General features: G+C 39.8%; 1 protein-coding gene across 1 annotated transcript; it reads right to left on the bottom strand.

Moving 5' to 3' along the window:
• Positions 1 to 50,775: 50,775 nt before the first annotated feature.
• LOC150079079 (ileal sodium/bile acid cotransporter-like) lies at positions 50,776 to 125,483 on the bottom strand. Its single transcript, XM_090382623.1, has 3 exons — positions 124,367 to 125,483; positions 57,337 to 57,508; positions 50,776 to 52,158 (listed from the first exon to the last, which is right to left on the bottom strand). The coding sequence occupies exons 1-3, from the start codon at positions 125,084 to 125,086 to the stop codon at positions 51,533 to 51,535; spliced, it is 1,518 nt and encodes a 505-aa protein (XP_090238749.1). The 5' UTR covers positions 125,087 to 125,483; the 3' UTR covers positions 50,776 to 51,532.
• Positions 125,484 to 144,179: the final 18,696 nt, after the last annotated feature.

Genomic DNA, 144,179 nt, shown 5'->3' with positions numbered 1-144,179 from the left:
TCCTCCCATCATCGACGGGTTTCGAATTCAGGCCTTTTCGACGCAGTGTGGGGAGAACGGCGATCCTACCAAATGTGCTACCATGAGGGCATCGATTTTCTTTTTGCTGGACGATAAACCCAAGTTTCCGGAGGGAGGGGGACCATGGTACCTCGCCTGAGTCGGCGCGAATAGCACAGTAGTATCGTCACCGTCCTCCCCACACCAGGTGGAAAAGGCCCTGGTTCGAATCCCGACGATGACGCGAGGAACTTTAATGGGCCTTTTTCATTAGTCAGTCTTAGGCGTAGATAGCAAGGTTTCCCCCCCAAGAAAGCGGGGTTTTTCGTCCAGCAAAACAGACAAATCGGCCATAGCACACACGCATGTTAACACGCAGCACAGCAGATGAATTTAATTATTCGGGTGGCCTAAAAATAGTTTGTTTGATACCCTCGCCTAAGACCGACTAACTCAGCCACGAAAAAGGCCCATAAAAATCCTTTGCAGCATCGGCGGGACTCGAACTCATGTCTTTTCCAACGGGTGTCGGGAGGAAGGTAATTCTACCAATTGTGCTACCCACGAAGGCCGGCTGATGGGACTAGGAACCTAGACCTTTTATACACAGTTTCAATAACAGGATCGTAACCACCGTCTCCAAGTCTGTGCGGGTACACAGTGGTATCGTCACCGTCCTCCCCACACTGGGTGGAAAAGCCCGGGTTCGAATCCAGTCGATGATGCGAGGAACGTTTTGGGTTTTTTTTTTACTCCGTGGCTGAGTTAGTCGGTCTCAGGCGTAGATAGCAAGGTCACGCTCCCCGGAAACTGGGGTTTTTCATCCAGCTAAGCAGGCAAATCGACCAGAGAACACACGCAGTTTACAGGCACAATACATATGGGTAGCTGGATTAACATTCTGGGTGACCGTAATAAATAGTTTTTAACCACTGTCTTCCCAGCGAGGACTTGGTAGGGTGATGATACCACAAGCAAGCATGTAATTCTCCGTATAGTGCAAGCAGGCGGTCAGAAAGGCATGCGGATCTTATCAGTGAGTTGATAATACGTATGCAAGGAGGTTATAGTTCAGTTATGTAAGTCAGTTGTGGAATCACACCTACAATATTCTCTTCAGTTCTTGAAGCCGCATCTGAAAAAAAAAAAAAAAAAATGATCTTTTCATATACTTCCAGATCTGTAAGTACACTGGTAATCAATTCAAAAGGAAATAGCCAGGGAAAAACCGAATGCAAAAGCAAAACATCCACTCATTGGATGTTTTGGATTGATTGCCAAAACATGGCAATCAATCCAAAGGTAACTGAGATATATGCCATTTGCTAGGGGGGGCAAAAAGCAGAGAGTATACGGCGTATACCACCCTATACCCTCCACTACAGATATAAAGTTTATATTTTTTACTAGGTTATATTTATGCTCTTAATAGTTGCATTTTGACCAGTATAGCTGTCTAATGTTAAATTTTATAATTGTACTCAGTATTCTTGTTTCTGAAATGACGCCGAATAGAATATTCTCGTTATGTTTTATTTATTTAAAAAATGATCTTCCGAATACCAATCGTCATCCCATCACAGTTATTCTTCATTTGGAACTGTGAACACTGGGGCCAGCCTTCATTATTATATGCACAATCCTGGTTTAAATACTGTTACAAAGTTTGAGCAATGAAAAACTTGATTAAAATTAACACATAGTTGCAGTATTTGATACGTTTTTTGTGATGTATAACAAAATAGATTACGTTTTGCTCCTTGTACAGGTTAGTTAACTAGAAGTGCGATGACACATAAAATCGAGTAATTTCTCGAAACAGGAACATCTCCATCTGACACTTCAAAATTGCTTCAGTCATTATGAATTAATAGGCAATTTGTCTACCTTGCAAAATAATGAGTTCTCTATCTGGTTGTCGACACAACCAGAACTTCAAAGATGATCAAGGAACTCTTTCTTTGCAAAGAAAGAGTTCCTTTCGAAGAAATCCTCTCTCTGAAAAGTGTATATAGTGTAAAGTGTAAAGTGCATTGATGTCTAGCGGCACCAGGGGTTTCTCCCATCTCCGCCTTGCTTTCATTGTAGGTGGACCAGTTAACTGGGAAGGCCAGGGATTTAAAAGTGTGTGGGTTTTGTATATGTGTAGTGTTGTGTATCGTTGTTCATCTGGCCGTTTAACAGCTGGACCCCTACTGAGGCCCAACGTTGCCCACACTTGGCCTCGTGGAGGCAGACCAGGTACACAGTATTTTGAAATTTTACTCTGGCAGGTCTTGCCACCTAGTTTCCTGAGATTTAAGTTACTAGGGTCTAAAAAAAAAAAAAACTCGGTAAGGGTGGGCGCTGGAATTAGAAAAACCAATTGAGGTTTATGCGGTTTAATTGAGACAAAATTAAGTTTTTGCAGTTTGTGTGGGGTTATACGCTGGCGTATTAGGCAGAATAGGGGGGGAGACTGAAGGCTGGAGAAAAAGACAGAAGTATGGGGACGATAGAGAAGGCGACTCCAGGATGTTCAGTGAGGCAGGCCCGTGCCCCACCAGGAGAAGAATAAGGGATGGCAGGGGAGGAGAGGAGACAAGACTGTCTCCTCCTCCCCGCCAGGGGAAAGAGAGTAAAGGTACCAGGCAAGGGAGCCCGGTACAGATCGCCATCAGGCATTGGCAGTAGAGGGCACGTGAAGAGTCCAAGCGATCTGAACTGGATCTTCGTTGGTGATCATGTTCAATGTAGGAGTCAAATCCAGTCGTAAGGTCAAGTCTCGTCCTATGGTTGGTCATGTAACCTGTTTAGGTCGCCCAGTGTGCATGTTATGATGATGCTGCCTTGGGTCCTGGTGATATCATTTTCTTAGTTCTTGCGTTGGCCATTTGGTTTAGCCATCCAGATAGTGTTCCAGTGCGAATAATTTGTATCCAGTTCATATCAAGTCCTGTGTCAGTTTGTCTGGTTCAGACGTAGGTCTTGCTGGTTGTCGGTTCCCTCGTGAACAAGGCTAGATGATGGTCACGTTCGTGGTTGTAGGTCACAGGCAGTTCTCGCTTTACGAGTTCCCGGGTTTAGGAGTTTTTTAACTCAAGTATCAACAAAATCGAAAATATGAAGAGTAATTGCAAAAATTGAATGTTAAACATTCATAAATACTGCATTCCAAACCACGTGCGTAGCTACACAATACAGTGTACTCCGCTTTATGATATTAATCAGTTCCAGAGACACCATCGTATTGTGAAAATATCGTAATGTGAACCCAATAGCACATTGTTTTTTGGTAGTCCGTTTCAAGATCTCAGGAAGTTGAAATTTTCGCTGTATAACTAGCTATTTATCTATAACTTGTCATTTTTAAGGTCACGAGCGTGACCTTATTGGCCTTATAAAAGGTCGTGAGCATGGTTTGTAAATTGTATTAGTTACCAATGAAATCATTAAACGCACTACACTTTCATCGTTATCACATGTTCCGTTATAAGAATCAATTTTAAACGCCTTTGTGATATTTTGTGATATAAGTTTTGTGGTCGTGACCTGCAGAAATGGAGGTCACGACCATAAAACAATAGAAACAATTTGCACTTCCCGGTTTATTGGGCTTTTCTGTTACTCACTGCAAGCAATTATAAACGGCTAGTAAATTCGATCTTCTTGCATTTGCGAAAATACCAATAGCTGGAATTGTGTGGATTTTTTACTTTATTATGGTGAAATGTGTTTCCCCTTTACTGAAATCTTCAATCGTATAAAAAACATAAATATATTTTCAGAATCTTCTCTTCATTCCTTTTATTTTTTAAGCTTCGTAAACTTGTTACTCCACGGGAATCGTGTTAGTTTCAATTTGTGTGTGCCGTTAAAAAATGCTTATGCATGCAATCGTGAAATTTATAATTAAAAGAGAAGATTATCTTGGAAATAAACGCCTCTTGAAGCATTTCTGAAGAAGACGACTCCTTGCAACAAACCAACGAGTGCCGAGCCAATAATGAGTGATCAACGAGTGTGCATTTAGTCGATGATGATGATGACGAAGAATAAACATTCTTTAACATTTGTAAGTCGTAAATAATTTCTCTATTATTATAATTTGCTTGATATTACAGGCTACGTTTTAATTTCTTTCGATAAATCAATCATTGTTTGAACATAAACTAATTAGCTAACTAATTTCATTGTTGAGAACGTAACCTTATGTCTATGGGAAATAAATTCCCGCTTTACGAGATTTTGCTTTACGAGCGCGCGCTAGGAACGAATTAACTCGTAAAGTCGAGAGCTAACTGTATTTTGGTACAGTTTTCTTGTGTATTCCAGTTTTCTCCAGTCCTAGTTTCGTCAGCTTCCGGGTGCTGTGCATAGTGGTTTGCTATAAGTGCTCTCCTTCTAGCGAAGAGTTTCTGTGCAAAGATAGTAAGGGTTTTGTATTCATGTTCCGAGTCGAGAAGATGCTGTTCCATGTTCTGCAGGAAGTAGGTGATAGCAGTAGTGAGTAGTGGCGGACTGGTCAGGGTGTCAGCTTGCCCGATGGCAAGTGCCCCCCCCCCCCCTTGAAATAACATTAGACAATATATTAAAAATGTTAATGACCTTTTAGTAGCTTGAAAATATAATAGTTGTGGGTGGGCCCCCTTTGTCTCCTGGAAATCAATATTTTTTTAGACTCAGTCCGCCACTGGTGGTGAGCATACATCGCAGATCTTCATTAGTGGTCGCAGTCATACATAGATGTTGCCATGTCTCCTCATGGCCGTAGAGGCAACGGTGATCCTTAGTGATTTGGAAGCTAGACAGTTTTGCATTAAATGACTCGTGACCGGTGAGCAGAAAGGTGACGTGGAGTCCTGGTTGGAACCAACTCGAGGGTTTTGGAAAGACTCTGTTTACGCTCGGGAGGAACGTCTTGGTGATTTCCCATTTAGTGGACTCTGTCCACCGATCCTGCCGTTCCTGTCGGAGGTGGTCAAGCAGTCTGGTTTTTTCAAGCTTCCTGTTGTTGACGAGGTCCAACGTATAGTTCAGGACAGTACACGGTATTTCTTTTGCCATATTGTATGTCAGAGCGCATCTAATGATTTCCAAGTCCAGCGGGAGGACTCCCGCCAGAACCTGGAGTGCGTGCGTGCTGACCGTCGAGACAGCTCGTGTGATTGTCAGAATTATTGACCGCTGGATACTGTCCAAGGTTCTATTTACGACCGTGTTTACCTTTAAACAGGATATACTAAAAACTATTATATTTAGGCCACCCGAATAATTAAATTCATCTGCCGTGCGTGTGTGTCTTATGTCTGTTAATTGCGTGTGTTCTAATGTCGATTTGTCTGTTTTGCTTGACAAAAAACCCCAGATTCTGTGGGAAAAACCTTGCTATCGACGCCTGAGACCGACTAACTCAGCCACGGAGTGAAAAAAGTCCATTAAAGTTCCTCGCGTCATCGACGGGATTCGAACCCAGAAATTTTTCACCCAGTGTGGGGAGGACAGTGATGATACCACTGTGTTACCCACGGAGACCTTTAAACAGGGTATAGTGTGTTTAGGGTCTAACGGCACCAGGGGTTTCCCTCATCTCCGCGTAGTATACATTGTGGTGTGATACAGAACACTGTGGAGGCCAGAGGTTTAAAAGTGTATGGATATTGTGGTGTGTAATGTTTTGTACCGTTGTTCATCTAGTCTTTAGCCGTTGGGTCTCAAATGAGACCCACCGTTGCCCACACTATACCGTACACCAGTATTTTAGAAATTTACTATTTACTCTGGCAGGTCCTGCCACCTAATTTCCTGAGATTTCAGTGGCTAGGACCTAAAAAAAAAAAAAAAAAAAAGTGGAAGGGGGGGGGGGAAGCAACGCTAGAAATTGGGCCAGGCCGAGTTATACGGGTTAGAGTTCATTTCTGTTTTTTTTTTTTTTTTAAATTTTAGTGTGGGGCTTGTGTAGTTTTGGCAAGGGTCAAACGCTAGTTGCAAGATAGCTAGAGAGGGAAGGGAGACTGAAGACTGGGGGGTGAAAGACAGAAATATGGAGTCAATAGTGAAGGTAACCCCAAAAGTCTGCGGGGCAGGCCCATGCCTCACCAGGTGAAGATAGGGGATGGCAGGGGGAGGGTACAGAGTAACCATCCCCTGCCAAGGGAAGGGAAAGAAAGTGAACCGAGTGAGGGTACCCGGTTCAGATCGCCTAATGATGTTTCGGCAGCAAACTGCATAATGTCTTTGTCAGGTCTTCGTATGCCATTCCTGGGACATGTTGTACAGGATATACGTTAACTCCAAAGATAATCATCAAGGTGCTATAAAAACTGTTATTGGCCTTTGGGCATTTTAACGTCTTATTCTGTTCTCGTCGCCGGTCGATGTCAAGAAATAATTGTTATTGGGAAAAGAAGGCACTTTTAGGGACTGTTTTCATTGGTTAACTGCAGACATAGCCGAGCTAGTCATTCTCTCGCAATGAATATATGGTTTCTCCTTCCAGAAACTTGGGCTTTTCATAACGTAGAATACTTAAACCGACCACAAAATACGTCCCATAATCTTTGTTGTTTCGTGCAAATTCTAAACAAACAACCAGCATTTTACATTTTATATTTGAGGAGTCAGCTCCAGTTTATAAGCATCACAAGTATGGCTTTCAAGTCATGTTTTAGATTTCATTAATTTTTAGAGCCGATTTTAGTAGCTGCGACTTGAATTTGCTGGACTTAGAGGTAGACCTATGGACTTATATACTTATGGATTTGTCTTAGAGTTGGAGCTTTGGGCTATGGCATGCTGGAAAAGCCTTCTTAAAGTTGATTGTTGGAAGCGATCACTGATAAGAACTGCAGCTAATGTCTCATTGACTTGTAAAGATCAGGGATGGATGTTTATAATAATTGCTGAATTTTGTTTACTGCTATAAAATAATTAAATTCTATGAACACGATTGGATAGATTTTATAAAAAAGAAAAGAAACCAGAGAGAGGGGAGGAAGGAAGAAAGAAGAAACTATATTACTATTTATTGCAGTGCCTTGCATGCCTGACTTCAATAATATTTATTTTCAGGCACGTTCTTTTCAGATATCACACTCTTGTGTCAGAAAGAATATTATTGTCTGAAAAACATCAATTTTCAGTTTTTTTTTTCAGTAATTTTGAAAACTTAAAAAACTTTCAAAACTTTTTTTAGGATATTACGAGACAAAATTCAATTTTTCAGGTCTATATTTAAAGTATTTTTACTGTAATAATACAGTGAATCTGTTCTGCGATATATTCGTAAAATACTCTTAACATATTTTTTGTTACCAATTATTCATAGTGAGCTGTGTTTTTCCAGGATTCCAGTAATGTAATAAAAATATGGAAACTGCAATAATTTTCACTTAAGATCGCCAATTTTAGAGCTGCAATTTTTATTTACAGATTATTCTGATGCGTAACCTGTTTGTTGCGCCACCAATAACTAAACTAGTAAACTAATGCTCTTTTGCAAACGAATTCAGTTTATGCGCTGTATGTAAGTGAGTTCGTGGTGGTAGTTAAAAGAAAAAGTTATTTTTATGTGAACTTTCTAATGACAACCTTCAGTGCTGGGACTTTTGATTGAGACTATATGCAATTTTAGTGCAGTTACTATAACGTAAGTGTTTTTTATTATAATTATTAAAGTACATGTGTTAATATGAAATTGTTGTTAAGCCTAATTAGTCGTCCTGTTAATTGTATTGCAGTCGTCACTTTGTCTTTCTCACAGAAATATAGTCAGATTTTCTTGTAATCATAAATAAATGATTACATACGCTTAAGTTAATTCATTATTGGAATTACGGAGTGAAATTTCGTTTAAAATGTTTCTATTTTCGTTCAGTGAAACATAAACATAAATACTGCTAAAAACAGATAACGTTCCAATCATAGGGCTTATTAATTAAACAAACGCTACTTGAATATGTGCTAGGACATGCTGGCACGTATTCAAGTAACGTTTGAATACGTGCTTTGAATAGGACATGCTGACTGAAACAAAGACTGCGAGCCGAAACTTTATGCAACATTGTTAGGAAAGGGGGAGAAGAAGAAATTTTTAGAATGCAAAAGCTGTGTTCTTTGTATTAAAATAAATATTTCATAACTGCACGTTTATTATTTCACTTTTCATGTACGGCTTTAGAAATACAGAATATAGAGTTGTGATGAAAGAGATGCACATACTATTTAACGTAAATATATATTCTAAATTAATATAGAAAGAATTTTTCATGAAATTAAAATATTACAGCAAGTGATTGAGTTTTATCGTAATTATCCGAGCTTTGCATCAAATTTAAAAATAAGAAAATAAATACCTGCAAATATGTATTCATTTTTGAATACGCAATATCCGACCCTGTTGAGATTAATGAGCAATACAAGCAAATTAAATTTTAAAGATTTTACACCAAGGAAATGGAAAATTTTTACTTATTTATTTTATTTTATTATTATTATTTATTATTTTTTTTTTCACACCGTGGTCGAGTTAGCTAATTGGTCTTGAGCGAGAGTTGCAAGTTTCGTTCTCCCGAAAACCGGACTTTTCATTCGCCAAACTGGCCATGGCAATGTACAGTTTGGAGACAGTTCGCAAACGTTTCATGCTACAAAGTATTTTTAAAATCGCCGAACCCATTCGGTATCATATCCTGTTATACTTGTGGAATAATATATAATTTGATTAACGTGCAGATATCAAGCTTAACGACAAATGGCATCAAGGGCTCTCGTGGATAATATAGTGGATATAATTGCGTGGATAATATAGTGGATATAATTGGGTTTGAAATCGGTCAGTGACGCTAGGAATTTTTTCATGTGGTTGAGTTAGTCAGTTTCAGACGAGGGTTGCATGGTTTCCCTCCCTGCCGGAAATTCGCGATTTTCTTCCAGCAAACAGCCAGATAGACTACAGAATACATGCAATATATTGATGTTTCATAGCTTTGGTTGCTTTGCTTTACACACACACACACTGTTCTCACCCCACATGGCGCTGCTGCGAATTCACTCGCGCAATAACGCCATTCACTTTCTGAGTTAGCCAAGGTGTTAATTTTACCATTATCGCGTTGCCGGGTGATCTGTTTTTTTTTTTTCTTTACAGAAATAGTTGACACCCAGCGATTTTTGGAAATGTTCGATAAGTTTGGCTCCAACTGAACGATGTGGCATGTCAGGAATGGTATTTCAAAAAAACGACTGCGCATCTGACGATAGTGAAATCTGTCTGAATCTGTAAATTTAGCCTTCTTGACTAAATTGTACAATTAAGTAACGTTTAGGGAACCTTGCTGGAACCCATCATCAGAATAATGCTTGGCTGTACTAAAGGACATCACGGTTCCGGCAAGGTTCCTGAAACTTTACCTAATTGTATGATACATTTAATCAATAAGGCTAAATAAACTATAACTTTTTCAAAAAACCCAAGAGGGCTGGAGTGGTTATTTATAGAGAAAAATTACATGGAAAACCACCACTAACGTCATTTCTTAATTATATCGGATTTCTTTTTTTTTTTTTTTTTTTTAATGAACATCTTGAGCATCATTTCTGAACAATCTGCACACAGCTGCACACAGCTGCACTAAAGAACATCATCACCGAGGTAATTGCCGCCATTCTCCAGGACACGCTTTGCTAACGTGTTTGCTACTGAAACATGCTCGCTATGCTGTGTTTAGCACAGAATAACACTTGAAACATTTTTTATAACGCGTTGCAACAATATACGATAGATCTAAACTAGACCAATTATATGTTATTTGCACAAGTGTAACCGGAAATTGTATGGGTTGGGACTTTAAAAATACCTTATATGAGAATATCATCACTATTTTATTTGCAGCAATGTAATCAAAATATGGTTTCTTTTACACAAGAGCTGTCTTTTTGCGGGGGTTACACGGCAAGTGCAGGTTAACTCCCAATGGTAGAGGATTTTGGAATTAGATATTATCTCTGAGCCATAAAGTACAACGGTCCATATTAATGTTTTCACTATTTGCTTTCTTAATTCCTTCTTGAAACTTCTCAATAGTTCTTTTCTATTACTAAATGCCTCTTTGCCATCGCAATTCTTGTTTTTATTTTCTCCAGGCTATTCCCTCCCATTTTCTGTTATTATGCTTTCCAAGTATCTATATTTGCTGACTTGTTCCATCTAATGTTACATTGATTCTTCTTCCTGGCCATTTTGAAATTAACATTATCTTGGTTTTCTTGCTATTAATCTATATATTGTACTCCTTTACTTTGCTGTTCAAGATATCCAAGGAACTTAATTCCTCCTCATTATTAGCAATGAAAACCTGGTCGTCTGCAAATCGTATTGTCTTTATCTTTTCCTCCTACTTTTACATTTCCTTTCTGCTCTTCTTTGTACTATTTCATGAATGCTTCTGCATATATATTAAATAGTAAGGGGGACATGGAAAATCCTTGCCTTACACCCCTACCAATGCCTACTTCTTCTGAATCCTCCCATCAGTCTGAACCACAGCTGTTTGTTCCATGTAAAGTTCCCAAATTAGTTTTATATCTCTTTTATCTAGGCCAACTTTTTCTAGTACTTCCATCAGCTTAACTCAATTCACTCTGTCAAAAGCCTTTTCGAGATCAACAAAACAGATTGTCAGATCTTTTCATATTTCCATGCTTCTTTCTGCTAGTGTTCTGAATATTCCTATTGCCTCTCTGGTCCCATATCCTTCTCTGAACCCGAACTGATCTTTGAATTCGCACTCCTTCGTTTTTGCTTTAATGCGTTCTGAGATAATTTTTAGTAATTTGAGGAATGAGAAATTAAACTGATTGTGCTATAGTCTGTATATTTGCATATATGTTCAGAAAAATGTTAGCTAAAGTTTAATGCTTCTAAATGTAAGGTTATGCATTTGGAGAACAGAAATCCTGGAGTCACGCATAATCTAGGGGAAGATCTAAAAGTTGTTGAAGACGATAAACACTTAAGTGTTACTAGCTGTACCCATTGCGAAAATTACCTTATTGGTAGAAGAGTTTTTCTCTAGCTGCCCTAAAGAAATGTAGTCCGTGTTTGACCGTGAGCAGGTAAGCCAGTACGCATCGAATATTTTCTTATTTGTAAAATAAGATACGCAGCGTTTTTAAGATAGGCAACGCTAGTAGAGAAAATTGGCCCATTCTATATAATAAAACTATTCGCATTTTTCACTATTCAGAATTTTTATATTTTCCCATGTTTCTGCACACCTAGGAAGAAATATCTTGAATTTGAGACCAAATCAGTTAGGCCTATCGTACGCAATTGCTACAGCTAGTTATTAGTATTATTAGCCATACGATGCAAGGAAGCCTAAGGCTGGTTGCACCAGCAAAAAAAAAAAAGATTCCCACATTACCCTGAGAGAGAGAGAGAGAGAGAGAGAGAGAGAGAGAGAGAGAGAGAGAGAGTCAAAAGTAGAAAGGAATCACCAAGAAAGAGAAGAATTATGATATCCAGCTCAGGACCCTGGGTGTGCCAAGCCCATACTCACCAGATGTGAGCCCGAGTTGCGAAATTTTCGCAGTTGGTAGCTTTTTCTCTAGCTGTCCTAAAGAAATGTAGTACCCATGCAGTATCAATATACGTGTAAATTTATTCAGGCTCAATCTTTCAGAACGATTCTGAATACATTTGCAGAAACACGAAAAGGTGTGTTTCTTCTTTGCCACAAGGTACGTTCAACTTGACCAGTCAGAGTAGCATGGCGGAAGACACATCTGCATTCTGACTGTGACATACTTCTAAATCATTAAGTTGCTTTCCTTAAATAACTTCAAAACAAAAAAACTCGAAGTTGATAACGATAAAATGAGTTCTGAACATATTAAAAGTAATGAATGGCAGTGAGTGTATAGTGCAGTGGAATTCTAATGATTAGTTATTTCTTTTAAGGTAGGCAATTTAGCAATTGGTAGCAGAATTTTATTATTATTATTATTATTATTATTTTTTTTTTGGAACAAAGGACACGGTTGCAAATTGTTAATCAGAAAAAAATGCCTTATCAACTTAGATAACTGTTTAACAGTTAACATCTTCATGTGGCTCCATCTATGAAGTGAATGTTGAACTATTCTCGTTTGTACTACAAAATTGGCCGTTCCATAAAATAAAACTATTCGGAATTCTTAAATTTTAACAACTTTCTGCACATCTTCAATTTGAGACCACTTCCAGCCCTATCTGTTACGTCTGTCGTTCACATGGACTGTCGAAAGAAAACGGCTTCCATGTTAAATATATAGGTGATTTAATCTGACATGAAATTTCCCTGCTGTGTAACAGGCAGCTGGTAAGGCATACGGTATCCTATGATCCTTGTATAATTTATACTACCTTTGCTAATAGATAAAAGGACGTCATTATCCCTCAGTGCAAAGCGATAGAGACCACACCTGAAGAAAGACAGCTTCTGGAGATAGTTAAAAAAAAAAAAAAAAAAAAAGGCGATCAGATAAGTTTAGTTCGATGAATATATGAAGGATGGCTTAGAAGATGTGGGGTGCAAAGTTTGACAACAGTCTTCACTATTACCAAACTTTGGCGCTGAAGGGAGTGTAGTAATATGAATGAGGAAGGTCTGTTTTCCCTCGTAGGTGAGACACGAACCACGGAACCCAAATACAAAATTTGAGAAGATTGGATTTGATGAAGGTTGTTAAACACTGGAATAAGTTCCTCCCTAAACATGACAGAGGCAGAAAGTCCGCAAAGAGAATTGGATGCCACAGCATCCAATTCTGCTTTGCGGTTAACAACTGACTGTGCACTTCTCGTATGGGCTCGATTCCGAAATGTGCGTAGGTACGTCCGTGCACAGGACCACAGACAGCCATAATTTTTTTTTTATTCTGATACAGCTCGGAGATGGCTAGAGGAGTTTACTCCTTCCTTGTAACATTTTTAAAGCTCGATCTCGCAATACACGTACTGGTGGCCACTTAGGTTTTTCCCAAGCCCCTAGATGTTCATATTGTTGTGGAGGTTTTAGGCGTATGAACTCAGCGGCTTATCGCGCCATTGTGTACGTATTATGTCTGTACAAGTGTGTGTGTTTACGGACTAACTTGCATGTTGTGCGGTCAGAAAAACCAATAACTCATAGAGAAGGCGCTGTTCCCTCCACCTGCTCTCGGCTAACTACAGCCTCAGTTAAAGAGGCCTTTAGAAGATCCTTCAATCTGTGACTGTGTTCAAACCTAGATCTCTTCAAACGAGCGATAAGTGGCGAAACCGCTATATTGTCACGGAGAACGGTGAACGGTGTAGGTATGCTCACTTATACGTAAGTACATGTGTATAATGAATATGTTGGTATAAATGCGTGTGGAATAAACTGGTATGATTATTGCGAACTCTCATTTTATCCGTCCTATTTTAATTAAATTAATGTTTTAGGTTCTTTATTATATTTTTCATTCTAATTAATTACATTAAAATTTTCATTATATAATTATATATTCATTGTGCTCCGTATTTTCTTGTAGCTCATGGGTACTGAAAAGTTCACACACTTGTGAGTTAGTTAATATAATTACTCTACAAGTATCATGCATTTGGACATTAATAATGCTGACATGCCAAAACTGAATGCGTTGTGGAATATTCCCGGGTCGTGGGTAGCCTCTAGGGGAGGCTATCAAATGTGCTATAGAGTATGCGTCTATCTAGTGTTTTGTAATTAAAATTTAATTTGTTTGTTAACATCAACTCTGAAGTTAATATTTTGGTTGAAAAATTCAAATTAATTTTAAACTGTTTATTTTAACGGCGCCAGAGCTTTTATCTCATATCCATATGCTATCCTGAATCGACACCATATTGTGTCCGAAGTAGTGTGTTTATGGGCCGATTGCCTGTTGTGCGGGCTAACTTTTCTCTGCTCCCCGCCTAAGATCGACTACGGCCCCGATTGTAAAGGTCTTTCGAAATTCGTTCATTCTTCGAACGGAAATAGAACCTAGATAAGTTCTCTCCAACTGGTGGATCGATCACACCAATATTTGGCGTTATATTGATTTGATGCTTTATACTGTATACAGTACAGGCAACCCTCGCATAACTTGGTAGTTAGGTTTCTATAAAATGTCGTGTTGTGCGAAACCGTGGTATACGGGACTTAGAAAAGTACAAAAGGGGGGGGGGTTTCGTTCCAAAAGCTAACAAAAATACAGTATTTCTTTAACAAGATGTTAACAAAACGAACAAAAATACGCCAGTGTAGATTTTGTGTATACAGTATTCTGTCCCCTTTAAAAAATCGGTAATCTGGATTTGTTTGCTTTTGCTTGATAAATCTTTGAATTTCATCGCATGAACTAAGCATTTTTGAAGCTCCCTTTTGAACTTTTGGCTCCTTTCATTCAAGAATCAGCATTCAAAAAATAAGATTCTAATTGCTCAGCTAACTTTAAGCCTTCCGGTATGCTATTTGGTGTAAAATTTGGAAGTTTAGAATTTTCATCTGCGCTATCAATCTTCTCTTCTGAATTGATTTGGTTTTACCTCCGATGCCATTTCCACAAAATCCGCTTCGCCGGCCTCTTTTTCTACCACTAGTTCTTGAACATCTTCAGTAATCATATCTTTTTTTAAATTTTTTTTAGGAGCATTGGTGCTAAGGACATGTTACTCTGTGTATATTGTCTATAAATTGCGTGTATTCTGAGGTCGATTTTCCGTTTTGATGCACGAAAAATCAGAATTTCCGGGAGGAAAAACCATGCTACTCTTGCCTGAGCCCGACTAACTCAGCCATGTTGTGAAAAGACCCATAAAATTATTCCCTTCATCGACAGGATTCGAACTCTGGTATTTTCCACCCGGTGTGGGAGGAGGGCGATTCTGTCAACTGCACGAGGGCTTCAGTAGTCATATCATCAAACCCTTCTCCTCCTACGGACGTGGCAAGTTCTACTATCGCACCGATTCCGTTTTCTGCCGGTTCGACCATATTTTTTTGAATGAGCTTGAGCTGACTCTGGCCATACATTTTTCCAAAACGCACCTGTTGACACTTTTACTTCTTTCAGCGATAAAGCTATGATTCTGATACTGTCCACAATTGAGAAATGTTTCCATGCTTCCATTACTTCAATAGATTCGGAATCAATTTTTTCCAAAATCCATCGTAAGGATTTTCTGATGTAATGAGTTTTAAAGGTGGATATAATGCCTTGATCTAATGGCTGAATGAAAGAAGTTGTATTAACCTAGTACAACTGTGGTGGTAGTAGACAAATAACTTCAACGTGTGGATGACTTAAATCTTTTAGATGGCCTGGTGTGCTATCCAGTAGTAATAAAACTTTGAAATCTGGATTTTTCCACAAGTTCAGGGATTTCAGTAATTTTTTTTTTTTTTTTTTGATTAGCGAGTCAACAGCGGGGATTTAAAAAGAGTGGAAATGTTGAAAAATTGCATCCAACATAATAGCAGGGTTTGCCCCGCACAAAAGCTCAAAAATACCTTGTTATGCGAGGTTTACCAAAATTCTCTAACATTGTTATACCAAACGAAAACCTGTCGTAGACAGGTTTTCGTTTGGTATTTTCCGCAAAATGTTTTGGCATCTCTGTGGTAGTGAGTGCTAATTAATGTTTTATTATTATTATCATTAGCCATATGGTGCAAAGAAGCCTGAGGCTTTTGTTGCACCAGCCAAAAAAAAAAAAAATTCTGAGTTACATTGAGAGAGAGAGAGAGAGAGAGAGAGAGAGAGAGAGAGAGAGAGAGAGAATGAGAGAATGAGAATGAGTGTCAGAAGTAGAAGGGAATCGCCAAGGCAGAGAAGAATGATGATATCCAGCTCGGGACCCTGGGTGTGCCAAGCTCATACTCACCAGATGTGAGCCTCATCCTAGATATTCGTATTTTATTAATGTACGAGAAACAAATCCTGAATTAGTAATAAAAATGTGTGCTTCACCGACTTACGATCCAGTTTTCATGTGCCTTTCGATGTATCACAAATATATGAAGTGTTTTAAAAACATTCCTATGCCTTTATTAAAACAATGTTTTATTACCAATGTAGTTATTCTAAATTTCCCGTCAAATTAAAACTTCCTTTAGAACGGGCCTAAATGAAGCTGTTATTGAATTTGTGACTTTTAGTTACTACACTATTTTTCATAGAATTTACAGCATTTTTGTCTTTGGATTCTTCGGAGCTTTTCTTGACATTGAAATCGCCGCTGGTATAGCAACATTTATATATCTTTTGTAGAACAAAAACTGTTAAGAAAGGTATCGGCGTCACTATACCTCCAGCTGCGGGCACTATGGAAGCAAGATCAGAATCAGGACGAGGAAAGGAGAAATTCAACACGAGTATAGCAAGCCCAGTGTTTTGAAACGCTGTCGTAATTCCTATGCTGATGATGTCTTCTTTAGGTCTGCAGAGCAGTTTGGTTAACGCTGTACTGCACATAAATCCAAACAAAATATTCGTGAGCGATGCCAACACAATTTGCCAGGTGAACAACTCGAAGATGTAATATGAGGAATAAATTAAGAAGATCAAAAGAATGATTAGTACGATCACAATAACTGGCATAATGAAGCGTTTAAAGAATGCAGTAATTTTGGGAAAGTAAATTTGAAGGCCGACTCCCAATGCGACAGGCAGTATTATGGTGATCAGACTGACGATGATTTCCGTGTAAGGAATTATGATATTCGTGTTTTTGAGAATCACTTTTCCGAGGGTGAAGAGCCAAAGTGGCATTAATCCTGAAAGAAATTCAAAGATAGGTCAGTTTTAAAGGCTGCATTTTTACTTTAATTTATATTGCTAAGTATGCACTGTATTTAAAAAAAAAAATTTAACTCCCGGTTTATTTTTTTAAAAAGGACTTGAAAAAAATAGGTTGCCATCATTTTTGAATGCTTCTTGGAAAGTAATAACCAAATATGTAATAGAAAATAAAATATTGTTTTCTATTTTTACGAAGCTGCCGCTAAAGGAGCCCAGAACATTGGCGAACTAGGCTATCGGGAAATTTCTCTGTAGGCCGCTATCCAAATCTCATAATGAGGTTGATATTATATTACTTACAAGTCCGATAGCGGCCCATAAGTCTTGCACAAATCTGGTAAACCCAGACATGATCCTAGGGCATATAGGCCGATTTCTGTATTGGCAAACATAGGAAAACTATATGAGAAACTATTTGCTCTGAGAATCCAAAATCTACTGCAAAAAATCATTTATTCTCTGATGACCAGTTTGGATTTAAAAAGGGTTGTTACAAAGAGGATGCTATTACCACCTTTACCAATTTTATTGGTAGTTCCCTCAGCGAAATATGTGCTTGTAATTTTCATTGATTTTGAGGGTGCTTCTGATTGTGTGGTGGGAGAGCGTCCTAAGGCACTTCGTCTTGCCAGTTGTGATCGATACATTTTTAATGGGATGAGGTCATATTTTAAAGGCAGAACTATCAAGGTACATGCTAGACATTTGAAATGTTCTGCCAAGGTTTTCAGAGGATGCCCCCAGGGATCTGTGTTGGAGCCTCTCTGGAATGCTGTTTTGGATCAGTGGCTGGTGGGAGGTCAAGAGTATGGTATTAAGATAGCGTATGCTGATGACCTGGTTATTGCAATGGAGGGGAGGCCTTGTAAAATCTTGGAGGAAAAAAATTCAACCCTTACTTGATCTTTCCACTTGGAAAGATCATCAAGGCCAACAAACTTAAAATCTCTGCTAGTAAAACAAATTTTGTGATATTTAAAGGGCATCTTGAGTATCTTCCAGAATTTTAATCGATGGAGGACAAATTCCATATGTTTCGGAAAATAAATATCTGAGTAATGGCTGAGCTTTTTACTACATGTAAGAAATCTAACTGACAGGATTAAAAGTTTTACTGCTTCTGTAGTAAGAATTTCTAGGAAGGAATGGGGGTCTTAACAAAAGAACTTTGTCATTGTACTATAAAACTATGTTCTTGCAGATCGTATCGTATGCAGCTGGGGATTTAATTCAGGTCCTTGGGAGCATGATTGCTCTCGATATTTTCATAATATTTAGAGGTATATTATATAGATTAAAAAAAAAAAAGGTTTGTTTACAGAAATATTAGGCATTATAACTGACCCTACCAATGATACAAAGCCTGTGATGGCAATGATTTGGGGATGTCTCATGGAAATTTGGCAGAATCTTTGGGACGAGAGTGAGTCAGGCCTAGTAACTAAATATTTATTTCAAAGGGAAAAAAAAATAGTTACTATTTTGGATTTTGTCGATATCAACAAGGTTAGCACTTGATTGACACCATCTATGATAACTTCATATCTTCTTATGGGGCATGGTTCGCTTATGGCTAATTCATTTGAGCGAGACTTGAACTGGACCCGAACTATAACTGCTGTGGTCTGGAGACATGGATATACTGTTACTGTACTGCTCTCAATATGATGAAGCTCGCGCGGAGTTGTTGGACGTGGTGGAGGGTGAACTAGGATAATATGAATATTCTAGTTGAAAATGCCAGAAATTTTCATGTATTACAGACCTCAGCAATAGTGTTTGCGAAAAGATTGGAATTGAGGTCTCTTCGGTGAATATTATGTTAGGACAAGCGTTTCTTTTAATTCTGCTATGTGAGTGCTATGAACGTCTATGCTTCTAAGTGATTCTTCATAACTGTTACCTGTGATTTTGTGGGACATAGTATCTCTGAAGTTTTTCTTGGAGGTAGAACAGTAACTGCAGCTTCAATGTGAACTTTATACATGAGGGGACAGAAATAATGGGATACATACCTAGTAACAGGTAAACCCAACTTTCGCCTGAATAAGGGCAGTCACACGGAGAAGCATTGAGTCCACAAATCACGAAAGTGCTCCACAGGTATTTCCATCCATGCGTGCTCCGCCGCTGTCCGTAATTTCGTCGCATTCCTGGGTGGAGGATCCAAAGCTCGAACGTACCTTTCCACAGCATCCCTAAGATGCTCCACAGGGTTCATATCTGGTGAACGGGTAGGCCATTCCATGGTGGTAAAATCTGCAGAATGCTCTTCGAACCATGTTCTAGTCACCACGGATCTGTGGGGAGGCGCATTGTTCTGCTGGAAGAGTCCATTGCCCTGTGGGTACATGATGACCATGAAGGGATGCAGATGGTCTGCAAGGATTCGACATGTAACCTGGACCGTTCAGAGATGTTTCTAGACGTACCAGAGGTCCCAACGTGTGCCGGTTGAACACGCCCCAGACCATTACCGCCCTTCCACCTGCCTGAACAGTTTCTTTCGCCCAGTTAAGGTGTAGAGTTCTCTGTCTTAGTGTTAGCAATGGGACGCTGGTGGGTCGGCGGCTCCCATAACCTATTGCGGTTAATGATCGCCTGATGGTCTTGGTGGAGACGTTTCTGGCATCTCCTTCGTTGAAATCGGCGGTGATTTGTGCCTCTGTCCCTCTCTGGTTTGCTGAAATGGGAGAAAGACGGCGATGGCTACGTTCATCCACCACCTTTCTCCGCCTGCTGCGCAGTCCACGATGAGATGTTATTCCTGAAATGGCGTATTCCCGATACACTGTTGATACTGTCGAACGGTGATAGTGCAATTTCTGTACACTGCACAGACATGACCCGCACACTTTCAAGTCTCTGGCTTGACAGTGTACTGTCCTCGATACAGCGAACATACGCGGAGATGGGAGAAATCCCAGGCGCCGTCTGACACGAACATACCTTATACCAACCCCTCTATAGAGTGACACATGCGTCGGGCACCCGCTGCCATTCCCCTTTCAAATTCGGTTAACTCACGACGTTTATCCATACTGACATCAAATTACCGTGTACGTGAATGCAGTGTACACTGTAATTATATACCTGCCAAGCGGTGGGTTCGTACACTAGCGAGACGGGTGGCAGCATCGCGTTGTCCAAGAACAAAGTATTCCATGAACTCTCTCCTTTCAGTGTATATATGCACATATGTTCTTCTCAGATTAGCTGAGATTTTGTTACTGTTTTTTTTTTTGCTGGTACCCAGGACTGGCATCCTATGTACGGGATTGTTTTATGCCAGAATCCGTCGGTATTGCACCACCTCCGACTGATGCGGGATTTTAGTGCCAATATGCGCTGCAATAAAGATAGTAGCCCTGGTCCGGTTCCACGTGCCAGGGATGGGCACCAGGCAGCAGTTGCCCAGGTGTTGGCTGCTCCCTGGTGGCATGACACAAATAACACAACAGAACATACATTACTATTACAGACATACACTTTTACAGGCCCGCTTTACATAATTTCTCTGCCATCACAGGATTCAAGGTGGAGATGTGCATATACCTAGGAGCCACTACACTTGCTGATAAGTTTATTTTTTGTGGTACCGTAATTTAGGCTATAAATGGACTGTATCGTGCCTATAAATTGCGTGGAATCTAAGGCAGGATGGTCTTGTGTATTAAATTCTGGGGAAAACTTGCATCTCTGCCGGAGATTCACTGTCAGCTACACTTGAATGGCCCTAAAAATTCTTCCAAGATTCGAAACGAAGTCCCTAAACTCTGAATGTTAGTAGTTATTATTACATTACATGATATTGGCCATCGGTGTTGACTGTCTTTCACTGATCTCAGTGATAGGCTTTGCCTTAAAGCTATGTTACTGAAAGCTTGAGGTGAGTAATGGCTACTGAAAGATCCCTTGGTGAGGGTACAGAAAACAAAGCAGAAAATTGATATTGTTTATAAACATTCTTTGTTTCATCAGAAGCCCTTTTTTTATAACATTTCTCAGAATAAATAATAAACACTCTTTATATTGTACAAAAAGTGGAGACTCGTACACAATTGCAATGACGGCCGTAAAACCAGGGATTGATAGCGACATTAGCAATAAGTACAGCAGTGGTCTCAAACTGGCGGGCCGCATCCGGCCCCCGAAGCAATTTTACACGGCCAGCGAATACATTTCAATTATGTATTTGTTGTAAATACGGTGCTTATATTCACTTTCATTTTGTTAAAAAAAAAATTCCGGCCCGTCAGCTGCTTTCAGATCGTGCATTCGGCCCGCATGCAACATGAGTTTGAGACCACTGAAGTATAATGAAATAAGAATTAGGTACATAATTGAATATCATTTTAAGGCGTTTTTTTTATGGAAATCTTAAACAGAAAGATATTGGAACATATAAATCTTTAGTACCTTGCATAGGTTGAACGCTGAGAAGAAAGACAGAAGGTACTTGTACATTTATGTACAGTGAAAGAAGAAATTGGTCCAGAAAGCAGAAGCAGAAGGAATAAGTCAGGAAGAGGCAAAATTGGTTGTGTGACTTTAGACTTGGACAGTGAATGGATGGTGACTGGAAGAGAGTGGAGGAATTACAGATGCTAATTCAGAAGCAATGTCTGTAATATTTCTTCTGAAGAAATATTAACATATCTCTCATGGAAATATCTGTAGAAAAGGCATGCAACAGAAACAATGTCTGCGAGACAGAGTGGAGACTTTGTAAGAGATGGGTCATTAATTAATCTGATTCTAGAAGCTTCAGAGAGGTTTTGGAGGGCACCACTCAAGATGTGGAAACAATATTTCGTGGTAGGGCGGATTTGAGATTAAAATAGTGAGTAGTTATTTAGAAAAAAAAGTAACGCAGAGAGTGAAAAAGAAAACAGTTTTTTATGCAGAGGAAGCAGTAATTGCGATGTGCTTGTGCGAAGAGAGATTAGAAGTCAGGGTAATCCGTAATAGAGATATGCGATCTTATCTAGAAAGCTGAGTGTTGTCGAACATGAACATATGAGAAGTAGACGTTTTTTTTTTTTTTGCGAGAGATAAGACAGAACTGAATTTTAGAAGGATTAAAATTAACTAAGTTTTTTTCGCCTTATTGGAATATAACTTGGAGATCAGCATTTAAGGAATCGGTGGTGGCTATTCGAGAAATTCAGACTGTTTTTGCAGGGCACGGTTGGAAGCATAGTTTTGCTGATGATAACACTGCATTCTTGGAAGCAGGAATGTAGTGTGCTATTATCAACAAAACTACTGATAGGATTTCCGGTCAGGGGAAGAAGGTCATTAATATACAAACGGTCATTAGTTTCCAATAAATGTGCTAAGGTTGTTGAAGAGAAGAAAGTTGCATATCGTAATTGGCTTGTTTCCAAATCTTTAGTTTCATTTTCTGCCTACACCAAAGTTCGCAACAATTGTAAAGCAGTTATTAATCAGTCCAAACTAGAGTTTGAACAGGATAAGAGTCGAAAACTTGCTTCTTGCCCTAATGGTAGCCGAGCATTCTGGTCTCTTGCCAAAGCTATTGGCCACAACTTTTGCCCATCTCTGCTCCAACCTCTGTCCAAACCAGATGATTCTATTGTCACTTCAGCTAAGGATAAAGCTGACCTACAAGCATCCCATTTTTCTTCCAGCTCATGTATTGATCTTGGTAAAACACCTCCCATCATTTCCAACACGCTCCATTCAATGCCTCCTGTGGTCTTGCGTCAAAAGGATGTCAGAAGGATTTTGACGACTCTTGATGCTAATAAGGCTCCAGGTCCTGATGGTATTTCTCCGCTTGTTCTCAAAACCTCTGCTCCTGCACTTACTCCTGTTCTTTGCCGCATTTTTTCACTTTCTTATTCCAAAGGTGTTTTTCCTTCTGCTTGGAAATTTGCTCATATCCAGCCAGTTCCTAAAAAGGGTGACAACTCCCTCCCATCCAATTATCGTCCCATTGCAATTACTTCTACTCTTTCTAAAGTAATGGAGAAATCAATTAACCGCCAATTCTTAAACTACCTAGAAACCCTCCGTCTGATCAACGATCGCCAGTATGGGTTCCGTCAGTGTCGATCCACTGGTGATATTCTGGCTTGTGTTACACATTTATGGACAAATTCAATGGAAAAGTTTGGGGCAACACAAGCAGTTGCTCTTGACATCTCAAAGGCTTTCGATCGTGTTTGGCACAAAGCTCTCCCAAACAAGTTTACATCTATATTTGCCAACTGTTTTTTGTAATTGGTTATCCAGTTTTCTCTCTGATCACTCACTGAGGGTGATGGTAGATGGCTCTGTCTTCTAACTTCTCACTAATGCTGGTGTCCCCCAAGGTTCAGTTCTTTGCCTTACTCTTTTCCTCTTGTATATTAATGACCTTCTTCCATTGACTGGAAATCCTATCCATAGTTTTGCCGATGATAGCACATTGCATCCACTTTCCATTTTGAGAAACCTTGCCCTGCTCAATCAGCTTAAACTTCTCGAATATCCGCTACCAATTCCTTAAATGCCGATATCTAGTTAATTCTGCAGTGTGGCAAAGACAACTCAGTTGATTTAAATTCTTCTAGAACTCAGTCTTGTCTTATCTCGCAAAAGGGATTCTTCTGCTCCTATGCTTATCTTTGGTGACACTCCAATTTCTAGACAAAACGATATATCTGTTTTGGGGATTACTCAGACTTCTAATCTCTCTTGGCACAATCACATTACAAATATTGCTTCCTCTGCATCTAAAAAACTCAGTTTTCTCTTTCGCTCTTGGAAGAAAAGTAAGAGAAAACTCAGTTTTCTCTTACTTTTCTTCCAAACAGCTGTTCATTCACTCTGTACAAATCACAAATCCGCCCTACCATGAAATATTGTTCCCACAACTGGAGTGGTGCCCCCAAAACCTCTCTCAGGCTTCTTGATTCCATTCAGAAGAGGGCAGTTAGGTTAATTAATAACTCCTCTCTAACAGAGTTTCTCCACTCGCTGTCTCATAGACGTACTGTTTCTGCTGCACACCTTTTCTCCATATACTTCCATAGGCACTGTTCTTCTGAATTGGCTCCTATAATTCCCGCTCTCTCTCTCAAAACACGTGCCGCCACCAGCCAACATCCATTCATTGTCCAACTTCAAACTCACAGAACCAACTTTTCATCTTCCTCGTTTATTCATTCAACTGCTGTTTTCGGAACACCCTTCCTTCATACGTATTTCCTGAAAATTACAGTCTACAGAAGTTGAAGTCTAATGTCAACAAAAATCTTCTTTCGTCTTCTCAACCTCCAACCCAAGCACAGTACTATAGGTTCTAATACCTCTCGTGTTTGGGTTTTCATTAAAAAAAAAAAAGCGGAAAACAGTGGGAGAGAGAACTGAACCTTGGAGAACACTAACATTAGTGGAGAAGTCAGAAGACAACTATCTGGAGAGTATAATGCATCGTGGTAAAATGAGCGTGTTAATATCAGCTTCGGTTGCTTATTTTAGCAAAACAACGAAGCTCTGTGTGTTCTCTATATTCTTAAACTCTTCCAATGCTTGAAACATCTTCAAACTTAACTTATGTTATCAATAAATATAATCTTAAAAACGTGTTAAAAGAAAACTTAGGCATCTGTAGTCTACTTACCCAGAGCTGTTATAGTGGTAATAAAATTCATGGTCACGCTGAGATTAATGTTTCCATTGAAAAGAATTGTCCATATATTGCTATCTGCAGCTCCAGGACTGCATCCAAATACTAAAAGAGCAAATCGGTATATTGGCTCCTTAAAGATGAAACATCCCATTGTAAACGATCCCTAGTAGGGAAAAAAAAAGAAGTTTTTTAAATGTTCTTACATAACATTTCTGTATCGGTAGCATAATTAAGCATAATCTGACGGGAATGCAAAATGAGAGTGTATAGAAAGTTAAACAGGGATGATAATTATTTAAGTTTATATTTTATTGTCAAATGAAACTCTGAGTTTCTAACAAAACTGAATTACAGCAGGCCTATAAATTTAGGATTGGTAACCGATCTCAGATTGATCAGGTTGGCACTGCAAGAAGTCTCGACACATCAGTAAACGTGTGGTCACCATAAGTTTTCTAAAGATCAAAAGGTATTCATAACTTCTAAAACAACAGCTGGAAGCCTGTTCCAACAATCAACCACCCCTGGATGAAGGCAAACTTCCGCACAACCATCCTTCCTTAACTTGAATTTATGCCCACTCGTGTGTATTCTCAGCAAGTGAAAGAATGCCTTTAACATTCGGCTTACTCAATCCATTCAAGGATTTAATCATCTCAGTCAGATCTCCCCGCAAGTGCCTGGTCTCGAGACACCGCGGTTTGCAGAATGGAAGCTGGTAAGATTATCTTTTTGTTCGCTTCACCAATCTGGTTGCCTTTCTCTGCACCGTTTCAACGTCTGCTTGTGTAGCACTGGATGGAAAAGGCCTGGGTTCGAATCCCGTCGATGACGCGAGGAACTTTAATGGGCTTTTTTCACTCCGTGGTTGAGTTAGTCGATCTCAGGCATAGGTAGCAAGGTCCTCCCCCACCCCAAGAAACTTGGTTTTTTCCGTCCAGCAATAAACAGGCAAATCGACCAGAGAACACACGCAATCAGACCTGTATACAGTACTCAAGATGCGGTCTAGCTATGGCCTTATACAAAGAGATAATTACTTCCTTATCCTTACTAACAAAGTTTCTGTATATCATTGACAAAACCCAATAAGCTGTCCTGGCAGCATGTCTACACTGCTCAGAGAATTTCATGTCTAACTGCACAATTATCCCCAGGTCTCTTTCATTCTCTACTGCCCTGAGTGTAGTACCACGCAATTAAATTATTCTGGGGTTACTGCTATCCATGTGCGGTACCTTGCATTTCTCAATGTTAAACTTCAACTGCCATTTCTAAGCCCATCGACCCAATTTTCCTAGATCTTTTTTGCATACAAAATGCAAATATATATGCCCAACAAGTGATTGAACCTTCGAGCTACTTATTTATCACAATTAAAACCCTACTATTCCTCTTCACTACTCGTTACGTGCTACGATATTCGCCTCAAAACACCGCTACAATAGCAGTGAGAATAGTAAGTCGTAACTTACAAAATCACTAACTAAATTTAAAAATAAGCTAACGAACGTGACTAAAGACTGTTTAAACTATTTGTAACAATTAAATATGTTAATTAATCAAAAAGACGGTAAAAGTTTCCAAAATACTTATCCGTTTCAAAAAGCGCATAATTCCAGTTTTTCTTTTTTTTTTGGTAATTGTTGGCGCATAGGCTTCTGTGGCCATAATGCACCTCCCAAGGTTTTTGCAGTACTTTGATCCAAGCCCGAGGCGGGAATCGAACCCGCGACCGTTGGGTTGCCAGGCAGGCACTTTACCCACCCGGCTAGCTCGGTCGGCTCATAATTCCAGAGAAGAACGATGAGATTGGTGAGGGGAACAAAGGATTCTGCTTACCAAAAAAAAAGCTTAAGTTCTGCAAATTGCAGTGTTTGGAATTAGGCACCTCCGAAGTGATCTGATGGAGGTGTATAAGGCCCTGCTTGATTTGAGCAAGCCCAGTGCTGATGGGATTCTTCCTGTTGCTCAGGTTATGCATCTGAAGGGGCATAAATTCAAATTGAGGAAAGACAGGTGTCGAATAGATGTGCAGTAAGTTGCCAGCGGGTAGTTGATTGCTGGAACAAACTTCCATCTGTCGTTGTGGAAGTTGATAGCTTAAATAAATTCAAGGAAGAACTGAACAAACTTTTTGAGCGAATGAATGGGTGAAGTGAGAAGCATTTTTTATTTATTTTTTATTATTTTGGTGGCTGATGCTGTTTAAGCATGCTTTCTTGCATCATGGACCTTTGCTAATGCTAATTCTGTGTTCTTCTTGGTTTGTCTTGCTGCAAATAATACTACTTAAATTTCAAGGCAGTGAGAGCGACATCTTTTTTTTTTTTTATTTTAATGAGTTTGCAATTTATTAGAAATTGCTGCATGTAGTCGAGTAAACGCTCATTAAAGTTTAAAGTTACTTCAACACATTTTCATTAGTGTTACCATATTTTTCCCTTCAAATAAGGGGACAAAATTACCCCATTGGTATACCTTGAAGAATATGAAAAATATATACAATTTTATGTTTCCGGAGATGGAATGAAATAATCAAATTATTATTAAATAAACGAAATTACGGCAGTGTTATAATTTTAATTATTAAGTTTAATATTTGTTAATTTATAAAAATAACTAAGTATGAAAGAGTTGGTTTATGCATGGTTACTGCATATACATCATTTCTACTACCAAGGTATTGAATGCATTGTTAATTTTATTTCGTATTGTGAATACCTTCACAGCGAGTTGCCGAATAAGTAACGCTTCACCAGTGGAGAAGACCTTGGTTACTGCCTTGGTAGTAGAAATGATATATGTGCAGTAACCATGCATAAACCAACTATTTTATACTCTTGGGCATTTAGCCAAGAATAAATAAGTAGATTTTAAAAATGAAATAATTATTCAGTTATATGGAGTTAGGAGGACCGTCTTCTTTTAAATCTCTTCATCACCTGAACGTATTGCTGAGACTACAGCAAGCAGCATATTTTCCAGCAACTTTAATTCTCTGTATGCAAATAAATAATAAAATAACATTCTAAATTAATTAACAACCGAAAATAAGGGAAGAATAAAAATTAGAAAGTGCCTATGGTAGTGTTAAGGGCGATATGTTATCGCTGACCATTTCACATCAGCGATTAACATGCAGCAGGCAGAAAGCAAAGTTTGGGAGGAGATTTCTGAGAAATTCAAAGTCTTGTCTGAAGGAATATTACAAATTGTAAGCAAACAACGCCTCTAACAGATTTTACTTTTTTGTTGTTGTTATGAAATGTGACTTGGACTTCCGCGAGCCGTAGAAACATCAATTAATCCGCAACCTGATTAATTCTCCCTTGAATAATTGAGAATTTACTGTATATGTAATTATGTAATTCTTGACATAAGAATAAGCTGTGTTGGGGAGAAAAAATGTTATTGGGTTTTAGTTATATGGAGTAAATCAGCGATTTAGGCCACATTGCACCGTTGTGTGATCGCGAGCCGATTTGGATGTTGTGCGATTTGGAAATCCTGGAATAACCCACAGAAAAAATCCCTATTTAATTTTTCTTTAGATCAGCTAACAACAGTCTCGATTAAAGAGTGCTTAGAAATTCTTCGAGCCATACGGGAATCGAACCCAGACCTCTTCAAACGAGGAATTATAATGATTTGAATGCGAAGTGTTTTCACATTTACGAAATTTCTGATAATATTGCTCACAGCACGGTTCTTTTCTGTATATATTTCAAAGGCCACAGCTCTCTTATCTGATCATTTAATCATAAAACAAAATATTTAAACAAAACAAAACTAATTTTAGAACTTACCACAGGCATGATTAGATACTGGCAAACAAATCCTACTGCGAGACCGACTGGTTTCCTCAGGGATGATTTCACTGTCTCGAGGTTCAACTCGCACCCGATATGCACATTAACGACTAAAAATACGAACAGAAGACAGATGTTCAGTATATCATTAATCGCAGATTGCTGTTTAATCACACTCACTGGAAGTAGGGGAGATGTTTCGGATTTATTTCCCGCATTTATTTCCACATAAATAAAACTTTTGCCAAGGAAGCGACCTTCTGCCGTAAAATTAACGGAGTACATGGGCCCCATCGTGCTGCATTCAATATTGCACAATGAATAATTAACGCTAACGATCTTGGGATTCTCTGATAGAATGGTGCAAGATGAGCACTCTTCATCAGATAGGTGGTCGGAAAACAGCAGAAAATTAATGTTACACCGCTCTCCTTCTTTTAGTTCTATTTTTTTCTTGTCAAAGGTCACATTCAAAATGGAAGAAACACATGAAATAAACAAAGCAAATAAAATTTGGGCCAACATTTTTGACAGCAGAGTTTTTGAGCTAAATATGTTTCCTAACAAATACTGTAACTATAGGAGCTGTTATATGTGAAGCTGTTCACCCACCGGAACGGACAACAGCGAATCATCCTTGCAACATACACAACACACCTACCAAACACGACAATTTCATGGTTAAAGAATTGTCCCCTTCCCTAAAAAAGCAGTATTATTTGCAGACTCACGGTAAGCAAAGATTATCCAGTTTGTACTAGAGTTAATACAAAATGCCTTTAACGAACTCTTGAAGGTTGGGAGGGGGGGGACCTTACTTTTATACTTTTTTTTTTAATAGTATAACAAGTGAACGATTGAAGAAAGTCAGAATGCATTAACACAGTTCAAACACGATTATAATAAATAATAAAAACATATATATTATTTTTATTATTTATAATAATCGTGTTTGAATATCCATCATTTACTTTAATTGGTCATTAATTACTTCTGACAGAGTCCCAATTGTTGGTTGATTCAACCACTGCTCCTCTCAGTTCTAATTTTTCCTGTATGATTCCTTTCGCTTCAAAGGTGATATTTGAAAATTGCCCACTCTGATGTTCCCTGTCAGACTTAGAAATTGGAAATCTCATTTTGATTGCTCTGGCTTAAAAATCTTCCGTTCTGTCAGATTCATTTGTTGCCTTGTCCTATATCAAAATCTTGATTTTGCAATAAATGCACTAAAGCTATTCAAAATAAGGTTGCATATAGCAATTGGCTTTCATCCAAATCTCCAGTTTCATTTTCTGCCTACACCAAATCTCGCAACAACAGTAATTATTAATCAGTCCAAACTAGATTTTGAATAGGCTAAGAGTAGAAAACGTGCTTCTTGTCCAAGCGATAGTCGACCAGTTTGGTCTCTTAAAGTTATTGGCTATAACTTTTTCCCATCTGTAGAACCAATAGAACCACCTCTGTTAAAACCAGGTGGTTCTATTGCCACCTTAGCTAAAGATAAGTCGACTTACTAGCACCCTACTTTTCTTCTAACAATTGTATTGACAATCTTGGTAAACTGCCTACTACCATTCCCAATAGATTCCACTCATTGCCTCTTTCAGTCTTGCGTGAAAAGGATCCCAGAAGAATTTTGAACAGTCTTGATGCCTAGAAAGTAACATGCCCTTTAGTATTTTTCCACTTGTTCTCGAAACCTGTGCTCCTGAGCTTACTCCTCATCTGTGTCGCCCTTTTAAATTTTTTTATTTCATTTGTGTTTTTCCTGCAGCTTGAAAATTTGTTCGTGTCGATCTAGTTACTAAAAAGGGTTACAAATCTCTCCCCCTCCATTTATCTTCCGATTGCACGCACCTTTACTCTTTCTAAAGTAATTCACAGTGAGATAATGTTGCGCTCTGCTTTTATTTCCATTCTGCTTTGATCTTGCTTTTCATCATGCTTTTATCTTGATCTTGCTTTTCATCATGCTTTTATCTTGATCTTGCTTTTCATCATGCTTTTATCTTGATCTTGCTTTTCATCATGCTTTTATCTTGATCTTGCTTTTCATCATGCTTTGATCTTGATCTTGCTTTTCATCATGCTTTGATCTTGATCTTGCTTTTCATCATGCTTTGATCTTGATCTTGCTTTTCATCATGCTTTGATCTTGATCTTGCTTTTCATCATGCTTTGATCTTGATCTTGCTTTTCATCATGCTTGCTTTGATCTTGCTTTTCATCATGCTTGCTTTGATCTTGCTTTTCATCATGCTTGCTTTGATCTTGCTTTTCATCATGCTTGCTTTGATCTTGAAACCTTCCATCTGATCAATGATCGCCAATATAGAGAGTCAGTGTCGATCCATTGGCGATATACTAACTTACGTTACTCTTCTATAATTCAATGGAAAAGTCTGGAGAAACTGAAGCAGTTGTTCTTAACAATTCAAAGGCTTTTGTTCGTGTTTGGCTTGAGGGTCTTTTTAAATAAGCTTCCATCTTATGGATTGTCGCCTGTTTTTTGTAATTGAGTATTGTATTCTGTTTATCTCTAAACGTTCTCTGCGGGTAATGGTAGATGGCTGTCTGTCTGCTGACTTCTCTACTAATGCTGGTGTTCCCCAAGGTTCAGTTCGTTTTTCCACTCTCTTCCTCTGTATAATAATGAACTTCTTCTATTGACCGGAAATACTATCTATATTTTTGCTGATGATAGTTCGTTGCATTCCTCATTCCAGTTTGAATTCTGTGCCCTGCACAAACAGCTTCAACTTCTCGAATACCGACTACTAATTTCCTAATTGCTGATCTCCAGGTAATTCTCCAGTGGGGCAAAGATAACTTAAATAATTTCAATCCTTCTAAAACTCAGTCCTGCCTGATGACCCTCAAAAAAATTCTGCTTCTCCTGTGCTTATCTTCGACGACACTCAGATTTCAAGCCAAGTTCACATACCTTCATTAGGGATTACCCTGATTTCTAATCTCTCTTCACATAAGCACATCACAAATATTTCTTCCTCTGCATCTAAAAAAAAAAACGATTTGCTCTTTCCCTCTCGGCTTTACTTATATTCTAAACAGCTATTTTCTCTGTACAAATCACAAATCCACTTTATCATGGATATTGTTCCTACATCTGGGGTGGTTCCCCTATAACCTCTCTCAGGCTTCTAGAATCCAGTCAAAAGAGGGTAGTGAGATTAATTAATAACCAATCTCTTACAAAGTATCTAAACGCTTTTTCTCATAGACATTCTGTTTCTGCTACGTGCGTTTTCTCGAGACCAAATGGGTACTGTTCTTCTGAATTGGCTTCTATAATCCTCCTCCCCTCTTTCATACCAGTCCGAACACTTGCTGCAACCAGTTAGCATCCTTTTGCTGTCCAACTTCAAACTCACAGAACGAACTGTTCTTCCTCATTTATTTCTTCAACTTCCGTTTTCTGGATTGACCTCCCTTCACACGTATGTTCTGAAAATTACAATCTACAGAAATTCAAATCTAATATCAACAAGTAAACAAGTATTTTCTTTTATCTTCTCAGTCTTCAACCTACGAATGATACTAAGTACTGTAAATTCTAATACCTTTCGTGTTGTTTTCATAAAAAAAAAATTGAATTTTTATCATTTGAATATTTCGTGCTATGATGATGATGTAATCTCACTACAAAGTTTTTTATATTTATATTAGAAGTATAAAATAGACCCACTTGACGCTAAATGAAAATGGTTTTCATATAACGAAGTATTTTACGGATAGATTGTCTGTCTGTTATCGCACTTTTCTTTTTGTCCAAATTCAAGTATTTCACTTTTCATATTTGCTATACAGTACTTTTGAAACACTATAACATATGTGCCTAATCTTGAGACCCATATAGAAGTTTGAGCCTCTCTGTATGAGCTGGCATGTGTATGCTGCAAGTTTTGATCTGGACACTAAGATTTTGCGGACACTAAGATCAATAGTCGGACTTTGAAACTTTGACGAGCTGAATGTTGGACATAGAGATTACTTCTGCATGATGTCTTCTATTCTTTTATAATGAATTTTTATGGCTATGAAATGTTTTCAGTGCTAGAAACCTTGTTGGGCTAGAGTCAGCCCCTAGGAAGAGGAAATTTGAACCAGGACCTTCGCAGAGTTTGCCCTGCGCCCGTAATGAAAGCATTTTGATTTAATTTGAACACTTTTGGCCAGAACAAAAAAAGCAAACAACAGCTTTGATGTGTTTTTACAAAGTTACTGTACTTATTACAAGAACAGCACAACAGTAGAAAAACCCTAATGTTTTTTAATATTTATATAAACGCTTTTATTTATTTTTCTAATTTTTATTTATTTTGGTCCTAGCCACTGAAATCCCAGGAAAGTAGGTTGCAGGACCTGCCAGAGTACTGATTCAATCACTGGTAACACCCGGCCAGCCTCCCAATGGTATTGGTAACGTCGGGCCCCACTAGGGGCCCGGCGGCTAACAGGCCGGATGAACAATGGGCACAACATAGTACATATCCCAAACCTTCTTACCGGATTCGACAAGACATGGACCTGACAAACATCACCGACAAAGACATACTGCAGCCTTGCTGCCAACACGCCATTTGGCGATCTGAACTGGGTACTCTAACCCGGTTCCCTTTAAAACCCAATCCGCAGGCAGGGGAGGGAGGAGACGAGTCTGTCTCCCCGCCTCCCTCATACTTCGCCTGGTGGGGTTCGTCCCCACTGACATCTTTGGGGATGCCTACTCTATCGTCCCTGTCCTTTTACCTGTTTCTTCCCAGTTTCTAGTCTTCCTCACTCTATATAAAGGACCGATTACACCCCTAACAATGCCGCCAATTTCTAATCGGTATAAAAATTCAACCGCTTTCTCGTAAACCTCTTTCGGCCTTTCCAAATTCTAGTGTCCCCCCATTTTTTTTTTTTTATATAAGTTTTGCCACTGAAATCCTCGGAAAATAGGGGCAGGGCCTGCCAGAATACTTAAAGAATCTAATGGCTGCTTCACCTGCCTCCTCGTGGCAACGGTGGGTCCCCATAGGGCTAAACGCTAAATGGTCAGAGAAACAACAGAACATAACACTACACAACAAACCACTCCCCACACACTTTTTAAAATCTCTGGGCTCCACAGAGTTCTGTGTCACTTACAAAGAATACAACGCAGAGATGGGGGAAACCCCCGGTGCCGTCAGACAACTAACACTTTACATTTGTACTCAGAACTCGGATGAAATTGATTGAAAAAAGTTTAGATCGAATGTTAAATGAAACAGGATCATATCGACCTATCGCTCTGCTGTCAGCGATAGGAAAAGTATATGAACGGCTGTGTGCTACTCGCCTGATGATTAATACGAGACCAAGCAGATGTCCTTAGTGAAACCAGTATGGGTTTAGGAAAGATTTTTCAGCTGAGGATGCGATTTATAAGCTGGTTCAGACTGTAGAGTTGAGTAGTTCTAGATATGTTCTTGGGATATTCGTTGATTTTAAAGGAGCATTTGATCGATTATGGTGGGAGGGCATCCTGGCCAGAATTAGAAGAACTGGATGTTCAAATGAGTTGTATAGCTTATACAATAATTATATTTCTGAAAGAGAGGTTGTTGTAAAAACCAACTCCTACTGTGAATCTTCAGAGTGATGTTATTCGATATGTGAGGGTTACAAAATATTTGTGTGTGCTTCTTGAAGAATGCCTTTTCTTTACAGAACACAAAGTATCTGAAGAATAACATAAGAACCTTGTATCCTATCGCTCTGCTGTCAGCGATAGGAAAAGTATATGAACGGCTGTGTGCTACTCGCCTGATGATTAATACGAGACCAAGCAGATGTCCTTAGTGAAACCAGTATGGGTTTAGGAAAGATTTTTCAGCTGAGGATGCGATTTATAAGCTGGTTCAGACTGTAGAGTTGAGTAGTTCTAGATATGTTCTTGGGATATTCGTTGATTTTAAAGGAGCATTTGATCGATTATGGTGGGAGGGCATCCTGGCCAGAATTAGAAGAACTGGATGTTCAAATGAGTTGTATAGCTTATACAATAATTATATTTCTGAAAGAGAGGTTGTTGTAAAAACCAACTCCTACTGTGAATCTTCAGAGTGATGTTATTCGATATGTGAGGGTTACAAAATATTTGTGTGTGCTTCTTGAAGAATGCCTTTTCTTTACAGAACACAAAGTATCTGAAGAATAACATAAGAACCTTGTATGCCAAGCTCGGGAGGATAGTTGGGATATCAAAGGTAAATCAATTAATCTATTATATGAATGTCTTTTTGTCCCCATAGTCCCCTTCGCTTCTGGAGCTCGGGTACATAGAGTAGAAAACGTTTTGATATAAAAATATTTTGTTGCAGGCTCAAAGATTCGCCTTGCTAGGAATAACGAGAGCATGTCGGACTGTCTCCTCTGAGGTCTTACATATTTTATCAAGAAGTATTCCTGTCCGGTTCATGGCCCAGGGGCTAATCTTGGGGACTTGACTAGGTGATTATCAAAAGCGTAATAGTGAAGTTTGATTAAATTTCTTTTTATCTTGATTGTTACCTGTTTGAGTTTTCCGTTGCACGAAGTGCTTGATTAGCTGCCCTACGTTCTTGTCGTCTGGGGTGGGCGGTTAGGGGTTCATCCCCCTGACTGGCTAAACGGGTACCAAGTGGTGGGGCAGAGTGAATTTGTTAAATTGCATTTTGTGCCCTCAAGTTGAGCTTTTGGGACCCCCGCTCGTTAAACTTGAGCGGGGGGTGTTTTTAAATAAGTCTCCGGATAGATTTTCGGACTCTTGTGTTTTTTGAGTTAAAGTTGTTTGGGTCTTATAGACTCAAGTGTTTAAAGTTCCAAGACTTGTGTTTAAAGTTAAAAGTTGTAAATAGTTGATAATTTTAAAAATGTCCGGTAAGAAGTCGAGCGCTGGCTCTCTTTCCAAGAAGAAAGCAAACACTGAGATTGATACAAGTAGTGATTCGGATGAATCAGAGAGTAGAAACTCCGAAGTTTTGGAAGAAGATATGACTTTGGATGCAGGGAAAGGTTCAGATGAATTTAAGCAAAGGAAAATAAAGGATTCGGCTCTTAAAAGGAAAATGCAGAAAGATACCACGGGTGGAGCCAAAAGTAAGAAGGCTGGGAGTAGTCAACCAGTCGGACAATCTAAGAGAAAGGCAGTGTGGACACCAGAAAAGAAATTGGAAACGATGAATGCTATGAAGACATTGTTGAATGGTATGGCAAAAAGTCCTGAATCAGGGATTGTTGCTGTAAATGGACTAGAGAAGGTAGTGGAGGCACGAAAGAGACTAAGGGATCTCCTGTTCCAAAGAGAAAATCGTGTTACTAGCAATGTCGCAAACAAGATACTAGACATATGGGATGATTTAGAAATGGTTGTAATGGAGCTGGAAATAGATCTGAATGTTAGTAAAGCAGAAAAGAAGGATATACAAGAAGTGTGTAGAAAGGACTATGCTGCCGTGGTGAAAGGGACGGGTGTTGTAAAACCCAAAGTGTTGATTATCACTACTAAGAATAATAAACATAAAAGTAGTGAGGACATTAGACAAGACTTAATTGGAAAAGTAAGACCTGAATTGCAAGACGTTAAAGTAAGAAACCTTAGAGCAGTACAGGATAAGAAGATCATCCTAGAAGTCGAATCTGAAAAGGACATCGACATGATTACGGAGTGTCCGAAGTTTAAAGAACTAAAACTCTGTGCGGATAAGATCAAGAAGCGACATCCAAAAGTCTTAATTTATGACGTGGAACAAGATGTAAATAAAAATGAGTTGAAAGAACAGTTGTGGGTAAAAAACTTAAAAGACTATGGAATTAGCCAAGAAGAATTCCAGGAAAATTTTGATGTGATCTCAGTGAATAAAGCAAAGAATAAGAACTTGAACAACTGGATAGTGCAGGTAGCTGGTCCGGTGCACAAGCAGTTAACTAGAACAGGAAGAGTGTTTGTGCATTGGTCTGCCTGTCGGGTTCGTGACATTGTCACGGTGACCCAGTGTTATAGATGTATGGCCTTTGGCCATATTGCAAAATTTTGTAAAGGAAAGATATTTTGTGGACACTGCTCAACTGAAGGACACTCTTATAAAGAGTGTATAGACAAAAGAAATGTACCTTGTTGCATAAATTGCAAACGTCAAAAAGTAATAGGTGAGCATAGTGCTGTAGATCACAGCTGTCCAGAATATAATAGAGCAATGGCCTTAAATCAAAAAAGAACTGATTACGATTGAATTGATGTAGTATGGTCAATGGTTGTGATCTGTTTTGGGTTGCTGTGGCTTTGTCATGGGCCTGGCGGGTATGGCTTAATGTAAGTATGTCAAGCTTGGAAAGAGACTCAGCGTGAGACTAGTTTTTAAACTAAAATATAAAGTTTAAAATTTTTAACTTCTATTGCGAGTAGAGGTCTTCCTCCCCGAGGAAGGGGCGGTAACTGTTGTCACACGGGATATTCGTTTATCTCTGTGTGACAACAGGCTAAAGACCGATATAACGAACATTAATCAACAGAAATGTCTAGAAATAATTTGGTCTAATAACTATCATAGTGATGATAAATCACCAAAATATAATTGTAATATCAAAAGTTTAAAGACTTTTGCGCAGATAGGCTATTGCCTGGGTGGCGCACTGAAGGTTCTGTTGCTTAATGGAAATAATGTCCGGTTCATGGTAGCGCTACTGGCTGCTGTCTATGCTAAACGCAGTTATTATGTACTCCTGAATTTTATGTTGTAAATGTGGTATTAAGAGGAGCTATTTAATTTTCTTGATGATCATCTTGTTAACGAAGTTAGATTATAGTAGGGTTGAGTGTATTTTTAACGCATCAGGTAGTATTTAACTACTTATAGACATTAGTTTATTTTGACAGTTGGAATGTTATTCGTTCTAACGGTCAGTTGATTGTTCGCTTATGCTACAGCAGAGCTTAATTACAGTACTTGGAAAATTTTATCTGGCTATAATTTAAAATCCTGATGTTTAGAGATTGGGAACCTTAATTAATGAGAACGACCTTAATGTTCTGCATGTCAGGGTTTAAATCTGAGGAAATACACCAATGAGCCAAAACATTGACTTGTTGGCTCATTTCCTGAAATCCATCATATACTTGGATTTCAAGGAAAGCTTTTGACACTGTTGCGCATGGAAGACTACTGTACAAATTGGAGCAGAGTGGTATTAAGGGTAAGTTGCTACAATGGATAAAAAGATGGTTCAGTGGGAGAAGACAGAGGGTGGTAATCAATGGGTGCTGTTCTTCGTGGACTAATGTTATTAGTGGAGTCCCACAGGGTTCGGCGTTGGATCACTGTTGTTTTGTATATTTATCAATGTTATCGATGAAGGAATAGCAGGCTTAATGTCGAAGTTTGCAGATGATACAAAGGTTGGCAGGGTTGTTAATGACGGTGATGGCAGTGATCTACTGCAAGAGGACCTAGACAATTTAGGCAGATGGACTGAGAAGTGGCAACTGAAGTTTCACGTTGACAAATGCAAAGTACTGCATATGGGTAGAAGTAACCCCAGAGAAACGTACCAGTTGTGTGGTACTACACTTAAGGTGGTAGAAAATGAAAAAGACCTGGGAGTAATTGTGCAGTCAGATATGAAGTTTTCTGAGCAATGCCGACAGGCTGCCAGGGCAGTTCATGGGACTTTGTCAATGGTATATGGGAATTTTGCTATCAGGGAAAAGGAAGTGATTGTTCCTCTGTATAAGGCAATGGCCAGGCCACGCCTTGACTACTGCGTACAGGTCTGGAGGCCTCATTTTAGGAAGGATGTAGATTTACTTGAGCGTGTACAGAGAAGGGCAACAAGATTGGTGAGGGCAATGAAGGGATCCTCTTACCAAGAGAGGCTTAAGTTCTGCAAATTGCAATGGCTGGAGACTAGATACCTGCGCGGTGATCTGATCGAGGTGTATAAGGCCTTAAATGGGTTGAGTACGCTGAATTCTGAAGGGATTCTTTAACTTGTTCAGATTACGAACATAAAGGGGCATAAATTCAAATTAAGAAAAGACAGATGTAGAATAGATGATCAGAAATTTGCCTTTGACCAACGGGTGTTTAATTGCTGGAACAAACTTCCACCTGTCATTGTGGAAGTTGATAGGTTAAATAAATTTAAGGAGGAACTGGACAAACATTTAGAGGGAATGGTTGTGTGAAATTTTTTTTTTTTTTTTTGGCTGATGCTGCATAAGCTCATACACTTGCTTTCCTGCATCACATGCCACTACTACTGCATTATGACCACCTACCTAATATGATGTTGGTCCTCCACGTGCAGCCAAAACAGCTCGTACCCAGCGAGGCATGGACGCTACAAGATTTCTAAATGTCCTGTGGTATCTGCTACCAACATGTAACCAACAGTTTCTTAAACTCCTGTAAGGTCAGTGGCTGAGATGCCGCAGATCGGAGTTGCTGTTCCAACACAAACCACATATGCTCGATGGGATTGATGTCTGGGGAATTTGAAGGCCAGGTCAATACCTGGAAGTGTTCCTCATGTTCTGCGAACCAGTCTCCAACAATCTGGGCGGTGTGGCAACGCATTATCCTGCTGAAAAATGGCACCTACAGAGGGGAAGACCGTTGCCATGAAAGGGTGTACGTCGTTAGCAGCAATGATGTTTCAGTAAGGTGTAAGGTACATTGTTTTCATGCGGCATCAGGGGTTTCCACCTCTTCGTGTTGCTTTCTTTGTGGGTGTACCAGTTTGCTGGGAATGCCAGAGGTTTAAAAGTGTGTGGGTATTGTTCTTGTGTAATGCCGTGTACCGTTCTTCATCTGGTCATTTAGCCGCTGGAGCCCAGCGTGCCCCACCTTCGCCCCGTGAGGCAGACCAGGAACCCAGTAGCCTTAAGTTACTCTGGCAGGTCCTGCCGCGTAATTTCCTGATATTTCGGCGATGATGGATTTTCGTGATGAGGGTGCATCTGAGATCTTCGTATTGTGGGCAGTCGTAAAGCAGGTGGTCCCAGCTTTCGACCTTCCCGCACTTGCAATTTGGGTCATCGGCGAGGCCGAAGCCGAACAGTTTCTGATTGAAGGGTCCGTGTCCTGTGAGTAACGAGGGTCAGGTGCAAGCCCGGGAAGAACCAGTCTGGTTGCCTTGGGTATAATTTGTTCAGTTCTGGAAAGAATTTACGAGTCATCTCACCCTTTGTCGTCTCTGCCCATCTTTGCTGCCACTCCTGAAGGAGGTAGGTCTGTAGTCGTGGTTTTTCCGTTTTTTACTGCTTGTTGGGTTGATTGTGAAGTCCTCATGATTTGTGGCCACTCCTTTTGAGTGCTAGAGCAGTCCTGCTTTCACAGCTTCTAAATGCAATGGGAGCGCTCCAGCAAGCACTTGCAGTGCAGGTTTACTTACTCTGCGGCAAGCTTGTGTGGTTGTCAGTAGGATGGTCCTATGTGTCATGTTCAGGATTTTGTTGTTGGTTACCAGCGGTGTTTTGGTGTATCATACTGCAGCTGCGTAGGTTATTGCTGGGATGGAGGTTGACTTATAATATAGCGTTAGGGTTCTTTTTTCCAGGCCTCGGTCCTTTCTCGTAATCCTAGCCACTAGGCCTGAGTATCTTCTTATTTTCATTCTTATGTTTTAGGTGGGATATGAAGGATAGGTTATTATCTAAGATAACTCCTAAGTACTTCATTTGCTTGGTGAGTATGATGGTCAAGCCATTTATTTTTATTTGGGGCGGACGCTGTACCTGAAGAGTTCCTTTCAGCAAGATGGATATGGTTTTCGTCGGTGCAATTTTTTAGCTGTTTTTTGTGGCCCAGTATTGTAATTTCTGCATTGCTTGATTACCCATCTTTTCCAGTTTGACTCTGGAATCTGCCTCAATAGTAACAATGAGATCGTCCGCAAAGGCCTGGGCCTCAGCCAGCCTCAAGTCCTGGCACAGGAAATCGTCCAAGACCATGTTCCAAAGGAGAGGACCCAAGACAGACTCCTGTGAACAGCCCTATGTACGTTTCTTGTGATTTTTTGATAATTTGTATTTATTTCCACTGTTCTGCCTGAAAGGTATTCTTCCATTGCTTTGTATAAGATGATGGGTACTGCAGCTTCTCTCAGTCTGCTCAGGACACTCGGTCACCAAAGTGGGTCGAAGGCCCCGGCGAAATCGACTGAAATGACTAATAGATATTTTTTCCTGCACTCTTGTGCTTTCCTAAGCAGATCTCCAAGAGCAGCCACTATAGAGGATCCTGGCTTAAAGCCAAACTGATTTAGCTGCCAGGTCTGCCCTTTCGTAGTGGTTCTGTATCCGCATGTGGAGCAGCCTGTCGTATAATTTACTGACCACGGAGCAGCGCGATGATGGACATTCTGGATTCTTAGTAGGGTTTTTCAGATTTAGCTTGGTGTTTTCAGTTTTCCATGCCGCAGGGAATTTCCCGGTTTGCAAACATCTGTTGTAGAGGGTGATTAGGATTTGTGGGGCAATTTATACTATTTTTTTCAGCATCTCCGGTTCGATCATATCAAGCCCCGGGCATTTGCGGTTTCTGATCGTGGTAGCAGCAGCGCCAGTTCCTCCTGGGTGATGGGGGGCTCGAGGGCAGGGTTGATATATTTTTAATTTTCTTCGCAGATTTTATGTTGTTCTTGTAGGGTCGCGGGTCCCTTGAAAATTGTGTCGAGTATATTACCCATCGATTGCTCCCAAGTGGTTGTATAATCTCCTTTCGAGGTCCTGGTGGTTCTGATCACCTCCCCCCCCCGGGCAGTTTGTTTGTAGTCACCTTGTAAACTACACCCTAGAGGGCAGTGCTTCCTGTCGTGGACACTAGACGCTCTCAGGAACGCTTCTTGCTTTTCTGTATCGTGTAGTGATTTCTGGCTTCTCGATAGCGCTGTCTTTAAAGACAGCGCTATCGAGAAGCCCGCTGTTTTGTAGAATTTTTTTTCAGCCTGGACTGTACTTGTTAACAGGAGAGATTGCTTCTACAGAGATGGGATACACTTAAATATAAAGGGTGCAAGAATATTTGCTGATGCTATCGAGGCAGTGTTAGGTGGGTCGGAAAACTGCTAGCTTATGGGGAGACAAAGACGAATAGATTAACAGTAGCCACTGGCAGAGGTGAAAGAGATTCTTGCACTGCTTCTATTGGAATGAGCAGAAACCTGAAAACCAAGATGCAGAATATTTCAGAGACTGCTGGGAGTCATTGCGGTATAAGTAAACACATGGGTTGGGTTAGGGTAGCTAAGAATAGAAATAGGTGCATGTATAGTTGCGTGTACACCAATGCTAGGAGTTAGTAAATAAATTTGATAAATTTGAGGTATTGCTCAAAACATCAAAGGCAGATATTGTGGGGATTTCAGAGACGTGGTGTCACACAGATATAAGGAATGCAGAACTGGAATTTGGGGAGTACAACGTCTACAGAAAGGATAGGAAGGGAGGAGGGGTTATGCTATTAGTTAAGAAATACGTAAAATCTAAGGAAGTGAAGCCAGTGGACATCGCTGGACAGTGCAGTGTCGAGTCAGTTTGGTGTGACATAAGCATTGGGAGATCAAAATTGAGAGTAGGAGTGTGCTATAGGCCTAATGACTCTGAGTATAATAAGATACTGTACAGGGAAATAGTGGGCCAGTAAATCAGAGAGTCTTATAATGGAAGATTTTAATTTCCCAGATATTGACTGGAATTTGGGGGCTGGTCACTCACACACTATCAAGGCTTTTGTGGATTTATTGGATGATTGTTTTCTACATCAGCATGTTCGGGAGGCAACTAGAGGGAGTAATACTCTTGATTTGATTATCAGCAGTGATTCTTCATGCATTAAGAATCTGCAGATAAAGGAACCACTAGGTGGCAATGATCACCGTGTGCTGAAGTGGGATTTACTCAGAGGTAACTACCATTAGGGGTAAAGGGAAGGGTTATTGCTTTCGTAAAGGCGACTACGATGGACTGGGGCAGTATTTAAATTCTATACAGTGGGACCAACTGATGATGTTACCAACAGCAAATGCAAAATGGGAAGCATTCAAAGAACTTATCTTGGAAGCTACTAGGCTTTACATACCAACTAAGAAATATTGTTCAAGGTTTAGGACTAAATGTATGTCGGATGAACTAAGGAGACTTATGACAGAGAATAAAAATGCATGCGATACATATAAATTAACACGTGACACAGAAGCCTATGATATATACAAGTTGATCTGTAACCAAGTTACAAAGGAGGTTAGGCAGGCGAAGGCAGATTACGAGAAATCTTTGGCAAGGGATGCAAAGAAAAACAGCAAAGAGTTCTTTACTTATGTAAACTCTAGAAGGAAGGGGATGAATCAGATTGGTCCACTTGATGTCGACGGGTCAACTGTTGATGATCCTGCTCAGGTAGCTAACAAACTAAATGAATATTTTGCATCGACATTCACACATGAGGAGTTATTTAGCGAGGGGAAAGCCAGAGGTGTATTTAAATCTAGCAGTAAGCTAGAGAATCTTGTAATAACTGAGAGTAAAGTAGAGGAGAAATAGTTGAAGATAAACACAACAAAGGCACCCGGGGTGGATGGGATCTATCCAGTTATATTAAAGGAGCCAGCAGAGGAAGTAAGTAAACCCTTAGCCATAATTATGAGAGCTTCCTTGGACTCAGGGGAGGTACCCACAGACTGGAGATGTGCAAATGTGACCCCAATTCACAAAGGAGGATCAAAGGCTGACACAAGTAATTATAGACCTGTGAGTTTAACTTCTGTTCCTGGAAAATTAATGGAGGCCCTGGTTAAAGAAGCACTGCAGGATTATTTAGACAGGACTTCAGTTATAGCTCGGTCACAGCATGGTTTTGTTAAGCGGAAGTCTTGCCTGACCAATTTGATTGGATACTATGATGCAGTCACAAAGGAACTGGATGCAGGGAATAACTTTGATATTATATACTTAGATCTTAGAAAGGCTTTTGATACTGTTGCACATGGAAGACTGCTGCACAAATTGGAGCAGTGTGACATTGCAGGCAAATTGCTGCTGTGGATAAAGGGATGGCCGAGGGGGAGAAGACAGAGAGTGGTAATCAATGGACACTGCTCGTCGTGGACTAATGTTATTAGTGGAGCCCCTCAGGGCTCAGTGTTGGGTCCATTATTGTTTTCTGTATTCATAAATGATATTGATGGTATATCAAGCTTAATGTCGAAGTTTGCAGACGATACAAAGGTAGGCAGGGTTGTCAAGGATTCTACTGACACTATGCTGCTGCAACAGGATCTGGAAAGGTTGAGCAGATGGGCTGAGAGGTGGCAGATGAAGTTTAACATTGACAAATGTAAAGTACTACACATGGGAAACAGCAACCCCAGAGCAACGTATCAACTCTGTGGTACTACACTGACAGTGGTAGAGAATGAAAGGGACCTTGGGGTGGTTGTACAGGCAGATATGAAGTTGTCTGAGCAGTGCAGACGTGCTGCAAGAGAAGAGTAGCTCGTGGTGTATTGTCAATGATATATAGGAATTTTTCTAGCAGGGATAAGGAGGTGATTATTCCCTTGTATAAGGCAATGGTCAGGCCACACCTAGAGTACTGTATACAGGTCTGGAGGCCTCATTTCAAGAAGGATGTAGAGCTGCTGGAACGAGTACAGAGAAGGGCAACAAGATTAGTGAATGGAACAAAGGGGTGCTCTTACGAAGAAAGGCTTAAGTTTTGCAAATTACAGTGTCTGAGACTAGGCACCAGCGAGGTGATCTGATAGAGGTGTATAAAGCCTTGAATGGTTTGAGCATGCTCAATGCTGATGGGATTCTTCCTCTCGCTCAGAATAATCACCTGAGAAGGCATAAATTCAAATTGAGAAAAGACAGATGTAGGATAGACGTGCGGAAATTTGCCTTTAGCCAGCGGGTGGTTGGTTTGTGGAACAGACTTCCATCCCTTGTCGTGGAAGTTGATAGCCTAAATAAGTTTAAGGCTCAGCTGGACAGGTATTTTGAACGAACAGAGGGGTGAAGTGGAAGTGGTTTTTTTTTTTCTTGGCTGATGCTGCATAAGCTTGCTTTCTTGCATCAAATGCCTCTGCTGATTCTAATGCTAATCGAAGCACTGCAGGTGAACTACGGCGCGTGCGCGGGTCTGGGCACGGTATAAAAAACACCTGATTCTGAGCTTCGTTAATCAGTGTTACTGATTAGCGGAGCTCAGTATCAGATGGGAAAGGTAGTGGACTTAAGCGAGTTTGACAAAAGCCAAATTGTAATGGCCGGACGACTGGGTTAGAGCATATCCGAAACGGCACGGCTGGTGGGATGCTCACGGTCAGCCGTGGTTAGTACCTACCGAAAGTGGTCCTAGGAGGGGGAACCCACGAACCACCGGCGAGGTGTTCGACGAGCACGGCTCATCGATGCTTCAGGTGAGCGAAGGCTCTGCTGGATGGTACGTGACAACAGAAGGGTTACTGTGGCGCAACTAGCCGGTAATTGGAATGCTGGTGACTGGAGTAATGTATCACAACACACAGTACATCGAACTCTGCTGAAAATGGAACTGAATAGCTGCAGTCGCTCTGAGTGCCTATGCTAACCACGGTTCACCGTCGACAGCGTCTACAATGGGCACACGAGCATCGAAACTGGACCTTGAGTGATTGGAAGAAGGTCATCTGGTACGATGAATCATGTTTCCTGTTGCACCATGTGGATGTACGTGTTCTTCGTTTACCTGGGGAAGTGATGGCGCCTGGTGCACCGTGGGACGAAACAAGCCGGTGTCTGCGGTATCATGCTTTTGGGCGATGTTCTGCTGGGATACCCTGGTTCCAGTCATCCATGTGCCGGGCATTCTGATGTAGAAACATCATTGCTGACCAGGTACACCCTTTCAAGGCAGTAGTCTTCCCCTCTGGTGGTGCCGTCTTTCAGCAGGATAATGCGGCATGCCACACCGCCCCTGATTGTTCGAGACTGGTTCGCGGAACATGAGGAAGACTTCCAGGTATTGCCCTGGCGTCCAAATTCTCCAGACATCAATCCCATCGAGCATTTGTGGTTTGTGTTGGAACAGCAACTCCGATCTGCGGCATCTCAACCACTGACCTTACATGAGGTTACGTGTTGGTACCAGATACTACAAGACACATTTAGAAATCTGTAGCGTCCATGCCTCACCGGGTACGAGCTGTTTTGGCTGCACGTGGAGGACATCATATTAGGTAGGTGGTCTAATGTTTTGGCTCATCGGTGTATGGTGAACGTTGTTGCTGTTACGTTCAGCGCAAGTCACTGATGGTTTCTTAGGCGTAAAGCTGATACTAATATTAAAGTGGCAGTGAGACTTCAAGTTGCAAACACTAGCAGCTAGAGAGTCCCTTAAAATTTTGGCAGACGTAATCGAAAATTAGGATTACATGCCACAACAAATTTTCAACGTCGACGAAACTAGATTACAGTATAGTGGGAAAAGGGCAGATTGTTCTCATCGCAAAAGAACGAAAAACTATGCCAAGATTCACGTTATCAACGGACAAGCTGACGGTCCTACTCGGTGGACCTATTTGGGGCTGCAAATTAAAACCACTATTAGGTTACCCTAGTAAAAACCTTAGGACCTTCGAAAACATTGCAGAAGCTTTTTGCTGCCTGTTTTGCAGAAATTCACTCCAAAGGCGTTGGATGACTCAAGTAACTTTCGAATGGAGGTTGTTCCATCAAGGATTATGCAGCATGTAAAAATACTGCAAAGAATTTTTCCTGAGAGAAATACTGAATAAAAATACTGCAGCCAACCATTTAAGATCTTGCTGTTAGTTGGCAATTCACCCAGCATCTCTGTGTGACTGTCATGAAGATGGCAAAACGAATGTACCGTCCTCCAAACCAAACTTCTCTCACACACACCCTATGGATCAAAGCATCATACAAACTGATTACCTACGAAGAAAGTTCAGGTAGTGAGAACTATTGAGGGGTCGAAATTGAATATCACTGAAGCAGTTCTGAGAAGAATATGGGATTTACAAAACTGTTAAGAAGATCGATGCTGCTGGAGTGAAATCCTAACGTCTGCTATGAATACTGTTTGAAAAAAAAAAAAGCTCACTTTCCTCCAGTTTGTTGAGGAATCTAGAAGATTTGAAGACAAGATGTGCAGGCCTGGCTGGCCGCGTGGTTAGGAACGAGAGTGTAGTAGCATGAGCTCTTTGAGTATACCGGTGTTGATTCCGTGACTGCTAAATACGTTTGATGTTTGTATTGATAATTTATTGTAAACTCCTCTGACCTGGCGGTCTTGCCGGAGTATAAACAAGAACTTTTCTTTTTTGTAATTAATAACCTTGTGGAAATGGGCAAGGAATTAGGAGTAAATCGCAAGGAAAATGTTTTTAATGAATTCTTACAGTGTTATGAGCTACGAAGATGAGCCAAAAAAAAAAAAAAAAGTTTCAACAGTAAATACATATTACATTACATTGGGGGACAAAAAAAAAAGCGGCATCATCTTAAAAAAGTAACATTTGTAGTGAAACGTATAAGATATTCTTTGATTACAGTCACTTTGTTTGTCGCAAAGCAAAGCTTTTGCGTCAGATAACGCTTCTATTGCATCAGACAGTAATTGCAACGTATTGCACCAGCCGTTTGTATAAATACGGCGTTGAAAGTATATATACGCTCATTAGTATCCTGTTTTCTGGAGGTGTAAGCATGGCTCCATATGTTTAGTTGATACCATGAAAAAAAAAGTGTAGCTGTTGCTCTGTCCCAGGAAGGGCTTTGTACGCGTGCTTCGCTGATAAAATAGGCTGTCAACAGTATCCCAAGTGTAAAGTGTGTTTAGGGTCAAAAGGCACCAGGGGTTTCCCCCATCTCCCCTTGGTATACAGAACACTGTAAAGGCCAGAGATTTAAAAGTATATGGGTATTGTTTACGTGAGTGTTGTATACCGTTGTTCTTCTGGCCATTTAGCCACCAGACCCCTACTGAGGTGCGACGTTGCCTGCACTTCGCCCCGTGGAGGCAGACGAGGTACATTCTGGCAGGTCCTGCTACCTAATTTCCTGAGATTTCAGTGGCTAGGACCTTAAAAAAAAGAAAAGGAAAAAAAAAAAAAAAAGCTCGCACTTGATCGCGGCAGGGATAGCGCTAGAATTCGAGGGCCGAAATTTTTGTGGGGGGAGCAATTTGGGTGTAGTTAAATTTGGACGTGTAGGGCGTTCGCTGGCATACAGATAGTGGGGGAAGGCTGAAGCCTGGGGGAAGAGTTAGAAATATGGGGAGAGAAGACGACCCCAGAGAGTCAGTGAGGCAGACCCATGCCTCACCAGGCGAAAGGAGGGAGACAGCTGGGGTGGAGACGGGGGACTGTCTCCTCCCCCCCTGCCAAGGGAATGGGATTTGAAAGGGAACCAGGCAAGAGAGTCTGGTTCAGATCGCCAGTAGTGGCGTTGGGCAGTGTAGCTGCACTGTCATTTATGTCTGGTCCGGTATTTTGCCATGCTTAAGACTCAGCTTGGGATGTTGTCTTCTAGTCCAGTTCTTGTTCTTGATGTAGGTGTCTTTTTAGTTTCTTTTATAGTCATTCGTGAGTATGGTCACGTGCGATGTCTTCGGTCCTGCGCATTGCGCTTGTTTGATGACTTTTGCAGAGTCACTTCACTCATTCATTGTTGGCTAGGGTCTGTCGATCCGTGATGCAGTTGCATTAGGTTGGGTTTTATGTTGGCTGTTGCTGTTGTCTCGGTGGGATAGTCCAGCGTCTCGCAAAGAGGTTTTGGGCAACCTGAAACCGGTGATGTGAATAGAAGACCTGGATCAGGCCGTAAGAGAGTGACTACGCTATGTCATCGTAATCGCCATACTAATGCTCCTGATCTAAAACTGGACTTTGAGATGGCTTCTGGTGTTGAAACAAGTGCACGAACTATCCAAAGAGAGCTTTTGAAATGTGATCTGCATGCCTATCGGCCCAAGAAAAAGCTTTTGTTGACCCAACAAATGAGGAAGAAGCGACTTGCTTGGGCTAAACATGCGTTTTAACGCATGTTTCATGGACAAAAGAGCAATGGGACACCGTCATCTTTTCTGACGAATCGAAATTCAACCTGCATGGCTCGGATGGGAAGCGATATGTCAGAAGACGAAAATCGGAGGCATGCCATCCTGACTGCATAACACCGACTGTAAAGTTCCCCGCTGGTCAGATGGTCTGGGAATGTATAACAAGAAAAGGGGTGGGGCGAATTAAGTTTATTAACGGAACGGTGAATGCAGAAACCTACACTTGCTATCTTGGAGGAGTGCCTGAAACCTGTTATTAGGGATCACCACACAGACGTCCAAAATTGCATTTTTCAACAGGACTCAGCACCTTGCCACACAGCAAAACTGGTAAGTTTTATGCTATTTAGGTTTAATTATGAGTTTGTCTTTTTGACTCACAAGGCTTAAAACATACTTACATCAATGTTTTCTCTCGTTTTTCTCCCTCAAGGTGCAGTCATACCTCAGAAATGCTGGCATTACGGTGTTGGACTGGCCCGGCAACAGTACAGATTTGAATCCTGTTGAAAATTGCTGGTACATAATGTCGTCTAAAATTGCTCAGAAGAAGCTACCAAGTAAGATTCAGCTGCAAGAGAGCATTTTAAGGGTGTTATGAGGTACCACGAAGGATACCTCATAACACCCTTATGTGGTACTACGAAGTTGGCCAACCGTATATCCAGAAGCTGATTAACTCTATTCCAGATCATTTCAAGGCTGTTAATTGCGGCTCGAGGAAGAACAACAAAATATTGAGGACTTATTTTGCTGATTTACTATTACCTTAACTTTTCATTTCAGTTTCTACACGTAAATGCAATAATGTGTATGTTTGGTTGTCATAATTGCCATTTGAACGATTTCTCATATTTCCATAAATTACGGATTTAACCTTTGGGAAGATATTTATTGCAGTTAGGTATATCAGGTGAAGTCTTTTTATTGAATTTCATTCTCAGAGATATATATCCCATCTAACAAATGCATTTCGAACATTTCTGCAACCCACAATGCAGCGCAAAACAATTAATTGTTTTGAATTGAATTATTCGCAAAATTCACAAGTGATGCAGTTTTTTTTTTTTTTTTTTGTCCGCCACTGTAATTTTCTTACAGTTAAGTTTTTATGTATGTACCATACATAACAAACTAAATAAATTTTCATTTTTTTATATCAGCTGTACTCATATGTCTCAAAAAAAAACGCATTTTAAGCATTCTTGGACTTGAACGATTTCGGAAACCTTCAAAACGAATTAACCGTGTGAGTTGGGGACACATACTGTGTGTGTATTGCGTGTGCATGCATACACACAGAAATTTACACCCAGTAATTTACATGACCCCATTAGTATGATTCGATATGTGTGTGTGTGTGTGTGTGTGTTTTGCGCGCGCGCGCGCACACACACACACACACACACACACACACACACACACACACACACACATATCGAATCATACTAATGGAGTCACGTGAATGTCTTAAACAGCTATAATATTTTAGTTCATTCAAAAATAAACACACCATGCTTGCTTAAAAATAGTGCTATAAAATCTGGACTCAAGAAATGAAGGTACGCATGTTGTTATGCATGTCTTCTTGTTAAAGTGATTTAAGGAACAATCTGAAAGTTACGTTTTACGTCTTCATGCCCAAACGTTTTGCAGGAGCATTGGGTTGGTTGGGCTATTGGAATAATTTTTTTGTGAAGTGTTTTGTTTTCATTTATTGCAAAACATTTTTTCTCAGAATTTACGCGGAGTGAAGTGTTTTTAATCTGATACTTTTGAGAGATTAGCTACCGATATTATCCTGTACAATTTTCTCAGTCACTGTATATCAGTCCTTACGAACCAAATCATCCCCTCTCTGACTCAGATTTCTACCTCCGTCCCTGCATTTTAGTGTTATATTGCCCATACTTTTAAAAATTTGGAATCAGACATTTCAGGCCTATCTTAAGTTGTTTCATTTAAACAGGTACTAAAATTCCTATATTCTTTTCCTTTTCACGTATTGTCTTCCAGGGATACATGTTTCGCCGGTTGAGAAACACATGTGACCTACTCTAGATGTTCTTTTAGTGGCACAATGCACAGGTAAACACGAAATGGAGACAGGTAGAAAATGTTTAATGCAGCATGCGGTGGAGTAAAATCTTTGCTGGCAGGAGTATAAAAATCATAAGTATGATATAAAATTCAATTAAAAGTTACATTTGTCGTTCTTAAGCAGCAACCTTTAGATCTTTAAAAAAATTAATGGGTAGAAAAGAATACAATAGTTTGCTCGCTTGCTACTGCGGCTGACTTCATCGACATTGTGTTGCTCATGCAGAGCAGTATTTTATTGTCATCGATCGGAACTGATTGCTAAAATACAGATTATAAAACACACATTGGTTTATTTTATTTTGTAAAATACGGAAACAGCCTTCCAATTTGAACATAAAAATATTCTTAAAAAGAAAAAAAATCAGTGCGTTGACCTTAGAAGTTTACTCTAGTCAGAACAACACAGAAAGGCCGAGTATGAATCGAATCCCTACAATCACCTTTAGTAGAAATGTCCGAGTGGAGCGTCAGTTAGTAGTAATGCCAGTGTGAGAAACATTGTGACCCAGAGATATCATTGCCCATTCTTCAAGAGTAAAGGCGGGCCTTCGTTTTTTTAGGTAGAGTCAGCACATCACAGATTCAAGCTTGCATTATGCTAGAAATATGCGATCTGTGCTCATAGTCGGTAGGACCATTACAAAATGGGTAAACCGCCATGTCTCAAACTATTGTTTGATTCAGACATGGCGGTTTACCACTGAGCAGCTACCCTCTGTCTAGTGGCTCAGTTAAGGCAGAGATAAATAAAATCTATTTAATCGGGCTTGTCGTTAAAAATTTATATTTAAATTTATGCTCCTTACTTGTGTATCTAAAATCGCATGTGTTTTCCCTCATGATTATGCCTGTTTAAAAACATTTCGCCATGTGGTGAGAGCTTAGCTGGGTCACCATCATTTGGTTTTCACCTCTTGACACACGAGGAAAGGGATGTACCATTACTACTTTTTACAAACCAAGACTTCAAATAGTAAATGCAAATTGAGGATGTCCTCTCACTGTTTTAAGATTCAGAATTGTGAGTCCATTTTCGAAGGCCGAGATGGACTTCAACAGTCACCACTTCAGACCGCATCATTCAGACGTTTTTTAGCATCCGTTATAGCAACGTACCATTTCTTTTCTGTGCTCTTTTCTGCAATCTCTGCTTTATCAGATTTGGCGAAACATGCGTATATCCTTGTCGTTACCAGCAGGAACCACATGGGAAGCCCGGTGAAAATAAGCTGAGCAATGACAGGAACGGATGTAAGATCGGCATCGGGCTGAGGCAAAGACAGCGTGAGCATCACAAAAGCTACTGGCGCGTTCTGAAAAGCTGTTTCTATGGAGACAGCGATGATCTGAGGACGGTCGAGGCGAGCTATCCACGCCATGAAGGCACCCATGCAATAACCTCCACAGGCCACGCTGAATCCCGCAGCTACTATTTTCCAGCTGAACAGCTGAAAAATAAAGTTGTTCACGTACATTCCGACGCTTATGGCAAACAAAACGCAAATAATTGTCACGGGTCGGATGATTTTACGTGAGATGACCGCCCAACCCGGACGATGTTGCTTTATGAGAAGACCAATGGCAACTGGAACGGTGAGCAGCAAAAGGGAAAGGGCAATGTTTAGAAAAGGAATCGCAACCTGCTTACGGAACAGTTTGGAACCGAGAGTAAACATCCACAATGGTATCATCCCTACAAAATAAATAAAAATAAATAAATAAATAAATAAAATAAATAAATAAAGGTATGGGGAAAAGTAAAAATAATAAGAATTAAAATAAAAGTATTTAAAAAAAATAAACATGAAAGAAAAAATGCAGAGCGTGTCATTACGAGTACGGACCCTCGTTTAACGTTTCTTTATTGGCTTGCAATCTTATTTTTACCTTTTGGGTTCCATGAGTTCAGCGCTGTGAGGCAGCTGCACCATAGGATAATACACCACTGGTGGGGGCGGAGGAGTGAGAGGGCACAGCTGTTACATTTTACGCTTCGCCTCTGCCAACAAAAGGTATATTGATGAAAGGAGTCTGTGCATAATTAAAAATGACTTTTTGGGCACTTATTCATTGGCTATATCGTGTATATATATATAATTTTTTTTTTTTTTTTTGTTTCAACTGGTTCTACCAGTTGGTTCTACTGGTTCTACCAGTTGAAATCATCAGAGATTGTTACTGATCTCCAGTAATGGTAGTGTCAGCTGGAGCGGTCAATTTTGAGGTTAGATACGTTAATAACTCTGTTCTCGTCTCTTTTGAGTGATTGGGTTAGTGCATAGTTGGGTTAATACAAAGTGCATAGTTGAATTTTATTTTGTCCTTTTAAAAAGTGGGTTATAATAAATTCGGAACTGGTGACCTATTCATTTATTATATGAAATTTCCTTTTATATTGTCAAGTTTGCTAGCAAATATAGATATTTATTGTTTGTTAGCCTGTTCGCTGTCAAACATAATACATAGTTTGAAAGAGATGAATTTTATTAGACATGCAAACATTGTGTATAAATATAATTTATATTTTGTGTATTTTTACATTGTGTATAAACTTCAAACATTATGTATAAATGGACAGATATATGCAGTCTCCATAGTCTTGCGAAGAGAGGCTTCTTGATTACTACTTGTATTCTGGAAGTTATTATACTTTTCGGAGGGAGTCTCAATCATCTTTCCTTTAAAGATTTCACCAGTGTGCCGAGAAGCCAGGAACAGGAACACAGGTTAAAAATATAAGGTGAACGTAGAAGGGGGAACATGAGTTAATGAAATTTTTTGGGTGTAGTGTACAAGAAGAAGAATATACCAAGCTTCTTGACATAACGTGGCTTCCACAATGCTCCACGCATACAAGCTACTCGAACTTCCTTTAGTTACTGGTTGGCAGAGCAGAGGCAACGAGATTATATACAAGCTGTTCCAGATGCCTAATTGGGAGTTAACAGTAGGTTCGGTCCGGTGGACAATCTGGCGGTTGGCCTGCGAACACCGTTTTAGAGTTGTACCCTCGAAATGTAAGGAAGATTGGATCTCGCCATTATGCCCATCATAATGATACTGCATGAGCTCTGTTCTGGAGACTAAACAGTTTCCATGTTGGAGGCTTGAAGTGTAAACCATTTCAGGCCTCCAGTAAGCAGAGTGGGGGTATTGCAGCGGATGATGAGTCGTATATCACCTAGTAGCCTGGAAACACAAAAAGTTGCATTCTTCTGTGTGATGTGAATGCCACACCTCGACTCCCATCATGAAGGTGCAAGCAAAGGATTTTGTTTGCCTCAGAACGACCGGACTTCGCCGAAATTCGGTCCATTTGACTCACAAGTGTGAGCCTTAATACCAGTTCCTTCAGCGGTTTTAAACCCTTTCATAGCAACCCCTAGACTGCCATAGGTGGAAGAATGTCTGTGACAGGCTTCAGGGAACAAAATACATCTCAGTAGAATAAAAACAAAAGTGGCCTCTGTTTTTTCTCAGTTAGCTAAGCGGATTTGTCAGCAAGACACAAGGAACAAAAGATGAGTATACCGGTTAAGTGCTTCTTACCTGCCTGGCTTCAACAAAGATATCCAGCTTGTTCTCCCCATCAGTTTCATGCTGTCTGGGTGATATAGTGGCACAGTATTTAGGATCAGGTGCCGCCGGTGGTTTCCCACATCTGCGCTGTATGTACTCTGTGATGGAATGCAGAACTTCAAAAGCCAGAAAAAAAGTCTGGTTTATGTAGTACATATATTATGTTTTGTTCTGTTGTTGTGACTCTGCTGCTTGTGGCCCCTAGTGGGACTCTACGTTGTCCGCCATCACTACTGGGAAGTGAGCCAGGCAGTCCCATAGTTCTCTGGCTAGTCTCTGCCAGGGTTTCCTGACAAAAAGAAAAAAAAAAAAAAAAGAGTAGGAGATTGAGTTTATTATGGGAAGACACTGAAGGCAAGTCAGACTGAGGGAAAAGATTTAGGTGGATCGATAGGATAGGTGAACCACCCAGGTAGGGGAGTGTAGAGTGTTTAGTGTCAAACGGCACCAGGAGGTTTCCCCCATCTCAGCGTAGTATACATTGTGGGTGCGGAACAGAACACTGTCACTGCCAGAGGTTTAAAAGTGTATGGATTTTGTACATGTGTAGTGTCGTGTACCGTTGTTCCTCTGGTTATTTAGCCGTTGGGCTCCTAATGGGACCCAACTTTGTCCACACTCTGCCCCGTGGAGGCAGACCAGATACACTAGTATTATAGTTATTTACTCTGGCAGATCCTGCCACCTAATTTCCTGAGATTTCAGTGGCAAGGACCTATAAAAAAAAAAAAAAAAAAATTGGGGAGAGGAGAAGAAATAGGGTTAGCCGAGGTAATTAAAAATTGTTTTAATTAAGTTTTTGAGTGTGGGGTACGATTACTAGGGGTTGGTTTGAACACTAGTCATATAAATTTTTAAGAGAGAGCAGGGGGTGAGACTGAAGGCTGGGGGAAACATCCAGAAATATGAGGTCAATAGAGAAGGCGACCCCAAGGTGTCAGTCGGGCAGGCCCATGCCCCACCAGAGGGAAGGAGACAGAGAGACCGTCAACTCCCCTCACTGGGAGAAAAGGGGAAGAAAGACCATGCAAGGGAGCATGGTTTTGAGAGCCAAGATGGCCTTGAATATCACCGCTGTGGCAAGTCTTCTTAGGAGTTCCTGTTCAGTGAGTCCAGTCCGGTCTAAGAAATGTCACTCATGGGAATGGTGACCCATCTTCCAGTTTGTCCTAGTTATGGTCTGAGTCTGGTAGCACTTGGGACGCCTGCCCCGTCCAATTGCCAATTAAAATGTAGAGGGGGGTAGGGGAAAGGGGGATAAAGTCACAGGGGCAGTGCCCTTATGTGATTGCCAGAGGCCTAGGACACTGAAATCCCGCATTCCAAGGAACGCCAGCAATCCCGCACCTTGAAAGGTGCCAGCAGTAAGGTTGAGTTATGTGGGAGTCTAGCCGGTTGTTTGTCCAAGTTAACCTTATCCGGAAGGAGGTTGCAGCTGTTGTACCACAGCTTGTGCAGCTCTTCTCTGTTCAGCAAATTTTTCTCTTCTGTAGGTAAATACTGCTTGAGCAAATTTGGTTGCATTGTGCTCTCTAAATAAGTCTCAGTAACAATCAGTAGTAATTGTAGGCAGGGCACTCATAAACCAGATGACACCAGGACTCCTCTTGTCCACAGTGGCAAATCAGGCCTGTTTCCTCTCCAAGAGCAGTCAGTTTTTGCTTGAAGGATCCGTGGCCCGTGATGATAGAGGTAATGTGAATGCCTGGTGAGAACCATAGCTGGACTTTCGGGAAGGTCTAGTCAACGCTTGGAATGAAACGTTTTGGTGATTTCTCCTTTTGGTGTAGTTTCCCAGGAGTGCTGACACAGGTCCAGGAGGTGGTTGCAGATTCTCTTTCTTTTTAACCTTGGATCATTGGTGTGGTCAAGCTGCAAGTTGAGAATTTGTGTATGGATACCCCTTTTTAAACGGGTGAATAGGCCTCTTCTAATGACTTCAAGGCAGCCTGTGATGATTTGGAGGGCAGGGATGTTGACTTTACAGCATGCCCTGCTGATGGAGAGCATCATGAACCTTATCTAATTTCAATTTATTCTTTCCATATTTGCTTTAGTACACCCGACGGAGGCCCTAGCACACTATAGGAGCCATAACCGCTTTGTAGAGAGGGGACAGAGAGGTGACAGGTGTTTGAGGCCCCAATCAGCCCTGCTAATGCGTCGGATCATAGCTTCTGAATAACATCGGATCATAACTTCTGAATTTTCGTTGACAGATACTTGAGGTGAGGGTGAAAGGAAAGACCTGCGTCAATGACTACTCCCATATACTTGACCTCCATGTATAGTCGGATCGGTGCGTAGTTTTAATTTTATTTTATAGTTGGCGGCCTACGAAGGTGTAGTTTCCCCCTTTAATAAGATTTTTGTCATTGTCTTTCATGAAAACCTTTGCGATCTATATTGGGCTAAAAACGTTTTCAAATTTAAATTAAATTTTCTAAATTACAAACAAAACTTTAATTTCAATGTCCGATAATTTTGGAGTTTCTTTCCTCCTTTTAAATGTGTTGATGGACGTATCCTATTTCTTTTGGCGTTTTCTTATATCACGATATTTTTTAAAGAATCTGGATTGCATTTTCGCATTACCTGCTTTAGATGTACATATCCCTTCTGTGAATTTTTTTTTTTTTTCCCAATATCAAACATTGTTTGAAAATGTTTCAAATATATTGAAACATTATTTCAATATAGAAATTTAAATAATTTCAATATTTCTATATATTGGAATGATTCAGTATTTATTAATTATTAATCAGTTTTATATAAAAACGTTTAGCATATTTCCTAATTGCCTAAATTAATTTTTAATAACTAGCAAAATTTATGTAGTCATTGTGGGAAAACCTGTCATTGCATAAATCTATCTCAGAATGGTTAACAAATCGCATACCATAAACCGAAAAGACTAGATATGGGCACATTATATATGACTAGTAATAATGCATTTTCCTGTGGTGGCGGTTGTATCAGCTACCAGCACATTTGACACAGTAAAGTACCACGTGATTCAGATTTCATAACTCTGTTGGTAAGCACTGTGTGAAGCGCAACCCTGCATGTTGGTAGGTGTAGACCGATCCTTCACATTTTGCATCTAATAACTATAGTAGCAAGTCACAGTGCGAACATTCTCAAGTAGAAATTAGGAAACAACTTTATTTTTACACATCTAATATAAAACAGATGTATTATGTATACATAATACATCTGTTTTATATTAGATGAAATACAATTATATATTTCATATAGAGCAGATGGAATACAATTAAATCAGCCTACTTACCAAGTGCTGCAAGGGTGCTAATAAATGTCATGGTAACACTTAGATTAACATCTCCATTAAATAACAACGTCCAGAAGTTGCTCATACTGCCACCTGGTGAACAGCCCAATGTGAAGAGCCCCAGACGAAGACTTTCGTCTTCCAAATAGAGGTAGCCGAAACCATAGGCTGCCTAGCGGGAAATAAGGAGGACAACATATAATTAACCACTTAATACAAGCGGTAAATATATTTAGTTTATTTAAATAAATATGTTACATATGGAAATCAAGAATGGTACCGCGTGGTCGTGTTAGATAAACATAGCGCGTGACCACGCTTAAACAGTAAAAGCTTCGGTTACGTATTTTTGTATTTGTTACGCATTTTCACGCAACCCGCATCTCTCTGCTCCCATTGGATGAATAAATATCACTAGGAGGAAAATTATTTTAATGTATAGAAAGAAATCAAATAAACACAATGATATTCTTTCTAGCATCACTGTAGCGGTAAGCTACGTCCAGATCTAGATACAGTATATGTATCGGCAAAAGTAGAATGCGGTGTGAATCCGTTTGCATTTATGTACAAGTTCCGATACGAATCTCTGGCTAAAACAGAATTCTCATGTTACGTTAGCAATGTCATCGGTTTCCTATTTTTTAGTGGATGTGCATTACTTTTGGTGAAATTGCATAGAAATTATATTTATTACACAATTTTATATATATATATAACAATTGTGTTTAAAACGAAATGGAATACAAAGAATTAAAATCAAATAGAATATGATTTTTAATGCGACTTTTTAAGCAATTTTTAATGTGTTGTTAACCTTAAAAACTATAAATTTAATTAGATGAAACGGTCCCTTCGAAATCGTACCGTTTTCCTTGAAGTAATCAAAAATTTGTTTGGTGATTAAATTTAGATCTAGATCCTGAATTGTGTTGCCGTTTCCTTCATCATTATTTAATGTTTTCATGTGTATTCAATTTTTCTTTTTGAATTTATTTCATTTGCAAAGTGATTGTAAAACCATTCTGAAAGAAGTTCGGGATTGTATCGTTAAATTCTCTTTCAGGAAAATCTCCATTCTGCGTATAAAATACGTACATAAAAAAGCTGTCCAAATTAGTGTTTATTGTAAATATGCATTTTTGTATCAGATCACGATTGTGTTTTGGATGAAGCGAAACAAACGTGAGAAGATTCCATGCGATCCAAAAAAGTTAAATGTAGAAAATGCGTCATACTTCGACTTTAGTGTATATCTGGTAGAATCGCCATATACGAGGGAGTATCAAAAAATTCGTACCCTTACCTAGAAATAATAGCCCTTAGAAAGGTGGAACTACACAGGAACTTTAATCCTTTTCTATGTACTCTCCATGTATAGTAACACATTTCTCCCATTTATGGATCAGTTGTTCATAGAAGTCCGCACTTTTTGCCTGAAACCACGATTCCACTTTATTGATGACTTCCCGAGACGAATCAAAGCCACTGCTTTGACATGTCTTTAGTCTCCGGATCATAGTGGTACACCCAGCATTTGTCACCAACCATCAAAAAAAGTTCTCAACATTCGCATTACACAAATCCAACAGTTGGCGAGGACATTGCATTCGACATTGCTTCTGCAAAGGCGTCAGCAATCTTGGAACCCATAGTGCGGAAACCTTGGACATATCCAAGGTCTCCACACGATGTGACAGGCTTCAGGACGGCGCAGATGGTAATGTAAAATGCTCTTAGGCGTAGATAGCAAGGTTCCCCCCCCATAAACTGGGGTTTTTCGTCCAGCAAAACAGACAAATCGATCATAGAACACACGCAACTAACGGACATTAGACACACAGCACAGCACAGCAGATGAGTTTAATTATTCGGATGGCCTAAAAATAATAGTTCAGTTAAAAAAAAAAAAAATAAAATAATAATAGTTTTGTAAATAGTGTACAGTATTGTAAATAGTTTCCGTGCCTCCTCGTTCATCCGCCTCATCTTATACTCGAACTTCATACATTCTTTGTATGGATTGTCCATTCACCATTTTTACTGTATAATCATTAACTTCATGCATAATTAATGGCTATGCTATTAACCAATGTTTCATTAATCATTGGCCTGGTGGCCGCATCGATTATTGAAGGCCATATCTTCCCCACTGCAATAATAAACATGTATTTATATTTTAAAGTATGACAATGAGCATACTAAATTAGTTCAGAAGAAATTAATTGTAGAAAAGATGATTCTCCAACACGGAGTACTAGTCATCCACATTAAAATGTTATTAAAAATTAAATGCGGTAACACACTCACATTGAGAGAACCATTGTACCAGGTGATATGTCAGGAGATAATTTTGCTTTTTGGCTTCCACACGATAACTTTTTTCATCTTTTACCTACGTCGTTGCTTCACTCTTCTGTCTTCTATTTTCACTCCCACACATATGTTTGTACTTGCATTCTGGAGAAAAGAAATTCTTATTCTATTTATTTGTTTTCCGTTTCAAGTTTTCTCTTTTCCTCATTCTTCCATGATAATCATGTTGTAAAATTTCAGTTTTTATTTTGCGTCTCCTTCATTTTTCCTGTTCTTATTCAGTTTCATCTTTCCTCTGTCATCATCAGTTCTGTCTTCCTGTTCTAATTCTCTTTCCGTCTTTGTCATTGGATTCGCCGTGCTTCACCGACTTTTACTACGTAGACCACTGTGATACGGAAATAAGATCAATTTTCGTATTTGTCAGGATTGCATTTGCTTGAGCAGTCTTTCCTTTGCAGCTTACTTCTGTTTCTCTCACTTCCTTCTTCCATTTCCTCCCTTCCATGTTCCACCCCATTGGTTTTACTTTATTCCTACCCTCTCGTTTTATCCTTTCAGTTTATTTCTTCGCTATTTCCGTTGAGTATGGAATTTCCTAATTTGGTAAATTTTCGACAGTTGATATATTAAATTTATCAACTGAAAAATTATTTGATGGATGCTTTCAGCCTTTTCATGTTTTATTGAATTTTATTGCAGCTATGCTCCATACCAAGTACAGGTATAAAACAATTATTTACCACTTCAGTTTATGACAAGGATGAGTTCTTAGAAAAAAGTAAAGTGCAGCCATTATCAACCCACTGCAGGGTGGAAGCCTCCTCAACAATTCATGCTGAGGGAAATGGACCATAATCTGCCACGGTGGTCCAGTGCGGGTTGGCAGATCGACCGTATTCAGCAGTCAGGGGCTTGAACCCCGGTCTACTCAAAGAGCGTGTGCTACTGCACTCCCGCTCGTGCCCACTCGGCTACGGAGAAAGCATAACTTAAATCGAAACAGATTTTTCTATTGAAATAATTGGTATAAGCATAGGGCGCGTCTCTGTGACATACTTCCTTTGGATATCACAGGGGAAGCGTTCACAATTTGAACCGATTATCCACTTCTTTTCGTCATATGTGTGGACATGTGTTTTGTCTTACGCAAAGCGGCTCCTAAACGTTAGTTTATCTCCGCCATGGTTCTGTGTGATGATATACAAGACTCTATACAATGTCCAGAAATGAGTGTAGTGTTATGTTTGCGTAGTGTATGTGTTATTTAGCTGTTTCTGGCCGCTTTGCTACCAGGAAGGCTGCTGCCCAGCAAAGTAACTTTTGGACAAAAGGAAGAGATGTCTAGAACAACGAACGATTCTAAGGCCCCCAAGATACTCTTTCACCAAATTGTCGAGGGCGCCTTCAAAATCAATGAAAACTACCAGTACATATTTGTAAGTAGAGCTGTCAATTAACTTTTTCAATTCAAAAAGCGCATCTTCACAACTATAACCAGGCTTAAATCCATACTGAAGAGAGGAAGATAGATTACTTTCCAAAAGAAGTTGATTACATCTGTATGCCATGAGCTTTTCTAGTAACTTGACTAAGTGGGATAATAAAGCGATATGCTTGTATACTTTTCGTCATATGAATACATCGGTAGCAAAATGTCCCATCCCTAACTCCTATCTTTGACTTGATATTTATCTGGATGGAACTCAGTGAAATTTTGTCGCGGACCAGTCTGCTCTTGGCCAGATCTGGCTGTGTCAGTGTTCATGTGGTTTACGGTGCGGTGGTCGTAAGCCTTGAATATGCATGATGATCGCACACTCAAGGCTTACTGCCACCGCCGAAACTGTAACAGTTTCACTGTAATCGTGATTGTTTGGCGATCACAGATAACACTCACGATTACAGATAATAATAATATCAATTACATTTACAGATAATAATAACAATCACATTATCTAGTGGTTTATTCGAGTTTTCTTCGGAGGACAATCCTTCACGAACATAGCTTAAATCTGGAATTAGATGTTCATCCAGGTTTTATCTTCAGTCCAGTATTAAGGTTCTCCATCTTGTCCATAACCTGGTCTGTTCCTATCACAGTTCTTGCAATCCTTGATGGTGTCACTATGCGTCATATAGGAACATCCATCAGATTGGATTTCTCCAGTTTATTAAAATAAGCAGAAAGCCTGCTCACCAAACTTCTATATTAAGAGCATCACCTAACTCGGCCAAATTCCTTAAAGATGGCAGATTTGAAAATGCCTTTCCAGTTTTAAAATGATGCTCCTGATGGTGAAATGGTTAAATGCAGACTTAAAGTTCACTTATTTCATTTAAAAATTCAATTTTTTGTAAATAATGACAGATACAATTTATAGTAGACCCAGTTAAAACTGAATAAAACTAGTGCGAGTAGTTTTGGAAAGGATGCTTTTCATCTCCTCATCAAGCACAGTGATAGTAATTTATATAAATCTACAGTAGGTTGTGTTTTAGGCACCCTAGCCTCTCCAAAGGAGTGATAAATGCCGAAACAGCTATGCTATCACGGAGGAACCGTAGCAAAAGACTGACTATGAATACATGAAACATCTTGAGGAAAGGCGGTGTAAAGCACTACATGTACAAAAAAGTAATACATAATCAAATAGGTTCTTTTTGCACACTGCTGTGCTTTCTCTATGGGTTATACGAATTTACGTTTTCATTGTAGCTCCTTATAGTTCAGATAAACCATCGTAACAGTCTAGCGGATTTTTTGTGGTGGCGTATATGGATTCTGTCGCGCAAAAAGGTACACGTAAATGGCCCGGTGAGTTATTCCAGGACCACTGGCAACAAGAAAGAAAACATTGCAAACAGAATTACAGACATAATACACCGATGAGCCAAAACATTGACCAGGGAGTCGTTATGCAAATCGAAGCACCTGCAAGTGAACTACGGCGCGAATCGGGACACTGTATAAAAAGCACCTGATTCTGAGCTCAGTTAATCAGTGTTACTCTTGTTCTTCAAATTGGAAAGGCAGCGGACTTAAGCGAGTTTGACAAAGGCCAAATTGTAATGGACAGACGACTGGGTCAGAGCATATCTGAAACGGCATGGCTGGTGGGATGCTCACGGTCAGCCGTAGTTAGTACCTACCGAAGGTGGTCCGAGCAGGGGAACCTAACCGCCGGCGATGTTGGACGACCATGCCTCATCGATGCTCGAGGTGAGCGAAGCCTCTCCCGGATGGTACGTGGCGACTGTGGCACAACTCTCCGATAATTGGAATGCTGGTGACGGGAGTAATGTGTCAGAACACACATTACATCGAACCCTGCTGAAAATGGGGCTGCATAGCCGCAGGCCGCTCCGAGTGCCCATGCTAACCACGGTTCACCGGCGACAGCGCCTACAATGGGCACGCGAGCATCGAAACTGGACCTTGAGTGATTGGAAGAAGGTCGTCCGATCCGATTAATCACGTTTCCTGTTGCACCATGTGGATGGTCGGGTACGTGTGCGTCATTTACCTCCATACTTCTGAAATTTTAATATAATTAATGATGCAAATCAGAACCCTAAACTATAATGAAGGACTAGTAAAATTCATGTGGTTTGATAGATATTTTAAGTTTGTTCTGATATTTATCATTTTTTTCAGCATGCGACATTCTACTGGGATACCCTGGGTATAGTCATCCATGTGCTGAGCACTCTGACGTCTACATCTTTGTTGACCAGGTACACCCTTTCATTGCAACGGTCTTTCCCTCTGGCTTTGCCATGTTTCATCAGGGTAATGCGCCATGCCACACTACCCGGATTGTTCGAGATTGGTTCGCTGAATATGAGGAAGCCTTCCAGGTATTGACCTGGCCTGCAAATTCCCCACACATCAATCTCATCGAGCATCTGTGGTTTGTGATGGAACAGCAACTCTGATCTGCGGCGTCTCAACCACGGACCTTACAGGAGTTAAAAGGATCTGCTGGTTACATGTTGGTACCAGATACCACAAGACACGTTTAGAAATCTTGTAGTGTCCATACCTCGCCGGGTACGAGCTGTTTGGCTGCACGTGGAGGACCAAAAAACAATAAACAAGTTACATGGTGGTATAACTTGTTTATTGTTTTTAATTAATTGAATGTCTCTTAAATTAGGCGCCGCCGTAGCCAGGTGGGAAGGACAGCAGTGCGTAGCACACGCTTCTTGATTAGACCACGTTCAAGCTCGTCACCACCAAATACGGAGGATGCGGAAAGGTCAGGGAATGACCACCGTATATTCGCGGAGCAATATGGCCTTAGTTGCTAATGCTCCTAAAAACCAAATAACAACAGCCTCTTAAATTTTAATTTTAAATAATGTTCAAAACAGTTAATAAATATATATAAATGTACAGATTAAATTTTAAAATTAATGTTTTAAAGTATCATCATATTAGGTAGGGGGTCATAATGTTTTGCCTCATTGGTGTACGGCCCAATATGGCCTAGGGTGTAATGCGCCTAAAACCCCGCAACAAACAAACTTTAAAGGGAACCGAAACATGGTGGTGTAACTTGTTTATTGTTTAACTGAATGTCTTTTTAATTTTAAATAATGTTCAATACAGTTAATATATACAAATTTACAGATTAAATTTTAAAATTAATGTTTTAAAGTAAAATCCGCATCACCAAAATGCTACTGATTGCATATATAAATTAAATTAATGGGATTAAAAAGATCAATGTGGTATTGAAAACCTCTCACAAGCGAAGATCATACTATACGTATAATCTTCGCTTGTGAATTCTTTCGTGTTGTGTTATTTTTTGGAAGATTTTTTCCCCCCTTATTTCAGGAATATTGGTTAATCTTTATAAGCTGGTAAAGATAAAATCGGAAAAAACGAGTTCCCGATTTTAAAACAGCGGGGATAAACACTAAGATTAACTACAGCGGGCTAGGCAATGTCAGTCACTGCTACTCGCAACGATCAGTAGGTAACAGCTTGTAAATATTAACCGGAATATTTTATTAATATATATTTTTTATTTCTTGTTAGTACAGGGTTGTTAAAATTAAAGTGTCCGTATGTAGGAGGGCTCTTGAGCGAGTTCTAAGGCTCCTACTGAAAAGAAATTTAGGCAACAGGTACAATAACGAATGCGCTCGCCATTTATTGGGGGAAAAAAAATAGTTACAAAATTTGTCACTGTATGGCGCGTAACTACCTTAGTTACGATTATGCAAATTACTTATGTTAATTGCATAAAGTAGTCTCTTCAAAATCATACAGTAGATGTTTGCCTGCACTACAGCAGCAATGCCAACAACATTGCAGGAAAAGGCGCTATCAGTGAAGCTGTACTATCAGAACAGCAACAATGCAGCTGCGGCTATCAGAGAATTCCGGCGTCAGACGCTCATAAAGCGTGGACCTATGACTGTTTGTGCTGTCGCAAAATGATTGCGAAATTTGAAGCGACAGGATTGCTGGCACCGACCTCAGTGCGGGATTGCTGGCACTATGCCATTGACAATTACACAGGGGCACCTGTCCCCTGTGACTTTTTAAACCCACACTCTTTCCTATACTTCGCCCAATTAGGGTGGATTTATTCTCCACTGTCAACCCACCCAAATTCATTCCCCCTCAAATCCTCTATTCTTCTATGCCCCTCTCTCTCTCCCTTTTTTTTTTTTTTTTAATCTATTACTTTTTTACTTATTTTTATTTTATATATATATATATATTTTTTTTTTATTATTATATATATATATATATTTTTTTTTTTTTTGTCTCCGTTAGGAAGCTCAGGCAACCCTGGCGGAGGCCAGCCAGAGTATAATGGGCAGCCTGGCTCACCTCCCAGTTGGTGGTGGCGGGCAACGTGGGGTTCCCTTAGGGGCCTTGCGGCTAAGCAGCCAGAGACAGAACAACAGACCACAGCACAACTCTGTCGCAAACCAGACACCACACTTTTTTGGCTTTTACAGAGATTCTGTAAATTCTTCACAGAGTACTATGGTGCAGATGTGGGAAACCACCGGTGGCGCCTTCCACAAAACACTATGCCACTATGTTCAACCAGGTAGAGTTCAAAAACGAGTGGACTCCTCTCGTGTTGAAGATGTGACTATGGCTGTCGTGGATTTATCAAGTCAATTTCCATGTAATTGACTTGATGCAAGTGTACCAGCTGTTTCTCGTGAAATGGACATACCGTATTCCACTGTAAGGCTAGTAATGTGTCAGGCGTTGCGGTACTATCCTTACAAGAAGCACATGCTACAGCAGCTAAAGCATGGTGATGCAGATATTCGTTTCACATACGCATTTCAGTTTCTGGCGCGAATGACAGTGCATATTACTTGGCCATGGAACATCCTTTGGAGTGATGAAGCCCACATCTGCTTAAATGGACAAGTGAATACGCACAACTGTCGCAAGGAATGACCACCGCATATCCCGGAGCAATATGGCCTTAGTTGCTAATGCTCCTAAAAACCAAATAACAAACAACCAACCACCGTCGCCTTTGGGCAACAGAAAACCCTCGAGTTATCCAAGAGGTCACGTTGCATTTTCCAAAAGTGACAGTGTGATGTGGATTTACTGCCACATTCATGATTGGGCCATATTTTTTGAACAGGTAACACCGATTGGACCCCGCACCTGTTCCGTCACTGGACAGCGATATTATGAAATGTTGGAAAATTTCACAATACCAGATCTGCAACAACGTGGGTGTCTTTGGGATACCATATTCATGCAAAATGGTGCGCAGCCCCACATCCACCGTTGTGTCCAAAGATTGCTAAGGCAACACTTTACAGACGAACGGGTTATCAGCCGTTGTTTCCAGACATTTTGGCCACCCCGATCACCGGACCTCACCCCATGCGACTTCTGATTGTGGGGTTTTTGAAGAACCAGGTGTATCGGGAAGGATGTCAAACTCTGGCAGATCTGTAGGACAGCATTAGACGTCATGTGCTGGATATTGCAGTTGACATGTTGCGTTCTGCTGTAGAAAATCTGTTCTTCGAATTGGAAACTGTTGTTGACCAAAATGGAGGACACATTGAACAGTTGTAGCGCTGTTCAAGTGATTTGTATTGTCAGAGTGCCACACAGTGAGAAATTTTGTAACTAATTTTTTTTCCAATAAATGGCGAGCGCATTCTTTATTGTACATGTTGTCGAAATTTCTCTTCATTACGAGCTTTAGAACTCGCTCCAGAGCCCTCTATATAGGGATACTTTAATTTCAACAACCCTGTATTAACTTATGTAAAGACAAAGACTATTAAAATGACTACAAATCGGACGAATCCATGCATTGTGTCATACTGTGCAATTACTTCAAAATCTCTGGCCACATTCTTGTTCTCCTTAAGAAACCCCCTACAGTCAAGGACCCTATGCATCAGAATCATAATCACCGCATTCTCTGCTCCAGAGGGCTCTTCCATGGGGGCGTTCTCTCTGCCGCCCTCTTCGCTGCATCTTTAGAACTGTTTCTCGCAAATAATACCAACTTTACCACGTACGCAGATGATATAAAGTTCTTCATCGTCACAAAATGCCCCAGTCTCTCCAATCTATCACTGCGAGCTCCAATTGACAGCTACATGAACTGGAAAATTAACTTCATGCGATTGGGCTCTCCTTTAACAAAGAGAAAACCTCACAACTCTTATCACCAAGAAGAGAAATACCAACGATGTGAACATCATTATAGCGAACTCCCCAGTTTAAAAAAAGTCACCCAACATAAGGATTTGGGTGTCACCTGGGACAAAGACCTCACCTTCTTGCCTCACTTTAATGTCACTCGAATGAAAACATATGCGGCTTTATGGTCAGTAAAACAAGAGATCTCCAACTTCCATAACCCGCATCTTATCATCAAATACATTCTTCGATGGTCCCAATTCTTTTATGTGCCTCCACTATATGGTCCTCTGCACCCTCATCATACCAAGCCAGGTTCCTATCCCTGGAATACTGGATTTTGAAATGGCTAAATAGGGTTGCCAGGCTAACACCTACAATCTCATCTCAAAATCTGTTCTGGTCACCAATCTTAATACGCTTCCTTGGAGGTATCACATCATCTCTAGGAACTTTCTTACCCTCTCTCAGCTTCTATCCCGAAAACTGAGCTCATCTGGGATATCATCGCCAAACCATCATATAGGAAAAGATGCCAGGCCAACGCATCCCCATACAGATCGAAGCTGCCTAGCATATCCTCCCTGGACAACATGTTTCCACATAACTCCCTCCAAATATTGAATAGGTTAGCATAGACGTTGAGAAGCTCTGCAAGGACAAAACCTACAGACCTTCCACTCTTGCAGACATGTATGCCCTCGTCATGTTCTCGGTGGACTCTCGGAGATGCCGCTCTATTCACACTTTGTTGTATCTGTATGTACTTTTATATGTTGTTTCTTTATATTTATGTATCTTCACCAAAGGCTGTTTAAGGCCATGTATTGTATCTAGGCTGTGTACACAATGCATTTGTTTGTCATTATTTAATTTCTGTATGTAACTCATTTTCTCTAGCTGCATAGCTGTAAAGGGACATTTCTTCGGAAATAAATTGATAATAATAATAAAATGCGCAACGTCAGGCTCAAACGGATCCAGTGCACAGGTATCATAGCATTGAATCAATTGATACATCAGGTGGTAGAAATATACTGGTCAAAACAATTTGGGGAATCATTGCATATGCAAACTGTGTTTGTATAAATGTGAAGCCATACGTGCTTCATGATATAGTTAAAGCCAAGTTCCGATTAGTGTAGGCCATCGCAGCTTCAGAGAAAACAGCAGTTGTGGCTTAATTGGAACATGACCCATCAGAAGCTTGTAGAACGCGGCGTCTGTCACCGTTGTTGGTGGCATGTGCACGGTCAACGACCTTATTATGATGTATAGCTCTCAGCAATCGCAGTCATATTTCGCACCTGTGCATCGATAAAATTAAGATATTAGTCAATTTTGCGGAATCCGTTGCTGTTTATGTGGACGCTGTTTCCAGCTAGTTATCTGTTTTTCTCTATGCTTCCTAGGGCGCCCCAGATGCTCGTGGGATTCAGGTCGGAAGAGCGAGTAGGTCAATCCATGTGGAAGATACTCTGCCTTCCATCATATTGTTGACCACCTGTGCAATTGAGCGTTTGCGTCCATTAGAACGAACTCTTCGCTTGCTTCTTTCTTTGGAATCTTACTGCAGGAAATTGTTAAATCGAGTTTAGCTTCTCACTTTACCTTAAACTGAAATGCTAAAGCATATTTTCTTTTATCTAACATTTCATTTCGCATGTGCTGTATTTTTTTAAAATAAAAAATAGACTATCTAGTACATACTACGGCCAAGTCATTAACTGGAGAGACATCGAAATTTCATGCAGAAATTCGCGGAGCCTATTTTTTTTTATATAATTCGAATTTAACGGCGAAGCTGTAGTTTTTCAACATCTTTCTTTTGTGAAAACTACCGTGAGAAACTTATAATGATGGGGAGGAGAATGAGTAAAAAAAAAAAAAAGAAGAAAAGTCCCCATCATAAATCCGGTTGGAATCTATATTCTGCTATGAAACCTTTTATTTGTCTACAATGGGGGAGGGTTCTGATAAGCTCGTATTAACACAGAGGTCTTGAAGCCACTGCTGCCATGCTCTAGTCTCAGGAGTGCGAAAATAGTAGTATGATTGGGACCTTTTCATGCAGCTAGGGTATATTCCTGTTTGCGTCCAGAGGCTATAAAAGATTTGGCATGATTATGATTACGGTAACACATTGTTGCTATGAAGATGTGGCTGCATTCTCTTTTTTTTTTTGTCCACGTGTCAGAAGAAAAAGAACAAAATTGCCTTCATCATTTGAAGTTTATACTCCATCAAGACGCAAAGATACTTTGTCTTGATGTTTTATACAGAATATGGTATGCAAATTTTAACAGCTACGTCTCGGAACTGTTAAAAGACCAAATTACTTGATCTTTTTAGACATTGTAGGTGCGAACAAACTTCAGTCTGAAATTAAAATAAAGTTAAATTCATATAGTATTATTCATCAGTACAACGTGTATTTTTATCACTGCCCGTTTATGGTGCGTAATAAGTTACGATCCTGTTTTAATTTGTAAATGACGTCATTCATCAAAGGACTCTTGCAATTCAGGAAGTAATCATGTCAACCAGGCCAGTGAGTATGAAACTTCCTTCAGAGCATTCCAAACTCTATTAATAAGGGATATAGACCTTTTATAAGCTTTTCGTTTTGAGTCAATCGAGCTTCAGCGGAATTCAGTTTTGAAATATGTAAATACTTCAACAAACGGGCATAAATTGTGTTTCCCCTTTTTGCTGTTGTTTAATGTCACGAGAGAACATTGGAAGGGAGATATCTACTTGTATATACACAGCGGAACCTCCTAACTGTGGCAACATGGTGGCCTTTATCCATGGAAATTTGGATAAGACCAAATTTCCATGGATAAGGATCTTGGAAATTTTTCATATTTCTGGTGGTGATCATATTGTAGTAATAAAAATGCCGAGCAAAATGTTTTATTTCTGTACCCAGCTTATAGTATTTGGTACTGCTAAAATGTACAGTACATGGAAAAGTACACAACTATGCAGTGCTTATTGTAAGGTATAGTAAAAATTAAATTATTTCTTCTCACAAAATAAACCGGACATAGTACAGTACATATCGGTAGGAAAAATAATTCATTTAACCTTTACTTTAAAAAAGAAATAAAATTATTAATAATAATAATTGGTTTAAGAAAGCAATTTCCAAAAGCAATTCTAAAAAAAGCAATAAAATCCAAAATACACCAAGCTGTGTTGTCGTATACTTTTGAAAGAAAAAGAAGTCGCTTCACTGAAGTTTGAGTGCCCAATTCCACTGTGGATTAGAGTTATTGGAAACAAGAAAATTACAAGCACAGGAAGGTATTGAATTTTCAGTATATTTCTGAATTTCTTTAACAAACCCACAACATGGCTTTGTTAACGGGAAGTCTTGTCTGACCAATTTGACTGGATATTATGATGTGGTCACAAAGGAACTGGATGCGAAAAATAATTTTGATATCATATACTCGTACTTGGATTTCAGGAAAGATTTTGATACTGTTGCACTTGGAAGACTGCTGTACAAACTGGCGCAGTATGGCATTAAGGGAAAGTTGCTATTATGAATAAAGGGATAGTTGAGTGGGAGAAAACAGACAGTGGTAATCAATAGACACTGCTCTTCGTGGACTAATGTTATTAGCGGAGTCCCCCCAGGATTCGGTGTTGGGCCCATTGTTGTTTTGTATATTTATCAACGATATTGATGAAGGTATATCAGGCAGGGTTAGTAATGACAGTATGCCACTACAACAGGATCTAGAAAAGCTGGGCAAATGATGTGGCAACTGAAGTTTAATATTGACAAATGCAAAGTACTGCACATGGATAGAAGTAACCCCAGAGAAACGTGCCAACTGTGCGGTACTACACTCAGGGTGGTAGAAAAAGGAAAAGACCTGGTGGTAATCGTGCATTCAGATATGAAGTTTTCTGAGCAGTGCAGGCAGCCTGCAAGAACAGTTCAAGGAATCTTCTCAATGATATACAGGAGTTTTGCTAGTAGGTATAAGGAAGTGATTATCCCTTTGTATAAGGCAATGGTAAGGCTGCACCTTGAGTATTGTGTACAGGTCTGGAGGCCTTATTTTAGGAAGGATGTACCACGATCTGGAACGAGGAATCACCGTTACTCGTTTGGTGGCAGCATAGTCCGTGTTGGATTTAATCCAGTTGGACAAGAGTGTCACGGCGAGGCTGAGGTCGCAAGTTGAGGATTAAGGTATTTAGGTGCTGAAACGTATTTGACTATTTTGTTGTCAGGGATGTTGAAGTTTGGTACCTCCAATGATCATGTCAAGACTATACGCTGGTGATCGGACAGGAATAATGCGATGGATCGTCCTCAGCTGTGCATGGTGTTGAAGCAAAAGCCAGATCCAGTAGGTTCAATTCCCTTGTGGGGTTCTCATCGACCCGTGTCATGTCGATGGATTTGAAGTTGCTAGAATGAGTACAAAGGGCAACAAGATTGGTGTGGGAACGAAGGGGGTCCTCTTACCAAGAAAGGCTTAATTTCTGCCAATTGCAACGTCTGAAGACTAGGCACCTGCGAGGTGATCTGAATGTGGTGTATAAGGCCTTGAATGGTTTGAGCAGGCTCAATTCTGATGGGATTCTTAACCTGAGGGGCATAAATTCAAATTGAGGAAAAACAGTTGTAGAATAGATGTGCGGAAATTTGCCTTTAGCCAGCAGGTATAGGCTGGTGTTCAAAGAAAGTGCAACACCTAGGAATTTCACATTTTTCGTGATGGTATTTTACATTAATGACTAGCATCACAAATAGAAATATAACCAAAAGATATTTATTAATAGCTAAGGCAAAGCTAAGTAATATTTGACAGGTGCTCTCAAAATATTCCAAAATGAGCATATGCAACCTTTATACAACTGTTTTGGTAAACAGACAATTATGGCTGAAATATTATCAGAAGCCCTCAATTTGCTTTAGCTTATCATTTTAAATGGAAAACAAAATGAGAAGTTCACCAAGTGCAAACTAATATTTAGTTGAACCGCTTCTGACCCTGATGACAGCAGCACATTGTCGAGGCATTGAAAAGATCAATTTCTGAAGATAATCAACTGATAGTTCGTGGTTCCAAACACGAATTATGGCTTCCTGAAGTTCACAAAAAGTCTTTAGTTTCTTTTTCGCAATTGTGGATTCCACACGATGCACACGATAGAATAGTTCTCTATAAGATTCAGGTCTGGGCTGTTTCTTGGCCAGCTAACAGTTGTAATGGACCGTTCTTCCAACGATTTTTTCACATTTTTCGTGATGGTAAAAAAATGTAAACACATTACTGTCGAACCTCTAATGCAGAAACGAAGATAAAGTAATTACAGAAGTGCCTACTTACACTTTTCGCCCGATGAAAAGGAGCAGAGTCGTCCTGAAAGATGCAGTTACTTGGCAGGTTGAAATGGTCTCAAATGGTTGGCAGCAATTTGCCTTCTAATATAGCCAGGTATCCATTGGCATTTACGGAACCTTTTATAAACTGCGGGTGACCTACTCTGCGATACGAAATGCACCCCCATATCATTTGGCTGGTAGGGAATTTCACTGTACACACCAAATAGTTTGGAGGGTATTCTTCACCACGTCTACGGCGACCGTTTGTCTCCCATCAGAGCCACGCAGGTTGAATTTCCTCTCATCCGAGAAAAAAAACTTGACTTCGACTGTTGGGGATTCATTTGACATGCTCCTCACACCAAATTAATCGGGTCTTTTTAATTTTTTGTGCGAGGAGGGGCTTCTTCTTAGGACGACGGGCTACAAGTCCATTTTTGAAGAGGCGTCTTCTGACTGTTACTGCACTTGCTACCACATCTGTATGTTCTTCCCATTCTGTTTTCAGCTCAGACGAAGAAGCTTTATGGTTTTTAAGGCATAAGCACTTCAAAACGCGGTCCTGTTTTGGCGTAGAGACTCGTTTGCGTCCGGTTCCTTTTTTCCTATTAGCAGAACCAGTATTCTTGAGTTTGGAAAGAAAGCTACTCACTGTCGACTGATTACAAGGCACTCTATAAGCAATATGATGGGAAGAACATCCTTCCTCACGTAAAGCAACAATAGCACTTTTTCTTTGTGGCGTCAATTGCACGTAACTCGCCATCCCGAAAAGCAAGGGATTACTGCAACTCTTGCAGAGAGAGTGCTTATATAGCTAAAAGTAACAGCTGATGCAATATTACGTCATCACCTACGCATGTCAATCTTATCTGATTCAATCTGTAAGAAATAATGCCATATATGTGTCTGAAGAGACACTTATAATGTACATATACACTCTTACAGTAGCAATGCCCAGTGGTCAGGAGCGAGAGTGCGTAGCACGCGTTCCTTGAGTGGACCGGGATTCAAGCCCGTGACTACTGAATACAATAAATATTTGTATTGACGATTTATTGTAAACTCTACTGACTTGGTTGTCGTGCCGGAGTATAAACAGAAAATTTATTTATATATATATATATATATATATATATATATATATATATATATATATATAAATGTAATCTCTTAAATGCAATGTTACGTTTAAAAAGTTACATATGATGAAGAGGTATTCTGTTGATGCATTGGTTTCAATGAATAAAAGATTAATACATCAGGTATGACAGATGCAACTAAAAGCGCACAGCAGCATTAAAGGATGCAAGAGTATATATAAATTTGTATTACTATATTGAATAAAGTATGCATAAGTGGATGTGAAAGTTACACAAAGTACCAGTAACTAGAAGGGTGTGGAAAGTAGAAAAAGAAGTGATAGATTTGTGAAAGGTGAATGTTAATATCCTATAGGTTATGATGAATTAAGAGAATTATGGGCTGAATTACCAAGACAATAGATATTGGGAAAACTGTAAAGTAAAATTAGTACATCAAAATACTAATAAAATAAAAATATTTATTTATGTGCTTTATTTATTAATTTTAATTAATCAATCAGTTTTATTTAATTAATTAATTTTTAATTAATCAATCAATTTTAATTAATGAACTTTAAGTAATTAATAAATAAATAAATTGTTTATTAAATAAATAAATATTTGCATTTTTTTAAAATTTTATTAGTATTCTGATGTACTAATTTTACTTTACAGTTCTCCCACTATTTATTGGCTTGGTAAATCAGCCCATAATCGTCTTAATTCATCATAACCTTTCTTTTATCTTTCACAAATCTACTACACTTCTTTTTCTACTTTCCACACCCTTCTAGTTACTGGCACTTTGTGTAACTTTTACATCCACTTTTGCATATTTTATTCAATATATTAATACAAATTTATATATATACACACACACTTTTTTTTCCCCCCCTTCAAATAAAATTCTCTTAAATGCGTTTTCGAGATAGCAACCGTTTATAGCACTAACTACGGTCACAGACGACGGTAGCGTGGTTTTTTTCGCCCGGAAACTGCGGGTTTTCATCCAGCAAACAAAATCTACCACAGAACATACCCAATTTACAGACAGTATACGGAGCAATATGGACTCAGTCTGATTCTTCTAAAACCCTATTACAACAACGACTGATTGCTCTTAACACATGGTTAACACGAATACATTTACGTACTGATATCAAAAAAGTTATAATTTTTCTCGGTAAAACCGATTTCATATATTAGTATACCCGCAAGGGTATGCGTACACAAAGTGAATACCAACTGTTACGAGTAATACAAGAAATAAATGGGTCTGAACTATCCGTAAATGTATTCCGAGTTGCGTGTACTTTATTGTCACACAGCGAACTTTACCGTTCACCTATCCCATATACAGTACTTACTTTATATTCGCCACCACATTGCGATGGCTGATTGTCTTGCCTCAATTGGGTCTACTTGGAGATCGTTGTAGATCTTGAGAGTGTTGAATGAAAAAATTCGTTGCAGACTTTCCAGCTGCATGAGCCTGCTACTGAGTGGAGGTGGTGGCGTTTTATTTGCCAACCTTTGCGTCATGCGGGCCTAGCCATCAAGTAGTCAGCAGTTTCGCGAGTGTGAGATAGTCTTTTTGTGATGATTGTGTGTGTCCACAGTGTGACATCCGAGATGTATAAAATAGCCTTGGGCGTGATCATAGATCACAGGCTATCATTCCTACCTCACCTACACCTTCTGTTTATCGAAGGTAGACGAAAAGCCCCATCAAGATTCGTGTAATCTTCCCCCATTATATTTTCAATTACAGGAACTCTCCGACTTACGTAATACTCGAATTACGGAAATTCGACTTTACACAAGTTTTTTACAGGCAAGTGCAAACTTAAAAAAAATCGTCGAAACGTATTTTGCATCCCATAGGAATAAATGGAGGTATCGTGAAAATATCGTAATGTGAACCTAATAACACATTGGTGTTTTTTTTTTTTTTTTTTTTAAATTCGTTCCAAGTTCTTGGAAGTTAAATTTCACTATATTACTAAGCTATTTATCTCTCTAAAAGGTCATATTTATAATGGAAATTACACTACCCTTTCATCGTTATCATATGTTCCTGTTATAAGAATCAATTTTGAACGGCTTTGTGATATTTTTCTAAAGCATGTTTCTGGAGGTCACGACCAAAAAACAAAAACAATTTGCACTTTCCGGTTTACTGGGCTTTTCTCTTAGTGCAATTATAAACGGGTAGTAAAGTCGATCTTATTGCATTTGTGATAATACCGATAACTGCAATTGTGTGGGTTTTTACGTTATGTTATTATCGTGAAATGTGTTTCCCTTCACTGAAATCTTCAATCATATAAAAAACAAATTTTCAGAAACTTCTCTTTTTTTATTCCTATTTACGTATTACAATGACGAAGGGAAAGCGACCAACGAAAAGTGCAGGTGCCTGCAGTGCTAGAAAACGAAACAAAATTGATTTAGAAATTAAGATAAATGATTACGACACAGGACAAAGTTTGTCGTCTATTGCAAAGGAATTAGGTCTTGCTGCTTCAACAGCGAATACTTTTTGAAGGGACAGTGCGCGTATAAAAGAACACGTTAAAGGATCAACGCATTTGCTGACCTGGACAGGTATTCGGAACGAACGGAGTGGTGAAATCGGAGCGTGTTTTTTTTTTTTTTTTTTACTGATGCTGCATAGGCTTGCTTTCTTGCATGTATGCTTCTGCTAATGCTAATGCATTTAAGATCAACAGTGATCACAAAACAGCGTTCAGGTGGTATATCGAAGATGGAACGGCTGTTAATAATATGGATGGAAAATCAGATTCAGAAGCGAGTGCCCCTGAGTTTAATGCCCATTCAAGCAAAATCAAGTATTGCTAAAGATATTAAGGATAAGTACGGCGAACTCAGAACCAAGTTCGTGGCAAGCAACGGGTGGTTTAATAAGTTCAAGCATCGCGCTAGTTTCCACAACGTTAAAGTATGTGATGAAGTCGCTAGTGCCGATTCTGCAGCTGCAGAGAAATTGATGTGTTGGAAAAAATTATTGATGAAGGTGGCTATTCGACGCAGCACATTTTTAACGTTGACGAGACTGCTCTGTATTGGAAAAAAATGCCGGATCGAACATTGCCAAAGAGGAAAATACAATGCCAGGTTTCAAGGCGTCAAAAGATATGGCCACGCTCTTGCTTGGGGCTAATGCAGCAGGAAATTACAGATTGAAACGAATGCTTGTGTACCATTCTGGAAACCTCGTGCATTTAAGGGCAACAATAAAACCAACCCTACCCGTGCATTTCCGATCGAACCAAAGAGCATGGATAACAATATCTCTCTTTGAGGATTGGTTTAAATGCTGCTTCATTCCCGAGGTTGAAAAATATTGCAAAGACAACGATGTTCCTTTCAAGATTTTGCTTCTATTAGATAATGCTCCTAGACATCCAATGCATCTAGATGATTTCAATTCGAACATGAGTCATATTTCTACCGCCAAACACGACTTCCACTCATCCAACCTATGGATCACGGTGTTATTTCGAATTTAAAAGCATACTATTCACGCATAACATTTGCTCAGGTATTGTCTGCAGTAGACGACGAGAAAAATTTTACGTTAAGAGACTTGGAAATATTACAATATTTACCACGCCATCTTAAACATTAATAAGGCTTGGACGGAAATTACTAAAAGTTGTTAAATGGCACATGGAAGAAAATATGCCCAAGGCATGTAAAAGGGTTCAAAGGATTTGAAAAAGACGAATCGGTTACAGATAAGATTGTAAAGTTTGCAGAGCTACTTCAGTTGGAGGTTGATGCCAAAGACGCGGAGGAGTTAGAGGAAGAAGAGAAGGAATTATCTAAGGAAGAACTTATTGACTTGCGGGCAGCGATAGTGAAAGAAGAAAATGCTGACGAAGCTCAAGATGAACCAAATGAACCATATAGCTAATTATTATTAGCTATATGGTGCAAGGAAGCCTGAGGCTTTTGCTGCACAAGCCAAAAAAAATTCCGGTTTACCCAGGAGCGAGAGGGGGGGGGGGAATTACCAAGAAAGAGAAAAATGATTATATCCAGCTTAGGATGTTTGTCGATTTTCACGTATCATTTAATTTTGTTAATTGGTAAGATAATAAAAGTGTAAATTTGTGCTTTTTATATCTTCATTTTTATAGCCTGTGGATAAGTCTGCGATTTTCGCTTATTATAATTGCCATTTAATAGAATCAAAATTCAATTTGCAAACTTGATCACAATAACCGACTTACTGTAATTATTTTATGGCACCAGCATAAAAAAAATAAATGCTGTATCGTTCAGATTGTTAACGTTCGGATTTTCCGCTCTCTACTGTACCTCCTGACTGACTGACTCAGGTGAAAACGGCAGCCTATTTCAATAGATGGCCAAACGTTCCTTACTGCAGTACGGATATATATATATTTTTTTATTCCCTTTTGAAATCAGAAACAATATCTTCGCGTGAAAACTGCAAACCAAAATTTCCACATTGGTTTACAGTTCTGGCGTGAATTTTTATTTTTGGAAGGAAGTAAACAAAATGATAAGAGTACATATGTTTCGTATGTACCCTTATCATGTACCGTTATCTACTATGCGACAAAAAATCTGATAAAAAATTGGATGGGTTGTGTACGAGGACACAACCGCAATCATTTAAGGCGTGAACCCGCCTTTGTGTTATTAGGGGAAGGATAAGATGTTAATGAATAAAGTCTTGGTGGTTATAAGTGAAATATAATTTTATTTATCAAAGGCCGATGATAGGAGAAGTAAGACATATATGGCATAGTATTTACATCGATGTTTCTTACAAAGGTTAAAGCTATACAAGTGTTACCCAGAGTTGTGGGTGATGTAGAAATGTACTTCAAGTTGAACTTTTGAATTTTTCTTTCCAATGATATACGTTTCTTACATTTTTGTTCATATTTCCTTTGCAATTTTTTCGACATTATGAAAATTTTCTTCAGCTCAGCACACTTATTGGCTCATAACTTTACAAATTTTATTTTATCGGTTATTATTGCTAAATAATATTGTAGACCCTGTTATTGTCTACAAATCGACACCAATTTCAAAGTCCTATCTCTACACTGCCCAAATGCCGCGCGGCGTCGCCATTTTCAGTGTTCACGCGCAAGCGCTACCCGTCCCCCCTCACCGCTGCACACCCCCAATACCCACCATTTTAGATACGGACATAAACCCTCTATCCAACAAAATTTAAATCATTATATTATCAAATATAGTTTACGAGATATAAGCGCGACAAACCTTGCCATTTTTTTGGTCGCTAGAGTTTTCGTAGAGACCTCCTTATACCGAACCGAACTTAAAGACGTTTTCACGTCAAAAATATATTGTGTAGTATGTGAATGTACCATCGGCGAACTTTTTTTTTTCCTTGAGAAGCATAAGAATTCGATACCTTAAGTATCTACCTAAAGAGATAGAGAGAGGCTTAAGTTCTGCAAATTGCAGTGGCTGGAGACTAGGCACCTGCGCGGTGATCTGATTGAGCGCGGTGATAAGGCCTTGAATGGGTTGAGCATGCTGAATTCTGTTGGGATCCTTCCACTTGTTCATATAACGAACCTAAGGGGGCATAAATTCAAATTAAGAAAAGACAGATGTAGAATAGATGTGCGGAAATTTGCCTTTAGCCAGCGGGTGGTTAATTGCTGGAACAAACTTCCATCTGTCGTTGTGGAAGTTGATAGGTTGAATAAATTTAAGGAGGAACTGGACAGGCATTTGGAGGGAATGGTGTGTTTTTTTTTTTTTTTTTTGGCTGATGCTGCATAAGCTCATACACTTGCTTTCTTGCATCACATGCTACTACTACTACCTTCTTCGAGCTGATAATCGCTATTTGCCGATGCAAAGTATGTCCCAAAAATTATAAACAAATCCAAAGAAAGAGCACACGCAATAACCCGTATGGCGTTCGTAGATACCGTATTACGGGGGTGTGTAAAACGGTATCTATATACGCTATACAGGTTATTGTGGGTGCTCTTCCTTTGGATTTGCTTATAATTTTTAGGGCATTTTGTTATTTTACCAGGAAGTGTAGGCCAGTTACTATTATTGGTATTACTAATGATATTCAGGTTAATCGAAAGATATCTAATAGGAATATTATGTCAAAACTAATAGAAATTTCCTTGAGGTTGTCACAGACATTCTGTCAGATATGCCAGACAAGCTGTTCTTGCTACCTGGGAGTCTAAAACGGTGATGGAACTGATATTCGGGTGACACTCAAGTCAAGTGGACCCAATTTCGGGGAAGTCCGGACGGTCTATGACAGCCAAATCCTCTACTTGCACTTTCACGATGGTGGAACTATTATTAATCCTGGGTATAACCTCCATGCACAAGTACATGGTGGGTGACCAGCCAGGTGTGAACAAACGTAAGCAGGGGTCGAGGTGTGGCGCGCACACCACATGGAGGAATGCCGCCTCTCTATGTTACCAGGCAGTACTAGGTAGTAGATGACTCTCATCAACCGGTGCAATACCACCACTTTGCTTATTGGAGGCTTGAAGTGGTGGAACCCATGTTTAGTCTCTAGAGCTAAGTTCCGGTCAACCCTTCCCTATCTCTTCCATCATGCAGTGTGATTGATGACTTTTGAGGTTATGATGAACATCGTGGCGAGATCCAATATTCCTTACATTTCGAGGGTACAGTTCTAAAACGGTGTTCGCAGGCCGGCCGCTAGTTAGTACACCGGACCGAACCTACTGGTAACTCTCTAGGAGACTTGCGGATCAGCTAGTGTATAATCTTGCTACCTCTACTCTGCCAGATAGTGACTGGAGTGAGTCCGAGTAGCATGTGTGCTGGGAGCATTGTCGAGGCCACGTTATGTCAAGGATCTGGGTATATTCTTACCATGTGTACGCCATATCCAAAATTTTCATTACTTCATACAGCATGTCCCACCCACTTTTTCTTACTATTGAATACATCATGAATTGTCAAACTAATAAAGCAAGCTTATCTGCGAAAAGATCTAAACCTCCCAAGCACTTCCTAATTCATTTCACAAATATACGTGGTCTCAATTCTAATCTCAACGACGTACATTTCCACTTGCAGTCTGCCAAACCCCATGTACTTTATCTGACAGAATCTCAGTTATCGGCTGATTCAACTACTGCTCATTTCAGATGCCCAAATTATTCGCTGTATGATTCCTTTCGCCTCAAAGGTGGTACTTGTGCATATGTCCGTTCTGATATTCCCTGTCAGAGACTTGAATTTAGAATCTCCTCTCTTTGATCTTCTCTGGCTTAAAATCTCTCTACCTCATTGTGTCAAATTCATCTGTTGTCTCTACCGTTCTCCCAACTTCACTAATCACTTGGAGTTCTTTCACTTCCTCTCTTTGCAATTTGACTTTTTCCAGTCCAACTTTCCTAACAGTGAGGTAATTTTCCTTGGTGATTTTAATGTTCACAACTCCAGCTGGCTTCCGTTTTCTAGTCACACCGACCCAGCTGGTCGAGATGCTGAGGCTTTTGCAATTACTAATGACCTTGCACAAATTGTTCATTTACCTACAAGAATGCCGGACAATCCTAATCATATAGCCAACATGCTTGATCTTTTTCTCACAAACAACCCTCCTAAGTACACGGTCGAAGTGAGGGGTCCTTTAGGCACTTCAGATCACAACTTGGTGATTCTCTTCTCCAATGGAGCATTTATCTCATGGCTATTCCCAACTTCGTGTTGTTTGCCATTACAAGAATGCAAAATGGGATGACCTGCGAGATTTCTTTTCTTCTTTTCCTTGGTCGGATTACTGTTTCAAAACTTCTGATTTCAACGTTTGCTCAGATCGTGTCAGCGAAATTTTTCTTGCACGAATGGTATCCTTTATCGCTCCACTTTAAAATCTCGTCCTTTATCTAAACCTTGTCGTCTTTTATTGGTTTTCCAATAAATGTGCTAAGGCTGTTCAAGAGAAGAATGTTGCATATCGTAATTGGCTTGTTTCTAATTCTTCAGTTTCATTTTCTGCCTACACCAAAGCTCGCAACAATTGTAAAGCAGTTATTAATCAGTCCAAACTAGAGTCTGAACAGGCTAAGAGTAGAAAACTTGCTTCTTGCCCTAATGGTAGCCGAGCATTCTGGTCTCTTGCCAAAGCTATTGGCCGTAACTTTTGCCCATCTCTGCTCCCACCTCTGTCCAAACCAGATGGTTCTGTTGTCACTTCAGCTAAGGATAAAGCTGACCTGCTAGCATTCCATTTTTCTTCAAGCTCATGTGTTAATGATCTTGGAAAAACACCTTCCACCATTCCCAACACTCTCCATTCAATGCCTCCTGTGATCTTCCGTCAAAAGGATGTCAGAAGGATTTTGACGAATCTTGATGACGATTTTGATGACGAAATACCACTTGTTGTCAAACCCTGTGCTCCTGAATTTACTCCTGTTCTTTGTTCCCTTTTTTTTAACTTACTTATTCCAAAGGTGTTTTTCCTTCTGCTTGGAAATTTGCTCATATCCAGCCAGTTCCTAAAAAGGGTGACAAATCCCTCCCATCCAATTATCGTCTCATTGCAATTAGTTCTACTCTTTCTAAAGTAATGGAGAAATCAATTAACTGCCAACTCTTAACCTACCTAGAAACCTTCAGTCTGATCAACGATCGCCAGTATCGATTCCGCCAGTGTCGATCCACTGGTGATATTCTGGCTTATGTTACCCATTTATGGACTAATTCAGGGGAAAGGTTTGGTGAAACACAAGTAGTTAGTCTTGATATCTCAAAGGCTTTCGATCGTGTTTGGCATAAAGGTCTTCTAAATAAGCTTCTATCTTATGGTTTGCCAAACGTTTTTAGTAATTGGTTATCCAGTTTTCTCTCTGATCGCTCACTGAGGGTGATAGTAGTGGCTTTCATTACTTTCACCACCAGTAATGCCGGTGTCCCCCAAGGTTCAGTTCTTTCCCCCACTCTTTTCCTCTTGTATATTAATGACCTTCATCCATTGACTGGAAATCCTATCCATAGTTTTGCCAATAATAGCACATTGCATTCTACTTTCCATTTTGAGAAACCTTGCCCTGCTCAATCAGCTTCAATTTCTCGAAAATCTGCTACCGATTCGTTAAATGCCGATCTTCAGGTAATTCTCCAGTGGGGCAAAGACAACTTAGTTGATTTCAACCCTTCTAAAACTCAGTCTTGTCTTATATCTCGCAAAAAGGATTCTTCTGCTCCTATGCTTATCTTTAGTGACACTCCGATTTCTAGGCAAAATGATATATATCTCTTTTGGGTATTACCCTGACTTCTAATCTCTCTTGGCACAAGCACATTACAAATATTGCTTCCTCTGCATCTAAAAAACTTGGTTTTCTCTTTCGCTCTCGGCGTTACTTTTCTTCCAAACAGCTGCTCACTCCGTATAAATGGCAAATCCGCCCAGCCATGGAATATTGTTCCCACATCTGGGGTGGTGTCCTCAAAACCGCTCTCAGTTTTCTTGATTCCATTCAGAAGAGGGCAGTTAGGTTAATTAATGATTCATCTCTAACAGCGTCTCTCCACTCGCTGTCTCATAGACGTACTGTTTCTGTTGCATGCCTCTTCTACAGATACTTTCATGGGCACTGTTCTTCTGAATTGGCTTCTATAATTCCCGCTCTCTTTCAAAACAGTCCGAACACGTGCCGCCACCAGCGAACATCCACTTACTGTCCAACTTCAAACTCACAGAACGAACTTTTCATCTTCCTCGTTTATTCATTCAACTGCCGTTTTCTGGAACAACCTTCCTTCATACGTATTTCCTGAAAATTACAGTCTACAGAAGTTCAAGTCCAATGTTAAATATCTTCTTTCGTCTTCTCAACCTCCAACCCAAGCACGGTACTAAGTACTGTAGGTTCTAATACCTCTCGTGTTTGGGTTTACATAAAAAAAAAAAAAAAAAAGTTACTATTATTGGTATTACTAATGATATTCAGATTGATCGAAAGATATCTAATAGGAATATTATGTCAAAACTAATAGAAATTTGGTAGGAAAGATGCTAATTTCAGTGTGACCACAGCTGTGACCAGGAAGTTTATTCCTGATGTAACTTTTAATATAGATTATAAGAACAAGTGGTTTAGTTTGAGAATGGAGACTTCTTACTTATTAACTGGGCACGGATCCTTGAAGGGCAAGTTGTGCGAACTAGGGATAGTCTTACCCGTATTGTCTTTGTCAGGCTTTAGAGACTAGGGACCATGTGATATATGACTGTTCGGTTTAAGATCAGATCAGAATTAATCTTGTAAATGTGGTGGTTGATTTATGGAGAGGTAATGAACATAAATTGTTATCTAGTTTTGAGTATTTTCAGACATTTCAGGAGTTTGCCAGAAGAGGAGGCAGCTTAATGTACTGATTGACAATGATTAAGTGTAGCAATTCTTTCTGTACACTTTTTTTATCTATGCCGTCATCAGCTGTTTTTTTTTTTTTTCGCTGGCATCTTATAATGCTAAGATGCGGAATTATTGCTGAGTAAGCCTAGATAAGTGTTTTTTTTTTTTTTTTTTTTTTTTCTCTCTCTCTTTGCTGGCATCATGAATTAATGATGCCGGATTTACTCCTGACTGCTGGAATACGTTTTTTCTTTATTTTTTTTATTTTATCTTATTGCAAATTTTTTTCGTTAAATTCTTTTAATTAATTTTCTTATTTTTAATTGCGTTAAATTGATTTTTAATTATTTTTTAAACATTGTTACTCTAATGTAAGTTTTTCGATTATTTTGTTTTAATTTCTGGAGCGTATCATACGGAAGTGTTCTACGTACTGTATTGAGGTAAACTCCTCTTATTATTTTACAAATATTGACATCAACGTAGAACGTATTGAGCATTACAGCTCTGGTTCATACTATCTATTTTATTTATTTATTTATTATTTTTTTTTTTTGTGCTTCCTGGCAGCCAGGATGCGGGAAGGTGACACCTATCGGTATTGCACTTCATCCGATGGATGTGGAGTTCGTGCATTGTGCACAAACAGGGAAAGTTGACCCATGTCCTTCTCTATGGATGAGCAGCGGGAAGCTATTGAAAATTTGGCGTTTGCTCCCCGGTGGCAGAGTGGCTCTTTTTTTATTGGTAGATGTTCTACTTGATATGGATCATACGGTGGAGATGGACTTTAAGTCTAGGTGCCACCATACATATATTAATATACTATGCCGATGCAAAGCGAAATTTTTAGCGTTTCAACCAGGTATTCTACTTCCTATGCCACTTCTTCAATTACTGAATTCTTGTCTTTATTACATCGTTAACTTCACACTCAAGTAAATAGTACAGAAGTACCACAGGAATTATCTATTCCTTGAAGAAATTAAAAGGCAAAACTTTTCACTTTTCTATATTTCAATTTACCTGCTCACCATGCCACTAAAAGAACAACGTATATGTATGGTCTACCGACTGGTCAATGGTCATCACGAATAAAATATAGCACCCAGGGTTTAGAAACTGAGATCCATGGAATTAAGCGTTTTAGTCGTGAAAGAGTATATTATCACCAGATATATTAGATACATTTTTTCTCCCATTCAAATGTGCGGTATTTATTGGAGCAGCTAATTTATGTTTGATACTCTGTTGGATGGGATTCGGTTCGGCAGTTTCGTTAATGGACGGAATACCGCGATTTCTTTTTTACCCCTCTCTCTCAAGACGGCATTTCTATTTCCTATAAAGTTCATTGCCCAGTCTGTTGTTAGTACACACAGTTGTATCTTTTGCATCTGCTTCAGAGGTGATTGTGTACTGTATCCGTTTCCGCATACTTTATCAGTAAATTTTAAGTTTTTATTTAAAATTTATCCATGTCATAATAAGAAATTATTATTAATAAACATAACGGAGACTAAGTGAAATCTGCGAAACTTTCGCACTGAAAAAAGTGCCCTCGAATATAATCTTTATAATATGTAATTACTTTCATTTAGTTTCTGACTGTCATTTCAGTTATCTTAAAGATTTTTTAGCTATTTTTTACCTTTCTAGATGTGCAGTAATAAATTGGCTTTAGTTCAATGTACGCGGATGGTTAAGAATTAATTTATGAAGGAATATAGATATATTAAAATTAAAAAAGTGTATTCGTAGAGTATATACACAGTATGTATATAAAAGGCTTTAATTTGATGTGTAGTGAAACCTCGATTTCAAGGACTGTAGGGACGTAATGCTGCCCGTTAAACACGAAGTGAATTTAAAATCAACACGTTTGAATTGCGTGCTGATAGATATTCTCTATTTAAAACAGTGTAACTTGTAAATGCACTGCCGAGCAATGCCATTGCGCGTTTACTACAGCTAGAAACTATTAGCCACATAGTTGAAACTTTCCGTGCCGGCTTTGATATTTATGATGCAACTGTCAAAATACATTACTCTAAATTTTCATATTCCGAAAGTATTCTTATTTCAAGTTTATCTTTAGCATTTCAATACTATACCTATAATTATTGCCCAAACGCACTATACAAATACCAAAATTCGACTTGAAAAATTACCGATTAAATTGAATATAATAAAAATTAAGTCGTTTTTATTTGCTGATCGTATTTTAAAACTGTTTGTTTCTGTAACAGAAAACATGGTCTTCAAATTGAGAGAGGTATTGGTCGTTAAAATTTTTGTTATTTTTGATTTATATTCTTTCTACCAAATTTATCTAATGAAGTAAATTTTTACTTTCTAAAAAACTAATAAATATATAGATTTAAATTCATATAATTTTACAATATAGTAGATACTGTTGGGATTTTGGGCCAGACCCCTGTTAAATACAGACCTCTGTTTCTGTGCAGCAAAAGAAAATTGGTAACATCTTCTCCACGAATGTGCTCTATGAAGACATTAGGAATAAGCTGCTAAATGAAGTCCTATCCTTCAGCGTAAATCAAGTTGACCAACTTGTTCTGACACTCCACATCACCTATCTGCACTCCAGGCTTTTGCGGCTGCTGTCTTTGCCATAAGGAAAAATATGCTTACAACTAATGCGGCACCCCCATAACCTCAAGCACCATATAAAGATCAACCTATACACCTTTTCAGTTATATTAATTTTTTTTCTTTCTTTCCGCTTTTTCTGCACCATGGGTGGTTTTGATTTTTGTTGTTTGTCGTCCCTCTGGAATGGTCCCTCCCCAGAGGATCCTGGCCCACCTGCTGACAACACCAGGTGGGTCAAAGTCTCTTTTGAGATGAGTACGTGCTTTACTGGGACTGGCCCATCTTCCCGTGATGTGGAGGAGCACACGGAATCATCTGTCCAGGTGAATGATGCTTCTGGGTAGCCAAGCGGCCAGAACAGAACACATAAACAATACACACAAACCTACACCAACACATTTCTCGCCCTTTTACAATTAATTCCGTTCTTCACAGCGACACGAGGCGAGTTGAACAGACGTTCCAGGTGCCGCCCTTTACATGTACGGTGCCGCCACTTTATTAGGTACACCTACCTACCTAGTAGCGTGTTGAGCCTCCTTTAGCCTTCAAAACAGCCTGAATTCGTCTAGGCATGTATTGAACAAGATGCTGAAAACGTTGTGCAGGAATGGAGTACCATGTAGACGTGAGTGTGTCACGCAGTTCCTTGATATTCGACGGAGATGTCGGCCTGCAGCGAACAGCCCTTTCCAGCTCCCAAAGATGTTCAATAGGATTGAGATCCAGGGACTGAGCAGGCCACTGCAGCAAAGAAAAGTCATTGCCATGTTCCTGGAACCATTCCATGGTGATTCGGGCTTTGTGCACCGCGCGTTATCCTGATGGAAGTAACCATCTGACTGAGGATAAAACTGTCAACATGAACGGATGCAGTTGGTCAGCAACGATGTTTAGGTACGAAGTAGCATTCAGACGTGAATCTATGGGTATCAATGGACCCGACGTGTGCCAAGAAAACATTTCCCACACCATAACACGGTTGGCGCCTCCGTAGCCAGGTGGAAAGGAGCAGCAGTGCGTAGCACACACTTCTTGATTAGACCGGGGTTCAAGCCCGTCACCACCAAATACGGAGGATGCGGAAATGTCAGGGAATGACCACCGCATATTCCCGGAGCAATATGGCCTTAGTTGCTAATGCTCCTAAAAACCAAATAACAACACCATAACTGCCCCCATCACCCGGCACAGTAGTCGTCAGACGTGATGGGTACATGGATTCATGTTGTTTTCGCCAAATTCTGAGCCTTCCATCAACATGGTGCACCAGGAACTTCGACTCGTTAGACCAAGCAACTGTTTTCTAATCTTTGATAGTGCAGTGCTGGTGCTGCTGTGCCCACAGGAGGCGTGCTCTCTGCTGTCTTGTTCTTCATTAATAACAAAGGTACGCGATGTGGCCGTCAGATGTTGTAGCCCATTCGCGACAAAGTGCGACTAGTAGTCCGTTGCGATATTTTGTTCTACGCACCAAGGTTGTATTCTGACATGATGTGCGACATTGTGGCCCGTCCGTTTGCTTGCACAATTCTAGCCATCCTCCTCTGACCTCTCATCAACAAGGAAGAGAGATTTTCTTCCACAGGAGTGCCGTTCAGAGGATGTTTTCTGTTCGGTGCACCATTTCGATACACCCTTGAAACTATGGTGCGTGAAAAGATCAGGAGAATTGCCGTTTCAGAGATGCTTTGTCTTGCACGTACTACCATGTCACATTCGAAGTCCGTTAGATCACTCCTTTTCCCCATTTTTGCTACGGTTTGTACGCTTAAGTGATACTAGAAAGGTTCTGTTGCATTTATATCCCCAACTGTCGTCATGTGACTTGCAACGTTGTGGGACAAACCATTTGTGTGCACAGCAGGGGTGTACCTAATAAAGTGGCAGCACAGTGTATACACATGTCCACACACATGTATAAAATAACCCTTGAGATGGTAAATGGTTGCATAGTGATCCTGTTTAACCATCTCGGACCCAGTACTCTAATCCGAGGAAAGCTTTGATAGTAGTTTCTGGGGCATAGAACCAATTCTGAGAAGCATAGAGAAGGACAGATATGGCGCATCTTAAAATATATTTCTTGATAGGATTAGAGTTCCTAATGCCCACAAGCTGAGTGCTGCGTACGTTTTCTTCTTTACATGTTCAAAATATGGTAAGAAGTTTAAGCTTTCGTCCCATCCAAGTCCCAGTCCCACATGCGTCTGAACTTTTATGACTTCTCTTCCATTCACGAGTATTGACATATTGTTCTTAATGATCTTGTTGGTGAAAACCATTTTTGACATATTATGCTCATTTAATCGAAGCCCAATGCAATTGAGGTATTCTTCCAACTGGATGATTTTGGAATTTGCTTCACCTCTCCAATGCAAGAATGTCTTTTGATGTTGGAGGTGATTAAAATTTCAAGTCATCTGCATAAACGACATTGTTTTTGATTCTAGGCAAGGAACGGGTATAGTGCTGCCGCAAAGAGCGTAGCAGAGATGATGCCAAATTGCGGGATCCCTCTGTTAGCATTAGTAGTGGCATATGATGAAAGAAAGCAAGCTTATACAGTATCAGCCAAACAAAAAAATACATCTGTTTGAAACTGGCATGCACAAAGCCATTATGAGAGATTCTGGTGCGAGGTTAGCCTGTGCAGACATTGCTCCTTAAAGCTCTTCAAACAGAGAAGTTTTTCCTGATTTATTTTCTGCTTTATTAGTTTAAATTGTCATATTAACTTTTTTCTAGAGTAGCTTTATATTCCTAGTTACGATACTTAGTTTAAAGTTTAACTTAGACAGAGATTTCGTAGTTATTACTTAGTATCGGTAACGGTATCAAATCCACGTGTCACAAATTGAACGAGAGGTCTTTTAACCAAATTTAGTCGATTTATTAACCAATTGTTATATCAAATTATCTTCTATAAGTAGATTATAGACCTAGGCAGGATCCTTAGTTTAGTCTAAATTGAGATAGCGAGATTTCGAAGCTAATCAATACTTACGAGTCCGTAGAAATACCGTTCGTGAATTCCCGCCATTTTTACACGATAGCATAAGCTTAGTGTAGTATACTGCATAATATAATATTGTCAATTAATCAGTAAATCTATTAATCTTGATAAACTTTATTGTCAATTAAATTGTATTTTTAACTCTATAAATATATATAACGACTTAATCGTAACAAATAATTAATACATAACTATAGTGGTACACGTGATACGGAAGTTGTATAAAGGGAACACTAGATACCGAAAAAAAAAAAAAAATATATATATATATATATATATATATATATATAACATAACTGTTTTGGGATATAACTTAAGGATTTAATTTTTGTTTTAAATTTTATTGAATTAAATTGGAATCATGACTCTGACCAGAGCAGCAAAGCAAAAGGCTCAAGCTAATGGGAGTGCTGTGGTTCAGGGGAGAACTGAGGGGGGCAGTTGCCCTCTGAATCACAGTCTATTAAAATGCACTGTTTGCTTGATGTTTGCGGAGCAGTCGGGTACGGGACATGATACTGCCAAGGGGGATGTCTTTGTGTGTGCACGATGTAAGGAGTGCAAGGAAATCAGGCGACAACTCAGCGTTGTTATGGGCCTTTATGAGACCTTGAAGGACAGGGTGGATGCCCTCGAAGGAAATAAATTGAGGGGCCCATCAAGCTCTCAGCTGCCCACATCAACGCCAGAGCTTGCACTTGGTCATCAGGCAACACAGGGGCAGCCCCCTAGGCAGAATGCGCTGGTCCCACAGGAACTAGTAGTTGTTGGTGACTCTATTGTCAGGGAAACGGGGAACATACTTTGTAAAAAGGATAGGTGGAATAGGACCAGGGTATGTCTGCCAGGGGCAAAGGTTGATGACGTTGTAGAGCGGATATCATCTTTTAAGGGCACAAAGGGTGATATAGTTGTACACGTTGGCACTAATGATATTAAGAGTAGGAGACCGGCGGAATTACTTAGCAAGTACAGGTCACTGTTGAAAAAAAGCCGTGAATTAGGGTTGAACTTGAAAGTGTCTGCAATTCTGCCCAGACACGATAGGAGGGAGTATATGATGAGAGCCTTGTCGATCAATTCGGCCCTGGAGGGATTGTGCAAGGCTCAAGGGGTAGAATTTTTTTCAGCCTGGACTGTACTTGTTAACAGGAGAGATTGCTTCTACAGGGATGGGATACACTTAAATAGAAAGGGTGCAAGAATTTTTGCTGATGCTGTCGAGGCAGTGTTAGGTGGGTCGGAAAACTGCTAGTTGGGGGGGGATACAAGGACTAATAGATTAACAGTAGCCACTGGCGGAGGTGGAAGTGATTCTTGCACTGCTTCTATTCAAATGAGCAGAAGTCTGAAAAACAAGATGCAGGATATTTCAGAGACTGCTGGTAGTCATTGCGTTACAAGTAAACACATGGGTTGTGTTAGGGTAGCTAAGAATAGAAACAGGTGCATGTATACCTGCGTGTACACCAATGCTAGGAGTTTGGTAAATAAATTTGATGAATTTGAGGTATTGCTCAAAACATCAAAGGCAGATATTGTTGGGATATCAGAGACGTGGTGTCACACAGATATAAGTAATGCGGAACTGGAATTTGGGGAATACAATGTATATAGAAAGGATAGACAGGACAGGAGGGGAGGAGGGGTTATGCTATTAATTAAGAAACACATAAAGTCAAACGAAGTGAAGCCAGTTGACATCGATGGACAGGGCAGTGTCGAGTCAGTTTGGTGTGACATAAGCATAGGGAAATCAAAATTGAGAGTAGGAGTGTGCTATAGGCCTAATGACTCTGATGAGTATAATAATATATTGTACAGGGAAATAGAGTGGGCCAGTAAATCAGAGAGTCTTATAATGGGGGATTTTAATTTCCCAGATATTGACTGGAATTTGTGGGTTGGTCACTCGCACACTAGCAAGGCTTTTGTGGATTTATTGGATGATTGTTTTCTACATCAGCATGTTCGTGAGGCAACAAGAGGGAGCAATGCTCTTGATCTGATTATCAGTAGTGATTCTTCATGCATTAAGAACCTGCAGATAAATGAACCACTAGGTGGCAGTGATCAGTGTGTTGAAGTGGGATTTACTCAAGGAGGTAACTACCATCAGAGGTAAAGGGAAGGGTTTTTGTTTTCGTAAAGGCGACTATGACGGTCTGAGACAGTATTTAAATTCTATACAGTGGGACGAACTGATGATGTTACCAACAGCAAACTCAAAATGGGAAGCATTCAAGGAACTAATATTGGTGGCTACCAGGCTTTACATACCAACTAAGAAATATTGTTCAAGGTTTAGGCCTAAATGGTTGTCAGATGGACTAATGAGACATGTGGCAGAGAAGAAAAATGCATGGGATACATACAAATTAATGGGTGACATGGAAGCCTATGATAGATATAAGTTGGTCTGTAACCAAGTCACAAAGGAGATTAGGCAGGCAAAGGCAGACTACGAAAAATCCTTGGCAAAGGATGCAAAGAAAAACAGAAAGGAGTTCTTTACATACTTGAACTCGAGAAGGAAAGGGATGAATCAGATTGGTCCACTGGATATTGATGGTTCAACAGTTGAGGATCCTGCTCAGGTGGCTAACAATCTAAACGAGTATTTTGCATCTACATTCACGCATGAGGAGTTATTCAGGAAGGAGAATGATGTAGGTAAAGTAAACATTGGCAGTGAGCTGGATGATTTTGTAATAACTGAGAGGAAAGTGGAGGAGAGATTGTTGAGGATAAACATAAAAAAGGCACCTGGGGTGGATGGGATCTATCCAGTTATATTAAAGGAGGCAGCAAAGGAAGTATGCAAACCCCTAGCCATAATTATGAGAGCTTCTTTGGACTCAGGGGAGGTACCCATAGACTGGAGATGTGCAAATGTAACCCCAATTCACAAAGGAGGATCAAAGGCTGACACAAGTAATTATAGACCTGTTAGTTTAACTTCTGTTCCAGGTAAATTAATGGAGGCACTGGTTAAAGAAGCACTGCAGGATCATCTAGACAAGAATTCAGTTATAGCTCAGACGCAGCATGGTTTTGTTAAGGGCAGGTCTTGCCTGACCAATTTGATTGGATACTATGATGTAGTCACAAAAGAACTGGATGCAGGGAATAACTTTGATATTATATATTTGGATCTTAGAAAGGCTTTTGATACTGTTGCACATGGAAGACTGCTGCACAAATTGGAGCAGTGTGGCATTGGAGGCAAATTGCTGCTATGGATAAGGGGATGGTTGAGTGGCAGAAGACAGAGAGTGGTAATCAATGGACACTGCTCAACGTGGACTAATGTTATTAGTGGAGTTCCTCAAGGTTCAGTGTTGGGTCCATTGTTGTTTTCGGTGTTTATGAATGATATTGATGATGGGATATCAAGTTTAATGTCTAAGTTTGCAGATGATACAAAGGTTGGCAGGGTCGTTAAGGACACTACTGACGCTATGCTGCTGCAACAGGATCTGGAAAGGTTGAACAGATGGACTGAGAGGTGGCAAATGAAGTTTAACATTGACAAATGTAAAGTACTACATATGGGTAACAGTAACCCCAGAGCAATGTATCAACTCTGCGGTACTACACTGACAGTGGTGGAGAATGAAAAGGACCTGGGGGTAATTGTGCAGGCAGATATGAAGTTCTCTGAGCAGTGCAGACGAGCTGCAAGAGTAGCTCATGGTGTCTTGTCAATGATATACAGGAATTTTTCTAGCAGGGATAAGGAAGTGATTATTCCCTTGTATAAGGCAATGGTTAGGCCACATCTTGAGTACTGTATACAGGTCTGGAGGCCTCATTTCAAGAAGGATGTAGAGTTGCTGGAACGGGTACAGAGAAGGGCAACAAGATTAGTAAATGGAACAAAGGGTTGCTCTTACGAAGAAAGGCTTAAGTTTTGCAAATTACAGAGTCTGGAGACTAGGCACCGGCGAGGTGATCTGATAGAGGTGTATAAGGCTTTGAATGGTTTGAGCATGCTCAATGCCAATGGGATTCTTCATCTTTCTCAGAATAATCACCTCAGAGGGCATAAATTCAAATTGAGGAAGGACGGATGTCGGATAGATGTGCGGAAATTTGCCTTTGGCCAGCGGGTGGTTGGTTGGTTGGTGGAACCGACTTCCATCACTTGTTGTTGAAGTTGATAGCCTAAACAAATTTAAAGCTCAACTGGACAGGTATTTCGAACGAACGGAGGGGTGAAATGGGAGAGGGTTTTTTTTTTTTTTTTTTTTTTGGCTGATGCTGAATAAGCTTGCTTTCTTGCATCATATGCCTCTACTAATGCTAATGCTAATGCTAATATTAAAGAACGATAAATGACCCAATTTGTATTTATTGACTTTTTGAATGATACAAAACACAAATAATTGACAACTTTTTTACAGTTCACAATAAATGTTCAAAAATCCCACCTCCAACCCCAGTGCACTTGGCAACTCTTGTGGTAATATGACGTGTTGTTCTTCTGAGGTAGTCTTGGCCTTATTTATGAGGACAGCAGTATCCAAAATGCGAGCGAGAAATTTGTCTCTTGTATTCACCTTTTCTTTGTATACTGCGCTTTTCATCCATCCCCACAAACAAAAATCTAACGGAGTGAGGTCTGGAGACCTTGGTGGCCAATGAACGGGACCATCGCGGACGATCCATCGTAAATGGGCCCTGTAAGACGATTTGTAACCCAACAGGCCGAATCAACTGATTTTCGACGAAGAATCGTCGTAGTCCTATTAGCACACGACGATTCTTTGTGTGCTAATAGGACTACATTCTACCGACTGAAGAATGTGTTCTCTCTCATCCACATTTTGTTCATTGAAATATGAGCGTGGGAATGTCTCACACAGTTTGGTGCAAACGCTCTTGAATCCGGTATTCTGCGCTTAGGAAACCGTCGACGGTATTCTCTACAAGCAGCAGTAGCACTTCCACCACAAAAACTGTAGACAAACACCATATCGGAATATTGAGTGTGTTTGAAGTTGTGCGGCATTCTTAACAACAATTCTAACACCAAACATTGTCAGGTTATAACTGCTTCTTGGTCACATGTGATTCAGGGAGCTGTGCGCGCAAGTTTCGAACAGCTGTATCTCCGTATTCATTGAGAACTGGACACATTTATCTGAACTTTTTTACTCAAAATAATCGATACTACAAACGTATAACCTCCCTAAATATTTACTGTTCCTCCCGAATCACCCTGTATGTGTTACTGTGGCTGAAAGTTCCATTTGTTTTGTTACCTATGAATAAAAATACGTAAATACAATTTAGCGTTTTAATTTCTACACTTACTAAACTTTTTTTTTTTTTTTTTTAGTCTCCAGAACAGTTTTGTTATAAATTCGAACAAATCAGAAGTCCGAACTACCCATGGTCCCAATTAATTCGGATTATCGACGCTCTACCGTATATTCAACAGTTCGGCAGTACAGATGCCATTCTTCTGCAATTGGAAACTGGCTAACGTAGACATTTGATCTGCCACTTTAGGATCCTGCAGAAGTACCAGTGCATTCTATGAACGACTTTATGCCGTTCAACCCCCTGACGGTTGCGTACAGCGCTTCTAACACTGTTAGCATTAGTACAGACATATGATGTATGAAAGCAAGCTTATACAGCACCAGCCAAAAAAAAAAAAAAAAATCCATTTCACCCATCCATTCGCTACAAACGTTTGTCCTTCTCTTCCTTGAATTTATTTAAGCTATCAACTTCCACAACGACAGATGAAAGTTTGTTCCAGCAATCAACTACCCGCTGGCTAAAGGCAAATTTCCGCACATTTATTCGACAACTGTCTTTCCTCAATTTCAGTTTATACCTCCTCAGGTTTGTAATCTGAGCAAGAGGAAGAATCTCATTAGCATTGAGCCTGCTCAATCAATTCCAGGCCTAATACACCTCAATCATATCACGTCGCAGGTGCCTAGGCTCCAGACGCTGCAATTTGCAGAACTTAAGCCTTTCTTCGTAAGAGCACCCTTTTGTTCCCCTCCAGGGCCGTTGCGATCCTATGTGCCGCCAGTAAGCGAAATCAAATTTGCCGCCCTAAAATATTTGGATTAAATAATAAAATAAGGCGTAAATAATTATTATTCATTTATTTAAAAAGAAAAGAATTACAACATATCTTACATATAATATGATGAAACAACAAACAAAAATAACAAAATCATTCTGAAAATAAACTTTAAATTCTAAATCAGAATAATCGCGCACACAATAATAAAATAAAAGGAAAATTATAATGTTAAAAATGTTGTTTCCTTTCTTTAAAATGTGCGAATTTATTAATTATTTCATTTATGTTTATTTTTTCCAAAAGATCATTTTCTATTGAAATTATTGCCAAATTACAGAGTCGTTGTTTAGAGACTGTCGATCGTAAATAATTTGATTAATTTTAATTTCGAAAAACTCCATTAACCTGAGGCAACTGAAACTGGTAAAGTTAGAAAAATTCTTAAAGCAACTGCTACATTTGGATAAGTATCTGTAAAATCGTTTTTAAAAATATATTGTAAAACTTCCAATGGAGTAATATTGTCTTTAATATAAATTTGAAGTACTCTGAAGTTCTTCAGATAATCTTCTGATAAAGTTCTTTAGATAATGTTTAACCCCAGGGGCTCACATCTAGTTGAGCACGGGCTTGGCACACCCAAGGTCCTGAGCTGGATATCATCATTTTTCTCTTTTTTGGTGATTCCTTTCTACTTCTCTCCCTCTCTCTCTCTCGGTAATGCAGGAATTTTTTTTGGATGGTGCAGCATAAGCCTCAGGCTTCCTTGCACCATATGGCTAATAATAATAATATGTTAAACCATCAATATCGGACTGATTACGATCAATGTCACTTAACTTAAATAGTAAATCTTTGCAATGATTTAATAAATTGTCATCTGATCATTTTTTTAATTCAGAAATATTATAAAATATTTTAAATATTTTCCATGTTCTTTTATTTTTATGAACGTTTCAGTTAAGGAGAAAATTGTTGTGTCATTTGAAAGAAAAAATTAATTTTGAAATTTTGCTGCAGATCCTGAATAGCTTCATCTCTACTTTCATTATCGAAATGACGTTTTTTTTTTTTTTTTTTTTTTTTTTCAATCATTTCCTTACAGTGCTTATTTCTGGAAACGACGCTTCAATGCCAATGACAGAGCCATATTTTATTTTTTGGGCTGCTTCCTCTGTTCTAATTTCTTAAATTCTGTGATATTTTGTAGACATTCAAGAGCGTCATGTATATCAGAATCGTTTTTTTTTTTTTTTTTTTTTTCCTTTTGTAGCATTTTATTTATCGGATTAATTTTATTTAAAATATCATGCCAAATTATAATCGAACAAAACAAAGAAACTTATAAGATGTTATTTTTAAGGCTATTGATTTAGCATGTTTCCTTGTATCCATATCTTTATTTTCATTTTCAGTGATTATAACAAAATCATAGCACAATATCTAGCTTCTCTAGTCATTTCTAGTATTTTATCTGTAATATTTTGTGAAATTATTTCAATAATTTCATTTTGTATTTGATCACCCAAATAATGCCGATATTTTTCGGTTCGGATTTCTGAATACGGCGAATATTTTCTGCCATAATTGAATCAAATTTAGTAGTTGTTTCGCTAAGTTCTAAAAAGTTATAATTTTCATATAAAACTTTTGAAGATCCCTTGAATGCTATACATTACCCTGCTAAAAATAGTATCGTATATAACCGGACAATCACTCCGTTCTTTGGCCACGCCCTCAAAAGAGATACCCATGTTCTGGCTGAACTCCAGAACATGGGTATCTCTTTTGAGGGCGTGGCCAAAGAACGGAGTGATTGTCCGGTCCAGTTCTATGATTGGCTGATTATTCGGAATGCTTAATTTACCTCTTTTTGTGTTTCTCATTGATTGAATTTCTGATTCGCTTCTGATTTTAGCAGGAAATACGAAATTATCGTGCTGTTGTTCCGTTTGCAAAGGATGGATGTAAGACTGTAATTGATGTATGAGTGAGAAGTTTATAGCTTCGGAATACAAGTGTTTTCAGTGTGGATGTTTGATGGTGTACCAGCGGGCATGCGAGGACTGATGAGGTGGTTTTTTTTTTCTCCAAGTTGTTTCTTGACGATTTGGTGTTTTTCGCAGTAATTGTATGAGTTGTTAGTACAGGTTCTCTTTATACTAGCGGGGGTATGGGGGAAGCTGGGTCCGGACAAAACCCCCATAGGAGAAGACCAACTTGGACGAAACCCCCTCAATTAAAGTGCAAAGTAGGACAACCCCCCCCCCCCCCTGGACAAATAATAACACGAGTTTTCTCAGAGAAGTGTTCATTCTTAAAGAACTACAAATACTGTAATAAGAAAATAAAAAATTGTTTAAACCATAAAAAATTATGGTTTAAACATTTCGTATTATTATTTGGCCAAGGGGGTTTTGTCCTACTTTGCACTTTAATTGAGGAGTTTATGTCCAAGTGGTTTTGTCCTACACACGGGGGGCAGCAGCCCCCAGAAAAAATGAAAAAGAAAATAAAAAAAAATTCTGTTGACGCGCATGAAATCGCCTAGTAATGTACGCGGGGAGAGAGCGAATCGGTGGTTGTATGTGGTATTAATTTTTGTTAGCAGTTTTTTTTAAAAAAAATTCGCGTTTTTTTTCCTCGTCATTTCAGCTCCGACATATTGTGATGTCACGTGACATCCCTCCCCCGTAACATGCAGGCGAGGAAGAGAGGGAGAAAGCAGTGAGTGGGAAGTGCCTTCACGTCCTGTCACTGCCTTCTTCCTCTTTTTCTTGCCAAAGTAGGGGGTTATACCCACGTTCTGGATTTAACCTGAAATATAAATATGAAAAACGGATTCAGATAATAAGCAAATTATCATGTCTGCAATTTCATGTTTTGTATTTATTTCAAATGAATTATTTTCCTGCCGCGTTGGTTACTGGTAAACGTTAACCAATCCGATGACCAGCGCGACTTCTGGGTACGTTGGACAGGCAGTTGGATAGATTTTAGGAGTACCACTAAGTTGCAGACAGGTAATCCTTTTGGCTCTTAATTCGTGCTTAGTAGCAGCACTGATTGCCTAAAGGCCAGAGGTGCGAACAATGCGTTCCCAGTTAAGTCTCTCGTAATCTGTTCGTTATATGAAAATTTTTCTTTGTTCTACGAAAACTATTTTAAATATGGTTACCAAGGGGAATTAAAAAAAAAAAAAAATTACAACTCTACATCCTTCCTAAAATGAAACTTCCAGACCCCAGGTGCCGCGATTTGTACCGGGCTCCCTTGCCTGGTACCTTTACTCCCTTTTCCCTGGTGGGGAGGAGGAGAAAGTCCTGTCTCCCCTCCACCCCTGCCAACCCTTATTCTTCCCCTGGTGGGGCTTGGGCCTGCCCCACTGAAAATCCTGGGATCGCCTTCTCTATCGTCCTCATACTTCTGTCTTTTCTCCCAGCCTTCAGTCTCCCCCTACTCTGCTTAATACGCCAGCGTATAACCCCACACGAACTGCAAAACTTAACTACGTCCAAATTAAACCGCATAAACCTCAATTGGCATTTCTAATTCCAGCGCTCACCCGCTCACCCCTACCGAGTTTTTTTTTTTTTTTTTAGGCCCTAGTCACTGAAACCTCAGGAAACTAGGTGGCAGGGCCTGCCAGAGTAAAATTTCATTCTGTGTACCTGGTCTGCCTCCACGAGACCAAGTGTGGGCAATGTTGGGCCTCGGTAGGGGTCCAGCGGCTAAACGGCCAGATGAACAACGATACACAACACTACACATATACAAAATCCACACACTTTTAAATTTCTGGCCTTCCAGTGAACTGGTACACCTACAATGAAAGCAGCGCGGAGATGGGGGAAACCCCTGGTGCCGTTAGACATCAATACACTTTACCCCAGGTGCCGTCTGACATGAACATACCTGTGCGCAGTACTCAAGGTGTGGTCTGACCATTGCCTTAAACAAGGGGATAATCACCTCCTTATCCCTGCTAGCAAAATTACTGTATATCATTGATAAGATCTCGTGAAGGCCACAGGCAGCCTGTCTGCACTGTCAGAAAACTGTACAATTACCCCTAGGTCTGTTTTATTCTCCACTACCCTGAGTGTAACACCACACAGTTGGTACATTTCTTTAGGGTTACTGCTACCCATATGCAGTACTTTATATTTATCAATGTTAAACTTCAGTTTCCACTTCTCAGCCCATCTGGCCAACTTTTCTAGATCCTGTTGCAGTAGCATACTGTCATTACTAACTCTTTCAAACTTTGTATCATCTGCACACTTTGACGTTAAGCTTGATATACATTCATCGATATCATTGATAAATATACAAAACAACAATGGGTGCAACACCGAACCCTGGGGGGGGACACCACTAATAACATTAGTCCACGATTTGTTTGTTTTTGTTTTGATTTTATTGGCGCATAAGCTACTAAGGCTATAATGCGCCAAGACCATGTCATTTATAAAAAAAAAATTTAACTTTCAGTGACCTAATTAGTTAGGTCACTATGTCAACAGGTATAAGAAATATATAAAAGAAAATGTAAATTTTATAAACGAGCAAAAATATTTATTGATTTTAAAAATCTAAAAGTAGCAGACACGTCATTGTCGGATAAAATCTGACTGAGTGTATACGGCTCAGTCAGATGATTAAATGCGGTAAAACGGATATTACTAAAATCTGGACAATCAATTAAAATGTGTCTGATAGTTAAAATTGTGCCACAGGACACATACATAGGAGGGTCATCAGCCCTCAGCAAAAACGAATGAGTTAAATGACTGTGTCCTATGCGGGTCCGGGCAAGAACAACTTCCTCCTTACGATTCCTGCGCAGACTAGACTGCCACGGTTCAATTACAGGCTTTATACACTATAGTTTATTCCCAGTCTGTGCATTCCACGAGTCCTGCCATTGGGAGTGTATGTTTTGGTGTATTATTTGCCTGTAGTCTGTATAGGGGACTGACAGGCAGCGGTTATTATTGGGAATTGCTGATTTGGCTGCGGCGTCAGCCAAATCATTTCCCCTAATCCCAATGTGGCTGGGAATCCAGCAGAAGCGGATATCATATTCACGTCCACGGAGGAAGTGAATCTTCTGCTGAATACTAGACAGAACTGGATGAGGATTATATCTCACAGATATTAAAGCCTGTAACATGCTGAGAGAGTCGGAATATAAAATGAACCGTTTGTATTGGCATTCACTAATGTGATCCAAGGCTAACTCTATAGCGTGCAGCTCTGCAGTAAATATGCTGCATTCAGAGGGAATCTGCTCCGATGTAGAGCTGTCTGTAAAGACAGCAGCAGATCCCACATATGATTCCGACTTCGAACCGTCTGTGTAGACTGGCGCGAAGTCGGAATATTTAATTCGGTGTGCTGAATGAAGCTGCAGGTAGACAGATGATGGAGTGTCCGACTTTCCCCAATTTCTAAGAGACAAGTCACATGCCGGGACATGAGCATGCCAGGGTGGAAATGGTTGCTTTGGTGTTTGGGCAACCTTGTCTACCTTGATATTAAGTTCTTTGAGCAGCTCTTGGAGACGAATACCAAAAGGACGATTGGCAGTCTTACGGGTATTATATAAATTTTCCCATCGTGGCTCAAAAACGAAGGGCCACGTAGGATGGTCTGGCAGGGATTTCAGTTTTAAAGCGTACTTTAAAGACAACTGCTTACGTCGAAGCGATAACGGTGGTTCGTTCGCTTCGACGTATAAGCTCTGGACAGGAGATGTGCGATATGCTCCAGTAGCAATACGTAGAGCCTGATGATGGACGGGGTCCAGCCATCGAAGGACACTGTCTCTGGCTGAGGAATATACCTGGGACCCATAATCTAGTTTGGATCGCACAAGTGCACGGTAAAGCCGAAGAAGGGTGCATCGGTCTGCTCCCCAAGATGTAGAGGAGAGCGAGCGGAAAATATTAAGCCCACGTGTGCACTTTGTGCGGAGTTGACGAATATGATCCAAAAAGGTCAGTTTTTTATCGAATATGAGTCCCAAGAATTTTGTGTTCGTTGCTACTGGAATAGCATTTTGTCCGAGCCTTAATTCAGGTTCAGGATGAATATTACGCTTGCGACAAAAGTGTACGCAAACGGTCTTCTCTGGCGAGAACCTGAAGCCATTAGCAAGTGCCCAGGAATTCAGACTATCAGTGGCTTTCTGCAGTTGTGTTTCAATAACCCTCATGTTGCACGACTGACAAAAAATGCTAAAGTCATCAACATAGAGGGCACTGTTTACAGTTGGAGGAAGTTGTTCTGTGATGGAATTTATTTTGATGGCAAAAAGCGTGACACTTAATACTGATCCTTGTGGTACTCCCTCCTCTTGGCTAAAGGAACGAGAGAGTGAGGATCCCACACGAACTTGGAAAGATCGATTGGCTAAAAAGTTTTTAATAAAAATGGGAAGTTGCCCCCTAAGACCAAAACTATGCAGATCTTTTAAGATGCCAAATTTCCAAGTTGTGTCATACGCTTTCTCCAGATCAAAGAACACCGATACCAAGTGTTCACGTTTTAGGAAAGCATCCCGGATGGATGTTTCCAGTCTAATAAGATGGTCCAAAGTGGACCGGTTCCTTCAGAAGCCGCACTGGATGTTGGAGAGAAGGTCATTTGATTCTAAATACCATATTAAACGAGAATTAACTATTCTCTCCAAGATTTTGCACAAACAGCTAGTCAGAGCAATAGGACGATAGTTTCTGGTGACTTTTGGATCCTTTCCTAGCTTAGCAAAGGCAAGAACGGTTGACTTGCGCCAGGAATCCGGAAACTGCCCTCTATAAAGATTCTGTTATATAGAAGGAGCAGATAATCCATAGATTTTGTTGAAAGATACTTAACCATTTCATAATGGATGCCATCTGGTCTAACAGCACTTGCTTTGGAAAGAGTGAGGGCTCTTTTCAGTTCCTGTATAGTAAATGCCTCGTTGTAGGGATAGAGGCCCTTGGACTTAAAATTAAGTGCCTGTTTTTCCAGTTTATGTTTCAGGACCAGGAACTCTGGGGAATAGGAGGATGTTGCGGAGATGTTAGAGAATGTTTCCCCAAGAGAATTGGCTATTGCAGTTGGGTCTGCAATAGTGCATCCATTATAATCTAGGATTGAAGAAGGGTGGGATGTATATTTTCCCTTCATTTTCCGGATTTTATCCCAGACTACCTTAGAGTTGGTAGACTGGTTAATAGATGATGTAAAACGGATCCACGATTCCTTTTGACTCTGACGACGGATGTAGCGTGCTTTGGCTCGTGCACGTTTGAAGGCTATAAGGTTGTTCGTGGTAGGATATCGGCGAAATATCCCCCACGCTTTGTTTTGAGCCTTTTTTGCTGTTGTGCATTGTGAATTCCACCAAGGTTTGGGAAATGGTGGAAACCGGGCAGATGTTTTTGGGACAGCATTCGCAGCTGCTTGGACAATGATTTCTGTGATGTACTTTACTGCGTCATTGATAGGCTCCCGACTGACTGTACTGAGGTCAAAATTTGCCTGATGTTGGAAAGCATTCCAGTCACCCTGATCAAACTTCCACCGTGGTAACCTAAAAGGAAGACATGGGCTCCCACTGTGTAACAAGGTTATCACAGGGAAGTGATCACTTCCGTATGGATTCTCCTCCACTTCCCAAGTGAGTGAAGGGAGCAGGTAGAGAGATCAATTGCAGAAAACGTACGGGTAGGCATGTGGAAGAAGGTGTTTTTTCCAGTATTTAGAAGGAAAAAGTCATTGTCATGTGAGCATACGCTCTATGACTCGTCCCCTTCCGTTGATGTTAGCACTACCCCACAGGGTGTTATGTCCATTCATATCCCCGAGAAGTAAGTAAGGGGAAGGCAACTGCGTTACAAGATCATCAAGGTCTTCCTGGGGAATGTCAGTCCCAGGTGGCAAATAAAGAGAGCAGACTGTTAATATAAATCCCACCGTAAGGCGAATTGCAACAGCTTCTATGCTAGTTGTAATTAGCAAGGGCTGCACTGGGGTCTGGTTACCCACAAGGATAGCCACTCCTCCATGAGCCGAGCCATTCGCAATTCTATCCTTTCGAAAAATTGTGATGTTGTGCATGGTGGGATCGTCATTTGCCTTTAGATATGTCTCCTGCAAGCAAAAGCAAACTGGCTCGTGCTTTTGCAGGAGGGCCTTGATGTCATCAATATTTCGCCGGAATCCACGACAATTCCATTGTAGGAATTTAGCCATTATTTTGACTTGGTGGGTTCATCAGGCGGCTTCCGAGGTGCTGAGGGCTTACTTTTATCAGTCTTGGGTTTATCTTTTTTGGGGAAGAATGGACGCTGTCCCGTGTCCATGTCTTCCTCCGCAAAGAGTTCCAAGACTGAATCTTCGGATACCTCTTTCTGCTCGACATCCATCTTTTCTTGGGTACTAGGGGGGACTTCCCCTTTCTTATTCTTTTCTTTCGTAATTACCTTTGTTACTTGTGGAGCATTAGGAGGTACTGATAAGGAGTGGCAGCTGATTGGTTTTTCTGTGCAGGTTTTTGAGAACTTAAGAGATAACGCGCGATGGGAGTGAAAGACTCCTTTGGAGGAATGGTCATGTCCGTCTGAGTTCCGACGGAACATCTCCCTGCTACCTTCTGGGCGTAGGTAGGTTTGTTGATATTCAGGGGTTTCACCGATTTCCTTGCCGCCTGGTATGATATATTTAGCTCTGCCTTCAGCCGTTAAATTTCTTTTTCTTCTTTCCACCTCTGGCATGCTCGTGAGTAGGCCGGGTGTTCGCCTTCACAGTTAATACAGGTGGGTTTTGCGTCTGAACATGCTGTTGTTTCGTGGTCCTTTGCAACGCATCGAGCGCATGCAAGGACTCCACGGCAGGCCATTTGAGAATGTAGAATGTCCATACTTCTGCCATTTAAAACACCGTAAAGGGTTCGGAACGTATGGACGCACTGAACAATTGATGTATCCAGCTTTAACCTCGTCAGGAGGTTTAGGAGAGTTAAAAGTCAGGATAACGCTCCTGGTTTTAACAATTTTTCCATCCCTTCGCGCAGTAATTCTCTTGACGGCAATAACTCCCTGTGGTTTTAATTCGGAGCAGATTTCCTCCTCGGTTACGTCGAGAAGGTCCCACTCCGAAATGACACCTCTCGATGAATTGAGTGTTCTGTGTGGTGTCACTGTTATAGGTATTCCTCCGATTGATGTTGTTCGGAGTAGATGTTCCGATTGCCTGTCATTTTTAGTTTCAATTAAAAGGTCTCCAGAACGAAGCCTCTTAACTGATTTGGGTGAACCTGCTAACCCATCTAGCCCTTTTTGAATAAAAAAGGGCGACATTTTACCAATCGGTGTTTCATTGGTAGAATGCATGATTAAGAACCTTGGGACAGGCCCTGATGGTAATTCAGTTCGCTGCCTCTTTTTAGCAATAATGCTATCTGTTTCTTTGTCATTGGTTTCCGATAGGGACCGGGTTGGGGCTCCTGAAGAAATAGGTTTATCAGGATTCATAGAAATTTTATTTGGTTCAGTGCCCGGGCTCCCCACCCACCACGGAGCCCAAAGGGACGCCCACCACCCGGCATGCAATAAATGCGCTCGGGAGTGGAACGCCAGGGCTACCCAGACACCATACCCGCACCGCCGCCAGCCTGAATCCTGTCCCTCGGACCATGAGGGTAGGGGCGTGGCATTGACACGGTTGACCCTCGCAGGCTATCCTACTAGCCGATTGATCCTAGCCGGGCCTTGCAGGACCTCCCGTCTTGTCGAAGCAGGGGCCAAAGTGATGTATTGAAGCTGGGCCCCTCAACCACCAGGATCCCCCTTTCCGAATTTCCACGGGTCGCAGCGCACGGCAAACACGCCGGATTCCATTGATGTAAGCCTGAAACCTGGGCTGTGGGCGTTGGATCCCAGTGATGCTAGTCTGGAAGTCCAGCAGCATCACTGGGAGGTCCCCTCACCACGTACAGGTGCCCACATCGAGGGGTTAGTCCACGAAGAGCAGTGTCCATTGTTTACCAATCTCTATCTTCTCCCACTCTACCATCTTTTTATCCATTATAGCAACTTGTCCTTAATGCCATACTGCTCCAATTTGTACAGTAATGTTCCATGTGTAACAGTATCAAAAGCTTTCCTGAAATCCAAGTATATGATATCAATATTATTTTTTGCATTCAGTTCCTTTGTAGCCACATCATAGTATCCAATCAAATTTGTCAGACAACACTTCCCCTTAACAAATCCATGCTGTTTCTAAATTATTACTGCAGTCTTGTCTACCTGATCCTACAATGCTTATTTAACCAATGACTACATTATTTTCCCTGGAAAAGAAGTTAAACTAACAGGTCTGTAAATACTCGTGTTACCCTTTGTGGATTGGAGATACATTTGCTCATCTACAGTCCGTGGGGACCTCCCGTGAGTCCTACGATGCTCTCCTAATTATGGTTAACGGTTTGCTTACTTCCTTGTCGCGTCCTTTAATATAACTGGATAGATCCCATCAACTCCAGGTGCCTTTCTCATGTTTAACTTCAATAATTTCTCCTCCACTTTTGCTCTCAGTTATTACAAAATCATTTAATTCCCTGTTAGAGTTTGATTAACTTCTGGACTATCCCTCCCTGAATAACTCCTCATGTGTGAATGTAGATGCGATATACTCATTCCGTTTGGCAGCTATTTGAGCAGGATCATCTACAGTCAAACCATATATAAAGTGTACTAATCTGATTCATCTCCTTTCTTTTAAGTTTGTATATATAAAGAAGTCTTTGCTGTTTTTTTTTTTTGCAATCTTTGCCAAAAATGTCTCATAATTTGCCATCGCTTGCCTAACCTCCTTTGTGACTTGAGTACAGACTTATACACTGGTGTTCAAAGAAAGTGCTCAAATCACCCCATAAAATTGTAATTGTCGTCCAAATAACGTAAGTATATGACAGTATTTCTTACAGATTGAATCAGATAGGATAATACGCGTAGGTGATGACGTAATATTGCATCAGCTGTTACTTTCAGCTATATTAGCACACTCTGCAAGAGTTGCAGTCGTTCCTTGCTTGTCAGGATTGCCAGTTACATGCAGTTGATGGCACGAAGAAAGAGTGCTATTGTTGCTTTACGTGAGGAAGGCTGTTCTTGCCGTAATATTGCTTATAGAGTGTCTTGTAATCAGTCGACAGCGAGTAGATTTCTTTCCAAACTCAAGAATACTGATTCTGCTGTTAGGAAAAAAGGAACCGGACACAAACGCGTCTCTACGCCAAAAACAGGACCGCGTTTTGAAGTGCTTATGCCTTAAAAACCGTAACACTTCTTCGTCTGAGCTGAAAAGAGAATAAGGAAAACATACAGAAGTGAAAGCAAGTGCAGTAACAGCCAGAAGACGCCTCTTAAAAAATGGACTTTTAGCCCCTCCTCACGCAAAAAATGAAAAAGGCCTGATTAATTTGGTGTAAGGAGCATGTCAAATGATTCCCGAGCAGTGGAAGTCAGTTATTTTCTCGGATGAGAAGAAATTCAACCTGCATGGCTCTGATGGGAGACAAACGATTCGCCGTAGATCTGGTGAAGAATATCATCCGGACTGTATGGTGTCTACAGTGAAATTCTCTACCACCAAATGATATGGGGGTGCATTTTATATCGCGGAGTAGGTCACCTGCAGTTTATTAAAGGTTTCGTAAATGCCAGTGGATACCTGGCTATATTGGAAAGGCAAATTGCTGCCAACGATTAGAGACCATTTCCACCTGCCAAATAACTGCATCTTTCAGGACGACTCTGCTCCTTGTCATCGGGCGAAAAGTGTAAGTAGGCACTTCTGTAGTTACTTTAACTTTATTTCTGCAATAGACATGCGACAGCAATGCGTTTACATTGGTTACAGGTGAAAAATGGTTGGAAGAACGGTCCATTACAACTCAGCTGGCAAGGAAATAGCCCGGACCTGAATCCTATAGAGAACTGTTGGCATCGTGTGGAATCTGCAGTTGCCAGAAAGAAAGAAACCAAAGAAAGAAAGAAACCAAAGACCCTTCGTGAACTTCGGGAAGCGACAATTCGTGTTTGAACCACGAACTATATCAGTTGATTATCTTCAGAAATTGATCTTGTCAATGCCTCGACGTTGTGCTGCTGTCATCAGGGCCAAAGGCGGTTCAACTAAATATTAGTTTGCACCTGGTGAACTTTTCATTTTGTTTTCCATTTAAAATGATAAATCGAAGCGAATTGAGGGCTTTTGATAACATTTCAGCCATAATTGTCGTGTTTACCAAAACTGTTGTATAAGGGTTGCAAATGCTCATCTTGGAATGTTTTGAGAGTACCTGTCAAATATTACTTAGCTTTGCAATAACTATTAGTAAATATCTTTTGTTTATATTTCTATTTGTGATGCTAGGCATTAATGTAACATACCATCGCGAAAAATGGTTAGAAATGTGAAATTTCTATGTGATGCACTTTCTTTTGACACCTGTGTATTTACGCCCTCTTTTTTTCTTCTTTTACGTGCGTTTGTAGAACTTTTAAGATCTTATCTGACTTTGGTTATATGATGTTTGAATATGCCACTACTCAGACAGTCTTTATACACAGTGTTTTTTTTTTTTTTTTCCCCGTTTAGATTTTCGGTTTGAATTCATGAACTCTCAGAACGCAAGAAGTATGGGACAGTCCACTAGACGCGCTGTCTCGAAGATAGCACACTCCTTGCCTTGAATACAGCAAAAGTTGACATCTCTGTTTCGTTTTTTGATCTGAATCAAAATACTCAAAATCTAACGCTGTTAGATTTTGAATATCACTGGTTTCATACTGCAAATTGGGACGTGTGCTTTATTATCTAATTCCATGATAAAGGGAATTCCATTTCGCTTTGGGATTTCATTCCGCAAACAGGTAGAATGGTGATGTACGGTGTCAATAGTACATCATGCATTGCCAATTGAGATAGAGTTAACACCAAACTTAGAGGAGGGGGGGTGAATGCGAGGTTGAGTCTATCCAACAGTAAGTGACAGATTTGGCTATTCTTGGGTCATAGTTACACTTCAGCTTTTTGTCACTATGTCATCATTAATATTTACAGAATCGTTTATGTGAATCAAATATGAATTGGTAAAACCGATATTTATATGAATAATGGTTACTCATTATTATTATTATGGTCTGTGTATATTAAATGCTCCTAGTTTCCTCTTGAAAATGTTGATATACACTTACGTGAAATAACATTTATAATTAATATTTTGGGAACTACGCCTGAATACAAGGGCGCGCCTTAATGATAAATCAGTTTCTGCCAACAGATGCTTGTACGAGGTCACGAGCCTGTACTTCTAAAAGAATTGAATTTTTGAAGAATTTTCCAGCTATTTTTCAGACAACAGAAGTTAGTGTAATTTACCTCACATTTAAGGAGTGGAATGGAATATTTTTCAAACAAGTCAACCTACTTCGTGAAATTAATTTTATTTGACTACGCGACATTTTTTTTTTTTTTTTTTTTAAGTTTTACACATACTGAACTGTAACGATATTCTTTACTGCAGCTCCTTTTCACCGTGCCATTAGATAAACACTAATATCTGATTATATTTTCAGCTGTCTAAATAGAACTGTTGGAATAAAGCCAATACAGTCCTTTCGCAGAATATGCATATGTACTATGACCCTGTTAACAAGTGCTTAGTTTATTAGTATGTTTTTTTCCCTTCTTTGTAACACTAATGTGAAGATTATGGAATAACATTTTTTTTATTTAAAGTTATCAGTGAGAAAGAAATAAACTTCTTCAGTCAATATTTTTTACTGTTGTCGATGATTCTCGATGTTAAGTTTGTAAGTTTGGGATTATGTCGGGCCACCCCACTGCATAAATTTGACTTTTAATTAACTTTCTTTTTAATGTGTATAGAAACCGGTTCACAGAGTTTGCTATTTATATTTCCGAGCTGTTTGAGATGTGAATAGCGTTTCCAAGTTTCTTTCTTACATATGATGACCTTGTTTGCTTTGACTAGTAATTATATGCAATTCCTGCTGTATGCTGAATTATTTCTTAAGGTGGATTTTAATTCTCGAACTGTTCCTAGGACTTCTTCCCAAGATATTTTGTCAATCTCTTTCTTGCATTCGTAGCATTACGATACGCGTAGATATTTTCAAATGTCCATTTAAGGTGCCATAGAATCTTTTTATATTGTTCATTATTTTCTGTAGCCCATATTTTATTTTGTTCTTCTGTTTTCCAGTTCATATAATCAGGAGAATATTTTTAGTCCAGTTTGGTCTTTCTCTGCAAGCAGAGAATTTCCATCATTTTACATACTCACGCCTGAGTATATTATGATCTTTATTGTACACAAAAGGCTATCTGCAATGTAGCTTCACAGCCATGTTAGAACAGAAGTTTTACATAAAATGGAATGTAAGAATTTACACAAAGAAATCCCCATCAAGATGTGGAATGATAAAGACTAAATAGTTCTTACTTTATACAGCTAAAATACCATAGCTAGGTTTATTTGTCTACGCAGCAAATCCTTAGATGCGTACCGTGTCTTAGTTCATCTCAGACTTTGTGCTGTTATTCATTGAAACTTTCAGAAATGTATGAGCATAGATATACACCTATGAGCAAAACATTATGACCACCTACCTAATATGATGGTCCTCCACGTGCAGCCAAAACAGCTCTTACCTGGCGAGGCATGGACGCTACAAGATTTCTAAATGGTTCTTGTGGTATCTGGTGCCAACACGTAACCAGCAGATCCTTTAATTCCTGTAAGATCCGTGGTTGAGACACTGCAGATCGGAGTTGCTGTTCCAACACAAACCACAGATGCTCGATGGATTGATGTCTGGGGAATTTGCGCATTATCCTGCTGAAAGACGGCACCGCCAGAGGGGAAGACCGTTGCCATGAAAGGGTGTACCTGGTCAGCAGTAATGTTTAGATAGGTGGTAGGCGTCAGAGTGCCCGGCACATGGATGACTGGACCCAGGGTATCCCAGCAGAATATTGCCTAAAGCATGATACAGCCACCACCGGCTTGTTTCCGTCCCATGGTGAATCCAGGCGCCATCACTTCCACAGGTAAACGACGCACACGTATCCGGCCGTCCACATGGTGCAACAGGAAACGTGTGATTCATCGGACCAGACAACCTTCTTCCAATCACTCAAAGTCCAGTTTCGATGCTCGCGTGCCCATTTTAGGCGCTGTCGCCTTTGAACCGTTGTTAGCATGGCCACTTGGAGCCGCCTGCAGCTACGCAGCCCCATTTTCAGCATGGTTCAATGTACTGTACCACATTACTCAGGTCACCAGCATTCCAATTACTGGCGAGTTGCGCCACAGTCGCCCTTCTGCTGCCCTGTACTATCCGGGAGAGCCTTCGCTCACCTCGAGCATCGATGAGCCGTGGTTGTCCAACGCCTCGCTGGCGGTTCGTGGGTTTTCCCTCTACGGACCACTTTCGGTCGGTACTTCCACGGCTGACCGTGAGCATCCCACAAGCCGTGCCGTTTCGGATATGCTCTGACCCTGTCGTCTGGCCATTACAATTTAACCTTTGTCAAACTCGCTTAAGTCCGCTGCCTTTCCCATCTGAAGAACAAGAGTAACACTGATTAACAGAGCTCAGTATTAGGTGTTTTTTTATACCATGTCCCGACAGCGCACGCGCCGTAGTTCACTTGCGGTTGCTTCGATTTGCATAACGACTCGCTGGTCATAATGTTTTAGCTCATCGGTGTATTCTTTGCTTTTCGGATTTTCTTTCTTTCCTTTATTTTCTCATAATATGGACGGCCTTTCCAGAATCAAAACGGAGAAGTCATGTTTTTGTCAACAATTTCTGCAATCAAAATACCCGAGGAAGAGCAAAGTATCTTAGAACTAGTTGTAATTTTTCGGCGTGTTTAGTATATATCCATAAAGCGCCTGTAGTATATATCCTAATGCGCCTGAAATTTAACGCACTGCTTACATGTTATATTTGTTGCCGTGTTTCTGGAAATTATTAGCGAAATATTAATATTTTCAAAAACACCAGCCAGAATCCCAACAAAGGGTTCCTCTTCTGTGATACGACTTGAGGCAGTCTTCTGTCAAACTTCTTTCGTCCCGTACACTTGCTAAAAAAGTCCTGCCCCACAAACAATCTCTTTTACTCCTTCAAAACAAAATTCTCTCAGTGATGAAAAAAAGACTTTTTTGTGTTGTCGGCGGCCGTTAAACTGCTAAACCTCCTGTTAGTACAAAAAGCCACACTCTAAGCTAAATCTAGTGATGGACATATTCGAATGATTAATAATCGGTTATATGCAAACTACTTGATTACAAAATTGACAAAAATAGTGACCAAACGGAATATATAAGAAATATGGATACTTAGATAAATAATGTATATATAAGGTTATGTGAGTATTAGGGAGAAGTGGAAAATGCGATCTTATTACTCTCGAGAGCGAGCCAAGAACCTTCTATTGTACAGAAGATGTTTGAGCTCAGGAAAATAAATAGGCTGGTTAATCAGTGAAGAAATGGTAAGGGTGCCACGAGCTAAAACCAAAAGAAAGCCCTCAAATAATACACATAAAGCTAGTTAAATTAATATAATCAAGAAAATTATTCCTAATTATTTGGATACACTGAATGAAGGGCTAGCGTATTCGACACATCCAAATAATAATTCGCAGAAGGTATCTGTTTCTGATTGCTTTTTGCCAGTAACCGCGGTGCATAAGGATGGGCCAAAAGGCTATATTAAGAAAAAGGTAATAATTTATCAACAATTAAGTATCTTACTGGCAGAATAACAGCTAGCTCAGATAGCGGACAAGACAATTATATACAATATGGCAAGGGATGGTGTTAGAAGAGGGTGTGCAATAAGTCGAGACTAATTTATGGGAAGTGAGGGGGAAGAAGTAGGATAGTAATAGTACTACAATCATCCTCGAATTGCTCCAAACGTAACAGAGTTCAAACATTAGAATAAGCAAGCCAAAGGCATAAAGAGAAGAGCACAGCATATATCAGTAGCACTCGGGAGTACCTGGAGCATAAAATTAATCTGAGCTCAAAATTAACCAAAACGTTTTTAAGAAACAATTGTATATGGACTTATTACAATTTTGCCCAAAGTCACTTTACAAGCGTAAATATAATGCACCACCGGAGGCCTTCAATATGTGGATCGCTTACTTATGATACTACATAATAAAAACATTTTTAGAGATTATATGACGTTCAACAACCTGCTAAGTTATTTAATGTGATCCAAATTAAGCAACAACTAAGTGATTTACAATATAAATTTAAATTTACCACCACAGTTAAGTCTTCTAATAATTATACTACAATTTGCAAAAAAAATTTTTGGATACACTGTATCTTCTACTCCTACTATTCCTAAAAAATTGCTAGAACTACACAAAAAAATAAAAAAGGACATAATATTAAATTCTTTTATGTGCATTGGATTCCCAAGTTTCATGAATCACTTGAAAGTTTTAGGTCCATTACTTCTTGTAGAAACATTTATGCTAAAATACCTCTTAAAAATTTAAATTTTACCAGATTTATTTTAAATAAAACCCTATAAAAAGGGTTTAGGGCTGAATTCCTCAGATTAGAAGAAAGTTACTAGACGAGTAAGTTGGTGCGAAGCATCATTTTAGTTCGTGGTAAATTACCGAAGTAGGTTGCTTATGCGAGGTAGTGCTATAACAGGCAACTCGCTGTGAAGGCCTTCACAATGTGAGATGTAACAAAAACGATGCCATTTCACCTACTTCGGTGATTTGCTACGAACTAAAATGATACTTTGGACTAACTTGTTTGTCTAATAAAACCTTATATTAAACAAGTTTAATAATGGGAATCAAGGTATTTAACACATCACGTTTGATTTTAAAAACCTTTTTACGAGCATCTCGCATTGCAAAATAATTGAAACCTTAGAAAGGTTTCAATTATTATTTCAATGGTTATTATTTTATGATTATTAATGGAATGACAACATTAATTAAAATTCAACCAAAATTATTTGGAGAATATTATAATTGTATGTTTATTTAATATATTTAATGCTTTGTATATTAAATATAATAATTTTTAGCATATTTAATGCTTTGTTTTAATGGTACTAATTTGTACAAGCAACATTGTTGCATTTCCGTGGGGCAGCGTAGTTCCTGTATTGTTGCAAATCTTTATGTGCATTATTCTGAAATAAAATTAAATAAGTAGCTGTCTAATTCCTAATCGATTCACCGATGATATTATCGTAATCAATGAGCCTAACTTTTTTGAAGGAACTTGCAACATGATGTCCGTCAGATCTGGTACATGAATGTACCAACGAAAATGGTCCTCTCAGAATTACATCTGGATTTACATGTATATAAAGAAAATAGTACTGAAGTTTAACCTTGACAAATGCAAAGTACTGCATATGGGTAGAAGTAACCCCAGAAAAACCTACCAACTATGTGGTACTACACTTAAGGTGGTAGAAAATGAAAAGTAATTGTGCGCGAGTAATTGTGCAGTGAGATATGAAGTTTTCTGAGCAATCCAGACAGGTGCCAGGGCAGGTCATGGGGTTTTGTCAATGATATATAGGAATTTTGCTAGCAGGGAGAAGGAGGTGATTGTCCCTCTGTATAAGGCAATGGTCAGGCCACGCCTTGAGTACTGCGTACAGGTCTGGAGGCCTCATTTTAGGAAGGATGTAGATTTACTTGAGCGTGTACAGAGAAGGGCAACAAGATTGGTGAGGGGAATGAAGGGATCCTCTTACCAAGAGAGGCTTAAGTTCTGCAAATTGCAGTGGCTGGAGACTAGGCACCTGCGCGGTGATCTTATTGAGTTGTATAAGGCCTTGAATGGGTTGAGCACGCTGAATTCTGATGAGATCCTTCCACTTGTTCAGATTACGAACTTAAGGGGGCATAAATTCAAATTAAGAAAAGACAGATGTAGAATATATGTGCGGAAATTTGCTTTTAGCCAGCGGGTGGTTAATTGCTGGAACAAACTTCCATCTGTCGTTGTGGAAGTTGATAGGTTGAATAAATTTAAGGAGGAACTGGACAGGCATTTGGAGGGAATGGTGTGTTTTTTTTTTTTTTGGCTAATGCTGCATAAGCTCATACACTTGCTTTCTTGCATCACATGCCACTACTACTACTACACCAAAATATATAACAAAAGAAAAAGATTAATTTTCACTGTTACTTTGTTTCAGTGGCATTCCAGTATATCAAAAAGAATATTCAATAATATTATTATTATCCAGTGTTTCAGATTGATCAATATTTGTAATAGTATGAATAATATGATTGAATTTCTTCGGTACCTCCAAGGTAAATTAATAAAAAAATAAATTTACATTTAGCTTTATCTCTAAGTATTTTAACACAGCTATTATAATGTCACTAAATAAATGGCGTAATAATTTGGAGGCAAGTTGTATCTATGGTGCGGTTCCATTTGGAGTTTAAACATTTGGTTCTCTTTATTTTCTTAGGTCTAGTTCTTTTCTAATGACTTAAAATAGTAGGCACTTCTCACAGAACATGTTATATATAACTTACGCTGTTTGAAAAGCTCGTATTTGTTCTGCGGGAAAGTAACTAATTTTTTAAACAATTTCTGGGAGGGAGCTACTTATTTTTTAAATATTTTCTGGAGATTTGATATATGGTGCTTTTTTACTGAAGGGGGGGAGGCATTCTGCTTCTACGATTTGGCGAGGTTTTTATTATTTTGGTGTAGGTGTCTGGGACACTGCAGTTATTACATAATGTACAGTTATTGCGGTTATTTCATATCCTCGTCTATATTTTATGGTATTTTTTTAATTATTCTATTAAAATTGGTTCTTATTTTGCAGATTATATCCAAGCTAATCCCTTCTTTTTCAAAATATTGCAACAGCTATATTTCCGTTGTTCAGCTTATTCTGGTTTCATTCAAAATTTATTTCCATAATTTCTTTAAATATATGTATCTTTTATCATTTGTTTGTTTGTCTTTGCTTCTTTATTGGCTTAAGTACTTTATTAATTGTTTAGACATTTCTTTAATTCATATGCACTTTCTCTAGTTATGGGCATGCCTTTAAATATTACTATTAATATTTACTATTCATTTATTTAATTTCCTTGTACTTTATAGCTTTCTATTCGCTGGTTTAGCATATTTTATGTTTTAATGTATTTTCATCATATCTAAAAGATATGGCTATTAAAACTTGGAATTCTTTCATTGTGCATACCTTTCTTTTAAGTTGTGTTTTTATTTTGGCATTCTTTGTTTTAAGCTATTTTTTTATAGTTGCATTATTAGCCATGGGTTTCCTTCGGTTTAATAAATTTTTATTTAAATGATTCTACACTGGTTTGCAAAACTTAAGGACCAACACTATTTCTAAAGGTTACAACCACAAAATCTTTACTTGAGGTACTCTTTACTGATGAGAGTAGATTCAGTCTGAGCAGCGATTCTGGACGTCAGTTAATCTGGCGAGAGGTTGGCACACGGTATCACCCCGCAAACATCACTGAAAGGGATCGATATGGCGGTCGAGGTGTTCTCTTCTGGGGAGGCGTTATCTTGGATGTACGTACACAACTCCAGATACTGGAAGGCGGTACTGTAACCGCTGCAGGCTACTGTACTGAGGTAATCCTTCTAGTTCCGAGGTGCCATTGACCCAGAGTTCGTGTTTGTGTTTAACGCCACACCCATCGCACTGCAGCTGTCTATATGCTTTTGGAAAGTGAGGACATTGTATGGATTGGCCTGCCCGTTCTTTCCTGCGATCTAGACACAACAATACCGATACAACAAATGAAACAAAGCGGTACAGAGGGACCGTTTTGTTTCATTTGTTTCAAAAAAAAAAAAAAAAAAAAGAAACAGGACAGGAGGACTATATTCAAATATGGCAACGTAGCACTGGCTGCTGCCATGATACAGATGCATCACTGCCAAAGATGGAACAAAGGGAAGAGGTGGTCCTCAGTAGGAGATATGGCCACCCCTAATGTCGATACAGGCTTTGCACCGCCTGTCCATACTTACAACAATGTTGTTGATAAGTTCTTGCGGTAACATCATCCATACCTCTGTCAGCGCCATCTTTAGCTGGTCAACATTTTCTGGTGGGTGTGGACGTGCCGCTAGGCGTCTCCCCAGAGCGTCTCATATGTCCCATAGATCTCCGATTGTTTCTTTAAACAGGTTCCAGTCAGCTTTGTTCAAAGCGTATCTGTGTTGCTTGTCTGAGAATCGATCTGTACATTAAGTACATTAAGAGCTTGAGCATAAAACGTTACATCTTTCCTACTAAATATTTCGGACTGAAGTAAAACCGATTGATAACGAAAATGCAAGAAGCAAATGACTAACTTCCTTAATGACGCTAATTCAGTCACTAACGTTGATTCGGTAGAGTAAGTAGCGGGCGGGCGCATAAAATGTAACATCGTTCATAACTTCGGTTCTAGTTGTTAGATTTTAAAAATTGAAACGGTTTTGATTTTTTTTTTCGTCGTCTACTATCGAATTGTGAAAAGTGTTAAATTCAATCTCAAGTGTACTTTTCCTCAGGATGTTGTCAAAAAAATAAGACATCTTTCGTGTGTACAGAGTACACACACACGCTGTTTTTTAGTAACAAAATAGAAAAGTAGTCAGTCAAATAGGGGACAGCTTTAATATTTGAGGAAACTGTGTATGTAACACAAATTCAGTTGGAAATATTTTTTTTTGTAACAGTATAAGTAATTAAATATATCTTGCTTAACATATCAATAGGTACATTTCTCTTTATACTTCTCTCTTCATTTGTTCTGTTTGAGAGTAAAATGTCGCAAACAGGAAAAATATTTGGTTATTCGTGAGAGTTATTTGGTTATTATACCAAAATATTTTGTTATAATATACATAGAGCAAGGATATATATTTAGATTTATTATTATTATTTTAATTTTAAAATGGGCTTTAAATAAAAATTACTATCTCAGGAAGTAAAGATTTGACGATAAAAACAATTTTGATTCACTGAATTACAATTTGTAGTTATAATTTAGTTAATATGTAATTATAATTCAAGTTAAACATGAAAAATGCATGTTTGAATATTTCCTCGGATCTTTGCCTGATTTCAATATTGAATCCTTTGAATATTTCCTCCAGTTCATCTTTCCCTTCATCATCAGACAATTTTCATCTACGCTTTCGTGCAGGTTCCATAAAGGAAGTCAGCATCGAGAAATTCTGCTATCTTTTTTGCAGTATCAACAGGACTTCAGACCTGCTCTTTCTGAACCAATACAAATACTCCAGGCAACTCTTAAGAAGAGTGCTATTGTGATATATACTGTCGGATTTTACACCATTTTACTCACAATATTTAGTTGAAATAAAAAATGTATTCGCACAGTAATAGAACTCGAAATTTGAAGTTGATTGATTGATTTGTTGTTTTATGGCGCACTGGCATTTTAGGCTATGGCGCCAAGTCGAAGAAATTTGAAGTCCATTAACTGATTTTATACGCATAGTGCTTAATAACAGCGTCCCCATGAGGCGATTCAAATACTTTGTTTGATAACGTATAGCTTCTACAATGTCAGTACAGCTATCCCATTGAGTACTACATAATAATAATTATCGAGTACTACATAAAAATTGAGGTTCATGTGCTCCTTACCACAACTGCAGTGGCATAGTTATACTTCCGGAGGTACTGCTTATAATGGGTTTGATGATATTTAAGCACCAATGACGTCAGCAGTTTCTGTTAGAAGTCGTGCGCATGCTGCTTTTGTCCTAATACAAAGCTAGCATGTTTAAATTTTTGTTAGAAATAATTTGGGTGCTAAATGCTCATGGCAAACAGACTTTATACGTAATTAATAAGCATTAAATAAGTACCTGATAAATAATAACAATTTATTAAATTGCTTAATAATTTAATTTATTAAAAATTTAACAAATAACAGTCACGTTGCATAGTTATGTTTCTGCAAGTACGCCATAAACAGAGGCGTGCCCCAAGGAGACTTTCTGTCGGGATCTCTTTTTTGGGGCAGCCCTTGACCCCTTCATGCCCCTGCATAAGAAGGTTATTTCGTATTCAGACGACCTCGTGATGTTTGTCTCCTCAGGAGAGTACAAGACGCCGTACATATCTCGCAGGTCACAACACGCTAGATTTTTCGGATCACAGCTACTGCTTAGAGATAAATCCCAGCAACTTCTCCCACGTTACGTTTTCAAACAAAAAGATTAAAAATAACATCACAGTCCTACTAGATGGCGACCCTTGCAGCCCTCCGGAGAGCAAAAACAAGAAATTACCGGTATTTACCGTCTAAGCCGCGTAACACCAAATTGCCTGAAGTGTGTTTTCTCCGGTTGCACTCTACGCATCGTCTACTCCACTCAAGAGCTTCCGTAGTATAATACTGGATCGTTAGGTGGCTAAACAGGACACTCGGAAAACCTTTCACAATCTCAAGAAGCATTTGATGTACTACCTTTAAGTGGAATTAATCATAATCAGAACCAATATCATCGCCCTGGCAAAACTGCTTACATTCGGAATAGATGCACCAAACCTTTCTGAAATTATTTCTCTTTCTCGCAGCCAAAGGATAACACACGGAATCGAGCCGATGCTGCTAAGCTCCAACTATGACCAGCTCAGAAGCCTACAACGGATGTTCTCGTCCAATAGGGTAAATCTTGTGAACCCCGTTGGGCACAACATTGATTTAGAGCAGGGGTTCCCAAACATTTCTACCTGTCGATCCCTTTAAAAAACGATTTTTTCGTCATCTATCCAAAAAACTCCTCATTCAAAAAATGCATACATTTTAATTTTAACGGATAGATTATAAGAAAAATCTGTTAATAATAGTTAATTATTTATTAAAAGATATAAAATAATTTTAATAAATAGGTAAATAACAATCATTTAATTATTTACCAATTACGTAAGTTTAGTGACAAAAAACATAATAAAAATTGTTTGGTTTATTACTTGCCATTTTAATTTTGTTAATGAGACAGTTATAGCTGATGGTTTACAATAAGCTGTGCAGTATCCAGGTCAAAATTATTTAATTTGATCCTTTGATCCCCACGTTCTGCTATGTTCAGCTCTGTTTCTTGGTTTTCTTAGTAAATTATTAATATGGCTGAATCCAACTTCCACTAGATCTGGGAAAAGCTAACAAAAGCGGTTCTGGCATAGTTTGCAATTTAGAATATTTCTTCATTAAAAAGGCCAATATTCATAGTTATATTTTTAAATCATATACAGTAGACGGCACATTGAGCTCTGATTCTATACATACAGCGCAGATGTCTTGCACTGCCGAAAAAAAGAAAACGGCATCACGTGAACTGTATTTTTTTACGCTCGCCATTTTGAAAGTGAATTCGGTACTGATATCACGGATTACATCGCTGTTTCACATTTATTTTAAATTAAAAACCCCTCACTATGGCTCCAAAAGTTAATAAAACTCATACAGAGAAGAAAAGACGAACAACCTTAAAGCTTAGCGACAAACTTGATATAATCCAAACCATTACATTAGGGTCACCCGGAATGTTGATTCATATACCCATGTGTATTGTGCCTGTAAATTGCGAGTGTTCTCTGGTCGAGTTGCCTGCTTTTCTGGACGAAAAACCCCAGTTTCTTGGGGGGGGGGAGACCTTGCTATCTACGCCTGAGACCCACTAACTCAGCCACGCAGTGAAAAAAGCCTATAACAGTTCCTCGCGTCTTCGGCGGGATTCGAACCCTTGCCTTTTCCATACTACCGTGCTACCGCGCAGACTAAACTTGATATAATAAAGAAAATAGAACGGGGCGTAAGCAGAAGTGTATGGCAGAATATAACATTGGATCGTCAACATTTTTATGGTTTTTTTTTATGTGCAGTTAATAAAATTGCATTCTTAACCTCTCTATTTCTTATCTGGCCTCATTATTTCTGCGTTAAATACATTAAAAATAAAACTTTCTAGATAATGGAAAAATCGAAATAACGACACCTTGAATCCTCGAAAGTGCCGTTATTTCGAAAGTCTACTGTATATTGTTATATTCTTTATATTTATTATTATTATTATATAATTTGCTCGTTGAACCCCATTTTACCCCTCTCTCAAGACGATTTACCCCCATGGGGTGGCCAATATCGACTCCCATTGGGAATCTCTGATTTAGAGCAACTGTGTGCCAATAAGACCTATAGAACTGCCATTTTTTCAGAAAACTTACCAGCTGATGGAGAGGTTCTCCAGGTGATGTGTGCCGCAGCCCTGGCAATCATCATTTTATAATATATTTAATTATATTTATTATATATATTGTACTATTTTTTAATTTATTGTGTATATTCCACTCTACTATGTACTTTTTATCCACATGTTATTACTTATTTTTATCTGCCCCACTATCACCATATACTGCCGTATCGAGGTGAAGTTGGATACTTCAAATAGAGTAAATAAATTACAAATAAATGCAGTCTAATTACGGTACTTTTAACTGTAATAAAAGTAAAATGTAAAGAACTAAGTTTCTTAATTAATCAAATACGAGTCATTGCTTAATTATTTAGGGATAAAATTATTTAATCTATCTTTATTTCAGGACAAGAAAAGCCAGTAGACGAAGCATTAGAAATGAAAAAGCTATACCAAACAGCATTGGAAGGAGCAGCAAAAGAAATCAAAATATCTGAGAGAACAAAAGAATGGTTCAACCTACAACTGAAAGCAAGTTTCCTTAGGAAGCAAAAGCTGTATAGAAAATGGCAAAGAATGGGTCATCCCGCCGATCACGTTCGTTATAAGAAGGAAAGAGCACATTTCATCAAAGCAAAATGACAGACACATTGCAGTGTTGTTCATAACAAATTAAAACAAGCAAAAAGAATTACTAGGAATAGAAATAGCACAGAGAATATGACTGAATGCATTTTCCAGGAATGGGCTAATAACACTTTTGGTAACCCTTTTGGACTGAATCAAATTGATACTACTGATAATAGGAACAAAATTTTGGACCTCCTGAAAGATTTAAACAAGCGAAACTATTCGACACGAGAGAAACCAACAAGACATCCTTTGAGTGAAATACAAATCACCAAAGAGAGCGTAATGAAAGCAATCAACGATCTGCCCAATAAGGCCACTGTTGGACCAATTAAATTTCCAATGTTCATCTTTAAAATAAGTAGCCCATTTATAATAGATCTGTTACTACACATCTATCAGGAAATCATCAAATCAGGAGTGCTCCCGCAATCTTGGAAAAATTACATTGTAACCCCAATACCAAAGATAAAACACCCAAAATTGGCTAAGGATTACAGACCAATTTCTGTTAGAAGAAATTGGTCTGTAATCCTTCCCACAGAAGGTATTTGAAAAAGCACTGCTTCAGCCATAGACTACCACATTTGCACTCAGTCATTTCAGGAAGACCAACAATAACAAACTTACTGGAAATAAAAATAGTTTCTGTTTATACTCCGGGACGGCCAAACGGTCAGAGGAGTTCACAAGATAGACAGAATACAAGAAACAGCACCGTATTCAGCAGTCACGGGCTTGAACCCCGGTCACTCAAGGCACGTGTACTTATGCACCCGTGTGCATGACCACTCGGCTACGGAATCCTTTTTCGCGTGCAGAAAGCACTAAATGAGAAAAAACAAATTGATATTATTTTTTTGGATATCTCTGCGGCCTACGACAACATCTCAATTCCAGTCCTCACTGGGATTTTAATGAATTATTTTAATATAAGAGGAAATTTGTTAAACATAATAAGCAGCCTGCTCGAACAAAGAAAACTCACTGTCAAGCAATAAAAGCTACAATCTTGCTTACCATCTCTCAAGGAGTGCCACTGGGGTGAGGAGTTCTTTCGGCTACCCTCTTCGCGGACGCCCTGGAGCCGTTTCTTGCTCGGTATAGCAATTTTTTTCTGATGATGTGAAATTCTTCACGCCCAAAGACCACGAATCAGATGGCGAATAGCACAATCCGAGTTTGAGAGCTACCTGGATTGCATTCGGCTTCGTATTAATGCACAGAAGTGTGCCCAAATGACCAGAACTTACAAGCAGAATAAAATGACATCTCCATCTCTGTGAACGGGTCTAGTGTGGCAGAAGTGCACTCTCACCTGGACCTGGGTCTTAAGTGGGATGACAGACTCATTTTTGCCCAACACTTCGCCCATATGAAGACAAAAATATACTCTGCTTTATGGGCTACTAGACTAGAACTGGTAGAAATTAGGGATCCTCGGCTAGCAACCAGGTACATTTTAAAGTGTGTCCTGCCAATTCCAATGTACGCCTCTCAAATCTGGTCCTCAGCTCCAGATTCACATTATAAGTCCATCCTTGGGATCGAGTACTGGTTCTTGCGATGGCTTAACAGAGTTTCTGGCCACCCTTTTACTATCTCAAGGGCCATCTCTACTCAAACCTTAATTATACCCTGGATGCAACGGACAATTAACAGGAACATACACACTCTCGCACAAATGCTCACAGACAGAGTGGATACGCCAGCCTTGGATAATATTCTAGTCAAACCATGTGCCACTGCTAGACGTTGCGGAGGAGTAAATCATCCACTGCGTCCAATCCTGAACAATCTTAGTAGCCTGCGAAGATTCTTCCCATCAAATGCAGCAAAAATATTTAACTCTCTGCACATAGAAGCCGAAAACCTCTGTGAGGATGCAACATACCGGAAAGAGATCTTCCAGGATTCTTACAAACTTACCGAAATATGAATCGTCTGCAAAGTGACAACATACCAAAGAATTGTGAGTAAAAGTGAAACTGTCTGCTTTAGGAACAATAATATAATTTGGTAAGCTATTGCCTGGTAAAATATACCTTTCCTAACAGTTGTGTAATAATATATATGTAATAATAATATATAATATATATATATATGGAATTACTGAATTGTAAATATATGATTTGTATGATGTATGTACAGAATCATTAAGGTGTAAATGCTGTATATACTGTATTAAATATAAAATGTGTATATAATATTTCGGGACGAGACTACGTGTTCAGTATATGTAACCCACTGCCCGTAGTATATTGTACCCTGACATGTAACTAGCACCCTCCTGGCACTTTGCCGTCCCGGGGTGGTTTCATTTTGTGGAATAAACAGATAATAATAATAATAAATGCACAAGGCATAATTCCATATGGGTTTAAATTAACTATATAATTTCGGTGTAGAATACACCACAGTTAACCCATAAAATTAAACTACGTACGTAGTGTAAAGGCATCGTTTTTAATCTATCTTTGCACGTTTTTAATGAAAATTGCAAAATGTTATTAAATTATATGAGTTGAATAATACTTACCAGCGGCATGAAAGCAAACTGACAGAGAAATCCAATACATGGTCCAACAGGTTTTTTCAGCGCATCGAGTATGCAGTTTAGGTCCAGTTGAATACCCATGTTGATGAAGTTGATTGTTATAAATGCAGCTAAAAATCCAGTAATTACAATTATCCATACTGAAGGACTTCGAACCACGCTCACTTCGTATTGAAAACTGAAATTATCAGAAAATGTCAAGTTTAAGCGATCTGCATTCACACCCAGGTCACTGAGAATATTTGTTGCGTAATAATTACTCTGATAAGTCGCTTGATTTCCGCAGTCTTCGGACATTAGAATGAGGTTGATGTAAACTTTAGAGTACCCTAAGAAAATTCCTCGAACAGCAAAAGTGAAATTAGTGTCCTGTCCTTCCTGGATGCAGAAGGATGAAATATTGGTAAACACAGAAACAATGTTAGGTTTTTCGGTCAGTATCACAACTCGATATGACGCAGGAATGGAAGCATTAGCCGTGTCTTCCGTTTCCTTAATGGAGCCATTTTCCCAAATAATGCAAGACAGAACTGTTTTTTCCTCGTTTTCCACTAAATCGTGTGAAATTTGTGGATAAAAGTGAACCTGTGGAATTATAGCATAATCTTTCCTTGTGGGTTTCGTGATGGCTGTTTCTCCTTTTAGAAAATTCAGTGAAAGTGCGAAAACTAAATACAAACACTTGTTGATAATCGGTGTCATGTCTGTTCACTTGGTAAGGCTTCTGCAAAAATTTAACGAGCGTGCAAAAGAATAGATAGAATTTGATAACGCGAATATCCCTTTTCTTATCCTTGCGATGAAAGAAGCTCCTCCTCAGTTAGCAATTTCCAAATAGAGTACTAATGATATATACCTGGTAATATTTTGAACGGACTGATCTATCCGCAACGTCACGATCGTTAAGCCCAAGGCCACTGCTCCTCAAATTATGTCATTTCTGTCGTCCTTCACCCAAAAACTTTTTTAGAAAATATGACTGCCTGCACCGAGTTACACCTATTAAATGTTCCCTCATCTCACAGACCGTGTTCGGCATTCACTTTCACCTTTCGACTGTCTTTAACGTGTGGCGGGAACACACTGGCATCATTCACGACCAGCCTGTCACGTGATCGCATGATTAGCAACCGTTATCGCGGCTTGGGTGGGTAGGAAACTTGAGTGAGAGCGCCATTTGACATACTTTTTTTGTGTGCAGCAGCAGATAGCTGTGCTTGTTTCGTCAGCCATGGCATTCGTAGCGTATCTAGACTGCACGTGAAAGCACCTCTTTTCCTGTCGTGTGAACAGGAAACTCTCCACGATAAAGTTACAAAAAAAAAAAAAAAAAAAAAGTAAATAAAAAATAATAAAATAAAGGTATTCAGTTTAAATGTGTAGGAGGAAAGACTTGACTTACTGAATAATAGTTTTAAACACTGTTTCTCGTTACTCTCAGTAACAAACTGAAAAGTGTAAAACCTTTGGAGAAATCTTATACTGTACCTGAATGACTAATCAGCGGGTGGGTGGCAGCACGAAATATTACTTGGTCAGCGGTTCTCAACGTGCTGGCCCGTTTCCTTCCTAATGGACTCTAGAAGTAATACAGCTGAGGAGAATCTGATAAGACGAACTCAAACTCTTAGCTTTTTTTTTTTTTTTTTTTAGCCTCGATAAAATTCAAATGGTTTGCCCCAAACTTACAAGCTATGTTCTTATTGACTGGTCATGGTTCGATTAATGCAAAATTGCATGATTTAGGAATTACTGAAAGATCTAATTGCTATTGTGGCGAAAGAGAATCATGGGAACATTATGTACAACGATCTATGAATTGAATTGTTATCTCGGGTTAGTAATCTCAATCTTATGGCAGAAGGCTGCGAGACATTTCTAGTTGATAAACAGGCGAACTTCTTTCTTGGCTTTCCAAGCCTTTGCAACTGCAATATTTCTTAGGCGGAAGACTTCTGTATCTGGAAGCCTTGGATTTGTAATGTGGTATGGTGTAGTGCCGAATTACCTAAAGTTCTGTGAAATCGTGGAGGCTTGAGTCTGCTATATCCATTGCAACTCCAGCTCCTTGTGCTGGCATTTCTGTTCTCGGCAGCTCCTGGCGCTTCTGACTTTCCAACAGACTGTGAACAGATGTAGCTCTTTCCACTGAAGTTTGGACTTCGTCTGAAATTTAATTATATGTATATTTATTTTTTTATGTAATTTGATTATTTTCAGTTTGTTCATATCAATCTTTTTTGGTCATGGCAGGTTTTTTCCCTCTCTGTACTTGGGCAAACAGGAAAGGGAGTATATAAGAGTACTTCTAAATTATGTGTAACCGACAGTGGGGTTGCCATTGGTTGGCTGGGACCGCTTTAACTAATAAATATCAATATCAATCTTACCATTTTTGGAAAAATGATAAGAGTTTGAGTATATATATATATATATATAACTTATTTATTCATTATTACTTTTTAGGGTTGGTTGGGATCACTACAAACCTGATGCTCCCAAGTAGTACCATAATTTAAAAAGTAAAGTATATGTATAACCCATACACGTATAATGTCTAAATTGTCACTGTACAATAGCATTAACGTAGGAGCTAATACCCTCATTTACGCTATTTAAAACTTTAATATTTAAATCTAATTGTCATTAGACATAATTCCAATATATATATATATATATATATTCCTTACGGAAGGCCATTTGCAATTCTAGACAGATTCTGTTTTGGTATTATTAACGATGCTTGATACACATTTGTAAAAATATATCCAATCTGTCAATTTTGTGAATACAAATGTACTGTAAGAAGATCAAAAAAAATTAGGCAGGCGAGGGAGAAATGGCAGTTGAAGTTTAACATTGACAAATTCAAGATACTGCATACGAATAGTAGTAGTAATCCCAGATTAACGTAACAACTGTGTGATACTGAATTCAGAGTAGTGGAAAATGTGGGCTACAGAGTTTGCCAACCAGGCACCTCAGACAGGCTGCCAGGACAGCTCATGGGATTTTGTCAATGATATACAGGAACTTTGCTAGCAGAGATAAGGAGGTGTTTTTGAATTTATGATCCCTAGTCTTGTAATTCTTTTTAAAAGTGAAAATTCCACCTTAATTCTTTTTATTAATCCTTCTCAGAGCCTTAAACTTCAATTAAGTCACTTCTGAGGTGCCTGGTTGCCAAGCTCTGTAGCCCACATACTTGGAATCTTACCTCGTACGGTTCCTTTTGACGATCTCATCATTTGTGTTGCGCGTGTTTGGACTCTTTCAAGAAGCTCAGTGTCTTTTTTTCAGATGAGATGTCCATACTTAAACACAGTATTCCAAATGTGGTCTTACAATTGTCTTATGCAGAGTGATTATGACCTCCCTATCTCCACAGGCTATCTTTCGATAAATCATTTTTTTCACCTTGAAAACTCCAAACACGAGAGGTATTAGAACCTATAGTACTTAGTACCGTGCTTGAGCTGGAGGTTGAGAAGACGAAAGAAGAAATTTGTTGACATTAGACTTGAACTTCTGAAGGTTATAATTTTCAGGAAATACGTATGAAGGAAGATTGTTCCAGAAAACAGCAGTTGAATGAATAAACGAGGAAGATGAAAACTTGATTCTGTGAGTTTGAAGTTTGACAGTAAGTGGATGTTGGCTGTTCGGACTGTTTTAAAAGAGACAGCGGGAATTATAGAAGCCAATTTAGAAGAACAGTGACCATGGAAGTATCTGTAGAAACGGCATGCAGCAGAAACAGTACATCTATGAGACAACGAATGGAGAGACTCTGTTAGAGATGAATCATTAATTAACCTAACTGCCCTCTTCTGAATGGAATCTAGGAGCCTGAGAGATGTTTTGGGGACACCGCCCAAGATGTAGGAACAATATTCCATGGTAGGGCGGATTTTCGATTTGTGCAGAGTGAACAGCTGTTTGGAAGAAAAGTAACGCCCAGAGCAAAAGAGAAAACCAAGCTTTTTAGATGTAGAGGAAGCAATATTTGTAATGTGCTTGCGCCAAGAGACAATAGAAGTCAGGGTAATCCCCAAGAGAGATATATCATCATGCCTAGAAATCGGAATGTCTCCAAAGATAAGCATAGGAGCAGAAGAATCCTTTTTGTGAGATATAAGACAGGACTGAGTTTTTGAAGGATTGAAATCGATTAAGTTGTCTTTGCCCCACTGGAGAATTACCGGGATATCGACATTTAAGGAATTGGTAGCAGATATTAGAGAAGTTGAAGCTGATTGAGCAGGGCAAGGTTTCTCAAAGTGGAATGCAATGTGCTATCATCGGCAAAACTATGGATAGGATTTCCTGTCAATGGAAGAAGGTAATTAATATACAAGAGGAAAAGAGTGGGGGAAAGAACTGAACCTTGGGGGACACCAGCATTAGTGTCCCCCAAGTTAGAAGACAGAGAGCTATCTACCATCACCTTCAGTGAGCGGTCAGAGAGAAAACTGGATAACCAATTACAAAAAACAGTTGGCAAACTATAAGATGGAAGCTTGTTTAGCAACCTTTATGCCAAACACGATCAAAAGACTTTGAGATGTCAAAAGCAACTACTTGTGTTTTACCGAACTCTTCTATTGAATTTGTCCATAAATGAATAACATAAGCCAGAATATCACCAGTGGATCGACACTGATGGAATCCATACTGGCGATCGTTGATCAGACTGAGGGTTTCTAGATAATTTAAGAGTTGGCGGTTAATTGATTTCTGCCTTACTTTAGAAAGAATAGAAGTAATTGCAATGGAACGATAATTGGATGGGAGGGATTTGTCACCCCTTTTAGGAACTGGCTGCATATGAGCAAATTTTCAAACAGAAGGAAAAACACCTTTGGAATAAGAAAGCGAAAAAAGCCGGCAAGGAACAGGAGTGTTCAGGAGCACAGGTTTTGAGAACAAGTGAAGAAATACCATCAGGACCGGGAGCTTTCTTAGCATCAAGATTCGTCAAAATCATTCTGACATCCTTTTGACGGAAGACCACAGCAGGCATTGAATGGAGCGTGTTGGGAATGGTGGGCAGTGTTTTACCAAGATCATTAATACATGAGTTGGAAGAAAAAATGGGATGCTAGCAGGTTAGCTTTATCCTTGGCTGAAGTGACAACAGAACCAACTGGTTTTTTCAGAGGTGGGAACAGGGATGGGCAAAAGTTGCTGCCAATAGCTTTGACAAGAGACCAGAATCCTCGACTACTATTAGGGCAACAAGCAAGTTTTTTCTACTCTTAGCCTGTTCAAAATCTATTTTGGACTGATTAATAACTGTTTACAATTGTTGCGAGCTTTGATGTAGTCAGAAAATGAAACTGAAGAATTGGAAACAAGCCAATTACGATATGCAACATTCTTCTTTTGAACAGACTTAGCATATTTATTGGAAAACCAAGGTTTAGATAAAGGACGAGATTTTAAAGTGGAGTGTGGGATAAAGGATTGCATTCCTACAAGAAATAATTTCGCTGACACGATCTGAGCAAACGTTACATCAGAAGTTTTGAAACAGTCATCCGACCAAGGAAAAGAAGAAAAGAAACCTCGCAGGTCATCCCATTTTGTATCCTTGTAATGCCAAACATTGAAGAAAAGAAACCTCGCAGGTCATCCCATTTTGTATCCTTGTAATGCCAAACAACAAGAGGTTGAGAATAGCCATGAGATAAAGGCTTTTGAAACGGTGCTGTCTGGGTGGTGGTACTTCTGAGAATAAGCAACAATAGTCTTCTCTATTAGTGAAGCGTTACTTATTCGAGGTAGTGCAATACCATTTCAACTCGTTGTGAAGGAAGAGCACAATATGATATACAGAACAAATGATGCCTCCCACACTACCATCGTAGTTTCTTAAGAGTTATCTATGGTGTATCCACACCGATATTATATAGATATTAAACTCTTATTCTTAATGTATTATGCCTTGTGCGTTTAGTTATTTTTAAATATTATCATATAAATCTTTTGGCATCTCTTATATTGTGTGATTATCTGCACAACTGGGTTGTCAAGTTTGCAATACCATGGTAGCTGGCCACCCACCGATGATAGGCCAATAGCTGTGAACGGTGACGTCTGGGTGGTGGAATTCACCGAGAATAAATAACTATAGTCTTCTCTATCAGTGAAGCGTACTTATTCGAGGTAGTGCAATACTATGGTAACTCGTTGTGAAGGAAGAGCACAATATGAGATACAGAGCAAATGATGCCTCCCACAATCTTAAGAAACTACCATCGTAGTTTCTTAAGATTTATCTATGGTGTATCCACACCGATATTATATAATTACAGTATACTGTCATGGCCAGAGATTTAAAAGTGTATTGGATATTGTAAAGTGTAGTGTCATGTACTGTTCTTCTTCTGATCTTTTAGCCTTTGGGTCCTTAATGGGACCCACCGTTTCCCACACTAGTCAGGTACACCAGTATTTTTATATAGTACTCTGGCAGATTTTATAGCCTAGTTTCCTGAGATTTCAGTGGCTACAACCTAAAAAAAAAAAAAAAAAAAAAAAAAAAAAAAAAGGGTCCCACTAGAGTTTGGGTCAAGCCAAAGGAGTTTTAAGTTTTACAGTGTAGAATTAAGAATTTTGAGCGTAAGGCTAATTTTAACATGGGTTGAACGCTAGTTGGGGAGGGGGGGGAGAGACAGAGGTATAGGGTGGACAGAGTAGGTGACCCCCAAAATCAGTATGAAGTATTTTCGGATCTAAGGGCACCAGGGACTTCTCCCACCTCCGCGTATGTTCATTGTATCGAGGACAGTACGCTGTCAAAGCCAGAGATTCAAGTGTGTGGATCATGTGTTGTGTAGTATGCTGTGCCTATTGTTCGTCTATTATTAGCCGCCGGGCCCCCTAGTGGGACCCAGCGTTTCCATACTTCGCCATTGGGAGTCTAGCCAGGTGTGCCAGTTGTCAATATATTACTCTGGCAGGTCCTGCCACCTATTTTCCTGAGATTTCGGTGGCTAGGACCTAAGTAAAGTAAAAGTAAAGAAAAAATGATCGCGGTTGGTTTTGTTTTTAGTAAGTAGTTATTAGAAACGCCAGACGGGGTTGTACGCTAAAATGATAAACTTTAAGAGCCTAAATGGTTGGGCAGGAAATTTGATGTTATTTAAATTTGTACTCATGGGGCAATACACTGTGTAAGGAGAAAGTGCTGGGAGGGAAGGCGGAAGACTGGGGGCGTAGGAAAACAGAAGAAAGTGGTCGATAGACGAAGATATGCTCTGATCCAGTCGTCTGGCCATTACAATTTGGCTTTTGTCAAACTTGCTTAAGCCTCTTCCATCTGAAACTGACCATGCTCTGATCCAGTCGTCTGGCCATTACAATTTGGCTTTTGTCAAACTTGCTTAAGCCTCTTCCATCTGAAACTGACCTCCGTTAATGAGTAACACCGATTAACGGAGCTCAATATCAGGTGTTTTTATACCGTGTCCTGACCTAAGCACGCGCCGTAATTCACCTGCAGTTGCTTCGATTTGCGTAACTACTCGTTGGTCATAATGTTTTGGCTGATCGATTTATTTTTATGTGTGTGTGTGTGTGTGTGTGTGTGTGTGTGTGCGCGCGCGCGCGCACACACACACACACACACACACACAGACGTATGTACATATATACACGGCGCCTCCGTAGCCAGGTGGGCAAGAGCAGCAGTGCGTAGCACATGCTTCTTGATTAGACCGGGGTTCGAGCCCGTGAGCCACCAAATACGGAGGATACGGAAAGGTCAGGGAATGACCACCGCATATCCCCTGAGCAATATGGCCTTAGTTGCTAATGCTCCTAAAAAAAAAAAAAAAACATATATACACACAACGTCCATATACATACGCATACCAGCATCAATCGTAGTTGTTGATGTTTGAGTTGATAAGCTGGGACGTGGCGAAGGTATTTTGGATGTGTGTGGGGCTTCGCTAGTGCGAACGTAGAGAGGGTGAAAGACAGAAGTATGGGGCCAATAGGGAAGACAGCCCCAAGTTTCAGTGGGGCATGCCCATTCCCTACCAGAATAGAAATGAGGGTGGAGGGACGAGAGAATCATCGCCCCGAGAAGTACGGTGTTAAAGGTGAAGGGGGCTAGAGTGCCCTCTTCAGGCCGCGTAAAGCTTTTGGCGGGTAGGCTGCGGTTTGTTCTCTATTCCTGTCCATTTAATTCAGGTTGCATCCCAACTTGAATTAAGGAATGGGCCTTCCCCATGAAAAATAAGGACATGCCTTATTTTTCATGAGGAAAGTCCCGTCCAAAAAAAAAACAAGAACAGGGCAAGCACCGTCCTTGTTTTGTTTTTTTTTATTTCCCTTTCCTCCTTTTCTTTTTTGCTTTCCCCTTCATTCTCTTTTCTTTGTCTTTCCTTTCTTGTTCTTCCCGTTTTCTTTTCCAGGCGTTGTCTCTGTGGTTTCTCTGCCTGCGATTTGTTTATGATGCGGTACTATCAGTCTAGATGTATGGCAATTAACACCTTTCTCCTTGCGAAGAGGTCCTGTGCGTACTTTGAAAGCGCTCGGTACCCCTCTTCTGTGTGAGTGAAGTGATGTTCAAATCCTTTATGGAGGTAATGGATTTTCGTGATGAGGGTGCATCTGAGACCTTCGTATTGCGGGCAGTCGTAAAGCAGGTGGTTCCAGTTTTCGACCTCCTTGCACGTGCAATTTTGGGCATCGGTGAGGCCAAAGCTGAACAGTTTCTGGTTGAAGGGTCCATGTCCTGTAAGTAACGAGGTCAGGCGAAAGCCCGGGAAGAACTAGCCTGGTTGCTTTGGGTTTATTTTGTTCAGTCCTGGAAAGAATTTACGAGTGATCACGCCCTCTGTCGTCTCTGTCCATCTTTGCTGCCACTCCCGAAGAAGGTAGGTCTGTAGTCGTTTTTTGACTGTTTGCTGGGTGATTGTGAAGTCCTGATGATTTGCGGCCACTCCCTTTGAGTGTAGGTAGAGTAGTCCTGCTTTATTATTATTATCATTATCTATATGGTGCATGAAGCCCGAGACACTTATTCTGCACCAGCCAAAAAAACAAAAAAAATGTCCCGAGTTACCCAGAGAGAGAGAGAGAGAGAGAGAGAGAGAGAGAGAGAGAGAGAGAGAGAGAGAGAGAGAGAGAGAGAGAGAGAGAGAGAGAGAGAGAGAGAGAGAGAGAGAGAGTCAAAAGTAGAAGGGAATTTCACAGCTTCGAAATCCAGAGGAAGCGCGCCAGCAAGCACCTGCAGTGCAGGTGTGCTTACCGTGCAACAAGCTCGTGTGGTTGTTAATAGACTGGTCCTATGTGTCATGTCCAGAATTTTCTTGTTGGTTACTAGTGATGTTTTGGTGTACCATACTGCAGCTGGTAAGTTATTGCTGGGATGAAGGTTGACTTATAATATAGTATTAGGGTTCGTTTTTTCAATTCTCAGTCTTTCCTCGTAATTCTGGCGACTAGGGCTGAGTATCTTCTTATTTTCATTCTTATGTATTTTAGGTGGGGTATTATCTAAGATAACTCCTAATTACTTCATTTGGTTGGTGAGTTTGATGGTCAGGCCATTTATTTTTATTTGGGGCGGACGCCGTACTTGAAGGGTTCCTTTCAGCAGAATGGATAAGGTTTTCGTCTGTGCAATTTTTAGCTGTTTTTTGTGGCCCAGTATTGTAATTTCTGCATTGCTTTTGATTACCGATGTTTTCCAGTTGGACTCTGGAATTCGCCTCAATAGTAACAATCAGATAGTCCGGAAAGACCTGGGCCTCGGCCAGCCCCAGATCCTGGCACAGGAATTCGTCCAGGACCATGTTCCAAAGGAGAGGCCCCAAGACAGACCCCCTGCGGCAGCCCCTATGTACGTTTCTTGTGATTTTTTGATAATTTGTATTTATTTCCACTCTTCTGCCTGAAAGGCACTTCCATTACTTTGTATAAGTTGAGGGTACTGCAGCTTCTCTCAATCTGGACACCAAAGTGAGTCGAACCCCCCGGCGAAATCGACTGAAATGACTAATAGATATTTTTTCCTGCACTCTTGGGCTTTCCTAAGCAGGTCTCCAAGGGCATCTGCTGTGGAGGAGCTGGCTTAAAGCTAAACTGATTTTTAACTGCCAGGTCTGCCCTTTCGTAGGGGTTCTGCATCCGCATATGGAGCAGCCTCTCGTATAATTTACTGACCACTGAGAGTAGCGCGATGAGTCTGTATGATGCTGTACATTCTGGGTTCTTAGTAGGTTTTTTGAGAATTAGCTTGGTGTTTGCAGTTTTCCACGCCACAAGGAATATCCCTGTTTGCAAACATCTGTAGTAGAGAGTGAGCAGGATTTGCTGGGCAATTTCTACTGTTTTTTTCAGTATCTCCGGTTCGAAAGACCTTGCATTTAGTATAATTAAAACATAGCTGCCGTTTCTTGATCATTTTTGAAGTCTGTTCAAGTAATCCTGAAGGAGCTCTGCTTGGTATTGATCTTTAACGACTCTGCCAATCTTTACTTCATCTGTAAATTTTGACATCTTCAGAACGACAGGTTATATGCCATCAACTCCCGGAGCCTTATGCTCAGAAGTTTTTCTAATGAGCATCATCTGTAATTACGACATCACTAACTTCTTATGACTCAGCGTCACTCGCACAGCCTCTTCTCAACATGAAGGTTTCAAGTTGACTTACCAAGTGTGCCACTTGGTTTATAGCTTCGACTTGGTAAGTCAACTCATAACTTGATTTTTGTTATGGATTTTAGTTCATTAGTTCTCTGTCAGGTGAGTGATAATCAATGCGAATATGCATACTTCTGATAATGTTATACAGTATAAATTTTTTTTTTTATAAAAAGTTAAATTAAAACACTATAAATGATAGTCTGTACATCATAGCCTTTTGTATAGCTGTACATTACAGCCTTTAGGCCTGATTAATACATTTCGTAACGCCATACTGCATACTAATTATCACAGAAACAGAGAACTCCTTATCATTGTTTTTCCTTTCAATATGGGTGGTTAACCTGAAAAAGTCGCCCCTCTTGTAAGTATTCAACGATAGACATTTTGTATATTATCTTGTATATATTTTTAGCAATCTCTAACACGATTTGCCTCCATGTATTCCATAATTAATTAGGTATGTCGGTCAGTTGTTTACTACTATTCACTAATGCTGATGCATATAACCTAACCTAATATACATTTGTGTTATTAATATGTATAATTCCCTTCCCAACTATACATGTGTGTTGTTATATTTTAAGCTTGATTTTATTTGTTCTTCATATTTTATGGAATTCGTTTTAACTTTATTTACTTATAGAAACCTACATAACAGGGCAGCCAGTTTACAGTACAGAGGCCAGTTGCACCTATCTGAGTTGGTACTAATCCGATTAACTAAGAATACAGGTACTGGGAGTTTGAGTAGAACATGGAGTAGGTCACGCCAACTAGAATTAATTGTTTTGTGCACTGGGACCATTGTCGAACTCTTCCGAAGACTTATATGGTGAGTGAGTTCCATGAAGAAATCGATATCCAATCTATTAGCAGTGCAGCTGTTCCGGTAATGTTTAGAGTTCTTCTCTGTTCTATAACCAGGTATGTCAGGATTAATTTTTTTTTTTTTTCATTTTTTGCGGCTTTCTAATTTGAAAAATGTTACGAGTAATTAAACATCAGTTTTAGCATTAAGAGAGATTGGTATTCGATTCCCCTCATGCAATACTGAAGGGAGGGAGATAAAAAAAATAGCGCCCGTGTAGTTGTACATATTTACAGTTGTTCTGCCTTTACTCTGTGACTTCACCTAACTTACATACTGTAGGTTTACCGAAATATGTGTAGTAGTGTTTTTAGAATCTTTTGGACATTAACTTTATCTTTTGGCATTTAAGACCTCATACTGCGAGAATTTACTAACACGTGGTTAGCGAAAAAGCATCATTTCAATACTCAATAAATTCGCAAGGAATGCAAAGTTTGTAAAAATAACTATTCCTTGTGACTGCGTATTAAAACGATGTTTTTGAACTACCCAATATGTGTAGGCATATTGGGCATTAATTTTCATTTCACCAATTCTCATTTTACTGAGGCATTTGAAATTATGTATTTTCACATACCTGAATCACATATCTGAGTCAGTGCATTTAACTTAATAGTGATCATTCAGCTTAGCCCATGATCATCTCATTAATTAATCAACGACTTTATTTCGGCTCTTACGAAAATAAAATTAAGATGATTCAAAAGATTATTTTTACTATACTTTTTTTATTTTTGTTATCATTATTTTTATTGTACTTTTCGACTCAAGCTTTTGAAGCGATTATAGTCTTGCTACGCTTCCAATCCAGCCATATAGATATCGCCTCTGTTTATGTTCCCCCAGGATAAACAAGTGAAATCATTGAAGATCTGGGGAACTGGCTCCTTAACCATCTTCGTCCGTCTGCACAACACCTTGTTTGCGGCGATTTTAACCTGCCATCACCTCTTTGTTATGAATTCTTTAAATCTATTGACATGACACAGTTCAATGAGAATCCCACCAGGGGGTTGAATCTACTGGATCCCGTTTTTGCTTCGACAACATGCACAGCTGATGGCGATCCCATCGCATTCTTGCAGTCAAATACCAGCCTATAGTCTTGACATGATTATTGGAGGTACCTAACTTCAACATCTCTGTCAAAAAAATAGCTAAATATATTACAGCACAAAAAGTATCGTAATCCTGCATTCCCTGGGATGGATTAAATCCGTCGCCGACTATGCTGCCACCAAACGAGTAACAGTGACTCGTGGTGGACTCTCCACCTCAACAACAGTGTCAAAGAAAAACAGTTGCTACACAAGAAATGGAAGCTTTCAAATGACAGTCTGGATAGAATTTCCTTTTCCCGTTCCAGGGCCCTGTTTAATCGAAAAAAAGCTGCAGCAATCCAAGAAAACTTAGACCGCACTCTGAGAAAAGGAAAGCCATTCTATGCTGCTCCACATAGCTAAGTCAGTCAAATGCTTTTCCTTCAAGAATGGCTCAAACACATCGACAGGTTCTCGAATACAACAGCAGTCCCGTCTACAACTCTCCAGCATGACTATGAACGCCCTTCAGATGTCTTAGCGACTATCCAGATCACGAAGTAGCAGCCACACACGCCACAGTTCCCTTCTCACAACAGCCACCGTTGGGGAGAGTGTAGAGTGTGTTTAGTGTCAAACGGCACCATGGTTCCCCCATCTCCGCGTAGTATACTTTGTGGGTGTGAAACAAAACGCTGTCAATGCTGCTGCAACAGGATTTGAAAAGGTTGAGCAGATGGGCTTCGAGGTGGCAAATGAAGTTTAACATTGACAAATGTAAAGTACTACATATGGGAAACAGCAACCCCAGAGCAACGTATCAACTCTGTGGTACTACACTGACAGTGGTAGAGAATGAAAGGGACCTGGGGGTGGTGGTGCAGGCAGATATGAAGTTCTCTGAGCAGTGCAGACGAGCTGCAAGAGTAGCTCATGGTGTATTGTCAATGATATATAGGAATTTTTCTAGCAGGGATAAGGAGGTGATTATTCCCTTGTATAAGGCAATGGTCAGGCCACACCTAGAGTACTGTATACAGGCCTGGAGGCCTCATTTCAGGAAGGATGTAGAGCTGCTGGAACGAGTACAGAGAAGGGCAACTAGATTGGTGAATGGGACAAAGGGGTTCTCTTACGAAGAAAGGCTTAAGTTTTGCAAATTACAGTGTCTGGAAACTAGGCACCAGCGGGGTGATCTGATAGAGGTGTACAAAGCCTTGAATGGTTTGAGCATGCTCAATGCTGATGGGATTCTTCCTCTAGCTCAGAAAAATCACCTGAGAGGGCATAAATTCAAATTGAGGAAAGACAGATGTAGGATAGATGTGCGGAAATTTGCCTTTAGCCAGCGGGTGGTTGGAACAGACTTCCATCCCTTGTCGTGGAAGTTGATAGCCTAAATAAGTTTAAGGCTCAGCTGGACAGGTATTTCGAACGAACAGAGGGGTGAAGTGGAAGTGGTTATTTTTATTTATTTATGTTACTTTTTTTTTTTTTTTTGGCTGATGCTGCATAAGCTTGCTTTCTTGCATCAAATGCCTCTACTAATGCTAATGCTAATGCCAGAGGTTTAAAGGTGTATGGATTTTGTATATGTGTAGTGTCGTGTACCGTTGTTCCTCTGGTCATTTAGCCGCTGAGCCCCAAATGGGACCCAACGTTGCTCCACTTCTCCCCCTGGAAGCAGACCAGGTACACCATTATTATAATTATTTACTCTGGCAGGTCCTGCCACCTAATTTCCTGAGATTTCAATGGCAAGTACCTTAAAAAAAAAAAAAAAAAACCCGTAGGGGAACGCTGAAGTTGGAGAAGCCCAAAAACTGGAGATCGCGGTTAATTTGACATGTTTAAATTTAGACGTGTGAGGCATTCGCTTGCATATAGATAGAGTGCGGAGTAGACTGAAGACTGGGCGGAAAAGACAGAATTATGGGGACGTTAGGGAAGGCGACCCCAATCAGTCAGTGAGGCAGGCCCATGCCTCACCAGAAGAAGAAGCGGGAGAGAGAGGAGACAGAACTCCTCTCCTCCCCCCCACCAGTGGTGAGGGGTTACAGGTACCACGCAAGGGAGCGTGATACAAATCGCCAGATGGCGCTGACAGTAGAGCTGCAGGTTGTCAAGGTTGGTGCAGATCCAGATCACGTAAGTGTCGTATCCAATGAAGACATCGTTCCTGGCACACAGGTCGCGTCAAGGTTGTACTATCAGTTTTGTTGCCACGCTTGGTTTGGTCGTGAGTGGATGTATACCTCGGTTGCTACTGGAGGGACATTCGACATAAGACCGTTGTAGAGGATGGAATTCCACAATTTATGATGAAATCTTTGAGCACTTTCATCATAGACTCCTTTCTCTAGATCTACAACAGAGGCCTCGCTGATCATTACTTCCCATCACAATGGAATAAGTACAGTGTGCACCCAATCCCTGAAAACCAGTTTGCCACACACACATCAGTTTAGACCCATCTCCATTGCCCCCAGTCTACTAAAAGCTCTCGAAAAGGCCTTGCTACCCACAATTACTCATCAAATCCTCCAGACGAAACCACTTGACATCTACTACGCCATCCCAGAAAAATCATCAGTTACCAACTTGGCAGTTACTATTGAACACATCCTCTCAGCATTCGAACAAAGAGCCGAGCTTGCAACTACATATCTCGACGTAAGTGCAGCCTCTGATGCTTTGTCAATCCCTTCTTGGTCTTCCTACTTAAAGAAAAATTTCACATTCGAGGTGATATGTTATGCTTTCTGGAATCTCTGCTCTGTCACAGAACACTTACTCTCCATCGGGAACAACCCACCCTATCCTGTGAAATTATTGTTGGAGTTCCCCGGGGGGGGGGGTGTCCTATCTGGTGTTCTGTTCACGGCTATTATTGTGCCCATCACTACCTCCATGAATGGCCTCTTATACTATGCTGATGACCTCAAAATGCTGACAAGTTGACCCTGGCGACAACCCTGCTCAGCTCAGCAACAGGATCAATTCGCAGCTTAGGAATCTTGAATCGTACCTTGCAAGTTTCATCCTTCAAATCAACCCATAGAAGTCTTCTCAGGTTATATTTTCCCTAAAATCCGTGCCGACACTACTCAACGTTTCACTAGGAGGGGTACCAATACCAAACGTGCTCTCGCACACAGACCTCGGCATTCAATTTGACCAAAAGATAGCCTTTGTCAACAAGATCAACAAAATCAATTCCAGATTTTCTCGCCTTAGGTGGATCTCAAAGCAGCAGCTTCTGCACGTTCGACATCCCCTCATTGTCAACAGATTCATCATCTCCACGCTCTACCCCGCCATTTTCTATGGTGCAGAAATATGGGCCTCAGCCGCGCCCACAAACCTTAAGCGAGTGTACACTACTGAAATGGGCTAATACCAAGCTTCGTCTGCCTCCCGCCACCACAACGAAGATGGCACAAACACTGGAAATCCCGAGAGTGAAGTCCTTACTGGCCAAATATCATCTCCAAACATTTGGAACGCCTGCTCTTGGAGGATCCCACATTTTCATTCGTTTATTTATACACACAATTTACAATTTCAAGATTATATGCATCAATTTATATGCAAGATTTATTATCTACATATATTAATATGTTCTCTGTACAAATCTTAGTTCATGTATGTGTAAGTGTGTATTTTCTTGTATCGGGGTGGCTCCCAGGCATAAGCCCATCTTCACCTTGATAATCTGTGTTATTGTTGTGTAGAAACTACATAACCAGCCTGAGGATCATTTAGAATAAAAGGGTAAGCTGGCCTTGATTTACTTTCACTGTATGTGCATATTGCACGAATACCGCACCCACAGGAAGTAGTGCAATACCAGTGAGTGCCTGCAATCCCACTCTCCGGCCGCCCAAACCTGAGAGCAAAGAAAAAAAAAAATAAATAAGAAGAGAGTGGTAAATAAACTGGAGGATCCCACATTTTTTTTCATTCATTTATTAATTAATTACACACAATATACAGTCTCAAGATTATGTACATCAAAGTATATACATGATTTATATACAAGATATATTTATGTATAATTAGATGCTTTGTACATATCATTGTGTGTGTGTGTGTGTGTGTGTGTGTGTGTGTGTGTGTGTGTGTGTGTGTGTGTGTGTGTGTGTGTGTGTGTGTGTGTGTGTGTGTGTGTGTGTTCTTCAATCAGGGTAGCTCCCAGGCATAAGTCCAACTCCACCTTGAAAACTTGAGAATGTGTAGTCTTTACAAAGCAGGCCTGGAAAAGTATGTTGAATTACCTGGGTCTGGTTTTACTATAGCGCAATTCGCGCATGAAATCCCGCACCCACCGGAGGTAGTGCAATACCAGTGGGTGCCAGCAATCCCGCTCCCCGGGTTGCCCAAAGTGGGGCAACGTTGGTCTTCAATAGGGGTCCAGCGGCTAAATGACCAGATGAACAACGGTACACGACACCACACAAATACAATTCCCACACACTTTTAAATCTCTGGCTTTTCCAGTCAACTGGTTCACCCACAATGTAAACTACGCGGAGATGGGGGGAAACCCCTGGTGCCGTTGGACCCTAAACACACTTTCACTTTCACTAAGGAGCCAACAGGAAAAAAAAAACCTAATAATCAGTAGTCTGGATGGCACAACTACAAACTTCAAAAATCACAGTTCAACTGAATATCTCCTCGTTTGCTGTTCCACAAGCACTCGAACCTCAAAACCCAATAAAGATACTGCCCAACTGTCCGCCATGGAAAAATAGAACCCTTAGAGCACCAGACCAGACACATAGAATCAGGTCCAGCACCCCAGAATACAGAAGGAAGTATTCATGATCGTAGCACCAAAGACAACTAACCAGAGCACCAGACCCAACACCATGAATCAGGTCCAGCCCTCCAGCCGCTAGTCAGAGTTATAATCCAATAGTTGAAGGCAGTGTTCTCCAAAATCACAGAACCGACACAAGGAATCGGGCCCAACAAGAAACTCCATGAGGACAATCCAGTCACCAGGTCTGCCCCTCAAAGAAAGGCTCTAAGAACAGTTCTTGCAAAAACAGCAGCTGAAAACTCCTGAAATTAATTAAACCCAGACCCAACACCATGAAACAGATCAAGTCACAATTTGCAATAAGTAAATGTACTGTATCACACGATAAACCATGAATATGTGCCATCGACGTCTGCTTTTGGTTCTCATACTCCCGACATAAGAAATTACATGCATCCAAGTCTCCTGTTCGCCACATGTACCGAACGGATCTGTCTCCAATCCTCTTTCATATAATTTTGTCCTAAGTGAGCCATCTTAAAAAAAAAACATGTCCTGTTAACAAAAAGGAAATATACATAGGAGGCACAAACCAAGATGCCACGGATTTTGTTCACCTGGGGAATATATTTCCTCGAGACAGGTCCAACATCATCATTTTCCCATCTGGTCTGCCATAAATCCATAAATTTATTTCATATTCGTTGTTTTTCTTCTTTGATATTATACTCCAAATCGATTGTGATGTCCAAAATGTTAACGACATACCCTTTTTCAGTTTGTACAAAAACCTTCTGTAGACAATAAATAAAACCAGCAATTACCTGTAAGGCATTTGTAGACGCTGTTCTAGGTACTTCCAGTAAAGTTAATAACATAGTGCTGAAGTGATAAAAGTTTCGATCGAATCCTAGTTTTAGTTACCACAGAAAACCAAGCAACAGCCGCATATGTCACTATCTGGAGAAAAATAGTCTTATAATACAATGACAACACCCGCTTATTCAATTCCCACTCCTTAAGAGAAATCCTAGCAATGGAGGCAATCAAGTCTTATTTTTACGCTCAGGTGTGAAACATATGGCAGAAAGGAAAGTTTGTCATCTAGGATTAATCCAAATACTTAGTTTTAGTCACATAAGGAATTTGAACTCCACCTAAAAGAACCCTTGGAGGTCTGCCGTAATCAAATTGTTTCTTAAAAATCATAAAACAGGTCTTACTTGCATAGATCTTCGATTTATTCAATTCGGCCCACTGCATTAAATCATCTAAAACTGACTGTATTTTTTCTTCCAATATAAGTGTGAAGCGCCCAGAAACTCCAGTCACAAGGTCATCAGCATAGGCTATCTTCAAAACTCTGTACCCTCCTTAACAGCGACACCGACACTACATGACAGATGACGTGCGTGCACAGTAATAAATCTGTCCTGAAAATATGCCCTTATAGTATTAAATACACTGGTGTGCAAAACTTAAGGACCAACACTATTTCTAAAGGTTACAACCACAAAATCAAACGAAACAGCTTGTGGTGATTTGCATAACTGTGGCCGTTCAGTAGAAAGCTGGTGCACATGCAAAAATTTGAATCGTGATGAGAGGGCTCATATAAACAGATAAAAGCAGCTGTTCAGCAGTTATATGCAAATTACCGAATGGTGAGCACGATTGTTACAGACGTTCGATTAGTTTCATACAGTGCTACAGACAACGAAATGGCCAGTACACAACATCTGGATGACTTTACTCGGGGTTGAATAATTGAGAAGCTCGAGAAAAGTCGAAATGCGAAGTGTGGCTGCAGAGTTCGGTATCGCCCATAGCATCGTGTCACGTGCGTAGTCGGCCTTCAGAACGACAGGTACAGCTTTTCGAAAGACCAATGGTGGTCGTCCGCGATAAACAACGCCCAATGATGTATGTATTTGTCTTGGGTGGCACCTGGAACGTTAGTTCATCTCCGCCTCGTTTCACTTTTAAATTGGAGGATTCTGCAGAAATGGCCAGAAGTGAAGTGGCCGTTTGGCTACCCGGAATCAGCAGGTCGGAAACGCACCACCACCACCACGGGAAGGTAGATCAGGGGCAACCAATCGGCGGCAGCAGAAGAGAGGGTCGCCAAGAGCCCAACAAAGTACGAGCCAAAAATAGAAAAAAAAAAAAAAAAAAAAGAAAGAAAAGGGAACTTATTCGACTAAGAGGATCCCACGAACCGGACCTGACCCACGAAAGTGCATACCAGATATTGACCTCCTCCCTACGAGGTACAGCCTCACGAGTGACTTTCTACTTAGCTGAATTCCAACCAGCCCAATGAGACCGCAGAGCTTTCTGCATATGCCAGCCATAATGGCAATCGGTGCCGGCGCTCTTGCTGGACCCATATTTCTTTCCCCCTCCCTCGGCGGTAGGGGAGGAGGCAGGAGGCTGCCCCTCTTG

The sequence above is a fragment of the Mastigoproctus giganteus genome, chromosome 10 (assembly GCF_048544385.1).
Source record: "Mastigoproctus giganteus isolate SK-2022 chromosome 10, ASM4854438v1, whole genome shotgun sequence".
In the NCBI taxonomy this organism is placed as follows: domain Eukaryota; kingdom Metazoa; phylum Arthropoda; class Arachnida; order Uropygi; family Thelyphonidae; genus Mastigoproctus; species Mastigoproctus giganteus.
Note: the sequence above shows the minus strand (reverse complement) of the source record. Positions and strands in the feature narration are given on the sequence as shown.

Excerpts from the sequence above, each read along its gene's own strand:
- LOC150079079 (XM_090382623.1), bottom strand. The coding sequence starts at position 125,086 with ATGACACCGATTATCAACAAGTGTTTGTATTTAGTTTTCGCACTTTCA. Across the intron at positions 57,509-124,366 it reads AGTTTGCTTTCATGCCGCTG|GCAGCCTATGGTTTCGGCTA; the intron begins GTAAGTATTATT and ends ATTTCCCGCTAG. Across the intron at positions 52,159-57,336 it reads TAGCACCCTTGCAGCACTTG|GGATGATACCATTGTGGATG; the intron begins GTAAGTAGGCTG and ends TTTATTTTGTAG.